General features: G+C 43.0%; 6 protein-coding genes and 1 non-coding gene across 13 annotated transcripts; 4 read left to right on the forward strand and 3 right to left on the reverse strand.

Annotated features, from left to right (window-relative positions):
- Positions 1-3,847: 3,847 nt before the first annotated feature.
- LOC114593859 (prolactin-releasing peptide receptor-like) lies at positions 3,848-20,151 on the reverse strand. Its single transcript, XM_028722696.2, has 3 exons — positions 19,797-20,151; positions 9,392-9,457; positions 3,848-7,363 (listed from the first exon to the last, which is right to left on the reverse strand). The coding sequence occupies exon 3, from the start codon at positions 7,335-7,337 to the stop codon at positions 6,216-6,218; it is 1,122 nt and encodes a 373-aa protein (XP_028578529.2). The 5' UTR covers positions 7,338-7,363; positions 9,392-9,457; positions 19,797-20,151; the 3' UTR covers positions 3,848-6,215.
- A 12,225-nt stretch (positions 20,152-32,376) lies between these two features.
- Positions 32,377-41,377, reverse strand: CCDC32 (coiled-coil domain containing 32). The gene is made up of 4 exons (XM_028722738.2): positions 41,222-41,377; positions 37,686-37,941; positions 35,661-35,817; positions 32,377-34,521 (listed from the first exon to the last, which is right to left on the reverse strand). The coding sequence occupies exons 2-4, from the start codon at positions 37,927-37,929 to the stop codon at positions 34,380-34,382; spliced, it is 543 nt and encodes a 180-aa protein (XP_028578571.2). The 5' UTR covers positions 37,930-37,941; positions 41,222-41,377; the 3' UTR covers positions 32,377-34,379.
- A 329-nt stretch (positions 41,378-41,706) lies between these two features.
- On the forward strand, positions 41,707-53,533 carry LOC114593866 (protein-L-isoaspartate(D-aspartate) O-methyltransferase-like). 4 transcript variants are annotated; one of them, XM_028722711.2, is made up of 9 exons: positions 41,707-41,915; positions 43,591-43,732; positions 46,698-46,802; positions 47,830-47,861; positions 48,716-48,820; positions 49,501-49,621; positions 50,655-50,740; positions 51,219-51,388; positions 53,019-53,533. In XM_028722711.2, exons 2-9 carry the CDS (start codon positions 43,621-43,623, stop codon positions 53,029-53,031), a joined length of 744 nt encoding a protein of 247 aa, XP_028578544.2. In that variant the 5' UTR covers positions 41,707-41,915; positions 43,591-43,620; the 3' UTR covers positions 53,032-53,533. The 4 variants fall into 4 exon arrangements, with proteins under 4 accessions (XP_028578544.2, XP_077782926.1, XP_077782941.1 ...); XM_077926800.1 differs by lacking the exon at positions 41,707-41,915 and adding an exon at positions 41,948-42,350; XM_028722722.2 differs by lacking the exon at positions 41,707-41,915 and adding an exon at positions 41,949-42,335.
- Positions 53,534-55,788: 2,255 nt separating this feature from the next.
- On the forward strand, positions 55,789-61,845 carry RPUSD2 (RNA pseudouridine synthase domain containing 2). Its single transcript, XM_028722754.2, has 3 exons — positions 55,789-56,353; positions 57,771-58,067; positions 58,828-61,845. The coding sequence occupies exons 1-3, from the start codon at positions 55,835-55,837 to the stop codon at positions 59,575-59,577; spliced, it is 1,566 nt and encodes a 521-aa protein (XP_028578587.2). The 5' UTR covers positions 55,789-55,834; the 3' UTR covers positions 59,578-61,845.
- A 2,423-nt stretch (positions 61,846-64,268) lies between these two features.
- TRNAS-GCU (transfer RNA serine (anticodon GCU)) lies at positions 64,269-64,350 on the reverse strand. The gene has a single exon. It is a non-coding gene; the product is annotated as a tRNA-Ser (tRNA).
- A 2,238-nt stretch (positions 64,351-66,588) lies between these two features.
- On the forward strand, positions 66,589-96,313 carry KNL1 (kinetochore scaffold 1). Of its 2 annotated transcripts, XM_077926838.1 has the most exons (25): positions 66,589-66,668; positions 66,948-66,987; positions 70,016-70,075; positions 71,174-71,235; positions 72,396-72,442; positions 72,552-72,588; positions 73,403-73,440; positions 75,196-75,248; positions 76,599-80,195; positions 80,540-80,678; positions 82,597-82,664; positions 82,995-83,090; positions 83,517-83,632; positions 85,935-86,025; positions 87,139-87,255; positions 88,231-88,318; positions 88,982-89,065; positions 89,550-89,589; positions 89,703-89,804; positions 90,762-90,862; positions 91,941-92,009; positions 92,345-92,454; positions 93,352-93,470; positions 95,260-95,382; positions 95,481-96,313. In XM_077926838.1, exons 1-25 carry the CDS (start codon positions 66,634-66,636, stop codon positions 95,593-95,595), a joined length of 5,547 nt encoding a protein of 1,848 aa, XP_077782964.1. In that variant the 5' UTR covers positions 66,589-66,633; the 3' UTR covers positions 95,596-96,313. The 2 variants fall into 2 exon arrangements, with proteins under 2 accessions (XP_077782964.1, XP_077782968.1); XM_077926842.1 differs by lacking the exons at positions 88,982-89,065; positions 89,550-89,589; positions 89,703-89,804; ... (4 more) ...; positions 95,260-95,382; positions 95,481-96,313 and having other exon boundaries at positions 87,139-87,268; positions 88,231-88,317.
- A 3,700-nt stretch (positions 96,314-100,013) lies between these two features.
- On the forward strand, positions 100,014-110,381 carry RAD51 (RAD51 recombinase). Of its 3 annotated transcripts, none has more exons than XM_028722776.2 (10): positions 100,014-100,162; positions 100,772-100,904; positions 101,417-101,554; positions 101,782-101,899; positions 102,577-102,668; positions 103,639-103,733; positions 104,604-104,717; positions 106,978-107,107; positions 107,248-107,369; positions 109,549-110,381. In XM_028722776.2, exons 2-10 carry the CDS (start codon positions 100,803-100,805, stop codon positions 109,670-109,672), a joined length of 1,035 nt encoding a protein of 344 aa, XP_028578609.1. In that variant the 5' UTR covers positions 100,014-100,162; positions 100,772-100,802; the 3' UTR covers positions 109,673-110,381. The 3 variants fall into 3 exon arrangements, with proteins under 3 accessions (XP_028578609.1, XP_077782985.1, XP_028578619.1); XM_077926859.1 differs by having other exon boundaries at positions 100,018-100,162; positions 100,791-100,904; XM_028722786.2 differs by having other exon boundaries at positions 100,038-100,162; positions 100,794-100,904.
- The last annotated feature ends 29,228 nt before the right edge of the window (positions 110,382-139,609 follow it).

Genomic DNA, 139,609 nt, shown 5'->3' on the forward strand with positions numbered 1-139,609 from the left:
AACCCAGAGTCGGCCACGACTGGACCTAACGGTCAGGGGTCCCTTTACCCTTTACCCACACTGGAGAGCCAGTGTGGTGTAGGGTTAAGAGCGGTGGACTCGTAATCTGGGGAACCGAGTTCGCATCTCCGCTCCTCCACATGCAGCTGCTGGGAGACCTTGGGCTAGTCACACTTCTCTGAAGCCTCTCAGCCAAACTCACCTCACAGAGTGTTTGTTGTGGGGGAGGAAGGGAAAGGAGAATGTGAGCCGCTTTGAGACTCCTTCGGGTAATGATAAAGCGGGATATCAAATCCAAACTACTACTCCTCCTCTTCTTCTTCTTCTTCTTCCCCTTCTTCTTCTTCTTCTTCTTCTTCTTCTTCTTCTTCTTCTTCTTCTTCTTCTTCTTCCCCTTCTTCTTCTTCTTCTTCTTCTTCTTCTTCTTCTTCTTCTTCTTCTTCTCCTCTTCCTCCTCCTCTTCTTCTTCCTCTTCTTCTTCTTCTCCTCCTCCTTGACCTTTACAACCTGAGCCTACAATGGAGGGGTTTAGTTTAGAGCAGTGTTTCCCAACCTTGTGCCTCCAGCTGTTTTTGAACTACAACTCCCATCATCCCTGACTAGCAAGACCAGTGGCAAGGGATGATGGGAATTGTAGTCCAAAAACAGCTGGAGGCACAAGGTTGGGAAACACTGGTTTAGAGCATTAACACCCCAATTGGGTCTTACTTCTCCCATAGCCGCAGCCTTGGATTCAAACAGAAATCAATCATCGCTCTGTGTCTCTCTCTTTCCAGCTTGCTGCTTTGCTTCTAGCTCACAACACTGCAACTCTTAACTCTGGCTTTGTCCTTATAATTTTCTGCAAGTTGGGGGAGGGGCCCCACCCATTTACCATCTCACACAGAGCCCCCTTCCTTTGTTCCCCCTAATGGCCCATCACCCAGGCAATTGCCTCAGCAGAAAGCTAGCCTGGCTTATTTAACATAAGCTGGATCCAGGGGTTAGAAGGGACTTCCCCCAACCCCACAAAAAATAATAATAATCATAACAGTACTATAGTGTGCTTATTGGCAAAATTGTCATTATTTGATTTTACTGTTCATTGTTGACTCTATAATAAAACAAGCTCTGTGTGTGTGTGTGTGTGTGTGTGTGTGTGTGTAGTTACATAGTCCAGCAAAATTAACATTTGACCCAGATATTTAGAATAGGAAAGCAGAGAATTACATGGTATTTTCCTTTGGTAACCATGATAAGTCTACAAAGAGCCCCCCCCCCCCCCAATATCCTAGGGTTTTGTTTTTTGTCTAATATCCTCTGAGGGTTTTTGACTGTTTTGGGATGAAGAATGTTCATTTCAGTTAGTTTCAAATATAGCTCATTAGTTGCAGAGATGAGGGTTTTCCCTGCCGCAAGTTGGATTGGGGAGGGATTTTCAGTATGTTTGATACAGCTAGGAAATAAACATACTCTGCCATTTTCAGATTTACATTCTAAAAGTCCAGGGAATTTTATTGGACTACTTCATTTTTAGAGCACTCTTCCGGACAAACCATCCAAGTTTTTGAGTATGCATCATTTGTAAAGCTTGAGGTTTGGTGGACTTTCCGTATGATCTGCTTAATGCATACTGGTCTTACCTAGACACATTTTCCCTTGAAAACTCTTCCAACAGTGTAGTAGTAGAGATAAACGTCCCAGAAGAAAAGTGAAGTTGCTGGTGGCTGTACTCTGTGTTGGACTGCATTTCTTAAAAGCAACTTGGTTGACAAGAGGTAGCAAAAGAAATAACTGCAAAAGTAAAGTGGCACTTCATATTAGGGTGGGAGGTTGGATGATGTGAGAATGCTCCTACTTCTTTAAAAGAAACATTGCACATGCACACGCATGGCTTTTATACATCTGTATATATATCTTAAAAAGCAGAGACATCACCTTGCCAACAAAGGTCCATATAGTTAAAGCTATGGTTTTCCCAGCAGTGATGTATGGAAGTGAGAGCTGGACCATAAAGAAGGCTGATCGCCGAAGAATTGATGCTTTTGAATTATGGTGTTGGAGGAGACTCTTGAGAGTCCCATGGACTGCAAGAGGATCAAACCTATCCATTCTTAAGGAAATCAGCCCTGAGTGCTCACTGGAAGGACAGATCGTGAAGCTGAGGCTCCAATACTTTGGCCACCTCATGAGAAGAGAAGACTCCCTGGAAAAGACCCTGATGTTGGGAAAGATGGAGGGCACAAGGAGAAGGGGACAACAGAGGACGAGATGGTTGGACAGTGTTCTCGAAGCTACCAGCATGAGTTTGACCAAACTGTGGGAGGCAGTGGAAGACAGGAGTGCCTGGCGTGCTCTGGTCCATGGGGTCACGAAGAGTCGGACACGACTGAATGACTAAACAAACAAACATTGAATATAAAAATGTGTTGCTCTCTATGAATTATGCACAGCATAATTCTGACAGGAGAATAGCTGGATACAGTTTATACCATTCAGCATAAAGTACCGTATTTTTTGCTCTATAAGACTCACTTTTTCCCTCCTAAAAAGTAAGGAGAAATGTGTGTGCGTCTTATGGAGCGAATGCAGGCTGCGCAGCTATCCCAGAAGCCAGAACAGCAAGAGGGATTGCTGCTTTCACTGCGCAGCGATCCCTCTTGCTGTTCTGGCTTCTGAGATTCAGAATATTTTTTTTCTTGTTTTCCTCCTCCAAAAACTAGGTGCGTCTTGTGGTCTGGTGCATCTTATAGAGCGAAAAATACGGTAAAACATAACCTTCCTACAATACATTTCTTTTCACAAGCCACCAGCCGCAACTTGTTATATGTGACCTACAATGACACAACCTTTACCTTTTAAAATGTTTATTTTTATTTGTTTTCAAGTTATTATGGAGCCACAGAGATAAGTAAACAGTAGCAAAAATTCAAGAATACAACAGGGCATCCGGAACCTAAACATATTAAATATGGTAATAACACCTGAGCTAAAATCATGACAGTCATATTTCTAGAGACGGCACAAGGAGTGAGATAACTGTAAATCTGAAACCAAAACTCTGAATAGAAGTGATCAGGATCTTCCTATTCCTTAGAGACCCATAACATATGTGCTATTTTGTTCTGCAATAACTAAATTACAGGGACTTTTATACCGTGAGGATATAGCCGGATTTGTCAATGATTTCCACTGTGTGACTTCACCCCTAAAGGCGCATGCCTCCATGATCTCATGAGACAGATGTAACACCAAGCTGTAGAGAGCCTGGCAGCTGTCAGCAATGCTCTCAGCATCCATGTCAAAAGTTCATTTTGGTATAACGTCTTCATAGAGAAATACACTCTTTACTAAAGCATTATTAGACTGCACTAAGCTCTCCCAAGTGTTGCAGTGCACTGTGCTTGTTACAGCTAAATAGTTTCTGGTCTCACTCATGAAGAGTGCTCGGCTGCATTTGAAATACTTAGCGCAGCTCAAGGGATTTCTGTGGTGATTGAGATTTTGCTGCTGGCACAGAGTATCTGGGTGCTGCAAATCTTACCTAGCCATCCCCTTTATATGAAATAAATCAATAGGCACCTGCTTATATCTAATCCCTTTGAAATGGATTTTATTGAGCTGTTACTAGGAGAGGTCGTTTCAATATGTGGCCAGCTTACAAAAACAGATACGGACTTTGCTAAAAAAATAACCACATACCTTTTATCAAGCTGCAGGAGAAAACAACATGCTGCCAATTCTGTGTATGTTTATTCAGAAGTAAATCCCACTTGCTCAGTAGGATTACTCCCAGGTAAGTGTGCATAGGATAATGTGAACACTTTGTCTTTGATGTGCTCCTGTTAAATAGGCCTTAGTGTTGCCGGGGGGGGGGGGGGGGCAAAATGCTAAACACTCACTGAAGAATCTTAAAACTCTACTGAGGCTAGTGGAAGAGATATAAGCAGTGCTCTTTTTTTCCCTTAAAATGTGTTTAGGAGTACATTCTGTCTGAGACTTAGGAAACACCGTGACAGGAAAAGAGGCTGCCATTGGGGGTAGCAACAGAACTGATGATTCACCGTGCTAGAGAAGAAACTATTTTTTTTTTTAATCATTAGCTTCTTCTCCCGTTAGATTCACAAAATGTTTAGGGATATGCGCACCCCTGCACACTCCCAGAAAAAAGTACTGGATATAAAAATGCTTCACTTTAGTTGTATATTTACAAGCATGAAGATTGCAAGTTCTGTAACCCAATCCTAGGCATGATTAAGCATAAGTAAGTCAAACATTGTACAGTGGTACCTCGGGTTACATACGCTTCAGGTTACATACGCTTCAGGTTACATACTCTGCTAACCCAGAAATAGTACCTTGGGTTAAGAACTTTGCTTCAGGATGAGAACAGAAATCGTGCTCCGGCGGCTTGGCAGCAGCAGGAGGCCCCATTAGCTAAAGTGGTGCTTCAGGTTAAGAACAGTTTCAGGTTAAGAACGGACCTCCAGAACGAATTAAGTTCTTAACCCGAGGTACCACTGTAGCTCTTTCTTATAAGGAAGTGCTGCAGAAATTCCGCCCTCACCCAATCATGCCAGTTGCTCTTTTCTGCAACTTTCCCAGCTCTACGATATCCTTTTGGGGGTGTGGAGATCAGAATTGAAAGCAGTATTCCAAATGTGGCTTTGCCACAGGTATCTATATGGACATTACAATATTGGCAGTTTTCTTTTCAGTCTCTCCCCTGGTAGTACCAGGAACAGAAGTTGTTTTTTCCGCAGCTGCTACTTGCCAGATCTGACCTCCTCACTGAGCTATCCATTGACCAAATATATATTTCCCAGTTAGTCACCGCCAGTTCAGACTGGATCATTATATATGTGAAGTTTGAGTGGGGGGCATTTCTGCATCATTTTACACTTAGATCTTTCCTTTTATTGCCAATCTACGTATACACTTGCAGAACTTTAACCACAAAGCTATAGCAACAATAACAGTAATTTTAAAATAGAATTTCCATTTCTGAGAAGGTATTTTTGTACATGCTATTTGGACTTAGAAACAATTCCAGCAAAGCCATAATTTAGAATAAAAGTTTTTAAAGGGCTGGGAGAATATTGGAGTTTGTGGAATTTCCTATCTCTTGAATAGGAGTTAATGGTCCAAATACATTGGTGCTGTGGTCTAAATATCTACGTAATTGGCTGCTCTTTACAGTGTATTTTCCCTTATCCAACTTTATTTCAGTTTCTGACATGCACATCACATTGTCACAATAATTATCTTACTTTTAAAACTGGCACATTAAGACACTAGCACAGTGTGACTTAATTATTCCCATTTAGTTCACTTACTTGTGAAAAATAACTTGGATGTAATGCATGAATTATAATTACAAGCAACATTTTGAATGTTCTGCATGGAAGTGCAATATATACATCCACATCTGTTCAACTCTGTGACAAAGTACGAGGGGGAAAACTGGAGTTCAAAGCAAGCGATTTCTATAAATTTGGCCCTATAGCCCTGACAACATGGGTTCAGCTTTTACCAAATGCACTGGTCCACTTTGCAAGTACAAAAAGTAGTGTGTCTTCTGCCAATGATATGTTCGGATGCTGATTCTGAATGAACATATATAACAGCTGCATTTCTCAGATTAGCTGGCTCTGCTTCTTCAGCCAAAAACCCCATCTGCTGGTTTTGCAATCCGTCCTCCACTCCCAGTAATGCCATTTTTACAGATCTGGAACCTTTTTTTAATGGAGGGCACTTCCTTATCTTTATCTATTTATTTATTAAATTTGTATACCGCCCTTCACAGGGCAATTCACAACATGAAAATACAAAACGAGAACACAGAATACATAACAGAAAACACAAAAACCAGCTAATAACCGCCCCTGCCCCCTTTACAGGCTGTACAGACTACAGGGCAGGTATGCACACAGGAGTAGAGGCTGATGGGACTGCAGAGCCAAGGAGCTGTCCGTTCAGCACCAGCATCATTACAGCTTACCTGGATTACAGGGCTGGGCTGGGGCAGGGAGGAAGAGAGGGCAGGGCAAGGCAGGGCAAACCCAATAGCAGGAGCTCTGCAGTGCCTGTGCATCCCCAACACCAACCAGGTAAGTTGAATGGATGCCAGTTTCAGGGGTCCACCACACCAGCTGCTATGGACCACACATTATACAAGCTGAGAGCAAAGGTGCTCCATACACCTTTGACAGTAGTTTGGCTCTTATATTTCTCTCTTATATTTGTAGGGCTGCTGGGTTTGAGCTAAAAGGAAACTTCTCTTGCAGCGCTATTTTTTCGCTGTGGCCCACAGGATGATCTGCCAAAGTGGAGCAGGTATTCAGCCGGGAAGCCTTGCGGCACATGGTGCTTGACCTCTTCCTTTGATGAAAGTAGTTGCTAATGTGGAGTCGGAACTTGTTGTGGAGGGAGGCATAGATGAAGGGATTGAAGCACGCAGAACTCATGGCCACCACATGACAGGACACTTGAATGACGTTGACATATCTCTTGTCTAGGACGACAAACTCCTCGTCTATATCTATGATCAGATTAACCACCTGAAGAGGGAGCCAGCAACAAGCAAAGCACATGACTGAGATGACGAGGATCCGGAAAGTCTTTTGCTTCTTTTTAGTCCATTTCTCTTGGCCGTGGTAGGCAGCCCCTGGGACGCTCCTGTTCCGGAGGCGATAAGTAATGGCGCAGTAGGAGATGGAGACGGCAGAGAGCGGGAGCATGTAGGACAAGAGGAGCATCAAGCAAGAGTACAGCCACCTCTCAGTCTTGTGGTGCTTCCAGAATTCTTCGCAGATGATCATGTCGTGGCCAATGCTGTTGAGATCCAGGTAATGGGTGTGCATGGATGTGGGGACTGAGACCACGATGGAGAGCAACCAAATGAAGGCCACAATGTAGGCACAGGACTTGCATCTGACCCTTTTGCGAATGGGGTAAGCGACGACAATATACCGGTCCACGGCGATAGCAGTGAGGGAGAGGACGGACACAAACACAGTGGCCACTTGCATGAGGGTGACAAAGTAGCACATGAACATCCCAAAGAGCCACCCGCGAATCTCAAAGGCGTACGAGGCAGTCAGCGGGACACAGAAAATGCACATGATCAGATCGGCGGCTGCCAAGTTCCCAATGAGGAAATTGGTGGTGCAGTGCAACTTTTTGGTGGTACCAATGAGGAGGAGGAGGAGAAAGTTCCCTGTGCAGGCCACCGTCACCAGGATGGCGTAGAGAGGAATGAAGAGTGGCTTCAGTTCAAAGAGAAGGTCCAGGCCAGTGAAAACGGGAGTTGAGCTATTGGAGCAGGAGTCGTTGAGGAGCTGGTTGTCCACTGCCATGTTGGTTTTCCCTTGTGACGATGCTTCTGCAATAAGATAGAAAGGAAAGTTAGGTGGGAGGGGAAATTTATGAGATGTGGGGGACTGTTACATTCAGAGCCAATCTGCACACAGAATTCTTCTCCCCACAGTTCACAGTATGTTAAATATCACTGGGAAATGGGGATAAGTTGTAGGTAAAGGTATAGGTAGAGCAGCCTTTCTCAGTCTGGTGCCCCCCAGACATTCTGGAGTAAAACTCCTATCAGAGCATGCAAAACGTCTATATAACACCAAGTTTGGGAAGACTGTAGCAGCATGTGGCAAAGGGATGTGAATGCCATGCCTAAACTTCCAGTCCCTATCTTTAAAATCCCTGCACATCTTAGCCTTCGTCTTCTATCACCCTTAGCACCTCCCACTCTTCATAATACATCCCTTAGAAGTCCTGAGCAGATCACATTTCATTGCGCCTCTTCTAAGTTTATTCCCTGCTCCTCAGGCATCTTTACCTTAAGCACTTTTTCTCCCAAAGCTATGGAGTCCTTCAGGAATTCTTATTTGCAACTGTAAAAGTGTCCTTAACTTCTGTCTCTCCTCATCTTCTTTCTCCCGCCTACCATCTCCAATGGCTAATCCTGTGTTGCAAATCAATTTCGGGTTGAGACTTGTTTTGTATTTTATGTTTGAACAGTGATGGGCATCACAGCTGGTCTTTTAAAAATAAACACTAAATTGCAGGATTACACCCATGATGGCAAATTAGAAAGTGGCACCCTTTCACGTCTTATTTGTAAAGCCTTGTGTCATTTTATCTTTGCAGCAGCTTGCAGATACTGTTTGCCAGCTCCAGTAGTTCTTTAAGAGCGCTTATCCCGTGTCCTTCCTTATCTGAGCATTCACAGCATTGCATTGTAGCATCTCCGGTCCATCCACTCTCAGGACTTTAATCTCCTTTCTGCTATTCAGAACATGACCCTGGTCTTTTATTTGCCATGCTCTTCGGCTATGTCATGGTCGTGCATAGTTTACAACTGGGAGAATAAGAAGAAATGAACATAGGCTAATGCAAAGAGCATTTTCATTCAGTGGCTGATGTCCACTGATGACATAGAATCTCTTGAGGCAAGAAAAGTGTTGACTGGAAAAAGCTTTCTTCATTAGTCCCACCACCCCCTGCCGTCCTTGATCATTGTGTCTTTTTTAAAGGAAGTTCACATGGTTCCCACTGTGATGCAATTTAGCCACCAGTCAAGGGTATCTTAGTTTCCCCAGGCTTCTATTCCACTTGAACTTCTCCCTTTTTAAACAGTTGAACTCAGCTGTTGTTGCTGTGTTTGATGCATTTTGCGGGTGCTAGCTGTGTGTGTGTGTGTGTGTGTGTGTGTGTGTGTGTGTGTGTGTGTGTTAGTTATGTTACATATTCATATTATTTGTCACCTTAGGAACTCTTGGGAGTTGAAGATGCAGGGTACAAATGTATTAAATTCAATAAGTACTGGTTTCAAGATATCACTGAAGAGCAGTGTTAGAAACTGAGATATGAAAGCTAGGAGCTAAAATGTCACCTTAAACCTAGGTTATGGGTACAACAATGGAATGTCTAGGCACACTTTTTTATATAAAAATAATACAAAGTAGAAAATGAATGAACTGCAGCTAAAATATTATGTTCATTTTTCACATGGTCTGGTCCTTCCCCTGTGCCTAGAACAATGGGAGTTTCGAATACTGCTGAAGAGCTACCTATCCTGTGCTCCCAATTTCTCCATGTCTTCTGTACCACGTTCAGATGCTCTGTAATTAGCCATCATGTTGCTGTCTAGCTTTTAAAAGCTCTCTTCAGCCAATTCCATTCTGCCTTCTTCTCCCATATCCTGAAAGTCTCTTGCTCTCCAAAAACCCCCCTGCTCATTTCCACTTGCTGATGCATGTGCCTGAAATCCCCTTCTCAGCATAACACCTCCCTCCCTCCCTCTCTCTCTCCCTCCCTCTCTCTCTCTCCTCCCTCACTCCCTCGTTCCTTCCTTCCCTCTCCCCCTCCCCGCCAGGTCAAACCCTTTCTTGATACTCACCTTTTTCTATGAAGCCTTTGGCTTAACCCCTTGGTCTTCGTTTAGTGTGCATTCATACATGATGGCCTGTGTGCACATAAACAAATGGCACCAGCAATGTCAATAGTGTCATTTATATGGATTTAATAAGAATTAGACTGAATTAGACTGAATTAGACTGGTGACGCGGGTGGCGCTGTGGGTAAAAGCCTCAGTGCCTAGGGCTTGCCGATCGAAAGGTCGGCGGTTCGAATCCCCGCGGCGGGGTGCGCTCCCGTTGCTCGGTCCCAGCGCCTGCCAACCTAGCAGTTCGAAAGCACGTCAAAGTGCAAGTAGATAAATAGGGACCGCTTACTAGTGGGAAGGTAAACGGCGTTCCGTGTGCGGCTCTGGCTCGCCAGAGCAGCGATGTCACGCTGGCCACGTGACCCGGAAGTGTCTCCGGACAGCGCTGGCCCCCGGCCTCTTGAGTGAGATGGGCGCACAACCCTAGAGTCTGGCAAGACTGGCCCGTACGGGCAGGGGTACCTTTACCTTTACCTTTTAGACTGAATTTACAAAGGCTGCTTCACCCCAATGACAACCTTCCATTTCCAGTTAATGTTACAACTATTCTACTGCCATCCGATATAAAATGAACTTTGCAATATGTAAAACAAATGCATACACATCATCCTCATGCCATTTAACTGTATTGCTTATTCCCCCCCCCCCTTGTTTCAACTGCAATCAGTACACCATTATGGGTACAGAGCAGACTCACAGAGAAACAAGGAGGGGCTGCCTTTGCACCATCCTAGTACTTGCCTGGTCTGCTCTCCCAAGTCAGCGTGTGTGTGTGTGTGTGTGTGTGTGTGTGTACTGCAATTGTTGCTTGATCTGTGTATCATCTGGTTACAGGTAAGGGTGTTTGTGCTATTTGTAATGGAAGTTGGTGTTTAATTTCTGCCGCTGGGGTTGAGGTGTGGTCCACTGCCCACCTTACTATAACAACAGGCCGAGGGCTGACCCCCCAAAGGGGCTGACCCCAAAGGAAACCCTGGGCCAGGGGTGCGCAATGCTGCCAGTCAGGCTATAGAAGTGTAGGCCAAGCACTGCATGGGACACTTTGGATTGGGACAACTATCGGGCAGTTGCTTTGGGGGGAAGGTAGTGAAGAGGGCCATGGCGGGGCAGCTGCAAGCATTCTTGGAGGGCACAGATTATTTAGATCCATTCCAATTTGGAGTCAGGCCTGACCATGGAACTGAGTCAACCTTGGCTGCCTTGATGGATGACCTTTGCAGATAGTGGGATGGGTGTGTGTGTGTGTGTGTGTGTGTGTGTGTGTGTGCGACCTTGCTCCTCCTTCTTGATCTCTCCTTGACATTTAATAGCCATTGCTTGTGGTCTCCTCTTGGACTGGCTCTGGAGAACGGGACTCGGGGACACTGTATTGCAGTGGTTCCAATCCTATTTTCCAGACCAAATCTAGAGAGTAGCATTGGGAGAGCTTCTATATTTTGTTTATGGGTGATCCTTGCACCAGGCAAAACCATTCCCTTGAGTGGTTTAGGAGTTGGAACACTAATATACCAGAACTATAAGGGAAGGGCGTTATATATCCACAGTTTCCCACACCTGGTGAATAATACATTCCTGTTGATACACTTTCAAAATATTACTATCAGTTGGGAACATAAGGCATTCGCCTGCCTTCCACTGAGTCAGCCCATTGGTTCCTCTATTCCAGCATTGTCTACCTAGACCTTCCGGTGTCTCAAGCTAGAGTATTTCCTAGCTCCACCTGGAGTTTCCAGGGATTGAACCCAAAGTTCAGCAAAGTTCTTCTGAAGCTCTGCAAAGTACATCAAGAGATCTATCATTCGCTCAGTTGGCCACTTCTGTCTTCAGTATGATTTCTCCTTCTAGAACATTATTCAATACATGTTTTTATGTATGTCTTTACTCAATAGGGGCTCCATCCATAATGATCTAGGGTAGCCTGCTGTGTAGAAATGGGTGACAGATTGTATGGCCTCACCTTTGGAGCTCTGGCACCTTTTCATTTTGGTGTTAATTGGATTTGGCAATTAGCAGGATATAAATTGTACAAAGGCTTGAGGTCAAAAACCAGGAGGGAATGTAGACCAGCTTATCCTGACAGAGTTTTATCCTGCGGAAGGACTAGCTAATAATCTCTAGTTAGGAGCAGCTCTTGGTTCAAAACAAACCAGATCAATAGTTGGCATAACCAGAGCAGTCTTCAGGGGCATCATTTTAGTTTTCAACTCGGGAGGGAAGATATTTCAATAGGGGGACAATATTCACAGCCAGCTTTAAAGGTCTCTTTCACTATATTCAATTTTAAACTGCAAATAAAAATCAGTGCATTTTGAGATTGTGTTGTAATTTCCATTTACATCTTGTCTAAGAAACAATCACACATGGACAAATAAACCTGCCCTCCCTCTGTCTCTCCACACATAGCACGTTTTACCACTTCAAGATTGGTGCTATACCACACAACCAGTAACATAGAAATTGGGGGTGATAGCATTCATTGTTAGGGTCCAGGGACAGGGAAGGGGGATACACAAATGGTGTGCTTTGGAGTGACGGTGAAAGCAGGGTGCTGATTCCTAGCACTGGCATTGTTGGCCAGATTGGAAGTGTAATGACAAATTACCCCAGCATGGGGGTGGGGCTGCGGGGTGATGGCCCCAGGCCCATTTTTCTCAGGAGAGCTGCTCATGCCGCCCTGTCAGCCCTGTGTCGCTTTGTGAGGCTGAGATCTGATCTGAACAATTCTCCCGGCGAATCGTTCAGATCAGATCCCAGCCTCGCAAAGCAGCTGGTGCCATTCCGGAGGCATCAGCGGCGAGGGCTGAGCTGGCACGGCAGGCTCCTTTCACCTTCCATGCCCCACCCCCCTGGTGCACGCACATGCCCCTGGGCGCCAGCAAACCATGCTACACCACCAACCCCGGTAGCATCTGTGATTAGATAGGCCTATGTCTCCTTTGAATAGGAAGGAGAGGATACCAGCCATTGAACTTCTGAGACCACTACAAGGTAAGTGATACAGATGTCCTGTGCAGCTCTACCATCACTCCTGCATTCTATAGCTGGCAGTTACTTCCACAACATCTCTGATGGAATATCCTTGGAAAAGGTAGACACTCCTATCTCCAATGACACCTGGGCCCTTCATTCAGTGAAGTTACCCAGCTGTGAACATGGTCTAGCTCACTCTGGTTTTACAATGTTCCCCTGCCGGCTTCGCTGATATACCGGAGACCAGACATGAGCATATGGCGTAGGTAAGATCCTCCACTTTATAATTGTCAGCTTTATAATTGCCTCATTTTACAGCAGTTACATTGAAAACAGCTTATGCTGAACCTCAGATCCAATTACACTCTGATTGATGGCAACTCCTCTCTTCTCTTTCTCTCTCAAACCTCTTGGTGCTTTTTCGGAGTGGTTTAGATTTTATTTCCCTTCTCTGGAAAAAAAAGGAAGTTGTTGTTTTGACACTGAAAATCTTCTAGCATTTTTCATTTCTATGAAAAATTGTGTTCTTTGTCTTCCATTCACCAGAGATTGCAAGAAAATTTGCAGTTAACATCCCTATGAAATTGGCAAAATGCCCATACTCTTAAGATGAGCTGCTGAAATTGAAGATTTATCTGCAAGATTTATCTGCAACCTATACTTATAGAATGGCTGTTGTATGGAAATTGGAGGGTTAATTAAGTTTAGATCCAGTTTCTATGTATAGTAAAACAACAACAACCAGGAATATGGATTGCTTCCTCCTCCTTGACGATCACTCATAGCTGAGTAAGATTGTCTTCCATGAACATGGTCTTAAAAGTGAGTCCATAAGTGATTGTGGAGGCCAATTCTGGATCCACACATCCTTCCACAGTGAAGAAATAGGCAGGAGTTGATCTTGGTGAAGGTTTGCCAAACGTGCCTTCCTCTTAGCATGTCTCTCCCTTTTGTCCTGTGTCTGAGCGTCTTCAAAGTCTGTGATACCTTTGGTAAAGGCTGTTCTCCAATTGGAGCACTCGCAGGCCAGTGTTTCCCAATTGTCAGTCTTTATACTACATTTTCTGGGATTTGCCTTGAAAGAGTCTTTAAGCCTTTTTTGTTGACCACCAGCATTACGCTTTTCATTTTTAAGTTCGGAATAGAGTACACAGTTGCTTTGGAAGACAATAATCAGGCATCCAAGCAACATGACCAGTCCAACGAAGCTGGTGTTGAAGAATCATTGCTTTGACACTGGCAATCTTTGCTTCTTCCATTACACTGGCATTAGTTTGCCTGTCTTCCCAAGTGATGTGTAATTTTTTTCAGAGACACCGTTGGTGGAATCTTTCAAGGGGTTGGAGATGGCGTTTATAAGTGGTCCATGTTTTCTCTTCATCAAAGACATGGTCACAAGCTTAAAATTTTAAAAAAAGAAGCTGTGGTGGCATCCAAAGGCTGGTAGCATTGTGCAATTGTCCCACTCACCACCAGGGTCCAATCCCAGCATTTGCTTTTCATTCAGACAGGGCAGGGACGTCCAACCAGTAGATCATGATCTACAGGTAGATCCCCGGCTGATCCTGGTAGATCGTGTGAATGGGTGGGGTATAAATATATTATTATTATTATTATTATTATTATTATTATTATTATTATTATTATTATATTATTATTATTATTATTATTATTATTATTATTATTAGGTCACCCAGCAGTTGCATGTGGAGGAGCGGAGACGCGAACAAAATATTATGAACTGAATGAGAATCCTCACAGCGGAAACACCTATAGAGCCAAAATAAGGATATAGCACCACAAATGAAGAACCACCATATACGTTTATGGGGGTGGGGGAGAGAATTATTGCGTAAATAAAGCCATCAATAAAGCGAGCGCGCACACACCCATCCCTGTGTGATTAGTTACTCTTTGAATAATAGCTTGTAAAATTCAGGTTTTAGATTCCACATGATGAATGCCAGAATGCTTTTTTGTTGGGTAAAGGTAAAGGTAAAGGTAAAGGTACCCCTGACCATTAGGTCCAGTCGTGGATGACTCTGGGGTTGCGGCGCTCATCTCGCTCTATAGACCGAGGGAGCCGGCGTTTGTCCGCAAACAGCTTCCAGGTCATGTGGCCAACATGACTAAGCCGCTTCTGGCAAACCAGAGCAGTGCACGAAAACCAAAGGCTGGTAGCCGTTTATCTTCCCACCGGAGCGGTACCTATTTATCTACTTGCACTTTGATGTGCTTTCAAACTGCTAGGTTGGTAGGAGCTGGGACCGAACAACGGGAGCTCACCCCGTTGCGGGGATTCGAACTGCCGACCTTCTGATCGGCAAGCCCTAGGCTCTGTGGTTTGGACCACAGTGCCACCTATGTCCTTTCTTGTTGGGTAAAGGTAAAGGTACCCCTGACCGTTAGGTCCAGTCGCGGACAACTCTGGCGTTGTGTGCTCATCTCGCTCTATAGGCCAAGGGAGCCGGCATTTGTCTGCAGACAGCTTCCGGGTCATGTGGCCAGCATGACTAAGCTGCTTCTGGCGAACCAGAGCAGTGCATGGAAATGCCACTTACCTTCCTGCCAGAGCAGTACCTATTTATCTACTTGCACTTTGACATGCTTTCGAATTGCTAGGTTGGCAGGAGCTGGGACCGAGCAACGGGTAGGTGTAAGAAAACAGGAAAAAACAAATTGCCTGGAGAAAACAGCAGTGAGGTTGTCATCCTAAATCCATTTGCATCATTTCTCTGTGTGTGACTGGACTCCAGGGACTGACTACAACTCGGATTAGTAGCTCTCTGCCAAAAAGGTACAATATGAAACAAAGCTGAGGATCTGCCAATTTGGAGTATTCCATATCTTGCCACAAGGAGGAGTAAAATGTCCACTGAAAGAAAAGCATTGGGGAACTGATTTTTTTCGCAAGGAATAGTGAGTTGTATTCACTATCCAAAGCTTTGCTGGGGAAGAAAACTCCCAGTCTATGCCAATGAATAATAATGAATTATTATTATTATTATTATTATTATTATTATTATTATTATTATTATTATTATTTATACCCCGCCCATCTGGCTGGGCTTCCCCAGCCACTCTGGGCGGCTTCCAACCAAATATTAAAATACAATTAATACATCAAACATTAAAAGCTTCCCTAAACATTATGCATTATGATGTTTTCCATCTGGGGAAAAGTTAGAAATGTGTGAATGGTTTTTAATAGGCACTCTAATAAGCAGTGGCTTCTTTACATAGCCAGGAATAACATGGATCCCATAATAGATCTGCTTGTCGGCTCCTTCCGAATCTTCCCCCCATCCCACTCCTGATACCAGCACTCTGGGGGTGGTGAGTGCAACACTGGAAGGGGATCAGAGCAATTCTGCAAAGTGAAGCAGAAGAGGGGCTGATTGTAATAGGGGCTTGTGAAAGGAATTTCACATGGAAACAGTTCCAATAAAGGGTGAGGGATTGGTGAAATGTGGGGAGGAGGCAAGAGCATGAGCATGGCCAATAAGCACACATGTTGTGGGAGGGAGAGATTTTCCATGCATGTGAGCAAGAAATCAAACCTTTGTTTCCTTCACTGCAATACATTTTCTTAACATTCTATGCTGTTTCCTACATCCAGACTGGTCCTGTTCAGTAGTGAATTCTGAGCAGATTGACTGAATGAGGATGACAAGAGTTTACAGTGCAATCCTAAGCATGTTCACTCAGAAGAAGCGCCTGCTGAGTTCAATAGGACTTACTTTCTAGAAAGAATGCTTGGGACTGTATTTTCCATGGGTAAGTCCTACATTTGTGTTGACCACATGCTAATGTAAGCAAAACCCAATCTAACATCTCTACTGGCTTAAATGTGCAGTTTTACTTCCATGTTCCATCCGGCATCGGTGATGTTCTCACATTCCACATCAGCAACAATCAGTACATCAATGTGAGATGCTTTTGGATATCTGGCGTGGAAACACTATAAGGAGCATGCCTCCTCCTGTAAGCAGTTTAGTTCATTTCTTTTCCTTCCCTCAGTCAAGCAGAAACATGAGTGTGTTAGCTCCTGTATTTGAATGGGAAAGGGTTTTTACAGGGAGTTGTCCTGGTATCTGCTTACATAGGATCAATAAAATGTGTGTTGCTATTACTTCTGTTGTCCTGTGTGCTGCAAAATGCACAAGGAATCAAAGCAGATTTGCTTTATGTGTTATATTCAACTTATGCATGGAAGCAGGGCCAGATTTAGGTTTGATGCGGCCCTAAGCTACTGAAGGTAATGGGGCCCTTTATATGTCCAGCTGTCCGATTATATGGGACTGGCAGAGATGACTGGCAGAATTCGAGACCGGGGGAAAGAGGCGGTGGATGAAGATTGGAACAAGTTCAAAGTTTATCTCAAAAACTGTTGCAATTTGGAAAATTAGGGGCTCAGGGTAATAAGAGATAAAGAACTACAGTTGTATTAATAACTTATGGAAGTTAAATTTATGAAATATATAACAAGTTTATTGCGAAAGGGTTGCTGAAAAATCTTGAAACAAGAATGCAGAAAAGGGGTGGTATGGGGAAGTCGATTTTCTGTTTGCTTATGTTTATGTTTTTGTTTTGTTTCTTTTTTACTTATGGGAAACTAATAAAAATTTATTTAAAAAAATATATATATATATGTCCAGCTGTCCTTTGTCAACAACAAATTGTCACTGTTTTTTTGTGTTGAATATATGCTATATGGTAATTTATGAACTTAATAGGTATCTAAAGCCATTTGCACATAACAAAATATATATATTATCATAAAATACATATTTTATGTAGGCACCCTATATATAGAAATGAGCAAACCAGTGATATTTTAGGGAGCAGGCTAGCAGGCGGGGCCCATCACTTACATCACAGGAGCCTACGCAACACAAAACACTATTGCTGTATGTAGGTTTTATTTTATTTGTTTTTTATCTTATATTTTGGAAATGTACATCCAGGTGTTTTTTCCTTTAATTCTGTTTGGGGGCCCCCAAGAGAATGGGGCCCTAAGCTATAGCTTGTTTAGCTTATACATAAATCTGGCACTGCATGGAAGATACTGTACATAGGAACTAACACCCAAACTACACATGCACTATAGTCAGACATGTGAGGGCTTTAAAAATGTGTATGTATTGGAAGTCATAGCTGCGTAGCAGACAAACAATCTATATCTATATACCAAGATAGGACTATCACATGCTAATATCTACAGATATGTTTCATAGTTATTCTGACTTGGAAGTACTTTCTGTGCAGGAATTGTGTGACTATCAAAGTGCCCTGAGTTCCATTAATTATTTGCTCACAGTTGAAGTTGCTTGCATGGACATAAATGCAAGGATTACTCTTGTGTCTGCAGGAATCTAACCAAACTACACAAATCCTCTTAAGGTACTGACTAAGATGAATGCTTCAAACATGACACCAATGTTGCCTTGGGCTCCTTTGGCAGGAAAGGTTGGGTATAAATGTAATAGATAAAATAAACATAAATGTGATAAAATAGTGTTTTGCCCTGATTTTAAACCCCCTCAGATTGCAGGTGGGTGTGATTGCAGGAAGAAAAAAAATGATTATTTGCCAACAAGAAGATGGATCACCTTGTTTCTGCTTCCCAGCCTGGTTCATCAGGATTCTCTTCCAGGTGGTGTGCACAGCAACCTGCAAACATTTTATTTACAGAGTTCACTCAGCCTTCCATCAGTAAAACCAACTTTGTATTCTTACCACGTTGCTTGACCATTTCAAGGGCACTTGCAATAAAGATTGTGCTGTCTGTTAATAGATCCTGGATTGGAGCATATCTCTTTCCCTTCTGATTCACTGCTAGGGAGACCCAAGGCAGCCTCATGTCATTCACACACACTCTTTGTCACCTGAAGATAGAAAGCTGCTGGGTAATTGCCCTTCTCATTTCAAAAGGTAGTGTGCCAGCAGCATGACAAAAGAGGGCACAAAACCTATCAGGATCTGTAGAATGTTAATTAACATCACGACTTTTCCCAGTGGACTTTTTCTATAGAGAAAGCACTTCAGCTATAAGAGAAGGCAGGTAACCCACATGAGCTTTGGCCAATTCCAGCTGCTTAGCATGCAAGACACAGCTGCTTAGTAGCAAGACACAACATGACAATAGGCACTTTCCTCCTGCAGGGTAGTGTTTTCTGTGGAGGGAAAGTGTAAGGTGTGGTGCAGCTCTTCACCCTCCACTCCCCAGCCCTTGCCACCAACGGGTGGGCAGAGGGCATGCAGTAGGGATCTCCACAGGGGGCGCCTGGTTCTGTGTGCCCGGGGCAATGGCCCCCCTGCCTCCCCCCCACTATGCCAATGCTTGGAGGATTCAAAATACTTCATGCTGGTGTAGCATAGTAGCTTGTACAAAAACAAGTGGGGCAGTGGCTCAGAGGCTGAGGCTGCATATACACGCCATACCTTTAAAGCACACTCAAAGCACACATATATGCAGGCCTTTTTTTCAGCCAGAACTCACTGGAACTCAGTTCTGGCACCTCTCAGGTGGCTTCCATTGACACTCTTAAGAGAACAAGGAAGGTGTTCATGGTGAATTCTGGCACCTCATTTAAAAGGGTGGTGTGTGTCTTTAGCTACATTCAAGAGGTGCCAGACTCTAATCTTTCCTCTTCTGTGAACTCACTAGGTGGCTGTTGTCACTCACACTCACCAGCCTCATCAACCCCCCACAAAAACAACTACAGTATGGGGAATAATAATATTGACAAACCAGTGGTGAGAACAGGGCAATTAGCTTCTGTTCTAATAAGATGCTTGGCAATTCCCACCCACACAATCCATTATTTCACTACAGATCTGACAGTCCATGATTCAGATTTCACCTCTGCTATTAACTCAGCCTTAGGCAACCTACTCTTTAACCCAGAAACGTCTCAGTCTGCAATGTGGAGAATACTAACCTACCCTATAGGAGATTACAACTAGATAAGGCATGTGACGTAAGCACAATTAATAATTATCATCTATTATTGTTATTGTTACTATTGAAGGATTTGGGGAGAGAGAGATGTGTTTGAACCCCTCTCCCCTGCTCCCAAATAGGTGACTCCAAGGAACTTGAAACAGGCAACTTGAAAGAATGAAGAGAGAATAGCTAAATGCCCCAGAGAGCCCCGGGAGAATTCAGGGCACTCACATTTGTTTGCTCTCTGAACTTCTGTGGTCTTCAGCGATAGTCACACGCACCCAGCCCTGCCACGTTGCTCACCATTCATTCACTTGCCGCTTTAATGAATCCCGGACACTTATCTCGATCCTCAGTCTAAGCTCAGGACTGAGATTTTTGCGCACAGAGTCACGCTAGGGGAAAATAAGTTATAAAAATAAAAAAGTAAATTTCCCAAACCTTTTCCTCCTGCCTTTAGGCTGCTGGCTCTTTCTTCTCCGCGAAGGAACACTTTAAATCCCCTTGAAGTAGAAGGAGAGCCACAAGTGGCTTTTCGGCAGGCGGTTAAGTGTCTTCTGTAGATCAGTCTGGAGCTACTGCGAAGACGCGGTTTCTTAACAGTGTGGTGGCTGCTCCCCTCTCTGCCCCCCTTGTCTTTCCGATAGATGTTTCAGAGAAGATTCAATAGCCTTCCTGGGCTCTGGGCTCGTCCCTTTGCTCCGCAGCATCGTCCAGGCTGGATCAAGAGAGCCCCACGGGGAGCTGTCCGCGCCTGGTGGTGCTGAAGCAACGCGCTCACTGGCTCTGCCTTGCAAAGCGAGCCGCAGAAACAGACCCTCGCCCCCCTCCAACCGCCGTCTTTTATTCAAATCAGCGAGCTCCTCTTCTCCTCCCACTTCATCCCCTTGCATCAAATTTTATTCCGCCCTTACCGGAGAAGAAGGGTGCTTGCGGCGGCAAAGAGAGGTCGCCTGCTGTCATGACCTCTTCCTCATGATCCGCCAGCATTCACTTTAAATGACCTCGGTGGCTTTCCATCTATGCAGAAATTCTAAACGAAGCCTGAAAATTCTTTTACGCCTAAAGCATCGAGATTTTAAACCCCACTGGTTTCTTTCTTTCTTTCTTTCTTTCTTTCTTTCTTTCTTTCTTTCTTTCTTTCTTTCTTCCTAAAAGTTTTTATTTATGAAAAACAACCAAAGCACAACCAAAATTGCAAAACGTAGGAGCAGAGCAGTACAGAAGCCATGTTTTCCAAATAAGTACAGAGCAGATATTGTGGAAAGATGCGAGCTGCAAAACACACGGTGAAAGCCAAATTTTGCAATTTGGTGGGGGAAGAGAGCTTTGTATATCTGAATTTGCCACGTAAGAAATGCAATCTCACCAAATGGTATAGGAACGTTCTGGGTCTTCCCTACTCTTAGAAACACGTAATATGTGAGTTATTTTCTCAGCAATAGTCAAGAGTCCACATATTCTTATACCACGACGAGAGTCTTGAAGCATCTTTGACTTCTGAGCCAAATTAGTTCTTGCTGCAGTCTGCATCCATGTAAGATGTTCTTTATAGTGGAAAAGATTTTTTTGATCACCCCACAAATTCAAAAGACCAAGTTGTGGGGAGGCTTAAATGGGGCATTTAATTAATAATAATTTCAGAATAATCAGCCGAAAATGTGGATGCCAAAGAGCATTCCCACCATTAAGTGGGAAAATTGCCCCCCTGCTACCACAGCTATGCTAACAATCCTATAGTATGGGTTATTTGATAGCTTATCAGAAAGCTGCAAAGCTGTATGGTATTACCTGTACATAACTTTTAAAGGAATATTCCATTCCATAAAATGAGGTTGATTTATAGGGCTTAGACCCCCAAAAGTCTTTCCCCTTATATTCATCTATTTTCAGTTGTGAGTTCTTCTCCCAGATAAGTTGAAGACCTTCTAATGAAACATAACAAAAAGTTGTTGTTGTTTAAAAATTAAAGCACAAATACTAATACTCTGCCCCAATGACCCAGATTTAATTTTTTAAAAATCCTTCGAATTTAGTAAGGGGTCTAGCCTTAAAGACAGAATTAGCCTATAACACTAGTTTTTCGATGCTAATCCAGGGTTCTTTTTTGGAATACAAAATTATAAATTAGATTTTGTCAATTTTTAAGAATGCCAGGATGGAGGGGTATGGGGAGTATCTGAAAGAAATAAAAAAAAAGTATTATTACAATTTGGCCTAACAAAGACAATTGGAGACTGTTTTATTTGTATTTGTATTACAATTTGTATTATTACAATTTGGCCTAACAAAGACAATTCCATTGACCAGTATCATTTAAAACAACCACAACAAGAACAGCCGTTGGGAATATAATTTACAGTATACATGTTGTTTATATTTTGTGGAATTTGAACTTGTAGAATTTATTGCCGTTTGGAATATTGGCTGCTTCTTTTAGCTTTGATTGCATACCTGGGGCTACATTAAAATACACGATTCAGGATTTGTGAAGGCTAATAGGAAGACCTGCCATCTGTTCAGCTTGAAGTAGCTCCCTTGAACTAGGCAGAGCCTCTTGTGGGTTGCTTACCATGCAGATCATGTTGTCTAGAAGTTTAAAAGATGTTCTTCCGCCTCTCTCCAGGACTCCTTTATATTGGGGTTAGAACACAAAGTGATAGCTAATGGCTCCAGGAAGAAGTCAAAGAGCAGTGGAAACAAGGGGCAATACAGGTGGATGTCCCTGTTGATAGATACGGGGCTTGCTTCAAAGGGAAGAGAATTCCAGAGAACTGTTGCCACAGTGCTAAAAGCATCTGCTCACACTAGAGTCTTTCTGACCACAGAGGTGTGTGGCACCATTACTTCAGATGGATTCCCCAGTCAGAATATATGCTATCTCAACTTCCTGTTATTTTTTTTAAAAAATCAGAAATGATGTCAGTGTCTGACAATACTTGGTGCTTTGTGCCACTTCCATTTTTTCTCTCCCTCGGGTGATTTGATGATTATTTCCTAAGGAACACATTGGTGAGGAGCACAGACTTACTTTGACTGGCTTCAGGACATTCCCAGAGCCAAATGAGGGGAAATGCAACTGTTCGATTCTTAACGTGGGGGGGGGGGGCTCTCTTAAAAAATAATAAGAATCAAGGCAGCCTGAAGCTGTCAGAGGAACAAATTTTCCCAGAAAGATCAATATGCTTTCAATGCACCATGCTGAGATGTTTTAATTATTTCCTGAGGTTAGACTCTGCAGTGAGTTGGTACACAGATTATGCAATGGCAACAATATTGAGAACTTGAGCAAAAGCCTACTGTTTCAGCTGCCATGTACGGTACTTTTGAGAATTTGAGAAGCCCTGGATTTTGTATTTTGTGCATGTGGATTGATAACAGATAATATTGTTTCTGGGAAATACTGGATAGCTTTCACCCAATAAACTGTACTCCAGGATGATAGCAAGCCGGCAAGTTGCTATCCCCATGCTTTAAAAATTGCTATGGACCAAGCTTTTCCTGGTGCTACTAATATACCACATTTCCTGCCCTCCGGTGATCAGTGTTATTGATTTTATTTATGTAATTTACCTGCCTCATTTGTACAGTTTGGATTGTTAATTTGTGTTTTATTGCTGCTAGGTAATTTTGAGCACCATTTGGTGGAAAGGAGAGCTTCAAAGTTAACAACCAAACAGCCAAATATTAAGACTAGGTATGTACATGTAAGGGACGCGGGTGGCGCTGTGGGTTAAAGCCTCAGCGCCTAGGACTTGCCGATCGAAAGGTCGGCGGTTCGAATCCCTGCGGCGGGGTGCGCTCCCGTCGTTCGGTCCCAGCGCCTGCCAACCTAGCAGTTCGAAAGCACCTTCGGGTGCAAGTAGATAAATAGGGACCGCTTACTGGCGGGAAGGTAAACAGCGTTTCCGTGTGCTGCGCTGGCTTGCCAGATGCAGCTTGTCACGCTGGCCACGTGACCCGGAAGTGTCTGCGGACAGCGCTGGCTCCTGGCCTATAGAGTGAGATGAGCGCACAACCCTAGAGTCTGGCAAGACTGGCCCGAACAGGCAGGGGTACCTTTACCTTTACCTTATATGTGCATGTAGAATTAGAATTTAAAGACACCCTGAAGTGTTGGGATGTCTTCATTTTGTAAATGGCAGCTGAAAGCAGGTAGGCTTCTTATAGTGGCTCAGATTCAAATGAACACAGAGTGTTTTGAACCTGGAGCTTCACACTAGGAAGTGGGAGCTCTGTTGTGGCAAGTCACATCCCAGACCATGTCTGAGCCCAGCTATGTTAATTGCAGGCAAGCAAGAATATCAAGATTGTCAACAGAAAGCAAAGCACCATTATAGCCTCACCCCCTTGAGGCTGTCCAGGTACATCCCTTTTAAAATGTACAACAGTATTAGGAAAATTTGTAACTTTTCCTTTGTTTGTTTCACTCCTATCCTTCCCTTCATCAGTTCATGAGGATGATAACCTTTTTCTCCCTGGAAAACTATGCAGAGCTGAAGGAAGAAGTTGGAAGAATAGCCCACTTTCCCACTTCTTCCTTCAGTCCTAGGTGCTTTTCAAAGTTCAGATAATTCTAGAGGCTCTGAGTTTTACACAGGTCTCTGGAAAAGTGAAGGGGTGTGGGTGTTTTCTCTCTGGCTACTCAAACATCCAAATGACCTATAGACCTGAAGAAGGTTGGCAGCCCCTGAGCTAAAACATACATGCATCTCACTTGTTAACAGAACAGCAATGTTAGTATTAATCAAATGTTAGTATTAATCAAACCCATGTACACCTTCAACTCTTGCACACACACAAAAAATCAGTACCAGGGGCAGCTGCATGCGAGAGGGGAAGGCCTCACTGAAATAAAGAATGTCCCTTTACTTATCGTCAACAGGTTTACCACACCTATCAGCCAATCACCCATTCCCACCGCCCTTGTGAGTAATACCCCTCCCCACTCTCTCAGTATATATAAAGGTCTGGTGACTTCTGTTTCAGTGTATCTGAAGAAGTGTGCATGCACACGAAAGCTCATACCAAGAACTAACTTAGTTGGTCTCTAAGGTGCTACTGGACAATTTTTTTAAATTTTTTTATATATTCCTTTACCTATGTGTCTCTCTTTCTGCACAATGCTATGTATGTCCACTGAGAAGTCCCACTGTCTTCACTTGGGCTTACACCCAAATAGGTGTGCTCAAGAATGCAGCTTTAAAATACATTTCTATTTTGTATGCTTTTTTATTCATTTTGCTTTCTTTCATTTTTGGACCGCTGCACCTGGTTCTCTCTCCTTCTCTGTCTTTCCTACTATAAACACACGTTACAAAGTTTGGACACCATCCCCAATCTCTGCTGACCAGTAGCAAGATTCCAGGAGGTTCCAGACACTCACCTGGGGTCTGTGTTCCTTTGAGAATCAAGAGGTAACTTTAAGAAATATGATTTATCACATCAGAATAATCTTTATTTGCATCAGCCACTAGACATAGCAATAAAATAAAATGTATTGAAGGTAGAGGCAAAAACTTGACTATACAAAATACATTTTGGAGGTTTACCTCAATAATCAAATAATAGAGATTTATTCACATATTTACACCTGAATTAGGATGGAGTGAGTGACTTACAACGTGGTCATCTCAAGAGGGGCTTGCTCCTCACAGCAATGCAGCACTGAAGTCCAAGACATCTCTCCCAGCCTCCCTTCAGCCAGCCAGCCTGCCAAGATGTGTTCTGTCTTAGTTCTCCTCCTCCTTCCTCTCACCCAAACAACTCCTTCCCATCCATCTCCTATCCCAAGCCTAGTTTTGTAGAAGCACATTTTTCCTGTGAACGCAGCCTGCCTGTTCCCCATCACCTTGGCAATCCCACAGCCCTGAGACCTTTCCTTAGATGTGCTAATGACCAGTAATTAGCACTTTTGTCTGTTAGTGGCTTTGCTCTTAACTAGCCCTGCCAATCTGGTTTGTATAAGCCAGCTCAGGGATTCCATGTCCGGTACAGTTCTACAGCTTGTATTTTTCATTCATATCCCAAATAATAAAAATCCTACCATTTGTTAATTTCTTAGGTTTAGGGGATCCCCCTCAATTTATAGTAATATCAACCCTCCAGCTATTAACTGGGTTGTTCTTCATGGGGACTGCAGGCACAGCTAGTATGTCAAGTCTACAGCTTCCATTAGAACTGCAGTCTGTTATTCAAAAAATTCTGTAATTGTTTGTGAAGTTTGTTCAATTCAAAGGCTCAAAGAGTTAGGGACGGCATAGGCAAACTTTGCCCTCCAGATGTTTTTGGGACTACAACTCCCATCATCCCTAGCTAACAGGACCAGTGGTCAGGGATGATGGGAGTTGTAGTCCCAAAACACCTGGAGGGCTAAGTTTGCCTATGCCTGAGTTTGGGCTTATCTCCATACCTGTGGTGCAACAGATAGTCCATTAGCACCTTCTAACCAAATCACCAATCCCCTTCTGCTTTGCTTCTTGCATGTACCAGTGGAAATTCCATTTCTAAAGCAGTTTTCCAGGGCATAATATAAACATGAGTCATTTTGGGGTTGCAACTGAATACTTGTATTAATACTCTGACATTAAGGTGCACATGTGATGTTTCCTTCTAAGACAATCAGATGAAGGTGGCCCTGTGGTCTAAACCACTAAGCCTCTTGGGCTTGCCAAACAGAAGGTCAGTGGTTCAAATCCCCATGATGGAGTGAGTTCCTGTTGCTCTGTCCCAGCTCCTGCCAACCTAGCAATTCAAAAGCACAGCAGTGCAAGCAGATAAATAGGTACCATTGCGGTGGGAAGGTAAATGGCGTTTCCATGCACTCTGGCCTCTTTCACGGTGTTCCGTTGGGCCAGAAGCAGTTTAGTCATGATGGTCACATGACCCAGAAAGCTGTCTGTGGACAAATGCCGGCTCCCTTGGCCTGCAAAGCGAGATGAGCGCCGCAACCCTATAGTCGCCTTTGACTGGAGTTAACCATCCTGGGGTCCTTACATGTGGTGTTTTTCTTCTAAGGCAATCAGCGCTTAATTTTGAGTGCTCATGTTCAGACATACTCAGCATGACACAAAACAGTCTCTCCTAAAACCATAATTTAAATTGGAGTCTGGAGACTCCAAGTGTGTTCTTCAACATAATTATTCCATATTTGTGTAATTGGCTATTCATGGTGAATCAGGTGTTGGACTAAGTCTTGCTGTCTGAATTTCACTGTCAGATACATCTTGTGCGCTAACTTCCTTTGTTGCCTTTGGAGAAAAACAAGTGGGTCCTGCAACAAAATGTTGCAGCATGGGCTACCTGTGTTCATTGTTCTAATAAGACAGCCATGTCCTCCTCCAGGATCATCCTTTCCAAGCCCTGCTTAAAATGACCATGCTGTATGATTCAGATTCCCTCTATGGTGTCAATATGTGAATAAATCATACTTCTTAAAGCTCCAACAGTCAGTGTCACACCTTCAATTCTCTAAAGGAGCACAAACCCTGGGTGAGCACCTTGAAACCCCTCGAATCTTGCTACCACTGGGCAGAGAGTGAGGATGGCGCCCAACTTTTTTAACATGTTTACTCAGAAGTAAGTCACATTGAGTTCAATGGGACCAACTCCCAGGACAGTATGTATAGAATTGCATCCCAGCTCTCCAGTTGAATTTGATGGAGTATGCGCAGCTTGTGGATCTAACATATAGAATAAGAGAACAAGAAGAACATTCCTTTAAAGAAGATTGGAAAATGTTTATTGAATATATGGGAGGGGGGGTTGTGTACACTTGAAAACGTTGGCAGCATTAAGATAAATTCAACAGTGTAAATAAGTTTTGATGGAAGTAATAATCGAATACTGAATGGTTTAGTTGATATAAAATATGCCGGGATTTATGCTATGCAAAATGAACCATTGAAAGAGAAGAAAGGAAGTCATTGATATGTTAATAAATGAATATTCTAAATTGTAAAATAGAAAATTTAATTAAAATTATATTTATATATGTATATATAGAGAGAGAGAATTTGGTGGAGTCTAACAGTGTCCAATCTGCATTTGAATTACTTTTTTCAGTCATGTTCCTTGAGTACAATACATTAATGTCCAAAACAGAAGACCAGGAAGAGGAAGTTGAACAATCTTTTCTAAAAATAATATAACAGATTCCTCAAATTATTCCAGGAACAATCTCAATGTTCTTTCATCTCCCTACCTCCACACCAAATTAACATACAAAGAGATGGCAGATAAACTATACAAAAATAAAACAGAGTCAAAATCAAAACATGCCTTTCAATTAAATATGTAATTTGTGTGGTCTTTAGAAGTCAGTGGTTACCATGGCAATCCATATCCTTTAAAAGCACTCAGCACTGCAAATCTCTTCCTTCATACAGTAATGTTGTGGAAGGAAACTCAGGCTTTATAAGTCTATGCTGCTTTGGAAATGCCAATTTTTATAGTAGTGAAAGAAAATGCAAAAGATAAACACTGTTATTTCACAAAGCAGCTATAATTTCATTGAATAGGGAAAAGAAAAGGAACAGATTCTGTTTTTCTGCAGATTTCATTTGTAGGCAAAGCATGTCTCCATCATCACCAATGAGGTGACAATAGGTATTAAATAGAAATATGAGGTCCCAGAAGACTGGCAAATGTTGTCCCCATCTTCAAAAGAGGGGGGGGGGGCCCAGATAACTACCGAATGGATACCAGGAAAGGTCTTAGACAAAGGCTTTAGATTACAGTCCTGTACCCACTTACCTGTGAGTAAGCTCCATTGAACTCATTGTGCCTTACATCTCAGTAGACATGTATAGGATTGTGCTATTACATCTCTGTCATTGAAAAAAATGAGAACTAAATGTACTAGAGTTTAGCAACAATCTGCTCTAAGTTTTTTAGTTATATATTTCTGGTTGCTACACATAATTCACCCCCTGAGCCTTCAGGGGGAAAGCTGGCAGAAAATGCAAATAAAGAGATAAATTCGTCACATGGCCCCTTTGCATTCAGGAAAGATCCACAGGAACACTTTATGAAAAATGCAGTGGAAGAAGCAGGTTTCTAATACCTAAACATAAAATACCATAAAGTGGCATTTATGCTCATTAACCTCAGTGGAAATTCTTAAATCTACAAGAGGGAGTGCAAATATGATCAGACAGGAGATAACATTCAAATACAGCATTCTACATTACCAGTACCAGGCAATGCTGTAATTACATTCTTACCCATTTTTAGAAGATCCTATCTAATTTTCTTTTTCTCACTGATGCATACTTTTCCTTGAGGAAGTGCAGGAGGTAATTGAGTAACAATATGTTTGACCCTTTTGATGCTTTTGAATTATGGTGATGGAGGAGACTCTTGAGAGTCCCATGGACTGCAAGAAGATCAAACCTATCCATTCTTCAGGAAATCAGCCCTGAGCGCTCACTGGAAGGACAGATCCTGAAGATGAGACTCCAATACTTTGGCCACCTCATGAGAAGAGAAGACTCCCTGGAAAAGACCCTGATGTTGGGAAAGATGGAGGGCACAAGAAGGGGACGACAGAGGATGAGATGGTTGGACAGTGTTATCGAAGCTACGAACATGAGTTTGACTAAACTGTGGGAGGCAGTGGAAGACAGGAGTGCCTGGCGTGCTCTGGTCCATGGGGTCACGAAGAGTCGGACACGACTAAACAATAACATGTTTGGCCCAGTGTAGGACCTCTTGTTAGGATACTGAATTTGGACATTCATCTTGAGGTAGCCTACTCACCTCCATCTTTAAGCATTTACCTAGGTTCACCCACCAAATGAATACAGTTTCAGATGAACATCTGGGACATAGACGAATACCTGCTCTAAACAAAGAAATGGGTCTGCCAGGATGGTGAAGACATGGCAAGGCTGAAAAGACCTATTCCTACTTTATCTGGGAGTTGGCCCCATTAAACTTAATGGAATTTACTTCTGAGTAGGCATTACAATGTTGGCGTTTCTCTGCTGTGCAGCCCTGAGTAGCTTACCACGAGGTGTACCAACACAGAGATCCAGAAGCCTTCAGTTCCAAGTCTCAGTAGATCCAGTAGTTTGCTATGTCGCTGCAGTATGAAATATGGAGCAGGCCATAACAAGGAAGGGAAAGGCCCATCTCCCTCATCCTCCAATGCCTCCAAGATGGGAACCTGAAGGAATCCATTGTTGGAGTCTCCAATAATACTGTGTGGCTGTGTTTTTGTATCTATGCATGTGTGTGCATACACACACACACACACACAGAGAGAGAGAGAGAGAGAGAGAGAGAGAGAGAGAGTTATTAATGGATATAATTTGCCATTAGATTTCAGTAAAAATTCCTCATTCCATTTTGTTCTAGTATTCGAATTATAGGATTGGATAGGGTCTTCATAACCTAGAACAGTGGTTCCCAATTGGTGGTCCGTAGACAAAAACTACCATCGAGATACCTCGGTTCTTGAACTTAATCCGTTCTGGAAGTCCACTTGACTTCTGAAATGTTCGAAAACCAAGTTGCGGCTTCTGATTGGTGCAGGTGCCCCAGAAAATAATAGCCGACAACCACCCGAAAAACGTTCGAAAGCTGGAATACTTACTTCCGGGTTTTCAGCGTTTGGGAACCAAGGCGTTTGAGTACCAAGGCGTTTGAGAACCAAGGTACCACTGTACATATAATAAATAAAATATGATAGATTCTAAATCACGTGTGCACTTTACCTTTCAAGCCACAATAAGGAAATTCTGACGAGATCTAGTGGTGAATTATATCCAGTAATAACGTTATGGGGGTGCACACACACACACACGTACAGGAATATTAAGAAACAAAAACAGAGCAACAAAATATCATTGGAGTAGCATTGGAGTAACAATAGATCCCATCTCCACTTCAAGCAGACATTTGGATGGCCAGATGTTAAGGATGTTCTTTTAGCTCTTGACTTCCTCCAGTGAGGGGTGTGGGGGCAGGAAATCAGAGCATCCTCAGTATGTGTCTGTCCAGCCTCGAAGACCTCCGCCAGCATGGGGAAAAGCCCACCATCCTGGCTCCATTGTCAAGCAGCTCTTACTTGCAGACTTTTCTTTTAATATTCCACCAATCTCTTCCTCCCTGCCCACTGGCCTGCTGCGGGACGGATAGATCGCTCATGGAAGATATCTAAGCTGATCACATGCTTTTGAAATTGGGCAGGCATAATGAGATACAAGGAGGCGTGCTGCCTTTGTGTTCCGCTTCTGGCCCTCCTTGAAACATCTGGCTGAATCCAGGTGACATTAAAAGGTACAAAATCATGTATATTATATATTTATGCAAAAATATATATAGGGGTTTCATTTTCACCCTCTGCATGCTGCACCAGTGAGGCTGAGTTATTGGTTACTGGGGCCAGATGTCAGACAACAATGTTGAAGGCCATGTTAGGCGTGTATGTTCTCTGGGAGGAAGCAAGACCTGCTTTTCTCAGGCAAAGTGTTCCTCAAGAGGTATCAGAAGGAAATGTTTGAAAATTGATGAACGACTATTACAGATAGATTAAAGAGGATTTACTCCACTCAACTATTTTGAGGACAGGTTATAACAATGTATAAAAGCCATAGCAGAAATTGGTAACTGAACAGGCGATGTGTAGGGAGAAGGGTTGAGTGTATTTTGAAATGATAGTTGGGAAAGTGATTTTATTGGGACCAGCAAAGAGGGGAGATCTGTGGGTGGGTGAGAAGTCAGCTTTTAAATTTGTATTGCATTTGTATTCATTTGGTGACAATTTGTTAAAAATTATGGAAAATCAATAAAAAATATTGGCAAAATCAACACAGAGGAAATGGAAAAGTGTTTTAATTGATGCCTCTTCAGAGTCTAGGGCAATTGCTGTGATTAGCACTAACAGTACATTTTAAAATAGAAACAATATGATGTCACACCCACACACCCAGGAGTAGTTTGACCTGCCAGGATAGCAATTGCTCCATGGATTTGTCATTTAGCAGGAAATAATATTAACTGTGTAATGAACCTAGGGTTTGTGCCCATACACTGCATCATGCACAGAGACCTAGTTCTGCTTCTCTTGTCTCCTGCTAAACAGGGAACACAAGCCTGGTTCACATGACATGGTCAACCAAATGGTGGCTTATGGAGACCATACAATCGTCCAGGCTTCCAGAGATGGGCTTGCAGGTGCTCTGCCCCAATTCTTTTTGCTCCCATACTGAGCTTAGCTGAAGTTTGGCTTAGCATGCTATCCTAAGCAGGATAAGTTCTCCCTTCTAACCAGGAACATAAAGGTAAAGGGACCCCTGACCATTAGGTCTAGTCATGACTGACTCTGGGGTTGCGGCGCTCATCTCGCTTTATTGGCCGAGGGAGCCGGCGTACAGCTTCCGGGTCATGTGGCCAGCATGACTAAGCCGCTTCTGGCGAACCAGAGCAGCACACGGAAATGCCACTTACCTTTCCGCCGGAGCGGTACCTATTGATCTACTTGCACTTTGATGTGCTTTAGAACTGCTAGGCTGGCAGGGGCAGGGACAGAGCAAAGGGAGCTCACCCCGTCGCAGGGATTCGAACCACTGACCTTCTGATCGGCAAGTCCTAAGAAGGCAGGCAGGCAGGTAGACTTGGAGGAATCTGAGGTTGGTGGGGCAGTACCACATTTTCCCTAATGGACCAGCCTCCACTGGTTCTTGCTGTTCCCTAGTTTAAATTTGCCTGTTCCTAATTCTTCCCACTTAACTGTTCCCTCTTGCTACTTCTTTCTCAGGTCCTGGTGTCTCCTTTTCATAGAATTATAGGACTGTAGAGTTGCAAGGGACCCTGAGGATTATCGAGTCTGACTCTTTGCAACGCAGGAATTTCAACTAAAGCATCCATGACAGATGGAAATCCAACCTCCAAGGAAGGAGGGCCCTGTCCTTTTAATTCACTGGGAAAGGGTGTGCGTGTGTTCCTAACTCCTCTACACTCTGTATAGAGCCTAATGCACTGACGACACTAAATAAAGACAGCAAACTTTAAAAGCCTCAGTTCTGAAATCGCATGTTCTTCTATCACAACACAAAAAAATGTGAAGAGCCACAAAGGTACATCACTTATACAACAGGCAAATATGTTTTGATGGATCAAGACAGAAGTCAGTGAAACTCAATTTTGAAAAGGCATATTAACTACACAAATAGACAACCTAGAGACTATCCCACCAATGTGACAGCACTATATGCAGTTCATCATCCATAACATATCAGAGCAGAAAAACTCAGAGGGAATTGAAACATAAAATGATGGGAAATAATAAAATGTAAACTTCCCCAATTTTGAGATGTTTTGTCTAACAAATTTCCGGATTGTTTCAGCAAAACTGCAGTTTTGGAGAGGAGGCAACACCAGCACACATTTCCAAATACTTCATAAACACATATACCTACTTGCATACTTTAACCATGCTATGCTAATTTTTTTCCAGGTTCGGTATTTCCTATTTTGCCATCTTGGCTTGCCAGCAGTGCCAAACCCAATTCAGCTATTGCTTTGTTACCTTTTTTCAAAAAAGCACTCTGAGACCAGTGAAGTCACTATATGGCCATTCAGACATAACACATCACCAATGGCAAAAAAAATATTCAAACCGAGTTTGCTTTCAATGATATCACCATGCAATCAGATCCGGTTGTCTGCATTATTGCAACTGCACTGTTTGCAAGAAGCAAAAAGTCAATGAGGGAAAAATGGCACAAAAGCAGCAACTGGCCTGGGCTGCTACATATGTTGAAAGGTATCAGGGAAGGGAGCAGTGAATTGCTATGGATGGCCATGGAGTGAGGGAACGTAATGAAAATGATGTCAAGGGCATGACATGTGGCTGGAGCACAAACATTTTCACCTCCTTTTGCATGCACTGACACACACAAAACACACACAAGTGAATATGCCACAGGGAGTAAAAAGGTTAATGTAATACACCCTCCTTTTCCAGCTCACCGCTGATTTCATACTTGGTCTTATTTATGCCATCTAAATTCCTACAGTTTTAATTCCATATTGTTTCGGAATACATTTTTCTTTTCTTCTTGCAGCAAGGGAAACCGAGAGTGAAGAAGAAAGCATGGATATTCTATTAGCTGGAAAAGATGCTTGGGGAAATCAGATCTCATGAATGGCAAAGCAAAGTAGCTCCATTCCAGAACAGTTTTAAATCCAGAGTTTTAAGAAAATAACTACATGAAGTGCTACACTTTCAATTCAAGACCTGCTTGCTTGCAAGGACAAAGACAACATTTTTAACAAAAAGAGTGTGGGTTTTTTCCAGTAGAAGACGCTTCATCTCTATAAGACTGAAACTGAATGTAAAATGTAGTGGTGTGTATTTTATCCCCCCATTTTTTTCTTCTTCCTAAAACCAAAAGCAAAGGTTGCCAAGATCACTCAAAACTGCACCGGCAGTTGCTTTTCACTTCACAGAGGAAAAGATACAGGCACGCTTGGGCTTAGAAAAAAAAGTTGGGGAAAGAGATACACACGAGTTTCAGTCTTAGAAGTCATACATTTGGGGATTATATGCTGTGAGGAAAGGAATGTTTCCACGTACTGAAATTTGAGAGTACAATGTTTCTGCACAGTCCATTGCAGTGCGAGGTGACGAATTGTCTGAAATAATGCAGTTTACAGGATCCATGTGCATGCAAGTCCTCCAAAAAGAACACAACAAAAAACCTCTGGGAATGATGCAGACCCAAAGAGACGAGACCATAAAGGAGAAGAGCGAAGCAAATGGATGAACTCTTCACTCCCATGCCTGACTCCAGTCCATCTCATTATCCAAGGATTATATCCACTGCCTTTTATGTTCAGTCATCTTAGTAGATTCTTACATATGACTAGATTTAAATCTGCAACTTCAAAGCCACTGAAATTTAAGAAGTACAGTGGGAAGTGTGGTCTACTATCACCAAGCACTGGCACTTCCTTCCTCTTGCTGCTTTAAAAGAAACTGCACCAGCCCCCGGACTGGAGGCAAAGGTCAACATTTCACTGTTCTACAGCCATCATCAGTTCTTCTTCTGTCTCTTGCTTCTCTATACGAGCCTCGAGCGGAATCAAATACTGCACTTCCTCGGTGCTGACAGCCACTTTCTCAGGCTGTAGCCAGCGCTTCAAGTGTTCCAGAGTGCTGAGAGAAAGCAGAAAGGGCAGGGAACAGTAAAGAAAGAAGGCAAAAGGGCAGGACCAGCCCCCACCCCATCCCCACTAATCATTTCAACTATTTTCTACCTAAATGTAATGGAAGGAACTTTTGACTGTCAGATTGGAGAGGCCCAAATTCAAATCCCACTCAGCCCTGAAGTTGGGTGACCCTGGGCCATTCACTCTCTCAGTCCAAGCTACCCCACATCTTAGAAAAGGTTTGGGTTTGGGCTAAACTCCAACGGTTTAGGGAATTCTGTGACAAGCAGCTATTGAGGAACACCTATCAGTTCAGCACACGTCCTCTCCAGAGAGGGCACACTGCAGATAGGCGAGTCCCTTGTTCCCCTATGAAGAAACACCCAGAAAACTAGCACAGAGAGAAATGGCTCAGCTAGAACAGTTCTCCAATGGACTAGTTTTCTACATGAAATGAGTTTTCGACCTAGAGCAGAAACAGAAGAATACACAGATAATAGGAATTGGGGGAAAGTCTCCTCTAGGGTCAGACTAACAGGGCAATCCAAACCCAGACCAGGCAGTAAGAGGGCGTGGTAAGAGTGGTAGAGACACCACTAGATCTGCAGCCCTGTCACTCACATCAGTTGGGGCAGGAGGCAGTGCGGGGGGCAGGCAAATTGTTGCACCAGGCCATTGGCCAACAAGTGATGGCAATGGGGCTGGCTCAGGATCCAGTGGGTCTTGGTTCAGATCAGCCCATCTTCTGGGATGCCCCATTTGGGGGCTTTTGGGGGCTACTGCAGGCAGTAAATGCACCACACCTGCACATTTGGCGAGTGGAATGGAGTTCCAGGCCAGCAGAGTGATGCTGGTATCACTTTATGGGGGAGGTCTATGGGGATGCTGAGCAGAGGGATGACTCTGCCTAATCCAACCCTGCTTCCCCACAGCACAAAGGGGTTTTTCCAGTCTGCGCATGATGCAGTCTGCACATGATCAGAAAAACACCCTAGTGTGTTTTGACCTGAGCCCTGGCACTGAAAACAGGGCTGAGGGCAAACCGTGGCTTGAATTAAGAACAACCCTTACTCCAGAAATGGTGGGCACTTCGATAAGATGCACACTTCAAAAGCCGTTGCATGAATAAAAACCTCATTGAATTACCTCTCGTCAGATTCAGTTCCCTCCGTGTAAAATTCAGACTCAGACTTCTCCTGCAGAAACCTGTCCCAGCATTCTTTCTTCGCCTGAGAAAGAGTGTGCAGCATGTCTTTGGAGGTCACCTCCTGTGACAAACCCTTTATCCTCATCAATCTTCTCTCTAGAGGCGGGGAGGGGAAATCACACAAGTGTGGCCAAGGTAGAGTCAGGAATTTTCAATCCAAACCATTTCATGGGTTTTCATATGAATTGTAAACCACCATTTAAGGCGGGGTGACTAACCTGGGGCTGTCTATTGTTGCTGGACCACCAACTCCCATCACCCCTGACTATTGCCTGCGTTGTGTGGGACTAATGGGAGTTGGAATCCAACAACATCTGGGGTGGATGAGCACAGGTTCGGCTAGGGCTGGGTGATATACCGTCCAAAACTGGCTTGAAGTCCATATCGTGATATCTAGGGTTGCCATATGTCCAGGAAAACCTGGACATGTCTCCTCTTCCGGGGGCCAACATGCCCATCTGGGCAGATTTTTACATTTTAAAGGAAATGTCCAGGTTTTTTGGGTTTTTCTGGGCTTCGGCTTGGGCAGCCCAGGCTCGGGCACGAGAGGGTGGCGGCGGCCCCATGCCTGCATGCCTCTTTCTAAGGCTCAGGCTGTTCTCTTTTTTGCTCTTCAAGATATGGCAACCCTATTATAGGTTTCATAATTTTTGACCTGGCAATATATATCATAAATCATGGTGTGTGGGTGTGGGTGTGCGCTATGCAAAAAGCACAATGAGGGAAGAAGCCAGCCGTTGCCTCTACATACTTCCATCTTTATTTCAGACATCGTGATATATTGGAATATTGTGATGTTTAGCTGGTGATATAGCACAATGTTGAAAACCAGGTATTGCCCAGCCCTAGGTTGGGCACCTCTGACTGAAAGTATCCATTTTACCGCAGCGCTGTATTAGATATTTCTCTTCCATGTCCTGACTTTTGCTCATTTTAATTTTGTGAGAGAATTGGTAAAAAAGAACTAACATGCAATGCCTCACTAAACTACTTTTCCCTCCACTGCCCACTCATGTTCTCATTCCCAAACCCATAATAAAAATGGAAATCAGAAATGGTTCGGCATTAAATCTGTATCTACACTAAAATAAACAATGGAAGTACATTTCATTCTAGGTTAAGGATCACTGCTCACCCATCTGCCTAGAAATAGTATTTGAAAGGAGAGACTCAATTGAAATTTTTGGTGCACAGCACACAAGCAAGAAGTTTAATGGAAGTCTTCAAGTTCTTGTTCTGGAAATTTAGCTGCAGCAAATTCTTTTCTTCTCCCAGCAGAACGCTAGATGGATTATATTCCTCTCTCACTGCACAAAAGTTATTGGAAAGAACAATCTAATATACTCTTCAGAGTTTTATGCAGGAATAAATTAGACGAAATTGGGCAAAGGTTTTCTATCACACATTGCCTGGTTCTGTACTGACAATTATCTTGTCATTCCAGTGCTCTTAAAAATAAATTGTAGAACCTTTCTGAAGTCCTGAGAAGATCCAAAAATGTACAGGAGAGACTGAGATCAATGATTTACACAAAAAGTAACAATGGTCACAGATTGTCAAGCCATGTCCACCTATTGTGGAACAGATCCATTGTCTTTAACAGGCATAGGCAAACTCGGCCCTTCAGATGTTTTTGGGACTACAATTCCCACCATCCCTGACCACTGGTCCTGTTAGCTAGGGATCATGGGAGTTGTAGTCCCAAAACATCTGGAGGGCAGAGTTTGCCTATGCCTGGTCTTTAACATATAATTTTGGACTGAATGGATTTTTAGTCCAAAAGCCTTGATTTTCAGCTGATCAAAACACTAATACTTGCTGTTTGGGATTAAATGCATACAGATAAACAATTCCCCCCCCCGCCATGTTACAGTAATAATAATTACAATTAATAATTACTACTCTCAAAGGTTAGGTACTGATTGTAACAAATTCTCCAACTCAGCAGCTCCCTATATACTGACCTAAAGATGCCAAATAGGCATCTGAATCCTTCAGTGGTGCCCAGGGCTTCATGCTTTCTTGGAAAGTGGTGTTCATGACTTCGTTCTGTCTTTCCACATGAACGTGAGCATCTGTGAACGAATCTGCAAATGCATTGCTTGATTCATCACTCTTGTCTGGATGTGGCAGGGATGAACAGATTTCAGCCCAGAGGTCCTGGCTGGAAATCGTGACTATGGAGTCAATACTTTCAATCATTATCATGATGAGGAAATCCTGGGGAAAAAATATGTACTTTATGAACTGCATAATACATTACATACATCTTTATATTTCCTCCCTCTTCTATTCTATAAAGATGAGAAGCCATGGGATTTTCAGTTCTCCTTTAAAACAAAACCAACAAAAACAAAAACCAGAAGTCAAACTGCACAAGAAAACCGAGTGCTTGTAAAAATCCAGGCACTTAAACATTTTGGCCTAACCAGAGGCACCCTCTACAGAGATCAGCTACATCTCACTAGCTCCTAGAATGCCCAGCTGGTGCCTAATTTTTTGCAGATTTTACGCATTCCTGTTTCCATGCAAAGGATTAGGCTGTACAGAGTGGATTTTTTTGATATATATATTTTTGGAACAGTTAAGGCATCATGCTTATGTTTTAAATCTCACACTTAAAGTTACAGCTTGAAGTACTTTTCTGAAGCTGCAATTCCATACCCACTTACTTGGGAGTTAGGCCCAAGAAAGTCAATGATACATAGCTATGGGTAGACATGTGTAGGATTGCACTATAAGTGAACTTGCCTCGGTTTAGTAAAATTACTATTGCTATGCTGGAATGTCCTGCACAGAGGTTGTCCCTGTTCACCTTCCCTTTTAAAATCCTTAAAACTTTTAAAAATCTAAAACAAGACCTGTGTCCCAGGTAATAGCCTCTTCAGGTCCAATCTTCATCAGTTCCAATATACCATGTCTAGGGAAAATGTTACGAATTTGGAGGGTGGATCTGAGCAGACATAGCTGATCTGGGATGTGTCACAGACTGAAACAAAATCAACTGTGGGATGGTTTAAAATATGTATTAATGAACTGCTGTGGTTGCTTAAATTGTTGAGATATAATGAATATTCTAACGCACTGCAGGGGGTTGGCTAGATTGGGGTCCCTTCCAACGCAACAGTTCTATGACTCTAATTCTCTCAGTTAAGGCTCTAAGTTAAGTGATTGGGAAATGACTTAGAATCTTTCACCTGAATCTCAAAAGCACCATAACAGTCTTGCACACAGTGTTGGAAATGTCTTAAGAGGCATATAAATGGTTTAAATAAATAAATAAAAGTGTTTAGAGACTTGGGGTGGGTTTGGGTATCAGTTGAGAAGCATCGGTTTGTAGGGGAGGGAGGAAGTAAAAAAACAAGATTAAAGCTGGGGTATAGGAAAAGAATGGGGTTATGCTAAAGAACACTTAATGTAACAGCCTAGATGGTTGTCAAGCCAGGATATTAAACCAACTTCATACCATGAAGGAACAAAGGAAGGAATGGAAGAGCTGAGTGGAAGGGCATAAGGCTTGTTTATATATTGGTTTATCAAGCCAAGATACGATCATTCAAACTCTCCCAACATTTAGACAGAGGAATAGTTTGGACAGAGAAAAGTACATGTATTTCACCACGTATTTTTATGCGTTTGAATCCCACGGTTCATGTTGCTGTGATAGATTTTATTAGTGATTTGTATTTTAATATTGTGTAGTGGGGGTTGTGAAGAAACCCAGCTTGCTAACCTTTGTTGTCTTATAGCTACCTACCAACAAGATGACAGGAAGCTGTTTGTTCTTTAATGTAGGAAGTTACAGCGAGAGTGATGGTGGTGAAGGCACAGGATTGGGGGGGGGGGTGTCAGCAAGGTGGGAAGTCACTGAGAAAATTGCCAGTGTCTGTTTCACCATATTGAAACATAAAACCGGCACGGGCGTGTAAAAAATATCCAGGACAATTCTATCATTAGAGCCCATGATTGCTAGAAAAAGGACTACAACAAGGGAGCATAAAAACTCGGACCCTTCTAAATTAACCACATGGTTTAAATGTCTGGCCGGCCAACCAACCAACCAACCAACCAACCAACCACAAGGTTCAGGGCCAGTTCACATAAGCATCTAGGAAATAGGGGGTATTCCATAGGCAGGCCATCCGATTTGGCAAACCAATCCATCCTACATATCAATAGAAAAATCACTCTCCAAGTATGAATCTTTAGGTAGGCAGAAGAAGGAAGGTATCAGCAGGCTTGGAGGAAACTTCAAGGTGTGCAGCCATACAAAAAATATTTAGGAAAAAAATCTAAAGGGTGGGAATAACAGAAGAGGCTTTATTTAGCATTGTTATGTACTGAGTTGAATAAGATCCAAAATGCAGCACTCCGATTGGTCCTAGAACAATAGGATCCAGAATGCAGCAGTCTGATTGGTCCTAAAACAATAGGATCCAGAATACAGCAGTCTGATTGGTCCACAAGAGCCACCCAATCCAGCTCCAGGTGGAAGTGAATCCGCAACCTGATTGGCCTACAGGAGAATCCTGGAATTAGCCAATCATGTGGGGCCCATTGTGTAAATAATGTATATAAAGCAGACATTCTGGGGGAACTTCCATTCCTCCTCATCACTATGAGCTGAATAAAGTGCATGAAATCCACTCTCGACTTTGAGTATATTTCAAGCATAGACCTCAGCAAGTGTAACTGCCACATTCTGGGCAGAGTTAGAAGAAGTGATAAGTCTACACATATGCAGAAGGGGCAAACTAGGTATGTGCAAAGCAGAAATGTCTTTAAGTCGCTGCTTGTACTTCTTGCAACAGGGAAACCAAAGAAAGCCCAACAAAGACTGATCATGCTCAGTAGGCACACTTAATACCATAGGAGTGGCCAGGATTCTGCCACTGGACTTCGGACACACGACCCTCCAAGTCCACAGACCTGGGATCCGGCTGCGCACGAGATAAAAGCAATAGGACACCAGGGACAATAAGGCAAGGGGATAAAATCGTATTTCCCCACCATCAAGAAAAAGTGGGCGCTTTTGCAACCATAAATTGGGCGCCAGGACACACCTCCTGAGTCTGAATTGATTCTAGAATGAATTGATTTTAGAATGCACAGTATTTCAATTAAATGATTATGATTTTATGTAAAATGTGTTATTTTTTTACTGTTGTTAGCCGCTCTGAGCCCGGCTTCGGCTGGGGAGGGCGGGATATATATATATAATATTTATATATATATAATATTTATAATAATATTTATAATATTTATAAATATAATATTTATATATATTTATTATGTGTGTTTGTGGCGGCGATGACATTCGGAGCAATCCTGAGAGCAGCTCTTGGCATTAAGGTCAGGAGACCAAGCGCGCCTGGCGGGAGAGGCCTCTCACGGTGGTCCCCTGCCTCCCCCGGGGCCTATGGGCTCCCATGCACCCGTATCCTCCTCCCCCCCCCCCCCAGTGCCGGCGTCCCCTCCTGCGCCCCTCCTGTTCGCCTACCTGGGGCGGCTGAAGCTGCTCGGCCCCCTACGTCGCTTTCAGAGTCCACAAAGGGCAGAAGTCTCGGGAGCCAGGAAGGGCGGGGCGGGGAGCGAGGAACCCACTGTTGTCCCAAACTGGCCAATCAGGGAACAGAGCACAGCTTTCCCGCTCCCATAGGCTGCGGAGGGATACCAATCACCACCCGAAGCTTGGCAAGTAGCAAAGGAGAGGGCTGAATGGTTCGCAAACAAGACTTCCGGTTCCCCTTGACAAACTCGGGAGGTGCGGGGTAAGAACGGTGGAGAAATCAATAAGAAATAACCTCTGGAGGCAGGGCGCGGCGGGCGTGATTATTTCACAGCAGAGGAACCAGGAGGACCTGTCAGCTTTATCGCTACGTCACTGACAATTTTGCACGGACATGCCCCCCACCCCTCAGGCCCCTGAGCATGGAAGTGCCTAAACAAAAACCGGAAGTGATAATATCTTCATTTTATCCGATCTCTTTAGGAACCGTCGCGCGCGACATCTTAAAGCCGGGCGGAAGTTTCTGATCGGCGGCTTCTCTTTCCCACTTACGTAACAGCGTAAACAACAGCAGGCCTCAACTCCCCCAGTTACTCTCAAATGCCGTAATAAGCAGCTGCTGCTGAAAGAGGAGGAGCTAGGAGGGCGAGAATGCGAGTGCGGAGGACTTAGTGCGGCTGCGCAGGTGAGTCCGCCTTTTTGTGGGAGGGGTGGGATCCTGGGGACGGGGTCCTGGGTCTTGGTTCTCTCTGGGAAGCGGGAGGGCTGCTCGAGACTGAGCTGCCTTTGGGGGGAAAGCAGTCTGCTCTCTCTTCTTCTGGCGCTTGGGAGGGAGGCGTCAGAAGACCCTCAGAAGAGGAGTCGGAGCCCAGCCCAGCCCACCTCCTCTTACCACTCAGGAGCCTTGCATATGGGCTCTTCCCTTCCCCATCATAAGACACCAAGAGGGGAGGGCGTTGACTCTTCAGTTGAAGTGCCTCTTTCTATGCTCATCTTTTAGTGGGGCGGACCTTTCCTTTTATTATTATTTATCAAATTCGTATACTGCCCTTCATCCAATGCCTTGTTTTTGCTCTGAGACACACATGCTTTGAGGAACAAATATGTATGTTTGACGATGGTAATAACACTGTGATACCATTAAAGGCTAAGCCCATTTATTATGGCATCGGGTTTTGTGGGCGGCAGTCCATTTCCCTCATATACATGAAGTGTTGTCCTAAGTTACAGGTAGATATTTATGTGGGTGGAAATTGCAATCAGTGTGGTCAGAGGGAAATGCAATGCAAAAAAACACACACAAAAAACACCGCCAAGTGAGATAATTGTTATTTATGTTATTTGTGTGACCACTCACAAGTAAGTTGGCAACCCATACAAATGGGTTGGTAATGCATGTAATATTTTATACATGTAGTATTTTAAAAATCCATTTTCCCATTCTACAAGTTGATGTAGTCAGTGATATAGCTTTGCACACAATTACAGTCACAGCCCAGTCTCTACAAAAAAGAATAGATGAGCACTATTGCAAATTATTTCACTTGTTAGCTTAACCTGCCCGCTCCCCTGTACTGGCCCTCCCTGCCCACACCTACAGCCTTGGCCATGTGAGGCGGCTGCCTTGGACAACACATCTTGAGTCCCATTAATAGGCAGCAAAGTGGCTGTTGTTATATTTTATAATTTTATTTTATAATGTTACAATTATTATTGTAGTCTTACTGCCAGGAAGGAGGTGTTTGTAGGATTTTCTGCCTCACGTGCCAAAATAGCTTTGATTGCCATTGGCTGCAATACGCTCTGATTGGAGCGAGGAGGACATGCTGTGCACTGCTATGTGCCACTTGGCCTCAGACAGTAAAATATCTTGGCCAACTCCTTACGTTTATCAATGTCCTTAGTTTATATTTATTTTTGTCATTGTGATGACAAATTTTATTTATTTATTAATACATTTGTATTCCACCTTTCTTTCCAAGGAGCTCAGGGTGGTGTAGACCCTTCTTTATCTGCATAATCAGTGAGTTTCATAACACAGTGGGGATTTGAACCTGACTTTCCCAGAACCTAGTCTAATACTCTATCTCTCTTCTAACTTCTTGGACTGGTGTTTGGTTTTTTATTTTATTAAAAAAACAACTTATTAGCAGTACTTTTATTGACATCCAACAGTCTGTTATTATTTGACTTAGACAGCAAATGTGTTCTCCAGATTTCCCTGTATTGCGTCTGTGCATCTGTTTTTAATCTTGGCTCCTTCTGCGTATGGAGGATTTGGTTTCTATGAGGCGTTACATGATCTTGCTCTAAATATAAAAAAACTTTCTCTCTTTGGTTCATTGTGACTGGCTGGTCAGGCTTGGGAATCCCCTGCACATTTTTATGGGATGAGCTGTACGCTGCCTTTTGCTACCTTGCTCATGGGACTCCTGCTGACAAGAACCATGGCCTGGACCTCGACTGGAAAGACACATGCGGAACTGATCAACAATCTTTACAGTAAGTACAATACAGAGCAAACAGAACCAAGGACCACCGGCAGCAGCCTGACGTTCAGGGCTCGCCTCTAAAACAGCTGATGAAATGTTTGGATACTGTCCAAAATCCTCACTTATTTTTAGCATTGTTGACTTGACACCTATTTCATGGAGTGGATGTCAGTGTGGAAACCTGTTTTAAAATTCTACCTGCATATGAGCTTTAAGATTCTGGGCTCGTGCCTGTCTGCTCTGCCTGTGTATTCAGCTATACAAGCAGCCACAAATGATACAATAGAGAAATCCATTCTAAGCATCTAATTTAAGAAAGGTTATTCAGAGCATGCAGAGGCTCAGCTCCCCTACAGCTGAGGCAGGTAGCCATTTCTTCTAATGAGTTTCTTTGGGAATGCAATAATCCATAATTGCCATCCTCCTCAGGCTGCCTGTCTTAGATGGGAGCTTACTCAAACAGTACAGAAACCAGGAGAGTCAATCTGCCAGTGGCTAGGATGGCCAGAAAAAAGCAAAACAATTAACTGGGAACCTTTCTGTATTTGTCCATCCAACGATTTTTTATTTTTTATTTTAAAGAAAATGAGTACCGTATTTTTCACCCTATAGGACGCACTTTTCCCCCTCCAAAAATGAAGGGGAAATGTGTGTGTGTCCTATGGGGCAAATGCAGGCTTTCGCTGAAGCCTGGAGAGCGAGAGGGGTCGGTGCGCACCGACCCCTCTCGCTCTCCAGGCTTCGGGCAGCTCTCCACAAGCCTTGGGAGCCCGGCGCGACTTCCCGCCGTGCTCCCAAGGCTTGCGGACAGCAGCCTGCAACCTGAAACCCGGGGAGTGCAGCGGGGCGCACTCCGGGCTTCGGGCAGCTCTCCGCAAGCCTTGAGAGCCCGGCACGTCTTCCCGCTGGGCTCCCAAGGAATGCGGACAGCAGCCTGCAGCCCGAAACCCAGGGAGCACAACAGAGCGCACCCCGGGCTTTGGGCAGCTCTCTGCAAGCCTTGGGAGCCCGGCACGACTTCCCACCGGGCTCCCAAGGCTTGCGGATAGCAGCCTGTTCTGGGGGCTGGGGTCGGGGGAAGCTTGGGCTTCTCCCGCCCCAGCCCCGCGCCTGGGGGGGAAATAATTTTTTTTTTAATCCCCCCCCCCAAAGAAACCTAGGTGCGCCCTATGGGCCGGTGCGCCCTATAGGGCGAAAAATACGATATATTTTGCAAGTTACAGCCCTGCCATTGCACCTGCTTTTCCTTGGGCTCACCCAGGGCACAACTGCAATGTTAGGCCAATTGTGTGGATCTTTTCTGTGGAATGGATGATTTGTGTAAATGACATCCTAAGAGAGCACAGCATAATCTGTCCAGTTCTACAGGTGAAATCTTAAATCAAGTTCATTTCCCCAGTCACACTTTCCCAAGCTGTTTTATTGGACGTCAAACCCAGCTTAAAGCACTGTCTCTGTGAACAGATCTCTTTGTGTTTGGTATTTTTCTGTAAAGCCTTCATATGGAACAGGACTGACCAGGGTATACTTTTACACAAAGCTATTGAGAGCAATTGCTTTTTCTCTTATTTTACATGAGGTGTAGCCAGAGACCTGAATGTGAGCCTGTTCCCAAATTGTCCAAATGAGCTGATTTCTATTTTGCGGCTCATGGGAACAGAGGGACCACTTATAATCGGGGCCAAGGACGAGCAGAACCTCCCCTGCATCCAAATCCCAGCTTGCTATTGCTGCTTAGGATGGAAGGTAGGGAGGGTGGTCCATTTTTGCTGCGCCAGTTCCTTGGGCCCCTTGGGGAATTTGTGGGCTTTGGGTCTGAAACCTCTGTTGCCTTACTCCTATAATGCCCTTATTTGGGGGGGGGGGGTTTCCTACTGGCTGCCTCTGGCAGGAGACCCACTGGCAGTAGTGTCCCACCATCTCGGGTGGAGCTTGGGCTTGTTATGTAATGGAGCCACACCGCAAGCAAAGACGTGATGCATCCTAAACTGCCCACCTCTTAACACCAGAGGGTTAGGATTGCAAACCTGTACCAGCTTTTCACAGGCAGTAGCAGGGTGGTCTGCATATGGGGACTTATTTGCATGAACTGGAGCTGAGCAATGTGGCTGGGTTTCAGCATCAAAGGTTTATTTGCTGAATTTGGAGTCTAGAGCAATAACCCCCTTTCCCTTTCCCTGGTGTGTTGCATGCATGTGTATGGATAGATAGTGGATACAATGAGAGCCTGTGTGGTGTGGTGGTTAGAGTGTTGGACTAGGACCTGGGAGTAAAGGTAAAGGGACCCCTGACCATTAGGTCCAGTCGTGACCGACTCTGGGGTTGCAGCGCTCATCTCGCTTTATTGGCCGAGGAAGCCGGCGTACAGCTTCCAGGTCATGTGGCCAGCATGACTAAGCCGCTTCTGGCGAACCAGAGCAGTGCACGGAAACGCCGTTTACCTTCCCGCCGGAGTGGTTCCTATTTATCTACTTGCACTTTGACGTGCTTTTGAACTGCTAGGTTGGCAGGAGCAGGGACCGAGCAACGGGAGCTCACCCTGTCACAGGGATTCGAACTGCCAACCTTCTGATCGGCAAGTCCTAGGCTCTGTGGTTTAACCCACAGCGCCACCTGCGTCCCTTGGACCTGGGAGACCAGGGTTCAAATCCCCACTTGGCCATGAAGCTCACTGGGTGACCTTAGGCTAGTCACTGTCTCAGCCTAACCTACCTCACAGGGCTGTTGTGGGGATTAAATGAGGAGGAAGAAACCCATGTATGCCACCTTGAGCTCCTTGGAGGAAAAAGTGGGATAGAAATGCAATAAATAAATTACTATTTTTTAAAAAACAACAGTGTAAATTGAGTACCTGTCTTTGGATCACAATGCAGTAAAATTCAGTACTGAACAACCTAAAAGTGATACTAAATATAAATAGTAATAAAAAGTATTCTGCTGTCAGCCTTATTATCCTCTCTCGTGTTTTTCTGTAGAAAATGGTGTGATTAAGTCTCAGCAAGTCCTTAAAGTGTTGTTGGTAACAGACAGATCCCACTATATCAAGTATTTTCCATATATGGACTCTCCTCAGTCAATCGGTAAGAAATGTTGCTATAGATTGCAATGTCACTTAAAGGAAATACTGCATATTTTAGAGACCATATTGTCCATAGCATTGTCTCTTGAGAACTCTCCAAATCCTAGAATCTAAAGTTGGGAGGGATCTCAGAAGGCATCTAGCCCAGCTTCTGCTTAGATATCTCCAGCTCGCTACCTCCCAAGGCAGGACTGTTCCACCCTCGAGCCATTAAGCAGCTTTCCTAACCCTTTCCCAGAATCTGCTTCCCTGCTACTTCCACTTGCTGATTCTAGTCCTGTTCTCTGGAGCAAATCCCTGTGAACAAATCTACAGTACTCCTTCTTCTACATGAGGGTGTCTGTCAGGTCTCCACTTATTCTTCTCTAGGCTAAACGTACTTGGCTCTTTCAAGCATTCTTCATAGGGCATAGTTTCCAGATCTCTTAATGATCCTGGTCACCCTGCTCTGGACACCCCCCTAGTTTCTCAATGTCTTCCTTAAAATGTGGCATCCAGAACAGGACTCTACCTCAGATGCAGCCTGGCCAGTTTAGAAAGCAAGTGAAACCATTATTTCTTCTCATCAGGACACTATGGCTTCTGTTCAGGCATTGGCTTTTTAGCAGCTGCATCACACTACTAACTCATTCAGCTTGTGCCGAGCCAGGTCTCCTCCACTCTATCCTTGCACCTTCATTTGTGTGTTTTGTACCTAAATGCAGGACTTCGCCTTTATCTCTGTCAAATTCCATCGTGTTAGTTTCAGCCCAGCGTTCTAGCAGCCCAAGATCGTTTGACGTCTTAATTCTATAAGACTGAGAGTTGTCCTTTGTGCATGGGCTGCAAAAGTAAGCTCTGAAAAAACTAGCAAAGTGGACAAAATATTCTACAGATAGTATGTCAAACTGAAAGCTGGAAATCCTTAGGTCTTTGAGCTGTCTAGGAAAACCAAAAGGGCGGATTTGTGGTGAGAAACGTACAAATCGCTAGAAAATGCTCCAATTGTTATAACATGAAAAGCAAACTTATCCACAGCTTTCTTTCAGGGTACAAGGCAACCATCAGTGCTCCTCACATGGTAAGACATACTTTTACATCCAATAATATACAGTATATGCATTGATAGCATTTGGTGGTTGAGGAAGCACACAGGCCATGAACCATCGCAGCTGCCTTATGCCAAGTCAATTCTTTGGTTCATCTGGCCGAGCCCTGCTTTCTCTGGCTAGCAATGGTACTGGCTTTAGGCAATCTTCTGTGGTCCTGTTGCCTGAGATCCCCTGAATTGGTGACGATGGCAAATTCTTTCTGCTAGGCATTGGCTGAACAATCCTATGTGCTACAGATGCGTGTAAACAAGCCCACCGGTTTTTGGGTAGTCCCCAACCCCTCAGAGCTTAGGACAGCTGTTCCTTGCTTCGTTCAGGAATACAGGTTGCACTCGCTGCTGGCTGGCTATCAGTTCAGAGATGTCCTGCTCATCATGGGGCAGAAGTAGATATCTCGGCCTACCGCTTGACATCACCTCCTTTATCCTCTCTCAAGAGACAGCATCTGCCTTCTTCAGTCTCAGGCCCTTCCCCTCCCTTTCTATGACTGCTACTGAGGCTTTGAAGCCACCAGGAGGAGCTGGAAAACTTGCAGGTCCTCTCAGTCTCACCCCACCCTTTGCATATCATCGAGGCTCCTTGGGAGCAGACAGCCTAGTCGTTTCTTCTCCACACCCTGTGTGTGCCTCTATTGCAAACTTTAACAAGCCTCGGAGAAACTTCTCAGCTGAAATATCTGTGGGCGTCAACTTAGCAGAAGCAACCTCTAAATCTTTAGTAAGACTGTGTATCTTAACCATCCTGCTGCTTGTTGCCTTTTGGCAAGGGGATCGTGAAAGATGCTGGTGTGGGAAGAGTGAAATATAGGTGCTTTCTCCCACAGCATGCTCATGCCCTTGAGTTACTGAAGGACCAGCTAGTGGAAGGAGCAAAGGCGTTGGATGTCGGATCAGGAAGTGGATACCTCACAGCTTGCTTTGCAAGGATGGTAAGCAGAATGGAAACTGAGAGCAAATCCTTCTTTTTCTTTTTCTTTTTGGCTAAAAAGTCTACTTGTAAAGTTTACCTTCTTAAAGAACAGATGATGTTATGCATATGATTGTTGTTGCTTCTCTGTAGAGAAGCATTTGATTGCTGAAAATTATTGAATTTGGATACATTGCAAGGGGTCTGCTGAAGTGAATTTTACTTTTAACACAATTTTAACAAAAGCAACAAGAAACGCCTCTCTACATATAGAATTCTGGAACTATTCCTCCACTGTCCTGCCAAGTAAATTGCCTAGCACTGGGGGGGGGGGGGAATAGAATGAGGCTGTAGTCCTATACACAGCTACTTGGGAGTATGTCTCATTAATTCAACGTGACTTAGTTCTGATCAGGAATGTATAGAATTGTACTACAAGATTTTCTTCCATTGGAATTGGCCAATTAGTATATTTAATGATCATACGGGATAGGTAAAATTGTAGGAATAACTGCAAAGGGACTGTTCACTTTCAAGGTAACCAGTCATTGGAACTATCCTTCCGTCATTCTAAAACTGGATGGAGAAATAATTGGATAAAATTGATCAGGCATTGCAAAAAAGGGAACCTCTCTGCTCTCTCAGATAATTTTGTTTGTAGTAGTAACACAGATTTGAAGCACATGTGGCATCTCTTGACAGGTGGGTCCCACAGGGAAGGCAGTGGGAATCGAACACATTGAACAGCTGGTTCATGAGTCCATCAAAAACCTCAGAGAAGATGATCCCTCTTTGTTGAGTACTGGCCGAGTGAAACTTCTAGGTGAGCATCGGTATCCTTGTTGCAAATTTCTGTGCTGGTAAGCTAGAAGCCCTTCACACGTGAAAACTTTACTTAGCAGGAACAGTTTCAGCCTAGCAATAACTCTAAGATTTGTTTTGTGAAAATAAATGAACAAGCTACTGCAGAGGATTGCACATTTAGAGCTAGTTTTCTGAGCCTGCAGTCTTAAGCACATTTACTTGGGAATAAGCACTATTGAGCGCAATGCTTACTTCCAAGTAACCACACACAGGATTGCAATGTAGAAGTATATTTTTGTAATGCAGTCTTCCCAGCCTGAAGCCCTCCAGACTACAACTCCCATTGGTCCCAGTCGCATGACCATTGGTCAGGGATAATGAGGATTATGGTCTGAAACATCTGGAGAGCAACAGGTTGGGGGAAGCGAGAGCAATGACTTCTGAGCATCTAAAAAGTAATGGTAAAGGACCCCTGGATGGTTAAGTCCAGTCAAAGGCGACTACGGGGTTGCGGTGCAGGAGCCAGTATTTGCCCAGCTTTTCCAGGTCATGTGGTCAGCATGACTAAACTGCTTCTGGCACAATGGGAAACCGTGACGGGTACCAGAGTGCATGGAAATGCCATTTACCTTCCCGCCTTAGTGGTACCTATTTATCTACTTGCACTGGTGTGCTTTTGAACTGCTAGGTTGGCAGAACTGGGACAGAGCAATGGGACCTCACCAACGTCACACAGATTCAAACTGGCAACCTTCTGATTGGCAAGCCCAAGAGGCTCAGTGGTTTAGACCACAGCGCCACCCACGTCTCTTTAGCTCTGCTTTCCCAATTCCACCTAACCTTGGTAATATCAAAGAGCACAGTTATCTTTTTCAGGTCTCTCACTATGGTTATTATACTTCATTTTGATACCCCCAGTGGCAACATAATCTGCATACAAGTCATCCTTGCACGAAGATGCCAAGTGAAAGGAAAGGCAAAGGAGAAGTGTATAGGAGAAGCTGCCATCTGAACAAGAACCTTCACTGCACATTCTCTTTCTCTCTCCACAGTTGGGGATGGCAGAAAGGGGTACCCTGAAGAAGCCCCTTACGATGCCATCCATGTTGGAGCAGCTGCACCCACAGTGCCAAAGGAGGTAAGAGAGAAAGTTGCCTGTCTCTTTCCTCTCAGCTCTGGCTTGGAACCTTTTTGAAGTGGTTAATTTACTAAGTCTAGAAGACAGTTGTGAAAAAAGTGTAACCATATGTTTCAGCTGTTATCATAAGGAAAGAACTAAAATTGAATAGAACAGAGACAATGTTTTACGTTCTGAAATCTCTGATGGCCTGGAGATTTGACCATGTTTCTATTGACATGAGGTGTAAGAAAAATGGCTCACTCTTGGCATTTCTCAGCAGGCAAAACATCACACAGAGAGGGTTTAGGTATAAGTGAGTAGCAAATGTGTTGCCATTTTTAATTTTAATTTTGGAAATGGCCACTTTTCATGGACTACTTCAAGAGCCAGAGAACAGTGTTCAGTTTGTCTTTCTTCCCTTTTGTGTGTACGTGGAAACTGAATTTCTCCGTTTTGTTTCTGTTTTGCCTTTGCTCTTATTGATTCTTACTACTAGTTGCTGAATGAGCTGAAACCTGGAGGACGACTAATTCTGCCCGTAGGGCCAGAGGGTGGAAACCAGGTTTTGATGCAGTATGACAAAACCAAAGACGGGCAGATTGTGGAAAAGCAGCTGATGGGTGTGATATATGTCCCTCTGACAGACAAAGAGAAACAGTGGCCTCGGTAAATTATTAATAAGCTCCTACCCTCTTGTGTTCCAAGGCATTGCTGGATAAAAGCTCACTTTCCTCACAGTTACAGCACTACTAAAAAGAGAATCCCCACAGCTACAACACTACTAAAAAGAGAATCCCTATTACAGGGTGTGTTTTATCAGGCAAAGATACTAATATGCTGTGAGCAACTTCGTAGTGAAACCATTTTTTAAAAACCGTGTATTCTCTTAAAACAGAGAGTAAATGTCTTGGGAAACATACAGGGAGTAGGAACTTTTGTCCCATGGACCAAATGTGGCCTGGCCTGGGTCCGTTTGTCCCTTAAGTCCATTTTTTCCAGATCATACCCACCAGTCAAACCAAAAAGTTTCCCCACCCCAATACAGAGGTAACTTAATGTTCTTTTTAAGGCTATATAACACTGTGATTCCAGGCACTTTTGCAAGAAAGCCCAATTGAACAAAGCTAAGCTTATTTTTCAGTAAGTTTGTAGGCTTCTCACAGGCATCCGGTTGTGAGAACATGATTCCAGACTAGATGGGCCACTGACCTGATCAAGCAGGCTCTTTTTATGTGGATTTGTTTGTTTGTTTGTTTGTTTGTTTGTTTATTACATTTACCACCCACCTTTTTCTTCAAGGAGCTCAAGGTGGTCTTTAATTTAATCTCCATAGCAACCCTGTGAGGCAGGTTAGACTGAGCATTTGAAAAATGATATTCAACTGCAGTCAGACATAATGGCTAATTGTGGTTTAATTAAAGCAGGATGTAAATGCCAATGAAGTGGGGAGGACGGGACACTGAACAATGGCAAGCCAAGAGCTGAGTTTCCAAACCAGGTTATTATAGCTAAACTGTTATTGGGCAAGAGAAAGCCAGTGTTTCCATTAGCCCTTGTTTACAGGGAAAATATAAGACCAAGTAGTGATTGTACTGTGCCTCGTGATACATGGGATAAGGAAAACTCTATTGCCTCTTGTAAACACAGGTGAATAGGTAGAATCTATGTTAAAAAAAAATCAGTCAGAATGTATATTTAAAAGGCCCACAAACATCAATTTTGAAGGTCAAAACCTTGAAACAGGTCCATAATATTTGGCCCAAGAAGATCCAGCATCTGCTGGGGGCATTTAATACAAATGATGCTATTGGCATGATCCTTCCCTGTGTGGAGGCTTTGCTTGCATGCAGAGACAACACCCACAAATGGCTATTTATTTATTCCCGCTTCTATATGTAAAAAAATGTTTTTATATCTGAGGTTTAGAAAATCTACATTGCCCTTTCCCAATATTCATGTCACTTCCCAACATTAAGGTCTTATTTTTGTAAATGAAGAGTAAAACTCCTGAATCAAATGAATTGCAGAGCCATCATTTTCTTGGTGTGATCAAATCATCATAGATGTTAACCTAATAGCATTTCCCTTTTTATCTGTGATTTCATTAACTGCTTATATTATGGTCTCTACCACTTACCGTTGCTGTATATATTATCTTTGAGAAAACTCAAGGCAAGGAATACCATTTCACTTTGGGCAATATTTCCATATTTCCAGCTAACTGCGAACACTTGATTTTTGCAAAAATATATTCATGTATGTTTATATTAATTGTCAATTGTCTCTCTTTCTTTAGGGGTGAACTTTAAAGATCTTAAATCACCTTTAAAGGATCTTTGGAAAACCTGTGAACTATGTTTGGAAAGAATAGGCATTCTTATGCTGTGGAGATAAATGCATAAGGCTCTGCTTCTTAAATGGACTTCTATAATACTATTAAAGATAACAACCCTTGTAATGTGAGGGAAGCTAGGATCAGTCCTTCCACTAGGCTAACAGATTCATTTTCTGTTAACTCCAAGAACTCTTGGAATTGGAAGGCAAACCAGAGTGATAGGTTAAAGACTGATAACTAGCATCAGTCCAGCTGTTTCATAGGATACCAAAAAAATCCTGCATGCAGAAGCAAAAGAAAAAGTTGAGGTGGGTGTTTGTGCACAATATGCCTTTTTATTATGCAAGGAAGCAATGCTTATGTGGCCGTCTGCTGTTGGGAGAATAATTTAATTGGTCTTCTACTTCTGAAAAAGGACGTAACTGAAAATAGCCTGCAGTTGTAACATCTCAATCTAATAAACTAATGAACTTGGATCTTGCTTTTCTTCTTTGTTTTTACTATTACACTCATAATACAATTTGTCCTGCTGGATGAGGACTCCCCTCAACCATCTGGTTTCATCAGTAGCCACCCATCTGTTTAAAATCTCACATGTAAGTCAGGATACCTGTTTGTTCTTACCATTTGGTATTTGAAGGTGTGCTGTCTTTACTCATGGAGGAGGGAATACTGCTACCCACCAAGCTAATACCATCGCCCTGCAGCTTGTACATATTGTCATCTGTAAGGTTGGATCTTCTTGCTATTTAATACTGGATAGCAGTGAGCAGCGTTTCGGCATCTTGTGCTGTGCCAGAAATGTATGACTCAATACAGAATGGGGTGTGTGTATTCTTTTTCTTTGGCAATCACTCAGCCCAGTAAGATTGTCTTCCATGAACATGGTCTTAACAGTGAGTCTGTAAATGACTTTGGAGACCAATTCTGGATCCACAAGTCCTTCCAGTGTCGGACATAGGTTTCCAGGCGGGAGTTTATCATGGTGACGGTTTGCCAAACATGCCTTCCTCTTAGCACGTTTCTCCCTTTCATCCTGAGTTCAAGCTTCTTCAAAGTCCATGACACATTTGATAAAGGTTCTCCAATTGGAGCGCTCGCAGGCAAGTGTTTCCCAGTTGTCAGTGTTTATACTACATCTTTTTAGATTTGCCTTGAAAGAGTCTTTAAACCTCTCTTGTTGACTACGCTTTACGCTTTCCATTTTTAAATTTGCAATCGAGTAGTTGCTTTGGAAGATAATCAGGCATCTGCACAACAGGACCAGTCCAATGAAGTTGATGTGTAAAAATCATTGCTTTGATACTGGTGATCTTTGATTAAGACATTCTGGGAGATGATTTATAATGAAATGAAAAAGATATTTAAATATACTTTTTTGAAGAAACCAGAGGCCTTTCTCCTGGGCATGGTCGGCCAATTGGTGTTAAAGAAAGATAGAACTTTTTTTATGTATGCAACAACAACAGCAAGAATACTTATCGCGAAGTATTGGAAGACACAAGATTTACCCACACTGGAAGAATGGCAGATGAAGTTGATGGACTACATGGAATTGGCGGAAATGACTGGCAGAATCCGAGACCAGGGAGAAGAATCGGTGGAAGAAGATTGGAAAAAGTTTAAAGACTACTTACAGAAATACTGTAAAATTAATGAATGTTAGAAAAATGTTGGAATGAAGTTATATGGCTTTAGTAGAAATGTTATAAGGAATCAGGTATAGATAGATTAATAGGGTATTAAAGGGAAAAATAAGGTTAGAATGTGTTAAGATAATTATAGGATAGAAAACAGGAAGATGGAGAGGAATTGCTGAAACAATTAATAGAAGTGGAAGACAAAAAGGGAGGTGTGAGGAGGTCGTGGAAACAAGTGAATGAAAGATAAGATATTGAAATTGGATTGTGTTTTGAATGGTTTTTGTTTTGTTTTGTTAATTGTGTTAGTGTTGTATAGTGTTTTTTGCATGGTATTGTATTGTTGTATTGTTGTATTGTTTTTTGTTTGTTTGTTTTTGTTTTTTGTAGTGTTGTGTTTAAATTGTTGAAAATTAATAAATATATATATATATTTTAAAGATACTGGTGATCTTTGCTTCTTCCAGTACACTGGCATTAGTTCGCCTGTCTTCCCACGGGATGTATAAAAAAAATTGTAGTCCCCGGTGATTCTGATGGCGTTTATAAGTGGTCCATGTTTCACAAGTGTACAATAAAGTTGGTAGTACAATAGTTTTGCAAACCAGCATTTTAGTTTCCCTGTGAATGTCCTGGTGTGGATGTGCAAAATAAAATGGAGCATAAAATTGTATGCAAGTATAGATCTGAAATTGTTGTTTATGGTGAACACTTTTCTATTCTCTAAATTTCTATTTTTAACTTTTCTTTCTTCTTTTATTCTCTTTTTTCCCTTCTTTTTGAATATTGCTTTACAGATGTATAAATAATTATGTTCATGTGTATATGTATGAAATTTGTTTCTTTATTTCTTTTCTTATTTGATATTCTTTTGTTTATTTTGTATTTAATAAAATTTAATTTTTTTAAAAATGGAGCTAGCTGGCTATAATGTCCGCGTAAGCTTATCGGAGCCGTTTCCCCTGAAGGTTTGCATATAAGCGAACTTCTGGCAGACTGAGCAGTCGCTTGTCAGGTCTGTCTTGTCGCGCGACTTATCCGTCACCGAGAGCGAGCGAGCGAGGGCGCGCGATTGGTTTAAGTGGCGAGGCGTCAGCGGGCAGCGCCGAGGAGCCGTGTCGCCGCGACGCGCGGATCATGCGGCTGACACTGCTGCACTCGGAGCGGTACTCGCGGTCGCTCTTAGCCGAGCCGGGCGTCCGGCGCGGGTTGGCAGCCGCCGCGGCCTCGCTCTTGCCCGGCCGAAGCATGGAGGAGAGCCAGGCGGGCGGCGAGCAGGGGAGCTCCCCTCCGCCCGTGAAGAGGCTCCGGCTGTGGACCGGGAAGGGGAAGGCGAAAGGGAAGCGGCCCGGGCCGGCCGAGGAAGGCGAGAAGCGCTACGTGCCGCCTCCCAAGAAGCGCAACCCCGGCGTCAGCTTCGGCCAGAGCCACTTCGCCGAGACCAGCTACTACTTCGAGGGCGGCCTCCGCAAAGTGCGGCCCTACTACTTCGACTTCCAGACCTACTGCAAGGGCCGCTGGGTGGGCGAGAGCCTCCTGCACGTCTTCGGCACCGAGTTCCGCGCCCAGCCCCTCGAGTACTACCGGGCCGCGGCCCAAGCGGGCCGCCTCCGGCTCAACGAGCAGCCCGTGCGGGACCTGGGCGTCATCCTCAAGGTGAGGCCGGGACGGAGGGAGGATGTGGCGCCGGGGTCCGAGTGGCGGGCGATTCGGGAAAACGACGGAGCGACCCTCCTGCTTGGCAGTTCGCAGGCGTGGAGATGGCATGTTCGTATCCCCCCAAAACAGGCGATGGGGAAGTGGGGAACCACCCACAGGAAAGTAGTATAGGTGGATCAGTTACCTTGCTTTCTGTTTTGGAGTTGACATGTACACCTAAGTGGTAATAATAATTTTATTATTTATATCCTGCCCACCTGGCTGGGTTTCCCCATCCAGGAACAGTTTTGCCTCCTTCCCTGTCGAACAAGTTGCAGAAACCTACATACATGGTTGATGCCCGGAGGGAGGGGAGTTATAAATAGTATGGTCAGGAGGAAATGGCATGCAAGTAGACAGTGAAACTTTCCTGTTTAAAGTGATGAAAACATATCTGTGAATTGTCACTGTTAATAAGCTAATTACCACTCTCTGTACTTACCTCCTTATCATTTCCATCTGATCTCACTATATTCAATTCTCTCCCCCCAAACACACACACTTCAAAGTCATGAATATATTTGCCTGCAAGTCTGGACCATCATTTCCTGCATCTGACAAAGTGGACTGTAGCCTACATGCAAAAGTTTATACCATAATAAATGTTACAGATAGGTAGCCGTGTTTGTCTGCCATAGTCAAAACAAAAAGAATTCCTTCCAGTAGCACCTTAAAGACCAACTAAGTTAGTTCTTGGTATGAAGTGTGCATGCACACGAAAGCTCATACCAAGAACTAACTTAGTTGGTCTTTAAGGTGCTACTAGAAGGAATTTTTTTTGTTTTTTCATAATAAATGTGTTAGTCTGTAAGGTGCCCTAAGACTCTTCATTGTTTTTGCTAATATTCTTACTATTTCATGGGAGCATGTCATTATGTACATTAATGGCAGAAAGCATTTTTGTTTTAGTTTGTAAAGATGTAAATTAGAATTCACTTTGCTCCCTGTTGTTGTTGGAACAAGACATCACAGAAATTGACATAATATGAAGGCCTTTACCTGACATAGGATAATGTATTTTCGATACAACAAAATATTTTCAATGTTTTAGTTAGGATGCAAGCCTAACCATCTCTACTAAGAAGTAAATCATATTGCATTCATAGTGGCCTATTCCCAGGAAGTGAGGCTAGGATTGCAGTCTTAGCTAAGTGCTAGAGTTTTATATATAAATTACACTGCTATATATAATGTTACCCACCTTGTGCATCCTTGGGGGATATATAACCAGTAGATAATAATATTCCCTTTTATTATTTTTCACATTTTTATTTATTTTTTAGTAAATGGAGCTAATAACCATAATTCTTCACAAACAGGCTATTCTAGGAAGTTTCCTGCTCCTGCTAACGTACAGTAATTGTTTTGCTTTCAGAATAATGACTTCATCCGGAACACCGTACACCGCCATGAACCTCCAGTCACAGCACAGGCTATTGAGTTCCTGGAAGAAAATGATGAGGTTGTGGTTGTAGACAAACCTTCATCCTTGCCTGTCCATCCATGTGGCAGATTTCGGCACAACACTGTCATTTTTATTTTGGGTAAAGAGCACAACCTGAAGGAGTTGCACACTATTCATCGGTTGGATCGCCTGACGTCAGGCGTCCTCATGTTCGCAAAGTCTGCAGAAGTGTCCAAGAGGATCGATGAGCAAGTGCGACAGCGACAGGTGAAGCCCCGAAGGTTTTTGTTCACATTTATAACCCACCCTTCCTCCAAATAACTCAGGGAGACATACAAAGGTGGAGTTATACTCTCCTGTTGTCCTCACAGCAACCCTGTAAAGTAGGCTAGAGTGACACCCATAGAGTTCATGCAGCGTTTGAAATTCACCAGGCGCATTTTGCACCTGGCTATCGGCCACTTGCAACCAAATGAAGATGCCCGGGTGCCAGGATGGCACCTGATGTCTTTCCTCCATCTGGAGGTGCATGCCTGGGGATCCTTGGATTTTGACTGTTTTCACACACTAGCAACACATCCTGTAGAATTCTATCTGTTATATTTTATCAGCACAATCAGAATGAATTTCAGGAACCCAAAAGTTATATTGACTTTCAAGCCATCTGGCCTCAAAATGACAACTAGGCATTCTATTTGGCAGCTGTAGCCCTGGTTTAAGGAGTCATTTGGCACCTAGCTTATATATTTGAGTTCCTAACACTGGCTTCATGGTAGAAGCAGGGATTCAGACAGGCCCAACACTCCAACCACTATGACATATTATTGTTGTCTATAAAAAAATTCACAGTGAAATGAAGGGATTTGGTGGACATTACCCTTGCATAAAGCACTCAGATAGGCATAGGTACTGGTTCAGACCCTTGCCAGATACCATGCAGTGGTCTTTGTGGGGCTTCTGCATTCTAGAACTTAAACAGATTCTTATTTTTGTTTCCTCCACCCCACTTCCCCATACCCCCCAATAGCTGGAGAAGGAGTATGTGTGCCGTGTACTTGGAGAATTCCCAGAAAATGAGGTGACGTGCGAAGAACCCATCCTGGTTGTCTCTTACAAAGTCGGGGTGTGTCGAGTGGACCCCAAGGGTAAAGTCTGTAAAACGGTCTTCCGGAGGCTCAGCTACAATGGCAAGACTAGTGTGGTGAAGTGTTTTCCTTACACTGGCCGCACCCATCAGATCCGTGTCCATCTCCAGTTTTTGGGACACCCTATTGTTAATGACCCCATCTACAACACCGATGCCTGGGGTCCCAAAAAGGGCAAAGGTGGCCATATTAATAAGACGGATGATGAGCTGCTTCGGGCTTTGGTGGAGGAGCATCTTTCAAAACAGAGCTTGGGTATCCTGGACGTTGCTGAGGAAGATTTGAAACCCATTGTAGGAGACAGAGTGCAGGAGGCTGTGTTGGACACCGCTGTAAATGTCAGTTCTCGCACTTGTGAGGAATCTGCAGGTGGAGAAAAGAGCAGGATATCGGCATGTTCTCGGAATTCTGTTCCTCAGGCAGAGCTGCACAAGACGGAAAGTGGAGAAACTTGCTCAAATGAGTCCTGGGACGAAAAGGACCCTCTCTGTGGAGAATGCAAGATAGTGAGGCCGGACCCATCACCCAAAGATCTAGTGATGTATCTCCATGCTTTGCGCTACAAGGGAGCAGACTTTGAATATTGCTCTAAGATGCCAGCCTGGGCACATGATGACTGGGAAGAGACCTGAGACTTTTAAAATACTCTGTAAAGACTGTGTGTTAGTAAGAAATGGAAACTTGCATTCACATTTTACATATTTAGATGCACACTGAATTGGTCAGTTCATATGTAATAATCCTGGCTTAGTAGATGATTTATTAAGCTGGGAACAAGGGTCAGACCTGCATGCTCCCTGTTCCCTTGTGGTTTCTTTAAACCAGTTTCCCATTACATCTGAATTAGGGAACTGTGGGTTTACTACCCAGGACCTGAAATCATGGTTAGTAAACCAACCTTGAACACGTTTTCTGCTTCAGCTATAACAGGCAACTGTAAGAAACCATGCTGAAAGTGCCAAACAGTATTGGAAGAGGAGAGAACAGTCCCACTTAAAAAAGAAAAGAAAAAGCTGTGTCCATGTTGATCCATTCTGTCCTAAGTATACGGGGGCTGGAATGTGTGAAGATGCTTTTAAATAGGCTTCTTTTTTAAGATCTCTTCTCTGTGGCCAGTGACTTCATTGCTAATCCTGGTTCCCTTTCCATGAATGGGCCAATGGGTTTGAATGAGAGTACACTGCAGTGCTTGAAGCAACTGCCTTTATATCAAGAGGTGGGTAACGACTAGACACTGGGCCAAATATGACCCATAGTGTATTCAGTCCATGGCTGCCTCTGCCACATTTCCATGTTCTCCTTGCCCAGCACAGAAGCCAAACAGGTTGTCTAAGGAGGAATAGCTCAGAGTGTCTATCTCTCTGTGTGTAGTCAGTTGGGCTGTGTAGTGCTTAGGTTTGCATCAGCAACTAGCACTTCAGCTTTCTTGCAGACACAGCTGGACCTTATAATTGCTGAAACCTTATCAAGCATCATTAGGTCTGTGAAAAGCTGCAGAGAGAGTGCTTTGAAGCAGCAGCTTGGTTTGGGGTTTGTAAATGGATGCGGGTGAGGGGTGTGTGTGAATGGGGTGAATTGAGCAACAGTAGCCCCTGGCATACAGCTCTGTAAATGTTGCCCCTGATGTAATGCATCCTTCTGCAGAAAAAAAAGGTTCAGCTCTGTTTTATAAGAAGGAATGTGATGACTTTCAGATGGTTGCAACTACTAATCAAATGTACATCTGTGTAGGGTTGAAGCAGGGTGTTTATATGAGAACAGTTTATTATATTCCTGTCTACGAAACTTTTGAGCCTTCTTCCCCTTGGGCTTGAGAAACAATGGAAATGTCTTCATTGCGTGGGAGGTGGGAATGCTTTGCCTTGTCTAGGACCAAGTGTTCCCCTCCCTCTCTGAGAATAGAGGGCTTTTACTTGCATTTTTCTAAACACTGTCTGGTTCTTGCTCATGAACTGCAGTCATGATTATCTACGTAAGACAGTAGTACTATCTAAGACAGTAGTACTATATTTTAATATCTAGGGGCCCTATTTTAAGTTTTCGGAGCAACCAATATGACAAAAATAAAGGAGGCTCCTATCTAGGTGGCTTCTTGTAGAGATTACAAGAAAATAGTTTTACTATTGAACTCCATGTGTACAGTCTCAGCTTCCAGTCCACTCACAACTCTGCCCACCCATCCCCTTCCCTTTGGTGATCCTGTCATCAGTTTTTCTAGCTTACTGCTGGGTTGAGCAGGAGTTTTGCACCTGCTATGTTACACCTCTAAGGTCCAGGTGTCAGCCCTGTTACCATCCTGCGGGGTCTGGAATGTGAAACACTATAAATAGTAAAGATGTTATAATTTGGAGTTCACTGGGAGTGCTTTTTTTTTAAAAAAAAGTTTGAAATTGCTATTACTGCAGAGCAACTCATTTAAATATTGATGAGCCCAACCCTGTACTTAAGGCAGCCACTATATATTGTAATAAACCACATTTTATTTGCCCATGGTAAGCTTTAAAATTGATTTATTCAAGCATGCAGTGGACTTGCACCATTGAGGTAAGTACAGATTGTAAGGTCTGGCTGTCACAGTTTGGCAGTTTTTTCCATGATGCATGTTTCTATACTCCATGCTCAGTTTTACTGTGGCTGTCTTCCATTCAGCTAATCTGTTCCTTAATGGTTCTGTGTTAACCATTCCAATAAATTAACTGTACAAGGAGGCTCATTAAACAGTTACAAAGATAGTTAACCTGAGGAACAGAATTGCCTTGAGGGAGCCCTTCGCCACCTACTTCATTGCTTGAAAAAATCTCTGTAATGAATAGAGCTCATTCTGGTCTCTTCAAAGCATTCATCTGTGGTTTTAAAATCAGGAGGAAGCGAACCATTTCTAATAAAATACACACATTAAACTTCTCTTTGTAATTTTTGGGACAAGGTCAGTATGCTTGAAAGTGCCTGCATTATAGCCTCTGCCTATGCTTGTTGAATTTGGATTTTCTCACCTGAAGAAACAGCACTGTCCAGAGGTGCCAACTTGAAAAAAATATTTTGGGGGAGCAGGTAAGTCACATAATCACAAGATGCAGCAGACACACCATTTGAATGGCAATGCCCATCAAGTTGGGGGTAAAGGTAAAGGTGCCCCTGCCCGTACGGGCCAGTCTTGACAGACTCTAGGGTTGTGCGCCCATCTCACTTAAGAGGCCGGGGGCCAGCGCTGTCCGGAGACACTTCCAGGTCACGTGGCCAGCGTGATAAAGCTGCATCTGGCGAGCCAGCGCAGCACACGGAAATACCGTTTACCTTCCTGCCAGTAAGCGGTTCCTATTTATCTACTTGCACCCGGGGGTGCTTTCGAACTGCTAGGTTGGCAGGCGCTGGGACTGAGCAACGGGAGCGCACCCCGCCACGGGGATTCGAACCCCCGACCTTTTGATTGGCAAGCCCTAGGCGCTGAGGCTTTTACCCACAGCGCCACCCGCGTCCCTTTAAGTTGGGGGTGGGACCCCTCAAATATTTATTTGGGGGACTGAAGAGACCTAGGAGTTGAGTCCTATGGTACTGTCAAAGGTCACATAGAGGCTATATTGTTAGGGAGGGTTTTTCTTATTTAAAACCTTTATTTTGCCTTAAAAAAGGAAAAGGCTCAGCGGGTAACAGAATTTAGCAATTTAATAGACCTGTTATTGCAGAAATATTCCAACACTTTTTAAAAAGCACTAGTTCACCCACACCAGCAATTTGGCAAATTAAAATAAATACAGTAAAACCACAGACCACAATGTGGAAATCTTAAAAGCAGGAAAGTTTAGATTAATTTCTGGAAGACCATTAACAAACGAGGTTGAATTGTGCCTGCCTTAGGAGGGAGTTCAAGGATCTAGACACAGTCCCCAAACCCTAGTTTAAGAGTGAAAGCAAACACAGTGATGTGAACATGATGACAAACGCTGCTGAAGAAAAATGAGCACAAATTTCTACAATAGGAAATCTTTCCTCAGCAGGAGGATTTGGCCCAAGGTGATTGCATGCTTAAGTATAGACTTCCTTCAGATTGTTTTATGTTTTATTGATTTGGTGGCACTGTGGGTAAAAGCCTCAGCGCCTAGGGCTTGCCGATCGAAAGGTTGGTGGTTCGAATCCCCGTGGCGGGGTGCGCTCCCGTTGCTCGGTCCCGCACCTTCGAGTGCAAGTAGATAAATAGGGACCGCTTACTAGCGGGAAGGTAAACGGCGTTTCCGTGTGCGGCTCTGGCTCGCCAGTGCAGCGATGTCACGCTGGCCACGTGACCCGGAAGTGTCTCTGGACAGCGCTGGCCCCCGGCCTCTTGAGTGAGATGGGCGCACAACCCTAGAGTCTGTCAAGACTGGCCCGTACGGGCAGGGGTACCTTTACCTTTTACCTTTACTGTAAACCGCTTTGAAATTTATCTTAAAAATATAAAGCAGTATGGAAATTTAAAAAACAAATAAATGAAAATATTTAAATAAAAAGCAGCAGTTGCTATCTTTTCTCTGCAAAGGGTAGTTAGCCTGTTGCAACAAACAGCTAAGAGATTTGTGCCACCTAAATACTTAAGGCTGACTTATTCAACGCTGGTCATATGCAGCGCAGATCTATTGAAATCAGTTGGCAAATAATGTGGACCCTTAAGTTCAATATGGGAATAACATTGAATGTCACCTTGTCTCCTTTGGGGGGGGGGTGAGCTCTTTTAGGGGGCTAGAATGAAGTTCATTCAGCACAGTTGTCATCCTGACTTTTACGATTTCGGGGTAAAGCTTCTTAGGAAGAGAGAAAATTGCCTTCCTTCACATTCAGAAGTTCCGGGGAAAGCAGTGGCCATCCTCCCAAGCACAGTGCAATGATAATGATCATAATTGTATTACTATTGTTTCTTCCACCCCACCCCCCACCCCATTTTTTAAAATTGATTTTCACAAAATTAAAAACACACTAACAAATAAACAGACAAACATAAATCATAACCTTCTTAAAACTAATTATCTTAACATTGTTAAGTGACTTCCTCGTATCCCCCTAGTTGAATTTCAATGCATATCATTTTAACGGTTTTCCAAATGTATTACTATTGTTTCTATTGCACGGCGGCGGTGAAAGGGTTTTGCATTTTGCTTCTCGACTGAAGTTTCCCCACCCCAAATAAGTAAACCTCACTAGTGGATGAATAAGTCGGGATTCAGATTCTCACCCCCGACACACTTGGCTTTGCATTACTGCGTGTCCAGCACATATTAAAGAATTTGCCCGCTTAGTAAATAAAGATCAGAAGCAGCCACGCCGAATTGTTTTACATTAAACAAAAAACTTCCGACGAGGATGGGATTCGAACCCACGCGTGCAGAGCACAATGGATTAGCAGTCCATCGCCTTAACCACTCGGCCACCTCGTCACAGAAACCCTCACTCTCTCCAAGCCTATAAGGAACTGTTCCAACTGCAAACCTTTCTCTCGCCACCCATCGGCTCAGATGAATATACCGTCGCCCTTGAGCAAACGCTATGCCGTGTGCGGTACGACGAATGTCCTGAAGAATGACAACAACTCTCCCGAGAAGCCACAGAACGTTTCGTGGGCTCCTGCCTATCCCTTTCCCGGCGGTGGCTCCGTAGGCCTCACCGCACGGAGGCCGCCATGTTGTACGGAACGAGGGCGCTGCCGCGCCGCCTATCCGAAACCGCCATTTAGGCCTTGAAGCGAGGTTGGCGGTTGGAGGCGCATGCGCGCAATCTGGCGGTTATTTTGAATCCCGCGGAGCCTAGTCGGGCGCTGTGCCTTCAGTCGCGGCGAGGCCTCAGAGGAGACGGGTGTGCGGCTGAAGGTGAGCGGGGAGCGAGGGCGTCGCGCCAGAAGCGTCGGCGTGAGGGGAAGGGAGCGAGGCCTAGTCGGGCAAGTGGGGCGGGGGGCGCTTCGCGACCTCCCCAAATCTCCTTCCTCGCGTGACTCTGGGCTCGGCGCTGGCGGCCCTGAAGCGGCTCCAGCCGGGAGTGCTGCTCCCTCCCTCGCCCTCCTGCTCTCCACCCTCGCCGAGTTGCTTTAACCCCGGTTTCTTTTTCTTTTTAAAAATTATTTAATTTTCACCTTTTGAAATTTACAACCAACCAAAATAAAAAGAGAGTTCCATGCATTCCCCTGAACTTTCTCTCCTCCCCTTTGTGTATGTTAACTTCTTTCCTCCCGTATCTTCTCTATTAAATCTCCATGACAACCGTTAAACTACAAGTCTCATTCCAATCCTACTAATATTTTTCATTGTTTGAAATGATTTTTAAGGTAAATTATATATTTTTCCCTATTCTTTATTTAAAAATTTGGTCTTCCTGGTTTCTAATTCTTCCGGTCATTTTTGCTATTCGGGCATAATCCATCCGTTTAATCTGCCACTCTCCTCTCTGGTAGGGCCTGTGTCTTCTTTCAGTCTCTGGGCTAACAACATCTGAGCAGCTTTCCCCTAATTTCTTTCCCGCCTTGACCCATTTCTAGCGCGCGACATTGACTTAAACGCGGCTTACTTCCGAGTAAACCGTGCACTGCGGGCAACCTCGAGTTAGCGCATTTCTCCTGGCGCCTTTGTTGGAAGTAAGGAAAAGGCAAGTGAGGCAATATTTTATATAGTACTGCCAGAAGTTCCTGCCTCTGGCTTGCTAGATTTAGGCTGCAGGCCCACTTTCTTGGGAGTAAGCTCCCTTGCTTTTGAGTAGACGTTTATAGGAGTGTGCTGCTAAAGGCCCAGTTTAAAGAGTCATTTGTGATAATTGAATTACATCATGGTGGTATCCCGTCCCCCCTGAGATGCGCTTTGAAGAAGGAATACTTTCAAACTAACTCACCTGATGATGGGGGGGGGGGGCGGTAGGAAAAACTAAATGACAGCAGAAACTGGAGGAGAAGTTTACCGGAAAGATGACAGCTGGCTTAAGATTTTATGTTGTGAACCATGGTATATACTACTAATAATATTTTTTATTATTTATACCCCGCCCATCTGGTTGGGTTTCCCTAGCCACTCTGGGAGGCTTCCAACAAACTATTAAAAATACAATAAAACATCAAACATTAAAAACTTCCCTAAACAGGGCAGCCTTCAGATGTCTTCTAAAAGTCAGATAGTTGTTTCTTTTAATACAAATTCAATAAATAAATAATAAAAAAGACGGGGGGGTAGCATTTCTGCGGTCCTGTGAAGTTAAGTGGGTGGCTACATTGGAAGTTATGGAATAGCTTCTCCAGAGAGGCTCGCCTGGCGTCTTCTTTATGGTCTTCCCACCCATTGAAGATCATTTTATTCACTCACACTTATGAATTTGTGTTTTAAAACCAATCCTAGTCTTTCAATATTTAAATGTGGTTATAACTAAACTATACACTTTTGCTCTTTCAGTATGATTTTTATTCTGGCCTGCAAATTGTGTTATTCTGTAGTAGAAGGAACATCTTATTGTTTTTATTGGGTTCTTTTTTAAAATTACTGTATTTTTTAGGTTTAATATTTTATAATGTGTTGTTTTGCTTTATAAGCTGTCTAGAGTTTTATTGATGGTAGCCAAATACTGTAGTGTCCATCATTTTTCATTTAATTTTGTCTCAAAGAACACCTGTGGCAGCTTGTTGTACTGTGCTTTCACAGAGTTTTAAGACTAATTTTGCCCTTGTTTTAGGAAACCAGTCTTCCAAAATGGACAAGATTTATTCCGAAATGAGTGATGAAAAGTAAGTTGTGCTTTCAGTGCATGCCTTTTATATGATGACAATTTGTTGTTCTTTATTTGCTGATTGTTATGTCTCTATCAGCTGGTGGCCTGTGAGATTACAATGCGTGTGCTTTGTATTTGAGTAATGACTGTTTACTTTCATAAAAGTTCTGAAATTTTAAACCTGTATTTTACTTTTCAGAAAGTCTCTTGCTTTTCACTGTAAACAATTTTGCATAAGGTGTGTTGAGGAGGATTGAGGTTTAACTTTCACAGAGTTTTGCTTTTTCTTTTTTAGTGACTTCACAGAGGGCAGAAAGAAAAGAAGGATTTCCTCAGTAAGTGTAACTTTGAATAAGACCTATATATATATATATATATATATATATATATATATATATATATATATATTCTTTTAGAAGAAATGTAGCAATTAGTTAGGCCAGTCAAATGACCACGCAGCAGTCAGAGAAATAAAGCAAGAAAGTTTTAATTATTTGCCGGCAGCAAGCAATGGCAAAGAGGAATAAGTTCCAAAGTCCGGCCCCTCCAAACAGGGGAGGCTTCCCTTTATACAGTACATTCTTAAATCAGGTCTTTATCCAATCAAAAGTTACAGCATTACACATACTGTACAGTACTCAGATAGATACATTAGGTTCCACCTGGAGACAAGAACTGCTTTGCCTAGAGATTGTGTTCCAGATGGATACATTAGGTTCTGCCTAGAGATAAGGCATGAGGAGTTGGACATTCATGTCTTCCATGTCCTTATGTGGTAATGTTTATCAGCCTGTCTCTGTGTGTCTCTGGGTAGTGGGTGTCTGAGTGTACAGTGGTGCCCCGCAAGACGAAAAACTCGCTAGACGAAAGGGTTTTCCGTTTTTTGAGTCGTTCAGCAAGACAAATTTCCCTATGGGCTTGCTTCGCAAGATGAAACGTCTTGCGAGTTTCTTTCCTTTTTCTTAAAGCCGCTAATAGCCGTGCTTCGCAAGACGAAAAAACCGCAAGACGAAGAGACTCGCGGAACGGATTAATTTCGTCTTGCGAGGCACCACTGTATTTACTGGATATGGGGGCCTGGCCAAATCAACAGAATGGCTTCCTTGCTTAACATTTTAACTCTCAAAATGGCTTCCCTGAGTACGTTGCCACAGTAGATTGTAGTAATCCTGACTTCACTCGCTTGTACAGAGAGAAATTAGTTCATTGGTCTTATCCTCCTGTTAGTGATTTTGAATTTGTTGTGCTAATGATTATAGTTGGCCTGATTACATCCTACATTTTGTCATTTTATTGTGTAACCCACCTGATGAACAGTGGGAAATAAATGCATAAAATAAATAAAATAAAAATAAATGCAATGCAAAACCTTTGCAATTATCTATGTATTACCCACTTTATTCCTGTCCTAGGGATAACTTTATTCCTGTCCTGCAGCTACATACATACATACATATATAATTTTATTTGTGTGCCACCTTTCCGCAGTTAAAACCATGCTCAAGGTGGCTTACAACATGAAAAATATATACAGTGGTACCTTGGGTTACATATGCTAAAGTGGTGCTCCAGCTTAAGAACAGTTTCAGCTTAAGAACGGACCTCTGGAACGAATTACCGTATTTTTCGCCCTATAGGACGCACTTTTTCCCCTCCAAAAATGAAGGGGAAATGTGTGTGCGTCCTATGGGGCGAATGCAGGCTTTCGCTGAAGCCTGGAGAGCAAGAGAGGTCGGTGTGCACCGACCCCTCTCGCTCTCCAGGCTTCAGGAGAGCCGCAGCACCAGCCCCACAAGGTCGGGGGACAGCGGGGAGGCGGAACGGCGCCATCCCGCTGTCTCCCGATGTGGTTTGGAGGCTGACGGCGGGGAGACGCGTACTTCTCCCCGCTGCCAGCCCCGCAAGCTCAGGGGACAGCTGGGAGGCGCAGCGCGTCTTCCCGCTGTCCCTGGAGCTGATCTGAAGGCGGGCGGCAGGGAGAAGAGCGCTTCTCCCCGCTGCCTGCCCCGCAAGCTCCGGGGACAGCGGGGAGGCGCAGCGCGTCTTCCCGCTGTCCCTGGAGCTGATCTGAAGGCGGGCTGCGGGGAGAAGAGCGCTTCTCCCCGCTGCCGGCCCCACAAGCGCCTGGGGGGGGATTTCCCCCCCTTTATTTCCCCCCAAAAAAACTTGGTGCGTCCTATGGGGCGAAAAATACGGTAAGTACTTAACCCAAGGTACCACTGTAATTACAAATATAACAAAAGTAGTCATAAACGATAAAACATCAAAAGGTATACAACCAAACTGAAACAATTTCCGCATAAATCATAACATCCAACACAAAGATACAAAAAATTAATAACAGCAGCACTCCTGCTTCCAAAACAGTGTATCATCCCCCCCCCCCCAAAAAAAATACCATAGCAGCTGGAGTCAGGGCTGCACTCTCCTAGGCCAGGTAGAAAAAGGCCTGCAAGGCAGGGAGCAGGACTTCCCAGACTCAAAGAACATATCATAATGAAATTCTAAATATTCTGTTCAGCAATCGAGACTCTAAACATTACATATATGTTGTGTCTCTTTCTGTAATGGTGGCAAAAAAGAGAGAGCTAATTTTCTGACACTAAATGTACTCTGCTCTTACAGAGCATCATGATCTAAAACTCTGCATTTTGTGACAATTCTGTCAATAATAGGCTAAAACATATTTTTTAAACATTAGTTTAAGCTGTCATATTAACCTATATTTAATACATATGCCAAGTTTCCTGCTTTCTGAGTTATCATGCAAAGTGAAACTTCTAGAACAATCTGTAGACTGAATCTTAAGCCATTTGTGCGTAGGGAAGGGGGAAAGCCTCAGCCAGATTTTATAGAAATTCTTGCTACTGCAGCTCTGCAGACAAAAATGCAAGCAACTGTTTAGTTCCAAGTGTCTTGCAGTGTTATCTATGGAAATAATGCTACAACAGTGTATGAAGTTCATTTCCATACATGAAAATGTTTATTTGGATTGCAGACATAGCAAATACATTTGGTAATTTTCTTTAGGACAGTTACATTCTTCTTTTCAGTTGGAGTGTGTTCATCTGCCTTTGACTTGAAATATTCAGACTGCCAGTCTTGGTTATTAAAAATTACAATGATAGTAAGGAATGAATTACTATCCTGAGTGACAATTCAGAAATCTGCTTTAAGTGCATTAGTGCATTCTGAAAGGCTTTATCTTTGAGACATATGCATACAGTACTACTATTTTGAACAGCAGAAGTTGTTCTACAAACCAGAAATCTGTTTATTGTGTAATATGCAATGTGGCTTTAAGAAATAGTTTTGTTGTTGCTTCAGAAATTGTTTTCTCAATGATGCCTATTTCCTTTGTAGATTTTAAAAGCTCCCCAGACCCCTCTCCGTGACTTAGGGAGTGGAAATGAATTAACTCAGGTAGGCGTTACATTACATACAAGTGAGGTCATCTCCAAATGTGAGTCAGTGTCTGTAACCTACCACTGGTTAGTTTTTTTAAAAAGATGTCTATATTTTAAAAAGTGTATAACTTCTTGACATGTTTATTTTGAAGTAGCCTTGTCTCAAGTTAGTGGGTGAAATTCACTGCTGCCATCCCACTTGCGGAGCAGCTTTCAATGCAGTGGCGTAGCCTGGTAATGTAATGTTGGGGAACCTCTGGTCTGCATGCCTAATTAAGCCTGTTAGGGGATCTATTTTGGCCCAGCCTGCCGGTGCTACATCTGACATCATATACTACCTTCTCGGTAGTGGCGCCCGCCCTGTGGAACGCCCTCCCATCAGGTGTCAGATTAAAAACTACCTGAAATTTAGAAGACATCTGAAGGCAGCCCTGTTTCAGGAAGTTTTTAATGTGTGACATTTTAATGTATTTTTAATCTTTGTTGGAAGCCGCCCAGAGTGGCTGGGGTACAAATAAATTATTAGTATTAGTATTATTTATTATACGCCTGTGCAAGAGCCATCTATCAGTTGATTGGCTTCAATTAACAAGCCCAGTTTCTTAGCCCATAAAGTTTGATTTCATTTCCAGTGGACAAAAGAAAATGGCATGTGCTTGAATCAAAATGGCGCACAGGGGTTGGAGGAGGTTTCTTCCACTTCCCCATTCCTGCTACAGCTCCTTAAATCTGCTTGGGGAACCTTTCAAAGCAGCATGAAAAATGTGTGGATGTGTTGCAAATGGACCAAGGAATCAGAGAAAAATGCCTCCCTTCATTTTACATTAGCAGATTGCTCTGCTGGTTCAAAAGCATTGGATTTCACCCAACGGGTTAATTTGCATGTATGGGTGCAATCCAAACTGTCTATGCCACTGGGTGACTTGAAAACCAGCTCCATGAGCACTGGATATTTAGCATGTTTGCAATTTAAATGTGTTCAGGTACCATAGATACATAAGTCTGTTCCTAAAGGTTCATTTTCAATAATAACACTTAATATCAGGTATCCTGGTTGAAAGCTTTCATATAAAAGTTGCTGCCTATGCATTTAATTTCTGTGTTGCATATTCAGGACTGCAATGTTGAAAAACGTCAGAGAAACTCCAGGCGTGTCAGTTTTGCAGCTACTATCAGGTAAGCTTATTCTTAAAGTAGCATATCTACAAAACTGGTCTTGAAAGCAAACAGCCCCATACTCCACTTTAAAAAGCTATAGATCCTTATCAGCTGTCTACATTCTCTCTTAGATTGATAAGTGAAATGCTTGTTAAGGCAAGATTTAAAAATATCAATTTAGCTGCTCTTTACTTAATGAAAATGGGGTATGGGGTATTTAAAAATCCCAGCATACTGTTCTGACGGTCCTAAACAGCACTGTTATGCTACAGACTGGCATTACCACTTTTTAACACATTTGGAAACAGTTTGGAAGATGAATCATTGTGGTGTGTACTGACATCCCATTTGGTCTCATTGCATTGCAGATTTTTTTGCTTGTTTCAGAATATTCTAAATAGTGCCATTTGTGGAATGGAGACAGTTTCTAAGCACAAACAATAGAAACATATTTATTTTTATTTTATGCTAGCATGGCTTAGTGATTAGGGTCAGCCTAGGACTGGGAGACCCAGGTTCATATCCCCACTTGACCTTGTGCCATTCATTCTCGCTTTTAGCATGACCCATCTCCCAGGATTGTGAGAAGCAAGGGGAGAGAACTATTTTTAATTATTTAAAACATTTATGTACTGCTCTTCATCTAAATCATAACAGACTAGTTCACAATATATGAATATAATGCATTTTAATATGTAGATTGTAGTGTAAGAAAATGCACCAAGATACAAATGACTGTATCCAACAATACATTACAACCAATCTAGGAATTAAAAGCAAATGAATGGATACGTTTTAAGAAAGGGCCAAAAACTCAGCCTGTCAATTATAAAAGGTTAAATCAAGTTTTAAAACTTTTATGTTATAAAGGCTAACTGCTCTATCCACAATTAACTTGTGCACTCTCCCAATAGCATACTTTAGTTCCAACTTCGCATGAATGCAAGGGACTCCTTGTATCCTGAGCTGTGACAAAAACAAAGTCGGTGCACATATAGGGTTTTATTTAGGTTTTTTTATTGGGTTGTTGTATTTTGGTTTTATGTATTTGAACCGCCCTGAGACCTTCGGGTATAGGACGGTATAAAAATTAAATAAATAATATGAATGTTTGTTTTCTTTACAGCAAATATTTCCAAGTTAGTAAAATTGTAATTCCTTTTGTCTGTGTGTTTTAGCATCTTCCCATCAGATCCTCCAGCCACTGAGGTATCAGACCATACCGGTGAGAACTTTTGTTCATTTTTATGTTTTGGGATGATAACGAGAGCCTTATTACATTCACCAACATTAATGCTGATGTTTGTTTCATGATATTTTTTGTTTAATTTTAGGAACAGCAACAGCGAAGAACCAAGACACATTGAATCAGTAAGCCTGAAATGAATTGCCTAATTGAACAGATTTCTCAGTTTTAAAGTACAGTGGTACCTTGGTTTAAGAACAGCTTAGTTTATGAACAACTTGGATTAAGAACACTGCAAACCCGGAAGTAGGTGTTTTGGTTTGTGAACTTTGCCTTGGAATAAGAACGTTTCGCTTCCTGTTGAGTGTGTTCCATTTGTAAATTGAGTCCCCTCCTGGTATGGGAAAGCATGCCTTGGTTTAAGAACGCTCTTCCGGAATGGATTAAGTTCGTAAACCAAGGTACCACTGTAGTCTGAGACATGATTTCCAGTCATATAATACTTCTACCAGTGTTGACTGCTTAATACAGTGTTTCCTAAACTTCTGGTAAATGGGAAATCATTTTTCATGGACTGAAATTTCACCTGATAGGGTTTGTTCCTAGAGTGTGCAAGATGGCAATAGTCAGCCTCCTCTGAGGGCATAAAATCTAACTCTGGAGTGATTGGGCTACTCAGTGTATTGCTTTCTCATGGCATGCTGGTATATTCCAATAGACAATGTGAGAATGATTGACTTGATGAAGGGATCTACTGCATAGGAAACTTTATTACATGCCTTTAGAGCTGGAAGAGTGATTTAACTGATAACTGCATTTGTAATTGATCTTAATGGTGGGTTGGATTTCAATTAAAGTGCATGTAACAGGGTCATAGTATAATAGAAGTAGTGGTATAATTCCAGCAGTTATAGTTCTGTTAATTGCTAGTTTTCCTGTTGAGATAATCTTTGATATAAATTAAATCAAGTTATGATTTATTGTTATTGCCTTTTTAAGGAATGCAGAACTGGAGGCCGACCTGTGTAATATCACTGGTACGTATGAAAACAGCAATTACCTTTAAATATCCACTGCTTTTTGATAATATGTTAAAATTTTATATGATATGGTTTTGTAAATATATTTGCTACTTGGAAGTGACATAGATCATACTTAATTTGTGGCAATAAAGCCTCAGATCCCATGTGGTGACATAGAAAGTTTGATTGCTGGAAGAACTAAACAGTCCAGCTGCTGTGAAGGATGAAGAAATTGTTGATTTTGGATTAGAACAGCAATCCAACACCAGTGCCCTTTACACCAGACTGAAAGATTTGGATTGGGTGGAAGTGTACCTTTGCTACTGGCAGTATCCCTGTTGGTGGGGGCCAGCAGAAAGTCTCAAAACCGGGTATTCTGAGAGAAGGCGGGTTTGAGCTGGCCCAGGTTCCAATGGGTCCTAAGCTGGTTTTGCTGCCATCATGTGATGGCATTGGGCCTGATCAGAACTGACTGATGCACAAGCCTGGAGCTGACACAGGGATCAGACCTAATCCTGCCCTACCTTCCACTGTCGCCACTGAGAGCAGACTGGGTGGGTATGGATGCAGCAGTGGCTCTATTTCTCTGTAAAACCACACCAGTGGGAAGTTGGCTTGCACCCTGAAGCAGTGGTTTTCAACCTTTTTGAGTCCACAGCTCCCTTGGCCACCTTATTTCTGCAGCTCTCCTATGTGATACAAGTGAGTCCTCATTTATGTGGGGGTTCCATTCTGGACCACTGTTCACATCACCTAAACACATAAGTGGGGATTCCCCTGTTCTGCTCCTGCCCCGCAGCTGAGCAAGTCCCGATGTCCCTGCTGCTTGCAAGCAGGAGGGACCTCAGGGCTTCTTTGCGAGGCTTAGCTGGGGGGTGGCAGGGCCCTCCAGCTGAGTGAGCTCCATGCCTCTCCAGCTCGTGCATGAAGCACTGGGGCTCACTCAGCTGGGGGGGGGGGGGGCAATAGCAGCCCAAAGAAGCCAAGAAAGGAACAAGCTGTATTATCCCAGTGATATTCCTCTCTCTGCAGTGTGAGGGGCAGAGCGATGGCAGCTTCACCCGGCAGTATATCACAGGTGAAACTGCAGCTGCTTGAGTCCCTCTGCTACCAGCGGCCGAATGTTGAAAGCGGTGCTGGTAGCAGAGGGACTCAGAAGTGGTGTCGGTGTCACCCGCAATATACTGCTGGGTAAAGCAGAAAAAAGCCATCACAGTCTGCTCCTCAAACCAGTCCTGCTCAATGTATCACTACATCGCCCAGGCCTAGGCAGACGTGAAGTAGCTGGGAGGGGCATGTTAGGGCTACTAGGGCTAACCTTTTCTAGATCATGGTCAATTCTCCAAGGGCCAAAGTGAAAATGGCCAGTTTTTACTTTGTGCAAAGTTTTTGTGATCTTCTTCATCAGTAAAATAAATAATTTAAAAAAAAATGGACGGATTCAGGGGGCTCTGAGTTAGAGTTAGGCCAAAAAAAGTTTGGATTCACAGCATGGGAATAATTGGTTCTTTTAAAAAAATGGACAAACCTTGATGGAGGCACACACAAGATCTCTTGGTCGGCCACCCCAGTCTGGAGTCTGATAGAATAATTGTGGCAGCTATGGCTCCTATGACCTAGCAACCCCCAGGTGGCAAGAAAAGCCAGGAAGCATGGTAGGTCTGAAATTCATGCATTAATTTGAACTAACCAGACAATACTTTGGCTTCAGAATGTCTGTTGCGTAAATAAACGATTTTTTGATTTTATTTTTTTTTTCCTTCTCAAAAGGGATGAACACCTTACTTCATGCTCCCATCAGGACACCTTTGCAACAATTGGAGGTAAAAAAATAAATACATTTGTTCCTCTAACATAATACCATATATACTCAGGTATAAGCTGATCCGAATATAAGCCGAGGCACCTAATTTTAGCACAAAAAACTGGGAAAACTTAATGACTCAAGTATAAGCTGGTTCACCACACCACAAACCTGGTGGTGGCGGCAGTGGTGGAGGAAGAACAAGCAGCCCAAAAGGGCTGCTTTCCGGCTGCTCCTTCCTCCACCACCACCTCTGCCGCTCGCAAAGGCAGGCATAGGAGCCGCGGTTGGGAGCAGCGCAGTGCCCTTGTGAGAAGCGGGCGGCGGCAGCGGGACCAGCAGCGAGAAAGGGCTCCTTTCGGGCCTGTCATGCCGCCACCCGCCTCACTCGAGTATAAAATTCTGTATGCTAGCTTTCATCAATCAGATGTTCTTGGGCCTGCCCACCCCCCATGTTGTTCAACTACAACTTCAATGATGTCATGGTGGCTGAGGTTGATGGGCCTTCTGGTCTAACATCTGGAGGACACCAGGTTGGCAAAGACTGCTGTCAACAAAATAAAGAGCAACACACTGAAGAATACAGTGGTACCTCTGGATGCGAACGGGGTCTGTTCCAGAGCCCCGTTCGCATCCTGAAGCGAACGCAGCCCGTGGGTCACGATTCACTGCTTCCGCACATGCGCGTGATGTCATTTTGAGTGTCTGCACGAGCGGCAAAACCAGGAAGTAACGCGCTCCGTTACTTCCGGGTCACCGCGGAACGCAACCTGAAAATACTTATCCCGAAGCTACTTCAACCTGAGGTATGACTGTACTTATTTACTTTAGAAGACCTGGTTCCTCCCTGCCCCCCAGTCTTTGCATTGTTTGTTTAACTAGTCAGTAGTGTAAGCTGGCCTTACCATTTTGGTATCTGAAAGTTAGGTTAAATGTGCTTAGAAGTTAAGTACAGTGGTATACCTCGGATTACATACGCTTCAGGTTACAGACTCCGCTAACCCAGAAATAGTGCTTCAGGTTAAGAACTTTGCTTCAGGATGAGAACAGAAATTGTGCTCCGGCGGCGCAGCAGCAGCGGGAGGCCCCATTAGCTAAAGTGGTGCTTCAGGTTAAGAACGGACCTCCGGAACGAATTGAGTACTTAACCTGAGGTACCCCTGTATAGGCAGCAACCATTTTGCATGGGGGCTCCATTCCTGGCCCCCACACCCATCAGTGGAACATGCATAAGCCCGTTCCACCCCCAATCCTCCCCTCCAAAAGGACCTGTGTTTTGGCAGTCACATGTCAGTTGGACGTTCCTAAAGTGGTCGCTGCCTGTACATAAGTTTCAGTAAACAGTTTGTTTCTTTTTCTTTTTTTATAGGATAATGTAAACAACAAGCAAGAATGGAGCAAAATGGATAGGACGCTTCTCTTCTCAGATGAAAATGAAATGGATATGACGTCTGGTCACACTATAATAATTAAGCATGCCACTGAATTGAAACAAGAAGTTATACAAATGAATGATCTCAGTTTTAATAGCTGCGCTACAAAGGAGAATGAGTCCTGTTTGTCTCAACAGAAGACAAACACTGAAAACACAAACAAAATAAATTTTGATGACTTCTTGAAAAGCTTGAAGTCCACTAAACTATTTCCTTCACCCATTGCTTCAGAGGCTTCAGAAAGAAATGTGTGTCCTTCAAAGGAGAATGTATATACCTACTTAGAAGGCGGAAATAGCAAGAACACAGATTTTGGAAGACCCGCTAACAGGCAAAACTATGCAAACGTTAATGAAGGAGGTGTTCGCATAAAAAATGCTAGCAGTGATGCCTCAGTGTCTTGTTATCAGGGAACTATTCCATTTTCTATGCCCTTCGGATCTGTTACTTCTATGCCTGTTCTACATGGTAACACTAATAGAAAAAGTGGGGTTTTAAACAATGCAGCATCCTTAAATTCTGCAGATAAAACTTCTATATTTGGATTTGGTGAGGACATGGAAATAACTAAACCCACATACTTAATAGATAATCCTATAAATGCTGCTGGATTCCAAGATATGCCATCTCAAGAAATGGGAATTGGTAAGAAAGGTATAACTCTATTAGATAAGACAGTTTTATTTTCCCTGAGTGAAGACAATGAAATGGAGTTTACCAAGAGCTGTACAGTAGCTGCGCAGTATGATATACAGCAGTGTGAAAGAACATCTCAAGTGCCCTCCTTACAACCTTTGGATAAAACTGTTTATCATAACAACATGGACGAGACTAAAGCCATAACAACCATAATAGATCAACCTGTAAAAGCTGCTGGTGCCCAAGCTATGCAAAAACAAAGTGAGTTGGGATCAACTAATGTAACCGGACCAGCTTGTGACAAAACTCTTGTATTTCCCCAGAGTGAAGACAATGAAATGGAGTTTACCAAGAGCCTTACAATGGCAGTAGAGGAAGCTCCTCTAGCACAATCATGGATACCTGCAGGGAGTACCAACATGTCTGTATTTAGCAGTAACATGACAATAAGCAAGTCCACAGCTTTTCCAGAAGGTAAAACGATTATGTATATGCACAATAACGGCATGGAAGTAACTAAGCCTATAAGTCACATAATCAATACATCTCGAGAAGATACTGCTTTCAAGCCTTTGCAGCTGAAGAAAAAAGAGATGGACAAGGTGATTCGATCAAGTTCAGCCAAGGAAGAGACCATGTGTTGCTTGGATAAAGACAATGAGATGACGTTTATGAGGAGCCATACAGTGTCAGTAAACAGTGATATTATTATCCCATGGGCCAAGGTAGCTACTCAAGTACTGTCCTCCGCTCCGATAGATAAAAACAGTATGTCCACACACAGCAGTGATGCAGCAATAACGAAATCCACTACTTTTGTTCCTGCAAATAAAACGATAATGTGTAATAACTCAATGGAAATAACAAAACCCATATCGAGTGCATTTTTAAACAGATGTTTCAAGTCTTTGCCACAGCAAGAGATGAGCAATACCACAATACCAGGCTCAGTTACAGATAATACTGTTCTTGCCCTACATGATAATGAAATGGAGATGACAAAGTGCCATACAATAACTGTAAATGTTGATAACATCTCCCAGTCAGAAAATTCTTCCCATATACAGTTTCATCAGGATGATATGAACATTGCAGGACCTTATGCCATTACTAAAAACCCTAAGGGAAACTTGCCTTGGAATGTGATGAAGCTGGAAATGGATGCTGGATGGGAACCCTCGTCAGATCAAATTGCAACATTAGCTATGGCTGGCACAGAAATGGTTAAAAGGCAGACAGTGCCATTTGACAGCAGAACATCCCTGTATTGCCAGCCAGCTAGCCAAGCTAAGCTCTTAGGCCACCCCAATAAGACTGATGCATTTGCATTTTACCAGGATGGCACAGAAGTCACAATCCTGCCACCTAGTGCTGCTGTTAATGGGAACCCGGAGGCACCTGAGAAACAAGAAATGCTAACTAAAAACTTAAGACAGAATTTAGGTAATGTACCTTTCCCTACATGTAGGGGGACATTGCAAGATATAGAAGCTACTAGAAATCAAGCAGTTATCACTTACGACCCGAACTATCCATGTGATGCTGAGAGACAAAGACCAAAGTCCTCGACAAGGTCAGAAGAAAAGGCTTTTGGATTTTTAGGCAGTGAGAACATGGAGGTGAATGGTGTTAAAAATCAATGTTTTCATTCTTGGACGAAATCTAGCTCTGAATTTCCCCATTTCAGTTATGGGGGGAAACACGATGCCCAAATTGACAATGATATCTCTCAAAAATGCAATTCACCTGCCAGCGTGACGCTACCTATAGCTCTGGAAATTGTCCCAGAACAACAGAACTTTTTGAAAATCCAAGAGAAACAGCTGGAATCCTGCACATTTAAAGCTAATTTTGCAAAAGAATCTACCTTGAATGATGGATACTGTGAAAAAAATGATTTTACATTTCCAGTTAAAATGTCTGCGTCGTATACAAAGTTACATGAGGAAACTGTTGTTGAATCAAACACAGAGAGAATGTGCATATCAACTGCTGAATTCAAGAGCCTGAAAGATGATCCAAGAAAGTTATCTCAGTCAAGACAGGTTGGTAGGTTTGCTGGAGAAACAGAGGCTTTTCCAGTTGATAAAATAACTAAAAAATGTGGTACTGTGTTGTGTGACTGGAGTAGCACTGCAAAAGATAATAACATGGACCCTCCTCCCGTCAATAACGTTACTTCAGAGGAGGAACCAATCCTTTTGTCTAAACTATCTGATGTTGTCAGTGATTGTTCAAAGCTTAATGGTAATGGGAAGAAGTCTGAACTTTTCCTACCCTCTCAAGACATTGGGAAAGAATTGCCCCAAATGGCAGTGAAGCCAGCTGATCATTTGGAGTTGAGAGAAGATGTAAAAAAAGTGTCTAATATTCCTACTGCTTCTAATGAGTGGACAAACAATGATTTTACAGATGTTGCTCCTCTCTCCGTGCCCTTAAATGCCATGTGGAACGATAGCTGTAAGATGAAAAAATCAGCCCTGGGTATCTTCCCACCTAAACTGCCAAATAAAAGGAAGCCTACTGTTTCTAATGTAGAATATATTGGTGCCAGATCAGAAGAGAAGGTAGAAACTCAAGGTTCAAAAATCACTCAGTTTCTCAGGAGATCCCTGGACAAAGTTACCCCCAACTTGAGTCCATCTCATTATATAGATGAAGAACTGCTTCCTGCATGTGTAGGTGAAGTGGATTTTGATGAGTCTTTAGGTTGTGAAGTGCCAGAAAAGCTGATGAATGAAAAGGAGCTTGCTGATACAGAAGGCTGTCTGCTTGGCGTGTTTGAAACAAGTAACAGGAAGAGAAGGTCTTGGAATCAAGATGATGAGAAACTTCAGCAGGAAAAGAAGCTCAAGACAGACGAGGGCTGGAATGATGCAGTAGAGTTAAAGCAGGTGGGTTTAAGATGACTGTTTGGCACTTGGTCACATTTTCTCGCGTCTGTAAAATCACCTATGAATTAATGAACAAGTACATATCTAACAGTGGGTTTTATCCTAAAGGAAGCTGAAATGGTATAGTAGCTATAAATTCATTAAGTGGTTTGGGGCAACTGATTATTCTTTCAGTTGTAGTGCTGTGCTCCTGAAGGGTGGGTAAGAAATAACATTTTTTTAAAAATCAGGTGGTCTTTCAAATATTTGGTGATCCACAGCAAACAAAGAAATAGTTGAGTTGCTGTATCTACAAAATAATCTTGCTAATTTAACTTTTATTGAATAATTATTTTTTATTTTAGCCCCTCTCCAGCACAATGTTAGCTCATGAAACACAGGAAGATGAAAATGTTACCAACCTATTAGCTACAAATATGGAAAAGAAGCAAACCAGCAACAGCAGCTCTTTGGATTCGGTTAAGGCTGATACAGACTTCTCTAGTAAGAATTCCTTCTTATCTGATTATATTGATTTCAACTAATTCCATCAGTAAAGAACACTACAGTATCCTGTATGTGATAGAGGTATTCAGGAATGAATGGCTTCACAAGCACACCTATGCAAATAGGATAGACAAGCTTCTAAATGAGACACTCTTGTATTTAGTGTCATCTAAGGGTTCCAATGGAATTTCTCAAAATAACTTGTCAAAAGATTATATCTGATTTGTGCCCATATGCATAGTCTTGCTTCGTCAGGTTACTGTTCTACTTTTGCAAGTCCAAATAGACCCGCCCCTGCCCCCTTTGCATTCCAACAATATCTTAGAGCAAGAAGCTGCTGGAGGAGAGGACAGTGAATTGAGGTCTACTTAGTTTGGAGCAATTTTCCTTTCTCAGCAGCCCTGTATCCCTGCCCCACCCACTCCAACCCTCTGGTGAAACTTTTGAGTGCGTGCAGATAGCTATAGTGGTGAGTTGAGCCAGTAAAAAAATATCCTGTAAACTTATTTAACCTACTTGGAATCCAAACCATCACCTCTGATTAGAGTCTCCTCTGAGATTCTTCTTCAAAGTGGGAAGCTATAATGGAAAAAAGTGCCAGGTCCTCTGTTCTCTTACAGTTTTCAATCATACTCTTACCGCATTTCACCCTTTCTTCCTTTGGTACTGCTAAGAACGCAGCTGCCTTGCTGGTTAAGACTAGAAGTCCATCTCCTTCAGTGTTCTGTTTTCAAAAAGAGCCAGCAAGCCCACACACAGGGTATGATGAATATAGATAGGCTATTTGCCCCAGTATTTATGGAAGTCTATTGACACTAATAAGAAGCTTATGTTCTTAGCTTTTAAGGTTAATCGCTATTGATAGATGGATCCTTAATAGCTATTGATGGTTGATCCACCCTAAACTTGTCCAATGCTGTTGAAAACTCTGGCATTGTTGCATATTGTTTTGGTAAATTCTAGAAGATACCCATGTATTAAACCAGTGTTTTTCAACCTTTTTTGGGCAAAGGCACACTTGTTTCATGAAAAAAATCACGCGGCACACCACCATTAGAAAATGTTAAAAAAATTAACTCTGTGCCTATATTGACTATATATAAAGTAATTATCTTGAATAGGAATCAAATAAACACAAAGAAAGTAGTTTATAATTGCTTTATTGTGAAATAGTAAGTAAACAGAAATATGAAAAATTATAAAATACTTTATTTTTAAATCTTTCGAGTTTTTCAATTTTTCCCACGGCACACCTGGCAACATCTCGCGGCACACTAGTGTGCCGCGGAACAGTGGTTGAAAAACACTGTATTAAACTGTCTACTGAAGGCTATTGGATGGTGCCTCCTCTCTCTGCCAGGAGGAACATAATGGCAAGGGGAAAACTAGCCTGGCCCTGGCCATTGATCAGAAATGAGCAACTGCAGAGAGCTACTCTTCTCTCCCCTCCCCCGGAAAAAACTGTTCCAACTGCCAATTGCCCTGAGATTTAGAAGCAAAGGAAAAGGCACATGTCCTGCATTGGTCAGAGCATCAGGAGCTGCTGCGTGTAATCTGCTTTGAATAGTATTTGAATAATCTAAAGATTTTACATAACATTTTTTATGCTTCTAGTATTTTGAGAGCAGCATTTTGATATTAACTACACTATTTGTATTATTACTATTTTATATACCTCTGTATTATGAATTGGGGGTGCAGATCTACTCGGTTACAGGCACTTCATTGTTAAGATCTCAAAGATCACCAGGACTTGATCTAACAAAGATCACAATCCTAAATCAAATATAATAAAAATCACTTCAGACCACTAATCTAGACTGAAGTGGCCTCCACTTAACATTGATATATTGTGGGTATTCTGTATATAATTGGGACACAATTTCTTGTTTACCATGTCTGTTTCCCCCCCTAGTTCAGCAAAATAGTGAAATGGAGATTCCGCTTCTCACGAACATTATTTGTGACCAAAATTTGAAGGAGGTATGTAAGAAGCTTAAAGCCCTTTAATTCTCTTATCTGTGAACAGTGTATATATTGCTGCAGTTATAGAATAACACCCCTAGTGATATCCAGCAGGCTTCCATTTTAGATGTGTAATGTAAGACATTTAGATAGTCTTCTCTCTGTTACCAGATGCCTCTGAATGTTACTGCTGTTTATTTGTTGTGTTTGTGTTGTTTCTGCTGAGGCTGCTTTTTATTAATTTATCATTTTAATCTTGGTATTATGATTTCTGTTTGTTTTTGATCTAGCACCTCAGGTAATACTAAGACTATTTTAAGTAGTTATGTGTGAACACTTCATTTTCAGAAACTGCAGGATGGTACTATCACAGTCGGTGAATTTTTCACACTCCTCCAAGTTGATGTGATACACTCTCCTCACCAGAGTTTGGTCTCACCCAAAGTAAGCATACAGACATACAGATCTACATTTAATAACATGTAAAATATGTGTTTGGAAATTGTTACAAGACCCACACTATATATACTCGTAAACTCTTTTTGACTTTTTGCTTCAGTTTCAGAATGAGCTTGGTGATGACTTGTACCATATGTTAACTGAGATCCATTAGTACTTTTATGAGCTTTTGTAACTCTTCATGCAACCATTACAGTCGGCGACATCTTCATTAACCATGAACTTGGCCAAAGTTTGCTTTTGCCTTTCTTGCTCTTGGGCAATTTAAAAAGCTTCTGGTCTATTCAGAACTCCTGCAGCAATAAAGACACACTTAACATCTGGCTATAATTCTTCTATTTGAATATACATCATGTCTTTTGGACTCTTAAATATATGAAACCCTGTTGACTTTTATTTTCCTCTCTATAGCATGCAGTTAACACAGCTCTTACCCCGGAAGATGAGTTTTTGAACGAGTACGTTTACTGTCCCAAGTTCCAAATTTACAAAGAAGATTGCCAAGCTCTCTACAAGATAATAGAAGAGTAAGATGCTTGCAAATTTTGTTCATAGAGTATATTTTTGATTACTGCAACTTCTGTCAGATGTGTGTTATCATTGATATAAGTTGATCTCTTCAATAGGGTTTGCATGACACTTTTGCTGGGAGTTTCCCAAGCTCTTTTAAATGCAGGTATTGAAGTTGTCTGTGCGCCTTACAAGTATGCTGGAGAATGCAGGCACTTATCTCTTCCATATTTAGCTTTTCCTCCCTCCCACCCTTTGCTCCCAATTTTCTGGGATACAGTGGCCATATCCGTTATCTGAACCCTCTTATTAACTAGAAGAGATTGAAATTGGTGATAAAAAAAATCAGGCAACTATAAATGGTTATCTCCCTGTACGCTTCCACAATTGTTTTATTGTTTACATATGTATACAGAAAAGAAGTGAATGAAGAAAGATGTGATTTAGGTAGAGATGCTGGAGGATTTAATTTACTTTTAGAACAAACTTGGCTGATTCACTATACTTCAAGAAATGCTCTAAGAAGCAACTGGATGTCATTCATTAAATGTTGCCTCTTCCAGGGTAATTGTACAGAAAAAAGGAGGCTGTCAACATTGGCACCACCGTTACACTTACACATACACACACACCACTACAATTATTTAGGAATAATTATACACATAATAATATATGGCTGCTTCCTGGAGCATTTTCACAAATATTTTCAACCTGTGTAGAAGGAGCTGTGTTTTCTAGCTGTTCTAATTAGAATAAAACTGAACAAGAAAAGAACTAAGAGGCATCCCTCAGTTCACCATATTACAAAGCTAACATTTGTTTATTTACTAAAATGTTGTTTTTAGTTATGAAAAAAAAACAAGGTTGTTTTAAATTCACACAGAAATGGGGCTTAATGGTGAACATGTGCAGAACAGAAACAGTTGTGATAAAGTACATTACTTCCATCTCTAGATATAAGGTGCCTTTGATCATGATGAAGGGAGCCAAGCAGTTAAATATGATCGGAGGTCAAAGTGAGCTGAATTAAATGTAGGTGAAATATGTGGCTAGGTAATAGATCATCATGTTCTACAGCAGCTAAACCTCACTGAGGTATATTGTCTTGTAAAAGCTTGGAAGGTTTCATACAGATAGCTCAAAAACCCTTAAGCAGTGAGAGCAAAAGGCCCATATGAGGTGCTGCTACATCTGCATTAGGGCACCTCAGGCCCCTTTTTCAGAGACACCTGAAAATCCTGCAGTGATCTCTGACACAGCTGAATTAGCTGGAGTCCAAAAAAGAAACAGAGGATATCTAAGTGACACAGATGGGGCTTTTTGGATCATAGCCAATGTGTTCCTGCATAGTTTAAAGTTCTGGATTGGATTGGATGCTGTCAACAGCATACTGTAGTCCAGTACACATAATCTCTAAATAGGACAAATGCTGGATGAGACCAAAGGACTATCTAGTCCAGCATTCTGTTCCTAAAGGAGTTGGTCACAAGTGCTTGCCCAATGAAATTATGTTCTCAGAAATGCTATCTTAGAATAGTTTCGACATTAAAATCTATGAAGAGCAGAATTTATTCCAGGCCAGAATCACAGGTCATTTGAAGGTGCTGCTTATTCTCTTAAGATAGAAGCACACCAGAAATATTATTATATATTATTGTCAGGAAACTGACATCGGAGCAGAGTGGAGAGGCTAGGCTCCCCAATTATGCCGGAGAGGGAACCAGTACAGGGGTAGAGAGGGCTTCCGCTGGGGAAGAAAGGCAAGGTGACACCAGGAAGAAAGAAGGGATTGAGAGCACTTCGGAGGGGAGGCTCCGAGACTCTTCAAGTGAGGTCAGTGAGGAGAGTGGAGGACCACCGGTGGGGACGCCCACTCTGCGCAGAAGGCTTCCGCGCAGAGAGGCGGGAAGGAGGCTGTCCGTGAAGGAATTTTTATGTTGGAAGAAGTTTAGGAAACGCCCACTGACGGATTCTGCCAGCGACTGAAGCAGTCGTGCCCAAGGGGGGCTGCTCAGCCGGGGAAAACGCAACCGCCTCACGCAGTTTGGAGCAGGTGGAGGTTACACACAAGCAACCCCAATTCCCATGATAATTATATTATATATTATATAATATTATAATATATTAAAATGTTATATATAAACAGGGCTTTTTTTCAAGCCGGAACTCACTCAAACTCAGTTCTGGCACCTCTTAGGTGGGCACCATTGCCATTCTAAGAGAACAAGGGAGGCATTCATGGTGAGTTCTGGTACCTCTTTTTCTAGAAAAATTGCACAATGTAATTATTACAATCATTATTTATAATTAATATTTCAGATTAAAATTGTATGCAGAATACCAGCATAAACTTCTGGTGAATGTGAACAAAAGTCTATGGGGAGTAATGAGAACCTGTTCGGATGAGGAGGTATGGGCAACTGACTCATTCTGAATAATTAAATGTTTGTTTGTTTGTTTGTTTAGAAAGCTACAGATTTCTAATGCATTTGCATCTCTCATGGCAGTTTGCAACAATTAAAAACAACAATCCCATACAGTGGTACCTTGGTTCTCAAACGTAATCTGTTTAGGAAGTCCGTTCAACTTCTAAAACATTTGAAAACTGAGGCACAAAGGGTGGCTGCAGGTTCAATTGGAAAAATTGGAAAACATGCAGCGAAAGCCGTTCAACTTCCAAGGTGCATTTGAAAACAGAAGCAATTACTTCCGGGTTTTTGGCGTTCGAAAACTGAAACGTTCGGCTTCTGAGACGCTCGAAAACCGAGGTACCACTGTAATAGAAATAAAACAATTTAAAGGCAGAAGCAGGCTTGGCAGATCAAAACATTACAAAATGAAAGACCAATGGTTGCCAGAAAAGTAAACTTTCAGTCAGTTAGTAGAAAACTGTAAGAAAAGGAGCCAATTGGTTCCCACAGGAAGGATATACCACAATTTGGGCATTGGAAGTTCCTCTTTTGTCTCATCAACCATACCTTGGTCACAAGTGGGACACAATTAGTATAGGGCTCAGCAATATATTGTACAAAGTGGTCAGGCTAATGTAAGAAGAGATGGTTTCTCAGTGATGTTTCTAAATCAGCATAATAAAACACTGCAAAAAAATCTGTTGGTGGAGGGAAGAATAATGCAATAAAATCTAGATCTGTAGCATTGAAGAGTACTTTTAATCAAATGGGGTGTAGTCTGCATAAACTAGTTTTGTGGTATATTCTTATACAAATAATGAGCAAACAGAGAGAGAGATCTGTTGCAGACATGCACCAAGGGCCAAACTACACATTGCAAATGAAGGGTGAAGCCACTTACTCTAGGGACACCTCCATAAAGAACTTAAATTTGGAGCCAGTGAGCAAACCAGCAACACATGGGGGTGGGGAAAGAAGACAACTTGCCTTTGAGGTGCTTCCCACTGCCAACCAAGGTGCACTTGAGAGGTTCTGTCATTAAAAAATAAAATAAAACTATCATGTTCACTTCCAGGTCCCTTATTCTGCTAATGTGTTCCATTTCACTGCAGCTGAAACGCTTTGGAGAAGGGCTACGCGAAATGAAATCCAGTTTCCTCAAGAAGAGTAAAGTTCTTGCTCACAAAGGAAAAGCAACATTATATAGAAAGCTGGTGCAAAATGGACAGGTAAATTTTTGAGGTAACCAGTGAGATAATACTTGGCTGCCTTTCCACGTATAGAGATGCCTTCCTTTTTGCATCCTTCCCTCCTTCCAATGAGTTCTGGGCATTCTACAAAGGACTGTCCTGATTATTCCTCACAACAACTATGAGATATGTTCGGCTGAGAGATGAGGGCTCGCCCAAGGTGAGCTTCATGCCTAAACAAGGATTTGAACCAAAGTGTCTCTGGTTAAAAGTCCAACACTGTAACTGCTGCATTTGAGAGAGGTTGTCTTATTTCCTCATGTCCTTAAACACAGTTCGGTTCCTGGATTTAGCTTCACATTTATATTATGGAATAAAATGGGGAAATAGCATGGGTGCTAGAGGAGTTGTGTATCTTAGTTTGGAAAGTGGGGCAGTGGGAAAAGATAGTTTCAATGTAACTTTTAGCTCTATGGCTAAAACATATAATCCTGTTTGGTGGATCTGCTTGTTTGTAGTTTTCTTTATAATTCTTATTTTTGTTTATTAACGTGGTATAAGTTTAGACTTTGAGATAAAGGCTACATAGTGAGCGGATTCCTTACTTGAACAAGACCCTGTATCAAAATATAGCAGTTCATCTAGTGTACTATACTGTCTCTATTCTCGTCCTTCTCCCCTACAAATCAGTAAAAAGGCATAGTCACTCTGGTGTTCTCTCCTGTGTGTTTTAATCTGATACTGTAAACTGATTTCATTTGGGGCCCAATAAAAAGTTTGGGATACCTACTGTTGTCATGTTGCTGAAACAGCTTCTGTGGGCCAGAGCCCATCCTTTGTTGGAAAGACCATTAGGAAATACATGTAACAGAAAAATGTTTTTTAAAAACTGATTTTATTTAGTAGCCAGAAATGCCCTTTAATAATATTTGCTTGCTAAGATAGAATCTAGCCATATTTTACATATTATAGTACTACTAATAATAAACAATTAACCACATTTTTACATTTAAGCTTCAGTGGGAAAAACTACAGTCAAGATTGGCTAAAGTAGAAGAACTTATAAGGGAAATGGACAGCTGTCTTCTTGCTCTGGAAACAGGTACAGTCTCAAAAATTACTTTTCCAGTAAAGCCAATTTAAATTAATACCTTTGCAGACTAAAGAAAGAAAAAGAAAAAAAACGACACCCCTGTTAACATAATTTGGGCATACTTTGGTGTCAAAAAGAAATCAACATTCTTATACACATTAAGATCATAGGACTAATAAGCTAAGAGCCATGCTAAGAGACAGGCTACATAGAATAAGTCCTCTTAGGCAATGAAAATTATTTGGCTTTTGAAGCTTTTGTGGATACAGTCAGCATGTTATTAGTCTATATGTAAATGGATGAACTCCTTTTTTTGAAAACTGATCCTCACAGGAAGTAAAATGTTCTGCTGTGGTGATTTACAATGTCCACTGGCCCTTGTTGTAGGATGTCTGTAGAAAGATAACTAATATAGTTTTTCCTCTTTTTCTCACTATCCTGTCAAATCAGTGAGCATGACTTGAAACAAGAAGTCTTTGAATGTTCTCAACTGTGTACCAAAAGTGTAGAGCAAAGCCAATCTCAAACTACAAATATATTATTTTTGGGAATACACCTGAAACTAAAAGTTGGGAGCATAATTTCAAAGGTTGTATTTCCTGCTAAGTTGACTGGAGTATATGTATAGCATTTTTGAAGTGAATGTTCTTATAAAACACTGCTTAATTTTAGAAACTTCTGCATTGGAAGAGTCTGCGCCAGATGTCAATGATGCCATGGCAGAATACAAGTCTAAGATGAGAGACACTGAGAGAGGTACTGGAGCTGTTTTGAGCTGCATGATACAGAAGGCTGTTAGGACACTGAAATTGTTGTGGCTGTGTTTATTATATAGTCTCCAGATCTTTTTACTAACCTGAGTTGTAGAATGCATCTTTCTGTCCTGCCATTGCTGAAAGATATTTTCCTGTACTTGGGGCTGTTTTGACTGATCTACATGGAGGTTACTACGTGTATGAGCTCTGGAAAGCTTTGATTGGCTGCATCTTTTCAGTGCATGTACTGTACATGCTGTGAATGGAACACCTATAGGTTCTTCATATACAATATCCTGTATGCAGGATTCACTCAATCCTATACAAATTACATCTGTGTAGGAATTTCATTGAACACCATTTGGCCTTGGAGAATAAACCTAATAGCGTGTTGAGTACTAAACCTGCTTAATCAGACAGAATAGACAGTTAATGCTTTTCATCAACATTTTGACTCTTACTGTGTGTATTTTCTCATTTCTTAGAGCTGGAAAACTACAGAGCCAAAGAGGAGGCACTTCAAAGGTAGAATTAAGCATTAGTGTTTGACATGTATTTATGTGTTGTGAAAAACTCTTGGCTTTAATACTGTTCAGGGTATTTGTCAAATGCATTGCACTTTTGTTGTACTCCTTCAGAGAGCAATCTAATATCAGAGATAAAAAGAAACAGAGAGCTTCTGAAATAAGCCATCTCAAGGAGTATGCAAACAGATGTCAGGAACTTATGAAGAAATACAAGTAAGTAAATTCAGTCAATTAATATCTTGCTGTGAAGGGAATCCAATTCAAGTAATATATTGTCTATGTTTACGTGACATCAGTGGTATCTTCTAATTTTGTCCCCATGAGCCGGCAATCAGAGTAGGGGTAGGAAAACCATGGTTTCCAGATGCTGGCCATGTTGGTTGGGGCTGATGAGAGTTGTAGTCCCAGAAAATCTGTAGGGCCACAGGTTTCCTATCCTTGCTCTAGAGTATAACCAAATTGTTTCAACATTCCTCTTCACCTTCAAACAGAGGATGGCATGGTCCTTATAGGAATGACATTTACTGCTTGGGGAAAACATTTACAAGTAATTGCATTTAACATCAATATTCTAAGTAAAAAGAACAAGTGGGCACACAAAAGCAGTTTTTATCTTTCCTTCTTTAATGCTTTGTTCCGTATGGTCCATGTGGCTCAAAAAGATTAAGAAATGGGTCCCTAAATACATGTTTTGTTTAAAAGTGGGTCCTAGGTCTGAAAAAGGTTGAAGGTACCTGCTCTAGTCAACTTAGTGTGTGAGGGAGAAATATATAGGTTTTTCAACTTGCAAAGGGGACAGATGTTTTAGATAAAGTAGTTCATGACTACTGAACCCCAATTTAAAAAAAAATTAAGGTAGTACAGTGGTACCTCAGATTACATACGCTTTAGGTTAAAGACTCCACTAACCCAAAAATAGTGCTTCAGATTAAGAACTTTGTTTCAGGATAAGAACAGAAATCTGGCTCCGGCAGCAGCAGGAGGCCCCATTAGCTAAAGTGGTGCTTCAGGTTAAGAACAGTTTCAGGTTAAGTACGGTCTTCCGGAATGAATTAAGTACTTAACCTGAGGTACCACTGTATTCTTACCAGGTGCCCAGTAACTGTACATGCACTATCCTTCCCATTGTCTTTTGGTGAATTCATTTTTGATAACTTTTTCTGTTTGTAGCTTCTCTGAGTGGGCAATAAAAGAGTGGAATGATCACCAGGCTGTTTTCACCTTCCTTTATGATTCTGTTGAGCTCACTCTCAGCCTTGGGCGCCCTGTAGGTGAGTTGCAAAAATACTAAAAACTCTATCTGCTATATGAAGCACTATAAAAGCACCACTATCTACTCTAGATGTGTTTTTTGATATTTTACTCCTGCCAAGAGGTCCCAAAAGAACTCAGGTCTGCTCACAAACATCATAACGTGATTTTTTTAAAAGCTAGAAAAACACTAAAGCAGACTACAGGCAAAACTGATTAATTTGATAAGAACTGAGTTGTAAAAAAAAAATTGCATGCAGACTGAAAAGGCATTTGGTCTTCAATTTTATTGAGTGACATAAATTTAGCTCTCTAAAGTGGTAAACCAGTGTTTGGGCTATCTAGATTACAGGTATTTAATATTTATTACAATTATTCCTACAACTATTCAGAATCCAAATTCTTCCAAGCCAGTTTACAACATAATAATATTAAAATATTAAAATAAATCTGATTCCTTCCCACAGTTGGTGGTAGATGACCATGTGAAGCACAGTAGGGAGTATAGTGTAGAAGGAACAGACAGTGATCTCTTCGCTAGCTTCTGTCCCTTGTCTGAAATCCTCCATCCAGAGCTGCTGGTGGTGTATGGCTCTAATCACCTTACAAAATTGTGTTACCATTCACTGCTCCAAATTTGGGTCAGTAACTCTTTGCAGGGGTAGAGCCAGGAGTAGGACCTCATACAGATGACCAGGATGGCTAGGTCTCATCCTAGCAGTTCCCACTCTTGGTGTCTGCAAAATCAGATCATCAAGCAGAACAGTGAGAAATGTAGCATGGATCTTTGCACAAAAGTCTGCAGAATTGTGTCTTTGGTACAATGGTATTGTAAGCAGCAGGGAGGGACTTGCATGGTTGAATATTCCACTATACAAAAAAAAGCATTTATATTTACATCTCTCCACACTGAATCCTGCACATCATGGCAAAGGCTGGACCCTGACATGCAGGTTTTTTGTGCAGAATGATTTATTTATTTGAATTCTGACCTATATGAAGAGGGACAACCCAGACACAGGCTGACCATCTCAGTGAAAACTAGACCTCATTCTGAAATAGAATCATAGAACTTATATTATGTCTGCTTTCTCACAGATGGTGCTGTTTTCAGCAACAGGTTCTGCGTGAATATTGTTGGTGTGAACCTCGAATCACTGTTGGATGGTAAGGCTTTGAAGCATTTTGCTTCTGTGATATTTTTTTTCTGGAAGGAGATCTGCATTTTCCAGCTTCTCTTGTGAAAAGTATTGCTGAACTTCAAGAAAACATGAAAAGCAGTCTTCTGTGAAGAACCTTCCTTTTTCTCAGATAAAACTTTCAACTAACAATGAAATTCCCAGCGTGAAGCAAAAAGCAAAGCAATTAAATCAAACTAAATATCAAATGCCTTCAAGATTTTGAAGGCATTCAGAATCATCCATGAGTTGAATAGAATGAAATGACTTGAATATAACTTAAACCTAAAACAGAGTTTGTTGTTTCTTTGTTCTCCTATACAGAAGCAAAGGCTTTGCCATCTTCAAAACTAGTGCATAGACTCATCTTCCAGTTTATAAACAGTCAGAGTTCATTGAAGGAAAAATGCTCAACAGTGCATCATCTTTATCAGGTAACTTAACAATGAAAAGCAAAAGGGGTTTTTTAATATGTTGCTATAATTTGTTCTATGCTGCTTTTATTGCTTGGAAGAGTCAACAAAGAAGATCCAGAAGTACAGGAAAGTCTATACATTTTGGAGCAATTCTAGGTGGAAGTAGCTTCCCAGCAGAACTTTTTCACCTGCTTTAGTGACACTGTAGTGACACTTAATGGAGGCTATGAAGAATGAAAGGAATTCAGCATCACACTCTTCCAATCATTGCAGCTTGCCAGATGGAACTATCCTGCCCCCACTCCTCCCCCTGTGCACAGTTATGGGAGTTCTCCCAACCCCTCCCCACAAGCCAATTGCGGATGAAGAAGAGGGAAGCCCTGTTGTGTAAGCAGAAGTCCTTGCAGGGTTTCCACTGATTAGGCTGATTAGGTGAATCCTGCCCAAAGAAACTGTGTTGTGATTTGCTTTATTGTTTTTCTGCATTTGATGGCCATTTTCTAGGGTAGAAAAGCAATTTATAAAGTGATTACATTGAGTGTAACTTTAAAAGTATAGGAATGCAAATAAATGACAAAATTATGTGTTTTTACACGAGTAGAATGTGTCCTTTTATTTAAAATGCATCTCTGGGTTATTTGTGGGGCATAGGAATTTGTTCATTCCCCACCCACCCCCCAAAAAATAGTCTGGCCCACCACATGGTCTGAGGGTTGGTGGACTGGCCCACGGCTGGACAAGCTTGCTGACCCCTAGTCTAGTTAAGTTGCTTTGTGTCCGGAGAAGGTTTGCACACATCCTCCTTCTTGCTGTGAAGAAAATGTAGAAGAGGAGTGGCGTACCTTTCTTCCCATCCTATCTCAGGAAATCTGGGGCCTAAGTTGTCATCATTACTTGCTCTGATTGTCCAATCAGGTGCTGCGTGACATTTCCCTTGTGGTGAGTCGTTGTGAACTTCTGGGAGAAGAGATCGAGTATCTAAACAGATGGGGTGGAAAATTCAATCTGCTGAAGACAGATGTGAACGATACAAAGTAAATGCTTAACAAAGTCTATTCTAGTTCTCTAAATGTATTTGTTTGGTGTACAAGTTAGGATTGGTAGAGGGTGTGTTACAATGCTTCCAAAATCTTTCTGGCAAGAATTTAATATTTATAGCACAAAATTCTGGTGTGTTTCACCTCAGCAGGATTTTAAAAAGCCGTTTCCCCCTATATAGCAAGCAAGGAATGATAGCAAGGATATCCAGATAGCAAGCAAGGAATGAAGTATCTTAAAATATACAGTACAGTGGTACCTCTGGTTGCGAACGAGATCCGTTCCGGGGGCCCGTTCGCAACATGAGCAGAACGCAACCCGCAGCGGCATGTCTACGCATGCGCAGGTTGCGATTTGCCATGCGTGCGCAGCGAAACCCGGAAGTAACCCTTTCCGGTACTTCCGGGTCGCCGTGGGACGCAACCTGAAAAAACGTATCATGAAGCAAACATAACATGAGGTATGACTGTATTAAAAATGCATTGCATGAACAGCAGTTCAGCTATAACATGATAAAAAGAGCAGAACCAAATTAAAACATTGTGCTTCCAGAGCGAAAGATGAAACAAAACCAAGTTAAAGCAACTTTCTAAACATAAAAGAGCCTTGTCAAAACAAGATGGGCTGCCTGGCACCTAAAAGATAACAAGAAAGAGTGGATCTCCCTGACAGGGGGTCCTGCAGGCTGGGTGCGATCATAAAACGATCCTCTAGCCATCTAATCTCAGGGCAGGGGTACCCAGAAAATGGCCTTTAATGAAGGTAGATTCACTGAGGGAGCAAACAGTCATCTAGGTGGCTTGGACTAGGTGTTTTAGGCCTTTATAAGTCAAAACCCAGCTGCTTCAATTGGCCTTGGCGGCAAGCAGGGGCTCTATGAAGGTCTTTAAGAGCTGATGCAATGTTTGCAATGGAAGGTCCCTGTTAACAATCTAGCTGCTGTATTCTGGACCACTTAAAGTTCTGAAGACTTTTCAAAGTCAGCCTGAATTGTTACTAATCAAGCCTGAATTTTTATTGAAGCATAGGTAGATAGTAAGGTGGTTTTATTCCAGGAGGCAGCACAGGCATAATCTGGAATTGGAGAAAGGAAGTCGAAGGCAAAACTATCACATTGTGATCCCAACAGCAAAGCTGGATTCAAATACTGTATATCCCTGAGTTACCAACCTGATCTTTAAGAGGGGTGCAATTCATCCAGTACAAGCTGAATGCCTCCACCATGGTCCATTCCATCTACCCACAGTACTTCAACCCTGTCTGCGTTCAGCTTCAGTTTAGCAGCTCTCACTGTGCCCTTTAGATAACTGTTTAAATATCAGTGCATCACAAAGATTTGATGAATAGAACATAAATAGCATGCAAACTGATTACCTCTCCCAACTGTTTCGTGTAGAATACTTAAGTGTGCATGCACACGAAAGCTTATACCCAGAACAAACTTAGCTGGTCTCTAAGGTGCTACTGGACAATTTTTTTATTTATTTTAACATTCAGCAGTTACTGAGGCACAACACAAATAATTCTTTGGACAGTGGAACCTCGTGTTACGGACGGGATCCATTCTGGAGGCCCATCCATAACACGGAACTGACGCAAGCCAAAGTGCCACGTCTGCACACATGCGCAGCGCGATTTAGTGCTTCTGCACATGTGCAAGTGGCAAAACCTGGAAGTAACCTGTTCCGGTACTTCGGGTTGCTGCGGGACGCTACACGAAAACACGTAACCTGAAGCGGACGCAACATGAGGTATGACTGTGTCTATATTTTGTTTTCTACATAGAGTGAAGCTCTTATTCTCCAGTTCTGTATCATTTGCCAAGTTTGAAGTTGAACTGTCTTTATCTGCCAGCTATCCTTCGTCCCCAATAGCTTTCACCATTCCAAAATGCACCGGCAAACTTAAGTGAGTAAAATAAAACAGAGAGCAATAATTTTTACTATAGTTTTATGGGAAGGTTTTCCTTTATTTGATCCTCATATGTATGCATTTTCTCTTCACAGCCAAGAGGAAATTTCTGTTGTTTTATCCAGTGTTCCAGTGGGAGCCAACTACTTGAAGAGAATGGTCAATCACATTCATCGTAATCTGCTCCAGGGTCCTTCAATCCAAAGATAGCAGAGCAGCGGGGAGGTGGGGTGGAATGAGCAATCATTCAGTAGTCAAATCTTTGCTTATTTTCTTAGTAAGGATCACCACTTAGTCCTTTTTGTCTACTGAAAAGTGTATAGCTAAGGGATATTGCATAGTTCTGTTGTTGTTTTCTAGCACTTTTTAAGGCTACTCTTAATTTCTGATAAATTAATTTTACTGCAAAACTGATGTTGCAGTTCTTCTGCAGTAGTTAGTCCAATTTCATAGGTCAAGTACTGCAGTGATGTGTATCTTCCAAGGCCTACATGTGTATTAATGGCACATAGAAAAGTAGGTGTGCTATCCAATGTTTCGGACTTGTAATGAAGTGAGTATTGGTGCATCCATGCTTCTGTTGACTGAATTATTTGGCTGCCATCGTCACTACTCCAGTCTGACTGTTAAGATTTTTAAATTATTCAGATTGATGTGGTTGCATCTCATATCTACAAAGCTTATATTATTATAATAAGGCATCCATATTTTCTCCACTGTGGTCTCTAGTTGCTGGACGATGTATGTATATGTGTAAAGTATAGCATTTTTAATGCTTTTTGAATTGTTTAGGTTTTTTAATTTTGTTACTTTTTGTTAATGGGGGAAGTATAATAAACCCACCTACACTAAAAAAAGTTGTCTTAGTGGTGACTTGTAAGTTAAAGTAATGCTGCCAACACTTCCTCTAAATCCACTATTTACTTTGGTGGGGGGGGGTGTGTTTTAAATCCTTTAAACTGTTTGGACGATTTTGTTTTTGCTGTTTGTCTTTCCACTCCTTCAAAAATAGTTTCATATCAAAAGACTGAAAAAACAAATTACTCATTAGAAAACATCAATGGAATAAATGCAAAATATTACACATTCAGTTCTAAGAAGATTGTAAGTTATATTAATCATGGTATTGTGCTCATTTCTCCCTGCTTTTCCTTTCTATAATGTGGTGGTTGTGGTAAAATAACTTGTTTTGACAACCTATTCCTTGTTTAACTTTCTAGAACTGTTTCAGAAAAATTCTGAATATTTTGGATGAAAGGATTCATTCTACTCTTCCTTTCAATTTAATAACCTCACAAAATAAAAAGATAAATAAATGTTATTTCACAGACAAGATGAGGCCAAAGTATATGCTTAAAAAGAACAGCATACAGTGGTACTTCAGGTTAAGTACTTAATTTGTTCCGGAGGTCCGTTCTTAACCTGACACTGTTCTTAACCTGAAGCACCACTTTAGCTAATGGGGCCTCCTGCTGCCGCTGCGCCGCCGGAGCACGATTTCTGTTCTCATCCTGAAGCAAAGTTATTAACCTGAAGCACTATTTCTGGGTTAGCGGAGTCTGTAACCTGAAGCGTATGTAACCTGAGGTACCACTGTATACCATTTTATACTGCCCATTAACAATTAGGTATCTGAACACCATAAACCAGACTAGCAACCACTTGCTCAAGCTCCTTGCTCAGAAAGGAGATGTTAGCAACCAGCTATCATTTATATTTTCTGGGTCCAGCTAGGTTTTTTTAGGAGTGCTTAATTACCATTTTGTTTAAGGAGGTTAACACCACTTCTCTGAAGGAGGTGCCTACAACTCTTGGCCAGACATCCCCTTCTTATTAGATGAAATAAGCTGCAAAGGGCTGGTTTTTGACAGGTGGTCAGCTGGTGTTTGCCAAGCACCTTGTCCACATCCTTGGTCCTCAGCAACTGAAAGTTGCCCTTTTGTTGCTCTGTACACCTCTACTAGCACAAAGGCATTAGTTGTGGAGTCCAAGTCATGACTGTTCCAGCTGACAATCAACTGAGGCTGCAAAACCAAAGAGAAGCAGACCAGCCTCTGTAACCAGCTAGGGATCACTGGAATATTACACTGCTTGCCTCCCAGAGACAAGCCAGAGCAACTGCACCTTCTGGTCCTCTGCTTTCTTGACTACTGAGCCTTGCTGGGGTTGCACTGGGCTGAACAGATGAAAGGATTCCCGGCTCTGCCTCATTAATTTCTGCATCTATCAAATTTACTCTTATCAGTACCAATCAGTAATCACTTGATAACATTTATTAATGAAAGTAGAACAGATATCTCATTGCTTCAGTTCATTTTTAAAGAAGTTTGCAGTTGATTAATAATTGCCTCAAGTTAGCACTATGCTGTTACAAAAGTTCCCCAACCTGTAGCTGTTTTTTCAGTGCTGTAGTGGCTGTTCTACATAGTTAGCATTTTCTAACAAAACAATTACTATTGGTAGAAGAGCCATGTAGAATTGAATAAAGCAAACGCCAACCACCTTAGGCCCATGGATTCACTGGGATTTTTGAGTGAGTGCTCTTGGTACCACCTCCTCTGGTTCCTTCTTGTGTCACTCCCATGGATCAGCCCCCTACTTGGAAGGTAGCGAGTACATGCACACACTTTTGCACAGATCCCTTAGGAAAGCAAATGTCATTGGGAGGGCCTTATAGGCTTCTTGTGCACCAGGGTAAGACATAAAGGGTTCCTATGGGGGTTACATGGGACTAGGAAACCTACTGTTTTGGTGTTATGGCTGTGCTTCACCGTCAGAGGGCACTCCTGCTGCAAGTTTTTGACAGCTTTCAAATTCCCATTTGTTTTACTGGCTAATTAAAATGGAAAGTTGCTGGTTGGAACTGTAGTGTATATTTGTTTATTAGAGTAGCCCATTGCATCTGCTTGGGCTATCTGTTCCAGATGATAGCAGGGTGGATTGATTTTAAATTGGTAGTTTAAAAAAATCCAATGTAAATTATGGGAGGCAAGCCCTGCCCTACATAATCACACATAATCACTACATAATGAATGTTGGCATCCATCTGTCTGGAAAGACAACGGAGTGTGCCTCTGGGGGTGAAGTCAAGCTGCAGCACCGAAGTGATTTCCCCAGGGCACAAGCCCCAGGGACGCAGGTGGCAGGGGTGCGCTCCCGTTCGGTCCCAGCGCCTGCCAACCTAGCAGTTCGAAAGCACCTTCGGGTGCAAGTAGATAAATAGGGACCGCTTACCAGCGGGAAGGTAAACGGCGTTTCCGTGTGCGGCTCTGGCTCGCCAGAGCAGCGATGTCACGCTGGCCACGTGACCCGGAAGTGTCTTCGGACAGCGCTGGCCCTCGGCCTCTTGAGTGAGATGGGCGCACAACCCTAGAGTCTGTCAAGACTGGCCCGTACGGGCAGGGGTACCTTTACCTTTTATAAATACCCTCACAGCAAAATTTGGGTCTCACAGCAATCCCACCACCATTGTTGTGGTCACCTGGCAAGAGGCGATCAGGATGAATGTTGGCATCCATCTGTCTGGAAAGACAACGGAGTGTGCCTCTGGGGGTGAAGTCAAGCTGCAGCACCGAAGTGATTTCCCCAGGGCACAAGCCTGGGCAGTGCATACGGAGGTCCTGGGCTGCTCATGCAAGACCCTCATTTTCAGCCTGTCTTGACATGCAGGGAAGTCTAACTGAGGTTTTGCTACCCATTGGCTACTCTCACCTGGTTTAGCTGGCCAGTCGAAGCCATCCTGAGGTGTGGGTGCTATCTATCCCATGCTGACAGCATCTAGGACACACATCTGCATCTAGATTAATGCAGGGTGGGGACCAAAGGTGGACAAACTCATAGGAGCCAACTCCTAGGGGCCGAGGGGTCTTTGCCAATAAAAATATCAGAGGGAGCTGGGCCTCCCACCGTTGACGGGCATTGCCATTCAAATCATAGCTATTAACGTTTCCCTTTTTTAAAGGGAAATTCCCTTATTCCAAATAGGATTCCTCGCAAGAAAAGGGAAAAGTTGACTGCTATGATTCAAATGGTGTGCATGCACAGCATCGTGTGATTATGTAGGGCAGGGCTTGCCTCCCACCCCCCATATTTTGTAAAAGTTGGCACTCCTGGACAAATTACCCCAGAAGGAGCACAATGTGTCGTCCACCAGAGGTACTACCCCTCCTTTAACACCCCATATACTATATTTTAAAGCCACGTGTGTGCGCATGTGCCTGTGCGTCAACATTGCAAGAGTGAAATGTGTGAGGAGAAACACAACGGGGGGGGGGGGCTGTTTGGGTTTCAAGTTCCTCTCTTTCCCAGTATGTGTTCTGCAGATGCGGCCACCGAGTCCAAACCTCTTCAGCCCGCTGTGAATACAAGGTCTAGACTACTACCCTGAGTGGACCGCCGCCCCGCCCCTCAAAATCTACCAACAACCCAGATGATGTTGGACTACAACTCCCATCATCCCTGAGCTCTGGCCTTGCTGGCTAGGGTTGATGGGAGTTGTAGTTCAACAACATCTGGCGACCCACAGGTTGAGAAAGGCTGCCTCAGAACTTTTGAAAGGGGCGGGGCGGGGCTTAAGAGGAAGGCACGCGTAGGCCCCGCCCCGCTACAATCCGCTAACGAGCCGGACGAGCGCCAAACCCGGGAAAGGGAGCATGCGCGCTGAAGGCCTCCGCCCTTCCGAGACGTCGCTACGCGCGTGCGCGTCGGTTGCGTCACGCAGTGGCGGGCTCGTCTGAATCCGGAACGGGGACGGAGGGAGCGGAGTGTGTGAGCGGAGGTGAGTCCGTGGGCCGCTCCTTCCGTTCGCCCTCGCGGGACGAAGAAACGGCCTTTCTCCGCCATCCCCCCTCCGAATGGCGTCCGTCGTTGTTGGGTCACTGAAAGGCCCAGGGAGCGGGTCGAGAGTTGGGCTCGGGCTTCCCGGCCTACCTGAGAAACGGAGAGGCTAAGGAATAAGGAGCTGCTCGCGAGGCCTCCTGTTCTGGCGGCCTCCGTGTGCTTTTGCCTCTGCTGCGCGACCTTGTTTGCTTATTGCGGTTTATACGCCGCCTTTCTTCCCCGAGCAGCCCAGGGAAAGCGCAGTTAACAAAGCAAAAACACCCTGAAACGATTTAGGCGCTCTAAAAACAGAGGCGAGGTTAAAAACAAACACGTGAAAGCAGTTACAGTTGAAAACTGTTACGTGGCAGTTCGCCAATAAAATGTGAATACAAAATGTGGGAAGGTGGGTTAAGCGCAAGCCTCTACTCCAAAGCGAGTGAGCGAACCTCTCTGTTGTTACAGTAGTGGTGGTAGCGTCCTGTGTGACCATAAGGTTGTAGCAGTAAGATGAAATCGTTGTTTACAAAAAAAATACATCACTGAAAATGCATAACTCCTGCATTAGGTACTTCCTGTTTTGATAGGAGCATTGACTGATGTGCGCCATGGCCATGCAATTGCAACGTGAGGAAGATGAAAGTCTGGAAACATCAACAGAGGAGGGACGCTTTGGTCCTCAGCCCATTTCACGGCTAGAGGTATGTGACCAATGGGGAACTTAAGGTTATAAAATGCACGCTTGCGATTGAATGTCTAAAGTGGCCCAAACTTTCTGTAACTGAATCTTTAAAATGTTAAAGTATAAGATTCATTGCAATTGCTCATATCATTTTTAATAAAATATACACAGGCACAGATATACACAGCAATATGTACCTCAGAGACCTGCTTTTTGCCAATGACAGCTTTATTAAAACTTTACTGAAAGTTGTTTATCTGATGAGTCTATGAAGGAATGAAAATACAGCAATTTTAAAATCAATTGTATCCAACTCTAAAATGTAATGTTTTTAGAAGCAATATTTTGCATGAATTGAGATCGTTAACACTTAAAGCAGAACCTCATGTGTGTCTACTGCACCTGTTGAGTTCAATGCTACTTACTGCCAGAAAAGTAAAAAATTATGTTAAAATGTGATAAGCTGCAACTGAAGTGATTTATTCAAGAATCTAATGTTTCATACTGAATAATATATATTGTCTTGTATAGCAATGTGGTATTAATGCCAATGATGTGAAGAAGTTAGAAGAAGCTGGATTTCACACAGTTGAAGCTGTTGCCTATGCACCAAAGAAGGAATTGCTCAATATTAAAGGCATAAGTGAAGCTAAAGCAGATAAAATCCTGGTAATTATACTTAACGCTGTTATAATGTATATATATTGTTTTCAAGAGGCTATGGGAATACAATGCTCTTTGAAAGTTTTTCAAGTAAGAGATGAATGCATACTTTTTCTAAGTCTTATTATAGTAAAGCTTGGAATAAACAATCCTAGCAACAAAAAGAGTGGGAGTTTTAATATAGGGATGCAGCTGTTTATTACTCAGTCTTTTGATCTTACCGTGTTTCTCAGGCAGAAGCAGCAAAATTGGTACCAATGGGATTCACCACAGCAACAGAGTTTCATCAGCAGAGGTCAGAGATCATTCAAATCACGACTGGGTCCAAAGAACTTGATAAGCTGCTTCAAGGTATATATTTTGGTGTAACCCTTGATTTTTTTAATGTAATTTTATCACACATTATAAATACAAAACCAAATATGGAATAGTTGCTATAGGTGTACATATAAAATGCATATTTAAGTGTTTATGGGCTGCCTTTCAGGGCATAGCCTTCATAAGTTGGTGTAGAGAGCTAGCTAATATATATAAAGGTACGTTATAAAGATCATAACAAACACTCAGGCAGCAGCTTATAAAGTAAGATATGCACATAGCTCACTTATAAAGCTTCAAAGTGCTATGTAGGCTGGATTCTTATAGACACTTCACCTGAGAGTATGTCCTGTTGAAATCAATTGAGCTTCTGAGTAAACATGCCTCCTTAAAGACTAGGGCGATCTGTATCCCTGCTTCACAAAACATTTTTAATTTGTTCATTATAAATCACATTCCATAGCTGGGAAACTAGTTCAAAAATAATTTCAATAGTAACTTCACAAAGAAATGTACATCTAGTTGTTGAATAGTACTAAATACTTTTTCTTCCCATTTTATTATTAAAAAGTAGCTGTTATATAATTTACTTGTCATTTAAGAACTTTAATCTAAATTCTGTCCTCAAGAGTTCTGTGATACTCTGGTATCTGCTGTTTATATGATTATTGATAAGAATCTGAAGTATGTTACATTTCTTTCTTGTAAAGGAGGAATAGAAACTGGGTCTATTACGGAGATGTTTGGGGAATTCCGCACGGGAAAGACTCAGTTGTGTCTCACACTGGCAGTAACCTGCCAGGTAAGTGGCTTATATAAGTACTGGACAAAAAAATTAACCCCGCCCCCCGTTTCATGTGAATTGAAGTATAATTTGCACTATTAGAAAGACAATGCATGAGATTTTGTGATACTGAAGGCTGAGCTAGACATTTAGCAGACCTAGATTTTAAACTTTAGGCACCCCTGAGCAAAGGCACCCCTGCAAAGAGATGGGAGGAAGTGCAGTCTGCAGAAAGAGAATGCACGATTAACTCTTCTTAAAACTTCTGTTCACTGTGATGTGGCAAATGCATCCAGCACACTGGATGCAGCTGATAGGAATGAGGATTATAGCAGGGGGTGGGTTCCAGGGTGCAAAACACACCCTTCCCTCACTTCCTTGCAGTGTTTCCTAATCACAGAAACTTGCAGGTCTTGATCTTTCTTCAAATGGATAGTTCAGCTTTCAACTTCCAGGATAAGCACATCCTAACACTATTCCTATCCCTTGAAGATGATACCTCTCAAATAAGGGTTGTGGAGCAGGGCTTCTTATCGAATTTTAATCAATGTGTGCATTTACCTGGTTAAGTCTGTCCCATAAGTTTTGTTAAATAACTTATTTAAGGTTTAAAATTGACTGTTCATATATTGGGTTTATTTTTTATTTGCAGCTTTGTCGTCCTCTAATGTTTCCCTTAGACTTGCCTCTCATATGCGTTCATCTTCTAATATACCTTTTTCCTCACTATCTTTCTCACTGTCCTTGTAAAAAAAATAAATCAAAAAAACTAAGCATTGCTGGCAAAATCACCAATCTTTACTTTTGTCTTCCTGATGTTCTAAAATTGCAGACATGTTTTTCCCCTGTTCCTGCATGATCCTGTGATAATACTTTAATTAAACATATTAAGCTGTATGGAAATTATAGGAAGATGCTCTTAGGTTTAAGTTTCCCAGAGATCAAAATGTTGTTGTGACTAACTGGATTCCCACCCTTTTTTTGTTAGCTCCCTGTTGATCGAGGCGGTGCTGAAGGGAAGGCCATGTACATTGACACAGAGGGCACATTTCGTCCAGAGCGATTGCTTGCTGTGGCTGAGAGGTCTGTTGTTGGAATAATTGGTGTTGCATCCAGAGTTCTGTAGAAGATTGTATAACAATACTGCCATCTACTGACAGTTGATGAAATAAATGCATGGTACTCTGTATCAAGTCCATAGTGAACTTGATTTATTGTTAAACATTTCCCACTGAAAGTGACACATCATTTGCTCGGGTCAAACCTATTTAATAGATTTTTATTCCATTTTTCAGATGAATCTCCTCACAAAGGGACAAGCATAACATTAACAATACAAAAGCACAATTTAAAACTTTTATAACACCTCAGAACATTACAAATAGCCACTACATTAAAACCACAGTCATATAAACAGAATTAATTAGATTAAATGTGAGAATATGCTTTTTGAAAAGAAAACTATTTGAAAAGTCACACAATTTGGCTACATGCTTCTACAAAAATGGACTTGGAGAAGTGATAGTTATATTAATTAACATGATAGTTACATTGCTTCCTGGGCAAACTTGAAAAGTTTGAGTTTTCTTTAAATGGGATTAAATGAAAGTGCACATTGTAAGCTTGAATGCAACAAAGCAGAGAAATCTGACAATTATCTCTGGTACGTCACTTGCAGAGAGCAGCAGGAAGGGTAATAAAGAAAAGCTATTCAATATAAATGGAACATATAACGTGGAAGTACTTTTTTAAAAAGCAAAGTTTGCTTTATTAAGAGTTCTTTTTATCCAAAGTACAATATGGTTGAAATGGGGGGGGGGGGGGAGAGAGAGAAGTAGCAATAGATACTCTTTGTCAAGCAAGCTTTGATCAGATTTATTTAAAAGGTGTCTTATAATGCCTCCCACTTTGTTAGACAGAATCACATTCTCATTTGCTTGGTTTATTTCCTAGGTATGGCTTATCCGGCAGTGATGTGCTTGATAATGTGGCATATGCACGAGGATTTAACACAGACCATCAGACCCAGCTTCTTTACCAAGCATCTGCTATGATGACTGAATCAAGGTAACCTCGGTAGAGGGGACTTTATTCTTTAAGAAAGTGTATCTGCTAAGCCCAACTCCAATTGACAGAGCAGAAGAATACCATGTTAAAGGCAATGACCAATTTACTTGCAACTGCACACATCGTGGCAACCCAGATATGGCCAGAAGAGGGGGTGGGGTGGGCTTATGTGTCCTCTGCCAACACACAGGGCTCAGGAATGTAACCCCTGTGCAAATTCACCATTGCCTGTAGTATCAGAAGCTGCTGATTGGGGTTGAACTAATAGTGTTGAGTAGAACTAATAGAATTGTACTCTCACCATCCAGATGCAGACCTTAGTCATGTACCAGAGGCACTCAAGGTTGTGTTTCTATTTTAAAACAGGGTAGGGTCTGGACTAGAATGGGTCTAAGGCAGAGGTTTTCAACCTTTTTGAGTCCTCGGATCCCTTGACCAACTACATTTGTTCTGTGGCGCCCCAGTGGGGCTCAGGAGCCCACTTATATCAAGCCTTGCCTGCAGAGCTCTCAGACCCTCACCGCTTTTCAAACACCCTCTCTTGTGGAGTGTTGCCTCAGCCTCCTCTCTTGTCCCCTCTCCTTGGGAGTCCTCCGGACAGTCACTGCTGCCGCCCCCACCCCAAAGAGAGGTGCTTCCTCACACTGCCCCACAGGGGCTTGGGACTTGTCTGTCCATTCCCAACAGCAAGGGCTGGCGAACTGGCTGGCTGGGCTCCCTAGTCTGCTTGCTTGCTTACTCCGAGGCTGCCTCAGCTCCTGGCAACCAGCACCCCGACCAGCCCCAGAGGCACCACCTGGGGAGCTTGTAGCCAGGGCTGCTGCAACAAACAGCTGTGCAAGCCTGTGGGAGGCAGAGACGCGATAGGGCATCCCACAGCACCCCTGACCATCATTCAAGGCATCCCAAGGTGCAGTGGCACACTGGTTGAAAACCACTGGTCTAAGAAATCAGTTGAGGACCCTCTGGAACAGCATAGAAAGTAGTACTGGGGCTGCATGAGGAAAGGGGGAGAATTGGCAAAATCCAGTTGGATAACCAATTTTCTTCGCAAATGAAAGAAGTTGTTTATTATCCAATAACAAAGTTAACTGGCAAACAAAACTTTTAGAATAACTAAGAACCAAAGCAGTTTCTAGTAAATAAGATTATTGAAGGAATGCTTTGGTGGAGACACACAGTTATTGAACTCCCTTTCCCTAAAATGGAGTTTCACCAGTGTTCTCCTCTGCCCCCATTTTTCTTTGACATGTAACTGCATCTATTTTTTAAGCTGGCTTTTAAGATCTGATCTGCATTTCTGCTTAAACCTAGTGTATTTGTTCTATTTTTATTGTTTCCATTTTTAATTAAAGGATTTTTACTCTATTTTTATTGTATTTTTGTTGTAAGATGCTTTAGTTATAAATAGAAGAGTTCAGTCTGCATTAAATAAGGGTAAATACGAAGTTAGAAAGCTGTTTTTATGGGGGGAATACTTAATAACACTTACATTTGCTTTCTAAATAACTATTTTAACTAAGTGGCTCACTTGCGCAAAAAACCTCTTCTCATGCAAATGCGATTCCCCTTACTCCCTCTCCCCCCCCCCATCACCATCTCACCTTTTCCAGAGGGTTGAGGGACTAGGAGCAAATTGCTGGGGGAGGAAGAGGAAGTCCCAACACATCCATTAGTGTGGCACTGGATCTCACAGAACTTACTGTAATTAGTTAAAATAGTTATTTAGAACGTTGGCAGCTGATTTGTCAATAAGCCACATTCTAAGCAGCAAAATAGATAACACCCCTTACTACCACTGACAAGATGAATTCCAAGTTGGCCGTTTCCTTCTCTCCCAAATATTTCATGCAACAATGATACCTTTTTTACAGAAAGAAAACGACAGGTATTGATCCTGATATTGCTTAGCCAATTACAATAACTTGTTTCATCTTTTATAGTTTTAAAGTAGTATTACCATGAGGGAAGATGATGGGTTGTCATCAGTAAGAATTTCTGCCAAACAGTAAGGTTTTAGAATTTAGTGAATACAAAGAGAGAAAGCAAGATGGCAATTGAGCTTGAGTTTGTTTCAACCAAATATGATTTTAGGTAAAGATTGTGTGGTTACAGATACATCTTTTCTCTGACAGATAAATTAGTTGTTCCATTGAATTTGCTTAAGACAGGCCAAGCTGCACACAAAAGTAAGATTAATCTCTTCCAGCCAGGAGTGGAAATCTATGCATAGTAATGCCCACCTGTTGCATTCTTTCAGGTATGCTTTGCTGATAGTGGACAGTGCTACAGCCCTTTACCGGACAGATTACTCTGGCCGTGGTGAACTGTCAGCTAGACAGATGCATTTGGCCAGATTTCTACGTATGTTGCTTCGAATTGCAGATGAGGTAAATTAATAATCTGACCTACCTGTCATTTTTGTTCCAGTTGCAAAGTTCAGGGCAAGTGTTTCTGGACACGCTTATACTGGTGAATAGGAACAGACCAGAGAAATTAAAAATGATCACATGTTTTTTTTCTATGGCAGTTTGGTGTGGCAGTAGTAATCACGAACCAGGTGGTAGCACAAGTAGATGGAGCTGCAATGTTTGCTGCAGATCCCAAGAAACCTATTGGAGGAAATATCATTGCACATGCTTCAACAACTAGGTAAAATGTCAATTTATTAGTCTCTTGTCTGCATTACTTTTTCAGGTCATCCTTTGACCAAGTGTGAAATGTTTATATGGTTGGAGGTCTATATGTGGAGTAGTAGTTTCATTTTTGGAGCAAGAACAGGTTTTGTTCTTCAGGCAGAATTCGAAAGTTGATATGATCATCATTTTCAGTTTGTGCCCTAGCTCAAAGCAGCTGACAGCTTTAACAAAATGTAAGATACATTGAAACATGATGGCTTAAAGGTATAAAGCCACAAGCTAATTCCTAAAAATAGCCAGATTTGTATCAAGTGTACCTTAAAAAAACAAAAAAAGGTCCCGAGCTCAAGGATAGCCAGAATTGAGTAACTTTGTGCCAACCAGCCATATCAATAGGTTTATAGAGGACATTGGCTGAGAACTGTTTGATGGACAGTTATGATAGGAAAATAAGGGGGGGCACACGCTTCAGTGTTGGGTCTGTTAAATTGATTTATGGTGAAACTTGATAGTGGGGATTGTGAATAGTAGTAGAGATGCAGTGCGAACTAGAAACACTGGCAGTCATGTGCTTCCAGTAACCCTTTCTCATCAGTAGGTGGCCTGTGTTAGTCTTTTCTCACTATGTCTCTAAAACAGCTTTCAGAGAGCACTTTGCAGATATAGCCTCAAGGTTATGAAGAAAGAAAAGCGGTTGCTGAGTGTGAAAGGCCTCACAGTTGACTTGCCAGGTGGTATTGGTGAAGGCGTTTATGAGAAATTAATATAAACATAAATGCAATTATCACTAGGAAATTGCTCCACCATGCCACCTGATGCAAGCTAGGGTGGTCCTATGATTTGGAAGCAAACAGGGCCACCCAAAATGAAGGTAATGGTTTTTGCATTCTTGAGGCAACTCCCTAGGTATGCAGAAGTATATTAGTTTGCCAATTAAAAGAAATATTTGTAAACATAAACCAATGAACAGTTTTCAGGGCCTATAGAATGTTAAGGGCAATTGAATTCTGAAAGTGACCATTGAAATAGATACAAGTAAAAGAAAAATGGAGGGAAGGAATTGGTCTGCTTCAGCCCTTAGGACTGCAGGAGGAGAATATATGTCATGTTGTTATTGCACTAAAAGGGGAAGCAAGGCAAAAGAACATCTACACCACACCCTGCCAATCTCATTCCCCAGAACCCCTCAGCAATAAAACTGGATTCATGCTGGCTGCTAGCCTTGAACCAGAGTGCTTCAGCACATTATAGCACAACAAGAGAAGGTTTCAGAAAAGTGGGGGAGAAAGAAAGTGTCCTTTTTCCTTTTACACATCATGAAAGCCCCCAACCCGCCACCCTAAAGCACTATGAGGTTCCTGTTCCAGGCTGAAGGAGTTCTCCTGTAAGTGGCTGGAGATGCACTGTAACAGTCTACTGTGAATCCCCATTTGCGTGTCTGAGGTTGGGAGGAGCTACCTTTCATGGTCTCCTTAACTGTCCTGTTCCAAAATAACTTCTCATTAAGTTATTATGAAGCAGGCTAGCTGACCAGGGAACAGTGAGACACAAACTGCTGTGGATTATTGAATATGATAAGACTGCACAGTTGGATGTTGCGTCATATATCAATCTCTACTTGAAAGATAAAATTTGCATGTTGAATGTAACTCAGCATTTGTACATGCCTGCAAATTGCCCCTCACCTAACTGCCTGTGGAAAGAAAGAATTGTCCCCCGTTCTCTTTTCTAGCCTTAAGTTCTAGAAGACTGTACATCAGGTTGCTTCTCCCCCTCAAAGCGGAAATTAATAGACCTGAGACTATAGACCTCAATTCCTGTTGTTCCTCTGTGTGAGAGAGTACTGCTCAGTTGGGGGGGCGGGGGTGTGAGGAGGAAGGAAGTAAAGAACAAGGAATCCTCACAACTCAGCAGGTGAGTTGTTATATTAATAGTCGTACCTGTTTGTTTGTTTGCCTGCCTGCTTGCCTTCCCACTCAGAAAGGAATGCTGCAACCATTTTCAACCTGCTGTGAGAATAAGCTCTTTGCCTCACTTACCCATTCTCACCCCCTTAATTCACAATAATTTATCACAGGTGGGGAGAATTAACTTGTAGATAATTGATCTGGAGTCGCATGGCTGCTAAGTATTTTTACTTTAAATAGATAAACAGTTGCAATTGCATAAATGCATTAATTTCTTCCTGCCAGGCTGTACTTGAGAAAAGGTCGGGGTGAAACTAGAATATGCAAAATCTATGATTCGCCTTGCCTCCCTGAAGCAGAAGCCATGTTTGCTATTAATCCTGATGGAATAGGAGATGCTAAAGACTGAAGAATACCATATTTCAATTTGCAAGAAGAGAGTGGTAAAAAAAGGCTCTCCTTTCCATATGATCCTTCAAGATGATTGTTCCACCATAGCTTTAGGCTTCAGACTGCCAGAGAAAGCTTCCATAAACTATACTTGGACTGACTACTCCTGCTGGTGTTGCTGCAACTAGTTGCAAAACAAACCTCAAGGACTGTTTGTCCTGCTGACCCACATCTGATGTTTGTCGGCGTGATGGATCCCTCCATTGTTTAATACAGTAATGTGGTGAGAAACAACTTAAACATTTACAAAATGTGTGCAAAGCTTATGGATACAGAAAGTATGAAATACTGAACATTTCCTGGTTATAGTGACTGATGCCAAAGCAGAATGGAACAAGTATGTTCAGTAAAGGAGATTTGCTTATCCTAAAATTCAGGCAGCTACCAGTTCAGATTAGAGGCTTTTTAATAAAGGCATTAGCAGAGAACCTGTTTGAACTGATAGCTCTACATCTTTAGAACAGAAACTGAAATTAATTTTTTTTATTACTTTGTTTGCACTGCTGTAAATTGAGATGTTATTTGCATCAACCCTGAAAAGCTTGGCATCTTTCTATGTAACAGCGTTGCTGAGATGTGCTCTGCATCTTTATCTTCTGCCTGTAAATACTTTCTAGACAATTTGATTTAATTAAAGTTAATCATACACATCTAGCAGTTTGGCTTTAGCAATGGGTGCCTGTTGTGTTCTTACTCTTATTCATTGCTCTGTGACAAACACAAATGTACAGGAAGGCACATTTAAACTCCTGTAAGCCCCAGCTAATATGGCCTAACAGTCAGGGAAGATGGGAAGTGTAGTTCAGCAGTATCTGGAGAGCACCATGTTGGCAACCTCTGACATAGATTACATGTGGATCCCAATGAAAGAATAATGTAGGCAGAGTTTGTTATGCTTTGCAACAGAAAAATCAAAATGATTCTAATGCAGACATTTCATTTGTATGCTTTGGATTAGAAATGTTGGAAGGTACTTTATACTGAGTCAAACCATTGGTCCCTCTAGCTCAGTATTGTCTGCACAATACTGAGCTAGAGCTTTGGACATAGAGTCTCTCTTAGATGCCAGGGGTTGAACCCAGGCACATCTGCATGCAGAACAAATGCTCTGCTCCAGAGCTCTCATCTCCCTGGAGCACTGAGTTGCATTGTTTTAACTTATACAAATTCAGTGGATTTTCACAAAGGTCTAGTGGGTGAAAAGCAAGCAAGGTAGACAGGAGCTGCCCAGAGCACAAACAAAAGCCCATTTAGCATTACTTACCAGAGCTTTAAACAAGCACTTAAGATTCAGACCCTCCTCCCTACAAGAATGACACTTTTGCTGAGGTGCTTGTATCATTAAAAATGCTGTTACATAATGGGTAAGCAAAATGTCAATACTGCAATATGCATAGCACATATGCACATAAGGCTTGCATTTTTGTGATTGCTTCTCACATTGGTTTTTTTTCCTTCTTACTTTCATCTTAAAAACAAAGGAAAACAACCACAGGTGTTAATGAGAGCCTTAGTAAAACAGCACACAAAGTTCTTCCTGAGCTTCTCTGCTATCTGTGCAGTAACAACTACACATCTGATTGTTCCAGCCGATACCCTACACCTGTTTTAAGCATGCAGGCATTCACAGAGTAGTGTAAAAGAGAGACTATGACTCATTAATAACACTAACTTTTAGAATCTCATGTGAACTGCATTACTACACCTAGTGAACACCAACCCTATCATAACTAATTGCAGCAGTAAAGAGTTTGTTGAAACAACTGGCTTTCTTTTAAAAAACTGAATTCAAAGGTTTACACAATTCATACAACAGTCTTATAAGCTCTAACTGAAATACTGTGGCAATGTAAACAAATGATAAATGCAGCAGTAAATTAAAGCTTTGCTGGAATTTTCAGGTACAGAAAGCATGTAGAATGGAAAGGGAATGACATTTTTTATTTCCTAAAATGGTGTTAAGCAAATTCTATGTCGTATGCCAGTGGGCCTGTTTTGAATATTTAAGTTTTAAGTTACATTCAAGTTTCATATATTTCAGTGGGCCATGTTTTCAGGGGTCAAATATGTTTGCAGTTCATTTGATGCCAACTAGCTAGATACTACATAATGTGCATTTTGTCTCTGCTTATCACTGGGTTGTACAGCCATGTTCCTGCACTGTAGATGAAGGCAATCACAAAGACAACAGAAGCTTCCCTTGTGTGCCTCCTAGAGGCATCCGGTTTGCTATTCGATGAGAACCGGAAGCTAGACTAGATGGGTCTTTGGTCTTAATCCTCTTCTTACATTATGTTCCTCTGCACCACATTGTTTTTGTCTTTTGGAAAACTTGTTTCCTATGCTTCCAGTTTAGTGCCTAGTCTCCTATCACATGGCAAGGTGATCAGTTGAATTGCTCACTATTTTTCTGCCCCATGTGCCTGATTATGGGCAAAAGCTACACAATGTGCAGGTAGTGCTTTTTAATGGCAACTCAAATATTTCACTAGAACCTAAACCAGGGGTCTGCAACCCGCGGCTCCGGAGCCGCATGTGGCTCTTTTACGCCTTTGCCGCGGCTCCGGGGCAGATACTAGCAAGGGGAGGAGGCGCATTGTGCGCCCCAACACTCCCCACTGTGGCAGGCGCTGTACTGGCTGTGACGTTGCATGGGGGTAGTGCATGCGTTAGTCACACACTGTCCCGACGTCACCTTCCCGCCCACCCACTACATTGTAAGGGGCATGTACGCTGGTCACTGCATTGAAAGGGGGCATGTACGCTGGTCACTGTTTTGAAGGGGAGTGAAGAACACACACACAAAAAGGTAACTTGTTAATTTAACGTTTATTTCTATGAGGAGGAGTAATTCTGAGGGGTCAAAGAAATAATAATAAAGTGACAAAAAAGTTATTTTTATAATGATGAGTTTTGCGGCTCACAGTTTTTTTCCTTCAGAAACGGGTCCAAGTGGCTCTTTTTGTCTTAAAGGTTGCAGACCCCTGACCTAAACAGATGTTTAGATGTAACTTACTTTAAAAATCAGAAATTAGCCGATATACAAGTAGTCTGAGGCCCTAAATGTATTGTACCAGTTCTTAAGGACTGCACGGGTTTTAAAGAAATTTGACTAATCAAAACTCCATGTGTTGAACATGAGTTTCTGGTTTTGTGTTTTTCTCCCGAGGATGGTTTGACAGCTGGAGAAGAGGCTAGGCATCCTGCTGCCTAAACTGACCCAAACTGTTTGAGTACACTGGTTTAGTTACCAGTCACGAACACCCTGCTGCCACTCTTTGGAGGTCTAACACATCTGCTCTACATATCCAAGAAAACTGGCAACACCATGGGGTATACAATTAGCATGTTGTACACAAATTAAACTGCTGCCTAATATATGTGAGATGTCGAGGAACCACAGAGCCAGAGGAACTGAGCCAGCATCTCAGTTGGATGAAGAAATAGGGAGTTAGCGTTGAGAAATCTGTTCTATAATTTCTGGAAAGAAAATCCACATCTTGTAACAAGTTTGCGGGCAGAGAGCTGGCTGAATTTGACACTGTGTGTGGTCAGAGAAGTCTAGTTCTTTGCCCAGCTTTTCAGAAGCATATGATAATTTTTTCCATATGTTGGCTTAATTGGCCTAAAAATAGGGAGATTGATGGCATGAATTAGAAATCTCTTAATTTTTGCGAACATTTTTATATAAGCAGTACCCAGTATTAGGGATACTCAGAGAAGACCCAATGAAATCAATGGGCTTAGTTACTTAAGCCCATTGACTTCAATTGGTCTAGTCTTGAGTGTGACTTACCATGTGAGATATCACCCATGCATTATACAGTAGTTGCATGCTACACCCACTATGAATATTGATTTCCAGGGCACAGATGTATCTTGGAAATGTAGTGTGGGTGATAGAAGTATCCAGTTAAATAACACAAGGGAAGTGGCAGCCCCTACAGTTAATCTACCTGGAAAAAAATGCAGGCTGAAGGGGATGATCCTGCATCCTTTCCTTCCATATTCTGTGCACATGTTTCTCCCAGTGAAAGTACGGTTGGTGCCTACCTGAAGCAACACTTTCCACGGCCTTCAGTTGATTGAAAGGGAGTTCGGTTCAGATCTCAGTGTCTGAAGTGATGGAGATGGGTGCTAAGAGATTCCATTTCAGTAACACAACCGATCCCAGAGAAGCCAGCAGGAGCCCCTGGGAAAGTTTTCTTTGTGAAGGTCAGGGTTGCCCTGGAATGGGTTCGCCCTGAGAGAGAGGCCCGAGCCTTGGAAAGCATTATGGTTACAGCAGTGTCTGGCAAGATCTCAGTGGCCCTTGAAAATCTGAGGGAGAGGGTCTAAATCTCGTACCCAAATCCACAGCAAGTCTCCAAGGTGAACAGCCTCTGGCATGGTAAGAATTTATACAACTTGATGTCGGCAGGGGTCCTGCTAAATGAAATAGCTTTGTGCAGTAGTTTATATTATGATAGTTTGCAAAACTATTTCTTCCTGTGTGGACAAACTGAGAACTTCAATATTGTGCTGTTGGGTTCAGCTGTCACTAACAGGACAATCCTTTCTCTATTGTCTTCCTTGCCATAACTGCACCTGCTTTGTTGTTGTTGGCATCCGTCTGTCTCGAGAGACAATGGAGTGCAGCTCCAAAGTGACCTCCCAGGACGCAAGCCTGGGCAGTGTGTATGGAGGTCCTGGGCTGCCCAGTCGAAAAGACTCCCACTCTCAGCCTCACTGATGTGGTCCATAGGAAAGCATTCGGCACTGGCTTGGCTGCAGGAGTTGCTGGAAGGAGGCTTACAAGGTGCCATCCAACCATCTTAGGGACTCCACTCTGGATTTGTGTAGAGTTTACTCCTTAGACTTTTCTTTTCCCAAATATATCCCACAAGGCAGCAGAGCCTTAGGATCAGTTTTCCTTCTCCTAGATGGGCTACCTTCTCAGGTTGACGAGCCCCACCTGCCATTGGACTCACTATTGGTCTCATCCATTCAATCTGCCTATATTCACATGCAGAAGAAGTCCTTAACTTACTGAGGGTTGAGACCCATTGGTTGCCCTCACCTGGTTTAGCTAGCCAGCTGAAGCTGTTTCCAGGGCTGTGGCTGCTGTTGGATGCTGACAGCTTCTGGGGGCCAAAGGTGAGAGCTGAGTAGGGGGGGGGTGGAGTGGACAAACTACCCAGACGGAGCATGACGTGTTCCCCAGCAGAGGTACTACCCCTCCCCTAACACCCCATGCCCCCACACCTGCTTTGTAGTACTAAATAAAATACAACAGTTGTTCTGGAAGGATCATTGTCCAAGAACTGTAGATTTCATTTGCTTTTTAATGGAAATGTATCTTCATTTATTTCACAAGATTTATACACCACTTGATTGTAAGAAAACTTCAAAGTGGTTTGTAAAAAGAATAAAACTACAAAATTATCAATAAAAACAAGTTAAAAATCAGCAATAAGCTAAAAACCAGATTGAAACACATGTTAACATTCTACATGTTAGGTTTGCCTAAACAGAAATGTTTTTGGCAGGTACCAAAATGAGTAGTGAAGGTGCCTGCCGGATGTCATTAGGTAGGGAGTTGACATCTTACAAATGCTGAACAAGTGTTATGTAGCACCTATCTTGTGTCTCAGGAAAAGTGAGTTGGTTTCACATTGTAAAGTTAACTGTAATCTTCCAGTATAGTCAGTATCTATAAATGCACATGTGGATATCATACCTGTACAAAGGAGAACATAAAGTTATCCATGCATGCACATATTATTTGCACAGCATATGATTTGCACCTAGCATAGGTGGGAGTTATGCTCTGAGAGAGTTCTCACAGTGCAAATACTTAGAGTGGTATTCAGCTAAGTTTTACTCAGATTAAACGTGTTGAATTCAATAAACATGGCCCATTCCAGTGGATCTACTCTTGAGTACAACTCAGTTGACTATCACCCATTCTCTCAAGAGTTTGTGGTCCTTGGAGGTTCCATATTACATAAGAACATACAGAGAGTCCGCTGGATTGGGCCAATGGCCCATTTCATCCAGCATCCTATTCTCACAGTAGCCAGCCAGATGCTTGTGAGAAGCAGACAAGGAGGACCTGCGTGTAATGGCCCTCTGCCCACCTGCCATTCCCAGAAATGCATTCAGAGGTGTGTGGCCTCTGGCGAGGGAAGTGGAACATGGCTATCATGGCCTTTGGTAGCCTCACCCTCCATGAATTTGTCTAATCCTCTTTTAAAGCCATCCAGGTTGACGGCCGCCTCTGCCTCTTGTGGGAGCGAGTTTATATGCTAGGTGAAGAAGTACTTTTGCTTTTATCTGCCCTGAGTCTCCCAACATTCAGCTTAATTGGATGTCTATGAGGGAGAAGCACTTTTCTCGATCTGCTTCCGTGCCTCGTTTTATAAACTCCCATCCTGTCTTGCCTTTCCTCTAAACTGAGAAATCCCAAATGCTGCAACCTTTCCTCCTAGCAGTGGCGTAGCGTGGGTTGTCAGCACCCGGGGCAAGGCAAGTAATTTGCGCCCCCTAACCCGTGGATTTGCGCCCCCTAACCTGTGGATTTGCCCTAACCCCAGATGTTGCGCCCGGTGCGGCCGGCCCCCCCTGCACCCCCCACGCTACGCCACTGCCTCCTAGGAGAGTCGCTCCATGCCCATGATCAGGGGAGGCCTGGTGGGCTTTCTGGGGCTGGTGGCAGGCAGCTTTTCCCTTCAGCCCTCCGCCCTCCCTCCACAATCTTGTGGATGGGAAATGAAGAGTTAAGGGGAGGCTGTCACAAGGTGAAAGCGGCTGGAAGGGAGAAGGGAGGCAGTCACGCAATGAAAACAGCGCTTGCTCAAAGGGGGCAGGGTTCTCACGCATTGCCGTGTAACCCTGTCATCTATCTTGTCACGGTCCAGGCCCTCCTGTCAGCATTAATCCACCCCGACAGTGGATTAATCTTCCCCTCACACACACTTCCCTCCCAAGGGTGAGACGGGGAGGGGGGCCGAGTTGAGAGAGAGTCTGTTCTTCGGCCAAGAAGCCTCCACTCCTCTGGCTCGCACCCGTCCTGAAATAACAGCTAGTTAGGGAGAGCGGTGATTATGTCTCGATTTTGCACGCCAGAAGGAACTTTTTCATTTCAATTCCTCCTTTTCATTGGCAAGATATCCTGACAGCTAGCCCTCCCTCCCTCTCACCGCCCCCCTCCCTCCACTAAGCACACAAACATACTGAGGGGAATTCATTAGAGGAATGGAAGGCCCATTATTATAGTCCAGGCAGAAGCCTTCTTCCATCAGACTTAGGTGCAGGTGCTCAGGGTTGGGCAGAAAAAAAACACCCCCCCAAAAAACTACTTTCTGCCATTCTTTGGACTTTAAATGTAAGCTGGAATGGGAGGAGAACAGTGTTTGAGCAAAGCACTTGGATAACCTTTGCCTGTTGGTTTAACCTGGAATGTATACAGAGGCACTTGTGCTTCTGAAATATTTGACAGAAAGTAACGGGGCAGAAGGAACTCTTCTTGAATCTTGGCTGGAGTAGGTTTGCTGAAAAAATGTTACTAGGTCTCCCACACTGGATGTGGATTTGGAAAATCTGTTTGGAATATGGCTCTGCAAACACTACAATGGAACCCCGGTGCAAATACGAGATTCACTTTAAGAAGGATTGACCTGGTTACTTATTCCCTTGCAGGCATGAATGTCATGTTTCCCGCTTGAATAGTGTATTTAAAATCATATGAATATTTGGCATCTAACAATATTTGAGGTTTCATATTGCTTATTATTTGATAATGATACACAATGGTATTTTATGTCTGACTGTGTGAGAGAGTTCTGAGGTATGGTGGCATTTGCTATTGGACAACTATTGGCAGAAAACCAACAGTAAGTTACTGTTGATAGCATTGGTATTTGATATTTTAAATTTAAATTGAGGTTAAATTTCAGTAGACTGGCGCTCAGAGGGAGTGAAGGGCTGGATGTGGGACAATAAACTGAATTCTGAAATAACCGAGACATTATGTGTCCTGAGTTCTCAAGTCTGGGAGGTGGGGAGACAATCAGTCTTGGATGAGGCTGCAGATCCACAACTTGGGAGTATTCCTGCATTCAACATTGTCACTGGAGGCTCAGTGGCTAGAATGGCTAGGAGTCCCTTTTTCCAGCTCTGTCTACTTTGCTAACCACAGTCTCTTTTGGACGGAATTGACTTGTACTTCCAGATTGGATTATTCCAGTACGTTCTGTGTGGGGCTGCCCTGGAGGACGACTTGGAAACTTAAATTGGTCCAAAATGCAGTGGCTGGGGTTCCATTTAGATCTCGTGTAAGCTCTGATTTAAAACTGCTGCATTGGTTGCCAGTTTGTTTCCGGGCCTAAATTCCGGGCTCATGTTAGTGTTTAAAACCCTAAATGACTTAGGCTCCAAAAACCTGCCTCCTTCCCTACAGATCCTCTCAGCAGTTGGGTCCTCTTGATACGTCTGACTCCCTCAGAATTTCTTTTTTTGGGGGGGGGGTCCCAGGTGAGGGCACTCTGTGGTGGCCAGTTAAGTTGTGGAACTCCCTCCCCACAGAAGTATCTCTAACACCTTCACTGTACAGTTTTTGGTGAATGCTGAAGATGCATTAAGTCCCTTTGACCTGAGATGTGTATTTTCAGGACTCACTTTGTGACTGTGATTTGTTTTAAACTGTGTTTAATGTTATGCTTTCAATTTTTGTGACCCACCCTGGGACAGTAGGGTGAGGGGCAGGTAACCATTCAGATTTTTGTTGATAATGACAATATCTTACATTTCAAAATGTTGAAACAAAAAAAATTCCTTCCAGTAGCACCTTAAAGACCAACTAAGTTAGTTCTTGGTATGAGCTTTCGTGTGCATGCACACTTCTTCAGATATCTGAAGAAGTGTGCATGCACACGAAAGCTCATACCAAGAACTAACTTAGTTGGTCTTTAAGGTGCTACTGGAAGGAATTTTTTTTGTTTTGACTATGGCAGACCAACACGGCTACCCATCTGTAATTCAAAATGTTGGATTGTTTTGATTCCCCCCCCCCCAAAAAAAAAATTCTTTTCTTGCCAGCTTCTCATATGGTGCATTCCTAATCCTTTATTATTGCACTCAGTACAACCCTGAGCACAAAGAGGTTTGTGATGGACAAAATTCTATGTTTTCTCTTTCATAATTTGAGATGAGCCCCACACTGTGCCAAGCAACAAGAAAGCCATACACATCATGCTAATGGATCTTTTACGAGCTGCTGAGGTCATGGGTAAGAAAAAGTTCAGTGGTGAGGATGGGGGAGTAGGGGAAGACAGGTAAGGAGTTCAGGTTTAGTTAGTAGAGCAGAAGCAGTTCACCAGAGGAAAAAATAGAGAATGGAGAAGGCACTGAATCAGCTACAGGAAAATGCAAGGTAACACAGAGTACAGGTATTCATTCAGTTCCCTTCTGACTTGTAAAATGGTAGCTGCTTGCATTTTCCATTCATATCTCCCCCTTTTCTCCATGGAACTCATGGTAGTCGAGTTCCTCCTCACTTAATCCCCACAACAAATCTAGTCAAGGCACATCCTGACTCACAATATGCAATACGTACTTCTCACACCCAAAATCCATCTTGCATCTGCACAAATCATACCATAACTTGCTATGCAACCCATTCTACTCACACACATCCAGCAATTGCTCCTTTCACTCTACTGAAAACACCAGGAGACAATGAAGCCATTGTCACCGAATCATGGCAATTTTGTGTGGAATTAAGTTTCACCAAACTCAGTGGGACTTTATTTTGCACTAAATGCCTGGCTAAAGTGCCAGACAGGACAATAACAAATTAACAGGACTTAATTCAGATATGTAATGTAAGGGAGTTCCAAAACATAGGTGCTGCCATACTTAAACATTGAATGGAAAAGACTTTCAATTTAATATACACAGCACAAAATTATATTTTAAGCATTGTGGACCTTGGCTGTATAAAGCTTTGTATACTAGTACCAAGACCTTGAACTTCACCTAACGGTTAATTAGCAGCCAGTGCAATTATTTCAGCAGCGGTATAACATGATAGCGATTTTCTGCCCTACTGAGCAGTCAAACCACCACATTTTGCATTAGCTGCAGCTCCCAGATCAACCTTGAGGGCGGTCCTACATAGAGCACATTGCACTAGTCCTGGAAGTCACCAGAGGATGAACAACAGTGGTCAAGCTGTTCCAGTCCAGAGAAGCAATTTTACCAGAGAAGCTGGTAGAAGGCACTCCTAGCCACTGAGGTCACCTGGACTTTAAACAGCATTAAAAGTTTTAGCAATAAATTACTTTGGCTCAGTTTATTTTGAAAATACGAAAAGTAAAGGTGAAGCAAGTTATGGCTAAAACCTAGAAACTCCCATAAGGCTTGGAGACGCTATATAGCTACCAAGAATGGAAAAATTATAACTGGAAGCATCTGCAGAGAGGAATCTCTCCTCACTGGCCAGAGTTTACCCAGGAGAACTGCTGCCTCATTCACCCTGCTGCACTGACAGCAAAAAGGTCAAGAAATTCCTCCAAATATTACCTGAACCTAGAGTGTTCTTTAGTTGTTAAATGTCAGCTGCTCTTTGGGTTGTTGATGGAGTGGAAAATCTGTACATGATGGGGATGAAATAATCATGAAATTGTATCCATCCAATTACACAGTTCATTTATGATCCTGGCTGTATGACAGAACTGCGTGCAACAGGGGACATGTTTGGGACAGAGAACAAGAAGCCGAGAGTGAAACACACACTCAGCTATTCCTGCTGAAAAGGAGCTTGACGCTTTAGCAGAAACAGTAGTTAGTAAATGTAAGTAAATATACATAGGCACATACACACAGAGAGAGTTTTTATAACAGTTTGAGTCACGCATACTTAACAAAACATCTTAAGTCATCTTAGGATCTCTACAGAGGTGAGGCTGCTTGAGTATTTATTTATTATCCTGTCCCCAACTACCAAAGGATCCCACTCTGTGTGTGCGCTGAGTTAGGGCAGCAAAGGAGCATAAATAAGAATTCTCAGTGGGTCCCTCACAATGGCCCATTTAAAATAATTCATTTAAAACTGCCTGTTCTCTCAAAGGAAACCCTCCCATCCGCATTCCCTCTTCCTGTCCTTCTCTCTAAAACCCCAGGAAACATACTCTACAGGGTGGCCAACATCAAAGTCCTGATTCCTGAAGCTTCTTGGATTCAGTTTCGTAAAGGGAAATCCAGCTGTTTTCAGCGCTCAACAACCTGCGGCTCAAAGCTGGTGCCGTGGCTTCCAGGAGCCCCGTGTCAAGAGGCCAGAGGAAGAGAGCTCTTTTCAGATGCAGTGACATCATGTCAAAGACCACTTTGGCCAAAATTTGAGTGAGCATCTTTGTCAGTGGTCTGGCTCCATAGAAACATGAAAGATGGCCTGGTTGGAAGCAATATGGTACAAAGAACATTGGGGATGTTTGTTAATTAGACAAACTTCTGATTTGCAGGAAATAGCTTGGGGAGGGAATTGGACACAGCGAACAGCAGATGGGAAAGGGTTAAGTGTGCACACATGCACACTGTTCCTTCTTTGTTCATAGTCACTCTCAGCTGAAGTGGCTGTAGGTGTAAAAAGGACCATGGGATGAAAGTTACACAGTGTGGTCCTCTGTGCTTTGCCCACTGGAGTGCCTTTTCCACTTAAAAGAATCGCAGCTGGCTGAGGAGGAAAATACTTCTCCCTGGTTCTCTGGTGGGGTTGGCCAGTCTTGGGCTCAATTAATAAAAGGCCTGACTCTCAATATTAGGCCATTTTCTATGTCTGCTTTCTTTGCATTTCCAGTTTCTGAATTTTACCACGTCAAACTAGCTCCTCTTTAAAGCGTCACGTTTACATAAGAAGAGGCTGCTGGGTCAGGCCAATGGCCCATCTAGTCCAGCATCCTGTTTTGACAGTGGCCGGCCACATGCCTGTGGGAAGCCTGCAAGCTGGGCGTGAGCACGAGAGCGCTCTGTCCACCTGCGATTCCCAGCAACTGGTATTGAGAGGCGTTTCACAGCAAACTTGGATCTAGATCACACCCTCTGCCTGCTTTCGTTTCTGCTGCAGGGCTCATATGACATTAATTTCACCAAAGTTTTAATGGGTTCTTGCTTGCAGTTTGGGCAAGGTCTACAGAAAAATTGGAAAGCGTGAAATACGGCTTCCATTTCCCCTGTGTGCTGGAAGCACTGAATATTGCCTCTTAAGTTTATATAACAGACACAAATACATATTTACACTGTCAGCTAACTTTGTTTTTCCTTCTAGTCTTGTTGAAATGGTTTTGTTTTCATCTGTCCTGGTTCAGCCACAGATTCCCGAATCACTCAGCACTTGCAAAACGATGAAGTATTTCTGTGTATCTTCTATACAGTGTATGGAAGAGAGGCGACAATCCTCCTAACTCTGGAGTAATTTATATGTAACAAAATAGATGGGATGTGGGAGTTCCAGGGCTGGATTACCCAACCCTTTATAAACAAAAACCTTTAAAACAGATGCACTGCAGGGCCTCTGATTTTGATTGAAGTAGATGCACTGAAGGATTTGTTTATGTGCTCTAAACTAGTCCTCCTTAAAGCTGTTAAGGCTACTAGCTCTTGCTGAGGAAAAGCACAGGCACTTCGTAGTGCAGAGGTAGCCAAGGTGGAATATCCTCCAGATATTGTCAGACTACAACACCCATCATCCCTGACCATTGAAAATGCTGGCTGAGGCTGATGGGAGTTGGAGTCCCCTGGCATAGTGCATCTATATATTCCCTCACCCTCAGTTTGACAAACAGCAGCTTCGAGAAGGGAGGACAGTTAGATAGCAAAAGGGTCAAACAGTTCCTCCCTCAGACCCACTTTAAAACATGCAGTAAAAGCATCCCTTGGACTATGCACATTTACATATAAATTGGGCCTTCATGGTAAAACTGAGGCAGAGAAGAGGAGGGAGTGCTTAACCCTTCTTCTGCCAGCCATTCCCCCCCCCCAGCTCCCTCCCATTGGATGGTGCAGTTAGCCAAGGTTAGACTCTGGACTTAATGGTATTATGGAGGGGAAGGGAGAACCGTCCTTGTGTTTTACTTCACTCACTTCAAAATGTGGTGAGCTGGCCCTTGCTGCATTTGGGAGCCCTCCTCCTCATTCTGCTGTGTGTGTGTGTACATGTGTGTACACATGTGTGTGTCGTGGAAAATCCTGCCCCCAAACACTGCTCCTACCGTCACCCAGGGGCTTCTCCTCAACCCTCAAGTGTTACGGACCAATATTTACCTCACAAACATGAGTTGATAAGGTGCAACCATATGTGGGGTTGACAAGAAGCCCTTTTCTAATGCCACACACCCTTCATGTGGGCACTTCACAATGGAGAAAGAGTTGTTGGGTTAACAGTTGCTGTGCAACATGTTGCTTATCCCTGGAAGCTAGGGATCTCCATCCAGCCCCAACCAGCATTCTGCTTACTGAATTAAGTTATACACATGTAATGAAACAACCCATATTTGAACCACAGCAGAAAATTCCTTATTATCCCAAATTATTCAGTCCCAAACTTTAGTTTACCAGGACGGTGGAGAATGTCAACCTGACGCCATTTGGCCACAATAACTTGTACTGGATGGTATGTTCTTTCTGTGTTGAACGCACATGTTGTGTATTTAGTATTACACATGGCATGAGCTATTGCAAAAGACTTCTAATAATTGAGCATTATAGGAGCCATACGTTCAGAACTGAGAAAATGCTGTCTGGCGTACTTTCAGTTTACTCACCATATGCTTGTTCCTGGCTGATTCAACATGTAGATTCATAGCCAGCTATAACCACATTGTTTTATTACTTGCACACACGGGAACATGTCTAAAAGTATCCCCCCCCCCCCACTTGAAGAAGAATGTGTATGTTTATGTGTCTTATTGCTTATAGCAAATCTGTGTTTCTTTTCCATCCATCATGCTAGCTGTGCTCATATAAATTTTTTGCTTCTGTATCCTTGCAGATCTGGGGCAAATGAGTTTAATGCTGCTGTGGTAACATTGTTCACCATTGCGCAGTTTCCCATTTAGAATAAATAATATGGGTTAATTGTTGTTGTTGTTTAGTCGTGTCCGACTCTTTGTGACCCCATGGGCCAGAGCACGCCAGGCACTCCTGTCTTCCACGGGTTAATTGTATCCAGTGTGAAACATACACAGAATAGACCCACTAAAATTAATCAACATGACCAACTTAGGCCCGTTACTTTCTCTAGGTCCTTTGTGAACTTTGCTGGAAACAACTCTTCCTGAGATGAAAAGAAAATTTAACAATGTTCCCCACACTGATTTGGCTTTATGAACTGATAAATTAAGGTTGCAGGGGCAAAAAGGCACTTGAGATCACATCCACATTCCTTGATTCCCCCTCTCCTGAAATGCCTATAAGGAGAGCCAGGTGTCTCCTGAAGCATGAGATTCAAGTACCTCACTTGCCCTCACAGTTACGCATTACCTCAAACTGACTTTTTCCTTTTACATGCACTAAGCAACCGAATTTGTGCAGGTCTCTGAGGAAATAGCTGTGAGAGTTTCTATGAGGGAAATAAACGCAGGCCAGAATTTTGCTGCCATTATAAAACATTTTAGCTCTCTTGAAACTGGCTCTTGTCTGGGGGTTTTGTGAGACAATGCAGGCCTTACGCAAGTAAATTAAAGCCATCTGTGCTGGAAAAGAGTGCATCTCGAATACCTCTTTCCAGGCCCTGGTCATGACCCAGCGCTTAGAAATTTAGCATTGATTTAGTTGAGAATACTGTAATTATTGCTGTGTTTTAAAGCTCAGCATTGGAGAAGCAGCCAGGTTTACAACCCTGGAGATAATCTATTCTCAGGTGTTCGCAGGATAAACACCCACACAAGCCTCGGTCCTGCTTCTAGCACTGACTCTGGAGGCAAATGAATTGTTGCTGAATCCCACTCTGAATTCTATGCTGCCTTTTATTACAAAAGCACCAGAACAAAGCTGAAGATGAGAGCAAATGAAGTATTTTGTCTCTAAGACTGGGACTATGTGAAGAAAACAATCACGAGGTTGCCATAAACTGGTAACGCTAATGTAGGTATATGGGGGGGGGGGAGAGGTATTTGCAGGAGATAATCAGTAGCTGAGGAATGCCCCTTTCCTACCCATTGCTCCCCCCACAACACACACATCCCCTTCCCTAGCATTCCACTTTCAAAAGGTTTTTATCTGTAGCCAAACTGCAAGACCCCCCTGATTTGGAGTGGGGAGAAGGCTCTGGAGAGCGAAGGCAGGGGGAAAAGAATGGATTTGGGAAGGGGTTAAGTACCTTCCCCTTTCACCCACTGATTCTCCTCTGCCATCTCCCCCCTCTACATAAGTGTTGCACAGCAAATGCTTGTTTACCAAGATGGCATGTAGTTCCAGTGTAAGCCCCACCACCACCAAGAGAAATGCTGCTTGCTTTGAATATGTTAATTCTTTGCTTGTAGGTGCTGTTAGCCACATCCTTCCTTCCTTCCTTGGCAGAAGCAGTAATTCCCCATGAGCAACCAGATGCAAAACAGCACCTGCCCCTTTTCCAGTGCTGGATTTATGTATAGGCTAAGTAGGCTGAAAGGGACGCGGGTGGCGCTGTGGGTTAAACCACAGAGCCTAGGGCTTGCCAATCAGAAGGTTGGCGGTTCGAATCCCCGCAACGGGGTGAGTTCCCGTTGCTCAGTCCCTGCTCCTGCCCACCTAGCAGTTCAAAAGCACGTCAAAGTGCAAGTAGATAAATAGGTACCGCTCCAGGTGTTTCCATGCGCTGCTCTGGTTCACCAGAAGCATCTTAGTCATGCTGGCCACATGACCCGGAAGCTGTATGCCGGCTTCCTCGGCCAATAAAGCGAGATGAGTGCTGCAACCCCAGAGTCGTTCGCGACTGGACCTAATGGTCAGGGGTCCCTTTACCTTTACCTTAAATAGGATGAAGCCTAGGGCCTCTAAATCTAGGGGGCCTCCCTAGCCCCCCAGCGGGCAGTCTCCTCTCTCCCAAAATTGCAAACCCAAGATTTCATGTGAGGGCAGGGCAACTCGGGCCCAGCAACTATGAGACTCAGGGCCAGCCAGTGGGGCCCAATTTGAAACTCTGGGGCCCAACTTTAACTATTTTTGTGGGGCCCCAGTTCACAGCCAGTCTGCAGAATCTCAGGGATATAAATAAAATCCATCTAGATTGCCCTGGTGCAGGGGCCACCTTAGGAGTGGCCCACGGGGCCCAATTTGGCCCAATTGCTCCAATTGCCTTAAGGCCATCCCTGATGAGACTGTGCAGGGGTTGGACTGACAAGCCCTGCCCCTCTTAGATCCTTGGTTTTTTCACCCAACCTATGATGCTCTTTCTCCTCTCTGATTATAGCTCAGAAGTTGAGGGCAGGCTATAGGTGCCTCAGACTATCATTGCTTTGTGGGAAGGATTCAAGGGTTGTTTACAACAACAACAACATTTGTGCCCCACCCATGTGATTGTGTTGCCCCAGCCACTCTGGGTGACTTCCAACACAGTGAGACATCAAGCATTAAAACAGGCTTCCTCAACCTCGGCCCTCCAGATGTTTTTTGGCCTACAACTCCCATGATCCCTAGCTAGCAGGACCAGTGGTCAGGAATGATGGGAATTGTAGTCTCAAAACATCTGGAGGGTCGAGGTTGAGGAAACCTGCGTTAAAAACTTCCCTGTACAGGGCTGCCTTCAGATGCCTTCTAAAAGTCATCGTGTTGTTTATTTTCATCTGATGGGAGGGTTTCCACAGGGTGGGTGCCACTACCGATAAGGCCCTCTGCCTGGTTCCCCGTAACCTCACCTTTTGCAGCGAGAGAATCACCAGAAGGAAAGAGACGGCGGAAGAAGAATGGAAGAAATTTAAAATCTATCTTAAGAAATATTACAAAATTGATGAATGTTAAAATGTTGAGGTTCTTTAGAAAGATAAGGAGATTACAGCGATAAAAGATTAAGTTAAAGAAAAGAATAACGAAGGAATATATTTGAGAAGTCTAAAGTTAGGATTTGCTGAAATAATTTTTAAATTTTGGATGCAGAAAGGGGAGGTTTGGGGGAGTCCGAGAAGTAAGGTTTATGAAAAAAAGGTTATGAAATTATACATGTTTGTTTGTCTTTTTATTTGTTTGTATTGTGTATAAAAAATTGTAAAATCAATAAAAAAATTTATATATATAAAAAAAGAGAGAATCACCAGAAGGCCCTAGAAGCTGGACCTCAGTTTTCAGGCTGAATGATGGGGGTGGAGATGCTTCAGATATTCAGAGCCAAAGCTGTTTAGGGCTTTAAAGGTCAGCACCAACACTGAATTGTGCTCAGAAATGTACCGGGAGCCAATGCAGGTCCATGAAAGTGAATTAAAAGGCTGTGTTGCAAATCCAATTTTAAAAATGAATAGGAGTTTTCTGCCATTGGTTTAGAAAATGATAGGGGAATGCATTGAAAAGTGTGGGATGAATGGCTGGCGAATGGGAAGAGGTATAAACACACTGCAAGAAATAAGGGTGAATGCAGGGTAAATGTTCCATAACACACACACCACCTCATGCAAATCAGAGGTTAGATATAATCTAACCTCTGCACAAGCAAATCTGGATGATTGCTCAACAGACTGGTCCCTTGGAGGGATGGCTGAGCTTGGCTTGCGCCCCTAGCTGTGAGTAGCTTCTCTCTTTTCTTTCTCAAGCCTCCTTGCTTTCAGCGACTGGAGGACAGTAGTGTTAGGTTTGTTTATGCAAAGGCTTCTTGAGAACAAGTTGATGATTGAGGGAACTTATTAAAAGACTGCGCACTTGGCAACAGAGGGAAGCAACAGACTTGGCAACAGACTGCAGGACTTCGGAGCCTTGAGCCTGACAGCTTGCTTATAAGCTATCTTTATCCCTCTCCATCCTTCACTTTCACTATTCTGGACTCAGACAGTGCACCACAAGTGATCCAGCAGGAATGTCCTCCACTCCTGCGTTGATTCAGGGCTTTGGGTCGGCTCAGCATGAATTCGGTCTTGTAGCTGCTCTTAGAGCAGCAGTTTCCATTTGAGTTGCCAACTAGGTGTTGCCACCCGTTGTTCATCTTTGTGTTGGAGGACCAAACTGGACGAATGGGGCACTGGGGAGGAGAGCAAAACCCAGCCCCCTCCCTTGAAAACCAGCCATTTAGTGAAGTCCACAAGAGCAACCTATTTTGCTGTTTGCTTGGAGCTACAAAAGCAGCAGGGTGTGTTGGTATGTAATCCAGCTGCCAGCAGGTAACAGTACATGGTTGATGGGCTGAATCTAGTCTGGTGAATCAGAAGTTGCACTGGCCTTTATTCACACAGCATTCATTAGTTTACTCCCCTCCAACCTGTTTGCTGAATATTTGTCCTGATGTGTTTGCAGGAAAGCTGAACTCTATTAAGGCAAGCAAGCATTATCCCACACTTTCCAGTGCCTTTTCCTGTCACTCCCTTTATTGCAGAAAGTGTGATTTGGGATGCGGGAATGGGGTAAGCGGGTTTGTTGTGCAAAACCTCCAGATCAACTTCAAGGCGCAACCTGAATTTGCTAGTATGCAGTTGAATCCCACTTGAAAATAGCAAGAATCTGGAAGCCACCCCAGCAGCATTACTCCCACTTTTCAAGAGTAGCGTTTAAATCCTTGAACACGGGGAGGATTAAAGGATCAGAACAGCTGGTGGGCCAGTGGGGCTTGGGTTAAGTGGACTGTCTTGATGAAGAGAGGAATCAAGGACTGGATGAGAAAGGGACGGAACTTCTCTTGTAGCTTGCCAGCTTATAAATTGCACTGCTTTGAAAATATCCAATGCTTTGTGTTCATATGTATAAGAGTTGTTGGGTTTCTAATTTGGACCCTTCACTTGATAAGCAGACAGTAGCAGTGGCAGGCTAGAAAGCGCCCTCCTTCCTGCTCTCATAACTAGCAACAAACAACATTCCTACAGAATCCCAGCCAGCAACACTATTCTGGAATTAAATCTAAGGTGTGGAAGCATCTTGCTGAACTTAACGGCAATTGCACAAACACCCAATGGGATGAGCTGGAAATTTAAGGAGACAAGGAGGGTTGATGAAGCTGAGACCACCAGAATGAGTGGCATGCTTTGGTATGCAGACCCAAAACTAAGGAGTGGGAAAGAGTTTCTGAGGGTTTTATACCAAGAGAGAGCAATCCTGGAAGTAGAGAGAGCTGCATTTGAGACTTTACATTCTTGTTGGAAAAGTTAATGTAGCTGTTTTCCTTAAGTGAAATTTCACTTAATCACGGCAGGAATACTGTGTTCCCTTCTGCCCGCCACACTTCAAAAAGGATGTTGTGGAGCTGGAAAAGAGTCAGAAAAGGGCAACAGAAAGGTTAGAACATTTGGGGTTCTTTCCTCTTTAAAGATAAAAAAGACGGGCAAGGGGAAACATGATAGAAATGTACAAAATTATGCAAGAAATTTTGTTTTTCTTCCCCATCGTAATACGAGAACCCAGGATAACCCAATGAAGCTGAATGTTGGGAGATTCAGGCCACACGGAAGAAAATACTTCTTCAAACATTGCATAGCCAAAATATGGAATCCACTATATCTAGCTGTAGTAATGGGCATGGACACCGATTTGGATGGCTTTAAAAAAAAGGGGTTAGGCAAATTTATGAAGGATCAGGCTATCAATGGCTTCTAGCCAGTATGGTGTAGTGGTTAAGAGCGGTAGTCTCATTATCTGGGGGAACCGGGTTCGCGTCTCCGCTCCTCCACATGCAGCTGCTGGGTGACCTTGGGCCAGTCACACTTCTTTGAAGTCTCTCAGCCCCACTCACCTCACAGAGTGTTTGTTGTGGGGGAGGAAGGGAAAGGAGAATGTTAGCCGCTTTGAGACTCCTTAAAGGGAGTGAAAGGCGGGATATCAAATCCAAACTCTTCTTCTTCTTCTTCTGTGTACTTACCACCTTCAGGGTTGGAAGCAGATACTGGCAGAGGAAGAGGAGTGCGGGAGGAGCGCACCACCCCCGGCAGCGAAATCCCGGTGGGGTGCTATGGTGGCTGCCACCATGCCTGCGCTGGGTGCCACGCCTCTGCAAGTGGCGTGCCCTGCCCCCAGGATGTATGTCCCGCCCCCACCTGCTCTCCGCCCCCCGGTACCGGAGCATGAAGCTCCACCACTGGAAGCAGTACAGTGGTACCTTGGGTTAAGAACTTAATTCGTTCCGGAGGTCCGTTCTTAACCTGAAACTGTTCTTAACCTGAGATACCCCTGCTGCTGCTGAGTGAGTTCTGTTCTCATCCTGAAGCAAAGTTCTTAACCCGAGGTACTATTTCTGGGTTAGCAGAGTTTGTAACCTGAAGTGTCTGTAACCTGAAGTGTCTGTAACCCAAGGTACCACTGTATGCCTTGGAATACCCATGGCTGGGGAGCAGAAGTGGGGAGACTGCTGTTGTGGTTTCATCTTCTGTGTGTAGACTCCCCACAGGGATGTGGTTGACCGCTGGAAGAACAAAATGCTGAAGCAGATGGACCTTGGTTTGCCCCAGGAGGGATGCTCTCATGTTCTTATATTCACTTTGGAAAACAATGGCAGTGGGTTTTGTTTCATTTTTAAATGGAATGTAGTGAAATGAATTCAAGGGGGGAACTGTGAATTGCGCTTGACTTATTCTTAATTAAGCAAATGCTTTTTATAAAGTGTAAGGATGAAAAATGCATGTAAAAGTATCCACCCAGTGCAAAATTCTCAGAGAATTTCAGCTCAGATGGGTCCCCACCAGGGCGTTTTTTTCCAGCCGGGACTCACCGGATCTCTGTTCCGGCAAGGGAGAAGTTCACAGTGACACCTATTTTTCTAGAAAAATAGCACTGGTCCACCCACCAGACATCCATTCAATTGTGCATTCATGATTATATGTGTGGTTATACATGAACCCAGAACCCATGCTCAATACTGCTTGACCCTCCTAAAGTTTTGTGGGTGGACAGACTGCTTTGCTTCCAATTCATGCATGTTTCCTAATATCCTGCTGAATTGTCAATGGGGGTGGGGGATCCAACCTTCGTTGCACTACAACACAAGAGTGCCCTCCAGATAGCAGTACAGTAGTAGCACTGGGGAAATATTGCAGAACAATTATTAAAGTGAAATAGTGTTTGGTCAGCTCAGTATAATCTTGCAGAATATACCTGGAAAAAAGAAAAACAAGTCTGGAGGAGGTAGATCTCATCACGTTCAAGATGAGGCAGGCACCTTAATTTCCATTCAAGAAAATTCAGTTCTTCCTCTGAAAATCATGGAGAGTAGGTCTTGGGTTATGTATTAGAAGCCTCTCAAGCGGTAGCAGGTTTCTTTGAATAAACGAATAGCTATTAACTTGGAACAGCCCATTATAAAAGGTCCCCAGAGGACATTTTCAAGACAGCTGTTTAATTTAAACCTGACTGGTTCAATATGTGTTCTTTCATCTCACTGGCTGTATGTAAAAATAAAATAAGGGAGGACAACAAAGATGGAAACCAACTGTCTTGTAATTCCTCAGTCGTTTACATGGCTGTATGATGACAAAAGTAGGATAAATGCTTATGCAGCCTGTGTGTGTGTGTGTGTGTGTGTGTGTGTGTGTGTGTGTGTGTGTGTTGTAAAAATGTTCTTAATGTTGCATTTTAAATTGTTGTAACCCACCCTAGGACCTTAAGGTGAAGGTAGAGGAGGAAGGGGGAGGATAAAAAGGTAAAGGTAAAGGTACCCCTGCCCATACGGGCCAGTCGTGTCCGACTCTGGGGTTGTGCGCACATCTCACTTAAGAGGCCAGGGACCAGCGCTGTCCGAAGACACTTCCGGGTCACGTGGCCAGCGTGACAAAGCTGCATCTGGTGAGCCAGCGCAGCACACGGAACACCGTTTACCTTCCCGCTAGTAAGCGGTCCCTATTTATCTACTTGCACCCGAGGGTGCTTTCGAACTGCTAGGTTGGCAGGCGCTGGGACCGAACGACGGGAGCGCACCCCACCGCGGGGATTCGAACCGCCGACCTGACGATCGGCAAGTCCTAGGCGCTGAGGTTTTACCCACAGCGCCACCCACATCCCATGAGATGGAGGATACTCAGTATCAAACAGAAGCATTAAAATCTTCCCTGTACAGGGCTGCCTTCAGATGCCTTATAAAAGTTCTGTTGTTGTTGTTTATAGGGTGTTCCACAGGGTGGGTGCCACTACCAATAAGGCCTTCTGCTTGGTTCCCTGTAACCTCACCTTTTGCAGTGAGGGAACCAGGAGGAGGAGGAGGAGGAGGAGGATACAGTATAAATTAGAAGCCTGGTTTAGCAGCTGACAAATCCCTATGGAGTAGCAGAACATTGCTAAAACAATAAAAATGGCAAATGTATCCCCCCCCCTTTAAAAGTTAGTGGTTTGGGTGGGCAATGCTCTTCTGAGAACTGAAAGCAAAGCTTGGAGTCCTCCAATGAAATGCAGTGCTAGAAAGTTGAGGCTAGAGGAGCTTAAAAGACTTCATGGAGGACAGCCCATTCGCCAGCTTTAACACAAATAGCTAAACGGAACCTCAGTGTGCAGAGGCACTAAACCTCTGCACATCAGCCGGTGAGAGGTGTGCTGAGCATGTAGGAAATATCTACAGGTAAGCAGAAATTTCAAAATCCCCTCTCCAACTGATGTTCATCTCTTCTGTGGTCTAAACATTTGCTCTTTAAAATAATATGAGTTTGTTGCCACAGGGAATTCCTGACCAGCTACTATCCTTTTGTATAGAAATTGCAGATGTTATAAGAATTTTAAGGTAATATATAAAAAAATTAAATGTTCATAACTGTATATATAAACCACATGTCCGAAACCCCACAGAAAAGGTCCTGAACAAATTGACCTCAAATATTTCTCTGCAAGGTCAAAGTGGGAAACCTCCTCATTGTCTCTTTCCTCACAAATCCTGTCCTCACAAATCTTGTCTTAAGGGCACATTCAAGATATGAACAGAGTGTGAGCCTGTGACCTGTGACCTAGATTCAGGAATTGTTGTTGTTGTTTAGTCGTTTAGTTGTGTCCAACTCTTCGTGACCTCATGGACCAGACCACACCAGGCACTCCTGTCTTCCACTGCCTCCCGCAGTTTGGTCAAACTCATGCTGGTAGCTTCAAGAACACTGTCCAACCATCTCATCCTCTGCCGTCCCCTTCTCCTTGTGCCCTCCATCTTTCCCAACATCAGGGTCTTTTCCAGGGAGTCTTCTCTTCTCATGAGGTGGCCGAAGTATTGGAGCCTCAGCTTCACGATCTGTCCTTCCAGTGAGCACTCAGAGCTGATTTCCTTAAGAATAGAGAGGCTTGATCTTCTTGCAGTCCATGGGACTCTCAAGAGTCTCCTCCAACACCATAATTCAAAAGCATCAATTATTCGGCGATCAGCCTTCTTTATGGTCCAGCTCTCACTTCCATACATCACTACTGGGAAAACCATAGATTTAACTATATGGACCTTTGTTGGCAAGGTGATGTCTCTGCTTTTTAAGATGCTGTCTAGGTTTGTCATTGCTTTTCTCCCAAGAAGCAGGCGTCTTTTAATTTTGTGACTGCTGTCACCATCTGCAGTGATCATGGAGCCCAAGAAATTAAAATCTCTCACTGCCTCCATTTCTTCCCCTTCTATTTGCCAGGAGGTGATGGGCCCAGTGGCCATGATCTTCGTTTTTTTGATGTTGAGCTTCAGACCATATTTTGTGCTATCCTCTTTCACCCTCATTAAAAGGTTCTTTAATTCCTCCTCAGGAATTAAGTAGTTATAATAACAAAAGAGTGGCCAAAACCCAAATAATGCAATCAGGTAACTTGCCAGACAGGAGGTACACAACACACTCAGATTTCTGTTGTAGACTGCCTTTTCTGTGATGCAGGTATGCTATTTCTGGGGGTGGTCTTGGACTCCAGGGCAGGCAATTTAAAATGTCTATATAAGGGCTTGTGTGCATGGCTCGGGGCCCTCCTCCTCTCTTCTGCATATGGGGGAGCACCCTGATGCAACAGTTAATAAATTTCCCTATAAATCAATATATGGGAGGTTCAGAGAGACATCCTGTAAGATTGTTCAAAAATGGTACTTAACACCAATGAGACTGGAAACATCTACAGCAGTGTGTTGGAGATGCTGTGATGATGAAGTAGGGTTCTTCACTCACATGTGGTGGGAATGCAATAAAGTTTCCAAATACAGTGGTGCCTCGCAAGACGAAATTAATTCGTTCCACAAGTTTTTTCTTCTTGCGAGTTTTTCGTCTTGCGAAGCACGGTTTCCCATAGGAATGCATTGAAAATCAATCAATGTGTTCCTATGGAAACCGCCTTCAGACCAGGTCCGGGGACAGTCTGTCCCCCAACCTCTTCTGAAGGCTGGGGGGGGGGGGACAAGGGCTTTTCTTCCCACCCCCCAGCATTTTAAAAAACCCCGGGACAGCGGAGACTTCTCCGCTGTCCTGGGGCGATTTAAAAGCCCCCGGGAAGGCAGGCAGGGGGGAGCAAAGACTTTTGCCCCCCGCCGACCTTCAGAAGAGGTCCTGGACCTCTTCTGAAGGCCGGCGGGGGGCAAAAGTCTTTGCTCCCCCCCGCCTGCTTTCAAAAGCCGTCCGGGATAGCAAAGAAACGAAGGCTGGCGGCGGGAGGAGGTCTCTCCGCCCCGCCGCCAGCCTTCGGAGGAGGTCCGAGGACAGTGGGGAAGACGCGCTGCGCTTCCCCGCTGTCCCAGAGATTTCCCTATGGGCTTTCGTCTTGCGAAGGAAGCCCATAGGGAAATTCATTTTGCGAAGCGCCTCCAAAACGGAAAACCCTTTCGTCTAGCGGGTTTTCCGTCTTGCGAGGCGTTCGTCTTGCGGGGCACCACTGTACAGTGGTATCTCTGGTTAAGTACTTAATTTGTTCCGGAGGTCTGTTCTTAACCTGAAACTGTTCTTAACCTGAAGACCACTTTAGCTAATGGGGCCTCCCGCTGCTACCACACCCCTGCCGTTCTCATCCTGAAGCAAAGTTCTTAACCCAAGGCACTATTTCTGGGTTGGCGGAGTCTGTAACCTGAAGCGTATGTAATCCGAGGTACCACTGTACTGGGATCTAATTTTCTGGAAAATCTCAAAGAAGCACCAACCCCTAAAATAACCAACTTCATTGAAGCCCTCAGAATGAGATTTGAGGTAGGAGAGCTACCATAATCAGATCTGGCCTCCCTATTAAAGTTAGTGAAGGGGATGTCTAAGGAACTGGTGTTTGGATGCCATTAAGCACTGGCCCATTATCAGTTATTTAACACATTTTATTGTAAAGGGAGGCAAAATATTCTGACCATAAGGGCAATCCTGCACTCCCTCCAATTCAAGGCAACAGTGTCTGGAGTCGCAATCCACTGAGCGAAATTAGAGAAATGGGAGGTGCCAACCAACACATCTTTTTCCCAAGCCCTGCTACCTTGAGGCCTGTGAGTATTGGCAGAACTAGGAAGACAAGGAGACAAACAAGAGCTCACACACCAATTTTCAGCCCAAAGGCTAAAGCCTCTTCTTTTAAGGGCGATGACTACAGTTTGTCTTGGCTGGCAAGGTGCACTGAGATGGGGGAGCCCAGCAAACCCTTCCCTAGCAGCCTTACTGACTTTAAGTCTTGTCGGAACCGGGAAGAAGAGGCGAAATATACTAGCTGTGGCTTATTGACTTTCAGCCCAGAGCTTTTGGGAAAAGAGGGCGAGAGGTTTCCGCTGTGGATGCTTGTGGGCAACAATTTATGCCACTCGGAGCGAGAGCCTGGGTGGTTTGAGGTGGAGGGATAGAAGCTGCTGAGGGAGGAATTGTTGGAACAGAGCAGGGCTCTCTTTGTGAGGGGGGGGGGGCAGCCCTGGAGGAGAGATGGGAGGGAACTGTTAATCAGGCCATTTGGCAGTTTCATCTGGTTGGATATAGTATCTTCTTTACCCAGATATTTGGTTAAATTGGAAATTATAATGGTTGTCTTTACTGGAATTTAGTTTTGTTTGTGTTATGATAGAGCTCTTAATTTGGTTGCTATTTATTGGACTACTTCTTACTGATTCTTTAAATTTTATAAATTATCTCTCCCTCCTGTGTCTTTTTATTTTATGTGATTGTTCCCCAGTCTGGTGCTTAAATGCTCGATGAAGAGCAGTTATAAATCCACAGAGATAAAATTAAATTGGGCAGCCTTTGCTTAAATAAAGGCACTAGTGCAAAGATCAACACTAGCACAAGGGGAGTCCCCCGCTCTGGTCCCACTGCATAAGTGCCCTGTGCCATCCCCAAATCTGCTCTGGGCAACCTGCATTGCAGATTTAGGGGGTGCATGGGGACGTGGGAGAGGAGAACATCCCTTTGCATTCCATGGAATATTCTCCTTAGCACTATGCTGAACACAACCTATTGAGTTTATTAGGTTGGAACCAGACATGCCATTTTGTGAAGGGAAAAGGCCGAAGAACCAGAAGAAGCTCCCACTTTGCGGGGGGGGGGGAGGTAAAGAGACAATTACCACCAATTTCCCTGCCCCCTAGCAAGCCCCAGTGCCATTTTGAATCCTGTTCTGAGGAGGGTCCCTGCTTGCAAAAGTACTGAAAGCATATCATTTTATTTTTTTTAACTGCAGCCTCTGAAAACATTATTATATATTTTTTCAAGACACATTAGGAATATTTTCCTGGACAAATAGCCCTGCTGTCAGGCTAAAAGAGGCAAAGGCAGTTTTATTGGCATAAACAAAAAAATTCCTTGTGGGCCAAGCTACTTCATTCATTTCCATGTCAGCTGTGTGCGCACTGCAAAATCCCTTAATAAGTGCTATTGAGTTCTTCAGGCTCATGCCAGGTCAGAATGCCAGACCCTTGAGACCAAATGTTGGAGCAGACCTCAGGTTCGTGCTCGATTTAATTGGATCCTGGCTCCACCCTGCTGTTCTCACAGCATGTTCCTACTGGCCATTCCACAAAACTACTTCCAATGTCTGAATAAGTTGACAATGCTTCAAGGTTTTACATATATATATATATATATATATATATATATATATATATATATATATATAAGGGGACTTCCAGAACTTTTTAGAAAGCCACAAGCAATTTTTTGGAATGATAAAACTCTTCAAATTAAAAAGAACTCAATGGTCTTATCCCTAGATGTGTTTTATCGGTGTTCATAACTTTATGTATTCTTTTACATTACCAGTATGGTGTAGTGGTTAAGAGCGGTGGGCTCGTAATCTGGTGAACCGGGTTCACGTCTCCGCTCCTCCACATGCAGCTGCTGGGTGACCTTGAGCTAGTCACACTTCTCTGAAGTCTCTCAGCCCCACTCACCTCACAGAGTGTTTGTTGTGGGGGAGGAAGGGAAAGGAGAATGTTAGCCACTTTGAGACTCCTTCGGGTAGTGACAAAGTGGGATATCAAACCCAAACTCTTCTTCTTCTTCTTCTTTTAACTGATAACAACCATGTTTTGGAACCAGTCAGCAATCCTGTTGCACGGTGCCATCGTGTGATGCATTGCAGTGAATCAGAGCTTTTTTTTTTTCCAGTAGCAAACAACTCAGCTTCAGAGGGTACAAGGCTTTCTACCACTACCACCCTGCCACCCCTTTCATGGACCTGGCTGAAACTGGGAGGAGCTTTTCCACCCTTGTATAGAAGCATAGAAGCATAGAAGCATAGAAGCATAGAAGCATAGAAGCATAGAATCATAGAGTTGGAAGAGACCACAAGGGCCATCGAGTCCAACCCCCTGCCAAGCAGGAAACACCATCAGAGCACTCCTGACATATGGTTGTCAAGCCTCTGCTTAAAGACCTCCAAAGAAGGAGACTCCACCACACTCCTTGGCAGCAAATTCCACTGTCGAACAGCTCTTACTGTCAGGAAGTTCTTCCTAATGTTTAGGTGGAATCTTCTTTCTTGTAGTTTGGATCCATTGCTCCGTGTCCGCTTCTCTGGAGCAGCAGAAAACAGCCTTTCTCCCTCCTCTATGTGACATCCTTTTATATATTTGAACATGGCTATCATATCACCCCTTAACCTCCTCTTCTCCAGGCTAAACATGCCCAGCTCCCTTAGCCGTTCCTCATAAGGCATCATTTCCAGGCCTTTGACCATTTTGGTTGCCCTCCTCTGGACACGTTCCAGTTTGTCAGTGTCCTTCTTGAACTGTGGTGCCCAGAACTGGACACAGTACTCCAGGTGAGGTCTGACCAGAGCAGAATACAGTGGCACTATTACTTCCCTTGATCTAGATGCTATACTCCTATTGATGAGGCCCAGAATTGCATTGGCTTTTTTAGCTGCCGCGTCACACTGTTGGCTCATGTCAAGTTTGTGGTCAACCAAGACTCCTAGATCCTTTTCACATGTACTGCTCTCAAGCCAGGTGTCACCCATCTTGTATTTGTGCCTCTCATTTTTTTTGCCCAAGTGCAATACTTTACATTTCTCCCTGTTAAAATTCATCTTGTTTGTTTTGGCCCAGTTCTCTAATCTGTCAAGGTCGTTTTGAAGTGTGATCCTGTCCTCTGGGGTGTTAGCCACCCCTCCCAGTTTGGTGTCATCTGCAAATTTGATCAGGATGCCCTTGAGTCCATCATCCAAGTCGTTGATAAAGATGTTGAATAAGACCGGGCCCAGGACAGAACCCTGTGGCACCCCACTAGTCACTCTTCTCCAGGATGAAGAGGAACCATTGATGAGCACCCTTTGGGTTCGGTCAGTCAGCCAGTTACAAATCCACTGAGTGGTAGCATAGTCAAGACCGCTTGAAGTGGAGCTTGAAGTGGCTGGGCTTAGACCAGTCGCAAAAGTACCTAGTGACTAGTAGTGGGAAAGCACCAACACTAGTTTTGCAACTACTCCAAGGTATTTGGAGCTGCTTGTATTCAGCTGCCTGCAGTACAGCTGTGGGGACGAGAGCCCAAGAGCAGGTTGTTGAGGAGAATAAGGGAAGGGTCATAGCTCTGTCGGAGAGCATGTGTATATACATACAGTCCCAGATTCAATGCTTGGCAAGTGGCGTAGCATGGGTTGCCAGCAGCCAAGGCTGCATGGAGGGAGGGAAATGGACGTAGTACACATGTGAGTTCATCTGCCTAATGGAGCCCACGTTACCCAGGAGATTGCAGCCACAGAGATAAGAAAAGAAGAGTCATTCCGTTATCTGGAGAGGACACTTCCTGGTTCGCATGGAGAAGCTGTTTTCAATGGAGCCCAGCAATGGAAGTACACAGCTGTATTGAGGCAGCACCAGCTGTTGAAATTTTGCACCACCTAACAATTTTTTAGCTGGGACAACCTCCTCTGTGCCAGCCCCACACTACCCCATTGTGCTGGGCATCTTCAGGTAGGGCTGGGGGAGATGCTTGCCTGAAACCCTGGAGAGCCACTGTCACTCTGTGGAGGCAATGCTGAGCTAGACGGACCAGTGGCCTGGCTTGGCTTTAGTAAGGCCACATCCCAGGAGAAGTTCTGATTCATGTCCTTAAAAGCCATCAGCTTGAGGAAAGTGCATATGTGCATTCCCGTTTGTTATTATTTATTAAAATTGTAGACCACCCTCCATCCGTACATCTCAGGGTGGTTTCTGAGGGGAAGTAGAGTGTTTGTCCCCTTGTAAGTTTTTTGGGGGGCCAAGCTAGGAGGTTTCTACAACTGTAAAGGTCCTATCCATGCAGCCCAACTTGTGTCATCTTTGATATCCACACACAGAGGATATCCACACATAGATGGGATGTGACAGATACACACATTTTTCTATCATATTTGTCATCTTCTGCCTTTGGAATGTCAATCTGTTATTTGATTAAGACTC

Source organism: Podarcis muralis, chromosome 1 (assembly GCF_964188315.1).
Source record: "Podarcis muralis chromosome 1, rPodMur119.hap1.1, whole genome shotgun sequence".
NCBI lineage: Eukaryota > Metazoa > Chordata > Lepidosauria > Squamata > Lacertidae > Podarcis > Podarcis muralis.

Excerpts from the sequence above, each read along its gene's own strand:
- RAD51 (XM_028722776.2), top strand. The coding sequence starts at position 100,803 with ATGTGCGCCATGGCCATGCAATTGCAACGTGAGGAAGATGAAAGTCTG. Across the intron at positions 101,555-101,781 it reads CTAAAGCAGATAAAATCCTG|GCAGAAGCAGCAAAATTGGT; the intron begins GTAATTATACTT and ends CGTGTTTCTCAG. Across the intron at positions 107,370-109,548 it reads GCACATGCTTCAACAACTAG|GCTGTACTTGAGAAAAGGTC; the intron begins GTAAAATGTCAA and ends TCTTCCTGCCAG.
- RPUSD2 (XM_028722754.2), top strand. The coding sequence starts at position 55,835 with ATGCGGCTGACACTGCTGCACTCGGAGCGGTACTCGCGGTCGCTCTTA. Across the intron at positions 56,354-57,770 it reads ACCTGGGCGTCATCCTCAAG|AATAATGACTTCATCCGGAA; the intron begins GTGAGGCCGGGA and ends TTTTGCTTTCAG. Across the intron at positions 58,068-58,827 it reads AGCAAGTGCGACAGCGACAG|CTGGAGAAGGAGTATGTGTG; the intron begins GTGAAGCCCCGA and ends ACCCCCCAATAG.
- LOC114593866 (XM_077926800.1), top strand. Across the intron at positions 43,733-46,697 it reads ACTGATCAACAATCTTTACA|AAAATGGTGTGATTAAGTCT; the intron begins GTAAGTACAATA and ends GTTTTTCTGTAG. Across the intron at positions 46,803-47,829 it reads GGACTCTCCTCAGTCAATCG|GGTACAAGGCAACCATCAGT; the intron begins GTAAGAAATGTT and ends GCTTTCTTTCAG.
- KNL1 (XM_077926838.1), top strand. The coding sequence starts at position 66,634 with ATGGACAAGATTTATTCCGAAATGAGTGATGAAAA. Across the intron at positions 80,679-82,596 it reads GGCTGATACAGACTTCTCTA|TTCAGCAAAATAGTGAAATG; the intron begins GTAAGAATTCCT and ends TTCCCCCCCTAG. Across the intron at positions 87,256-88,230 it reads AGCTGGTGCAAAATGGACAG|CTTCAGTGGGAAAAACTACA; the intron begins GTAAATTTTTGA and ends TTTACATTTAAG.
- LOC114593859 (XM_028722696.2), bottom strand. The coding sequence starts at position 7,337 with ATGGCAGTGGACAACCAGCTCCTCAACGACTCCTGCTCCAATAGCTCA.
- CCDC32 (XM_028722738.2), bottom strand. The coding sequence starts at position 37,929 with ATGATAATGATTGAAAGTATTGACTCCATAGTCACGATTTCCAGCCAG. Across the intron at positions 35,818-37,685 it reads TGCCTATTTGGCATCTTTAG|AGAGAAGATTGATGAGGATA; the intron begins GTCAGTATATAG and ends CCCCGCCTCTAG. Across the intron at positions 34,522-35,660 it reads GGAACTGAATCTGACGAGAG|CACTCTGGAACACTTGAAGC; the intron begins GTAATTCAATGA and ends GCTTTCTCTCAG.